Here is a 112,855-nt window from a genome sequence, read left to right on the forward strand (position 1 = left end):
GGCCCTGAAGAGCCTGGAGGAGCGGGGATGGGAGCTCAAGCTGGCATTTCCCAAGCAGGAAAGATGGGCAGAGTGGGGAGAACTGGGGACTAGCAGAGAGGGCCCCAGGGGTGGGGAATGCTGGTGTAGGCAGGGAAGACAACAGCCCCTTCTCCTAGGCCTCCTGTGCTCCCCGCTGAAGCCCTGGGAGGTAGGGGAGAACCTTCTCGTCTCCATGTCTCCTTGGACTGTTGAGGGGGAATGCTTCCATAGGGAGGGATCTGATCTCCATAGGTCGAGGTGGGTTCCTGAGTTGCTGCGTCCTGTCCTTTCCCATGCCAGGGCAAGCTGAAAATGGGCTTCGGGGACAGGCCCAATCTGGAGCTGCTGAGGGCTGTGGGGGAGCTGCAGCAGCGCTGTGACATCCTTAAGGAGGAGAACCAGATGCTGGTGAGGCTTGGAAATGCAAGTCCTGGGTCCTGGTTGGCGCTGGGGGGAGGCCGACTCAGACACCCCGGCCCTCTGCCTCAGCGTCCTTCTCACCCCATTCACTTCCCCCCAGGTGGGAAGTGCATGGAGCTGGCATGGCCCCACGACCTAGAGAGGGTGAACCCCTGCCTAGTAGTTGCCGAGGAGCCCACTGTGGGCCCAGGACTCTAGCTCAAGGCCTGGGCTGTTAGGATTGGGTCTGGGGAGTGTTCCCCACATGCCCCAATTCTGGCTGACCCCTTGTTAGAGGAAGAGCAGCTTCCCTGAGACGGAAGAGAAGGTGCGGAGGCTGAAGCGGAAGAACGCAGAGCTGGCGGTCATTGCCAAGCGCCTGGAGGAGAGGGCCCGGAAGCTGCAGGAGACGAACCTGAGGGTGGTGAGGATGGGAGGCCACTGGATGGAGGCTGGGCCACCAGGGAAGAGGGGCGCCAGGGCTGGGCCTGAGGGGGTGGGGCTTGGGAGTCACAGACTCTTAGCATCTAGGAAGGCAAGAACCCAGGGGCTGAGGTGTGTAAGAAGGGCAAATGCCTGCCAGGCTAGGAGGCTGAGGGTTTCTGGAGCTGCAGGAGGGAGGGAAGGGCTGGGCAGGCAGTTCCTGAGCAGGCAGGGAGCGGGATTCTGGGTTACCACGTGCTGGTGCTGGCTGCAGCCTCCCGCTGAGCTCACCTTTGGGTGCAGAGCTGCTAGGGGCAGGGATGAAACCCATCACAGTGGCAGCCCTCAATTAGCAGCATCCTTTGGGCCTAAACTAGGATGTGAAGTTAACCCTTTCACTCCTGCTTGAGGATTGCAGGGATGGGGTCAAGTGAGGCTGTTGGTCTCCTGAGGGTAGACCCAGGGTAGATCCAGACCCAGGGTAGAAGCAGGAGGCCACACTTCCAGGTTGTCATCCTAACCCCTCCTTTTGGGAGGAGCTGAGGAGTGGGAGACGTGCCCCAGCCCTCAGCTGACTGTTGGCCTTACCCTTCCTCTGGCCAGGTGAGTGCTCCCATGCCCAGTCCAGGGGCCAGCTTGGAGTTGTGCCGGAAGGCCCTGGCCCGCCAACGAGCCCGGGACCTCAGTGAGACAGCCAGTGCTCTGCTGGCCAAGGACAAGCAGATTGCTGCCTTGCAGCGGGAGTGCAGGGAACTGCAGGCCAGGCTCACCCTGGCCGGCAAGGTGCGAGGAGGCCCTGGTCACCCCTTCCAGCTCAGCCCTACACAGGGCCGCCTGCTTGGCAGTGTGGGATGTGGACTGAGATGTTAATGAGATGCAAATGAAGCGAGAAGGTGGAGGCTGCTGGGGAGTAGGTTCCCCTGGCAACGGCCCAGGTGGGAGCGGGGAGAAGGAGCCCGAACCGAAGCGGGTGGAGCCATGAATCCCAGACCTGGGAGTTTCTGTGCTCCAGGCTTCAGGCTGCCTGCCAGTGGGTCTGGCTGTATGAATCCACACATACCTCACACTGGTGTGAAGAGATGTTCACAAGGCATTTAGCACAGCGCCGGGCACACCGTGAGTGCCCAGAACACGCGTTCCTGGGAGTATCTGCACACGGGCTAGCGGCAGCATGCGGCTGTGTGGGCATGCGTCTATGGCCAGGCCTGTGAGCATGGGAGGATGTGCGCTTTCCCGCGCCCCGGAGCCCCTCCAGCTAGGCGGAGGGCGGGCTCCGCTGGGCTTGGCGCGGGGCGGGCAGGAGTTAGGCCCGACTCCCCTCCATGTCCCCCGACTCCAGGAGGGCCCGCAGTGGCTCCACGTGCGGGACTTCGACCGGCTGCTGCGCGAGTCCCAGCGGGAGGTGCTGCGGCTGCAGAGGCAGATCGCCCTGCGTAACCAGCGGGAGCCGCCCCCGCCGCCCCGGCCCCCGGGCCCCGCCGCCCCGGCCCGAGCAGGGCCGCCCGCCCCCGGGGCCCCGGGAGAGGTGAGCGCCGGCGCAAGGGCAGGTGTGTGGGTGTGCGGAGACGCGGGTGGGAGCGGCTCGGGGATCTCCCCCTGCACCGCGCTCAGAGCTCCGACGACGCAGTGGCGGTGCGCACTGCAAGGGCTGGGGGACTGTCCCCAGCCGGGAGCGGGGTCCTCTGCCCGGCCTCCCGGGGCTCGTACCTGCGCCGCGCCCGCCCCCGGGGGCTCGGGGTCCGCCCTCCGCAGGCCTGAGGCCCGCGGCCCGCCCCGCCGCCCCTGTTGCGCCGCCAGTGGTACGGCCCGGCCGGCCGCAAATCCCCGGTTGCCCTGGCAGCCACCCGGGGCCCAGCCCGCGCCGCCGCCTCCCGCCGCCGCCGCCGCCGCAGCGCGGGGACGCCCCCTTCAGCGCCCGCCTGGTCCGTCAGGCCCGGCCCAGCTACCCGGGGGCGGCGGTGTGTCCGCCCCGGCTCCAGGTACGGGCGACCCTCACTGGGCGCCGGGCTTACGTGGCCCCTGGCCCGAGGGCTAGGGACCCCGCTCTGGATCCCCAGAACTTAGAGGTCTGGCTCCTCTCCATCCTCTGTACTGGGCAGCACCTTTGGTCCGCCTCCTTCCGGGAAGAGGGGTGAGAGAAGGGAGCCCTAGCGACCAAGGCCTCAGGGTATGGGATGCTTCTTGTTCAGATTTTGTCCCTCTGCCTGGCCCAGGGAGGGAGATGCATCGCCCATGAAGACCTGTTCTCCAGAGTTTGCACGGATAACTGGGACACGTGATAGGGTGGGCTTGGTGGAAGCTGAGAGGACGATCTGGCCAGGTCTGCAGGCTCTAGGCCAAGCCCAGATTCGGTGGATAACCCCTAGCTCTGGGGACATCACATCCCTGGGGGCCCAGGCAGCCTCCTAGTTCTCTGCCAGTCGCTGAAGGACACCCAGGACAGCTATTGAGTGCAGAGCAGGGCTGGAAGCTAAAAAGAGAAAGCTTTGACCTGGATAAGGGACCCATCTCCCAGGGCATGCATGGATCTCAGGATCTCAAAGCACTATGTCTGGAGGACACAGGGGTGCAGCCTCTGCTCTTCCACATCAGCTGGAGATGAGGGGATGCAGTGGGCAGACAGCACCCCCACTTCCTGGGCAGGGATCTCTTTGTGGACTGTGAGATGGGGTGGGAACCTCCCTCAGACAGGCAGGGCTGGGGCAGGCTGCCCTGAGGCCTTGTTCTCAGGTGCCAGCCCCCTGCTCCTGGCCATTTCCAGGCCACGCTCCAGGAGGATGTGGAAAACCCATCCGTGGTCCTAGGGGAGTCAGAGAAACAGCAGAGGGTGCAGCAGCTGGTAAGTCCCAGGTCGAGGGCTGGAGGAGACCTGTTATGGGTGGATCTGCCTGCCCACATGAGGAGCTCCATTCTGACCCCACAGGAATCAGAGCTCAGCAAGAAGCGGAAGAAATGCGAGAGCCTGGAGCAGGAAGCCAGGAAAAAGCAGAGGCGATGTGAGGAGCTGGTGAGCTCCGGGGGGCCTCCAGGGGGCCAGCTCCCCCCTTCCCTCAGGCCAGCCAGGCGGTGGGCTCCCCCCTCAGCTCTGCCTCCTCCTCTCCCTCCTGTTCTGCGGGGCTCCCCTTTCCTGGCTGATGCAGGTTCCAGGTGGGGGAGGGCTGGGTCCTCTGTGTGGGGAGAGGAGGAGGGTGGGCTCTGGGACCCTCCCCAGAGCTCCTCTGGTCTTGCAGGAACTGCAGCTGAGGGAAGCTCAGAGTGAGAATGCCCGCCTGGTGGAGGAGAACTCTCGGCTCAGTGGGAGAGCCTCAGAGAAGGAGCAGGTAGCAGCTCTGCCCAGGTCCTGCTGAGGCCCTGGTCCCCAGGCAAGGGGCTGTCTCCTCTGCCCCACAGCCGGGCTAGAGTATGAAGCGTACTGTTCCCCCAGGTGAGGATGCTGGGGGATGAGGCTCTCACTCAGCTCCCTGCCACGCCCCCCTCTCCAGGTGGAGTGGGAGAATGCAGAGCTGAGGGGCCAACTCCTGGGAGTGACACAGGAGAGGGACTCGGCCCTTCTCAAGAGCCAGGGCCTGCAGAGCAAGCTGGAGAGCCTGGAGCAGGTGCTGAAGGTGAGGGGACTGTGTAGGTGGGGGGAGGGCGTGGGTCCCTGGCATGGGGAGAAAGCGGGACAGTGGCATATGCCCTTTGTGGGGCACTGGGGTGTAGGGCCGAGTCCTGGTGCCACTGGCCCTTCCCTTCTCTAGCCTCGGTTTCCTTTCCAGCAGAGAGTATCTGGAACACGTGGTGCCTGAGGCGCCCTCATCTTAGATCTTCTGTAGAAACAGTAGCGCAGGGCTCGGGCCTTGACGCAGGCTCTTGCGTTTCAGCACATGCGGGAGGTGGCCCAGCGGAGGCAGCAGCTGGAGGTGGAGCACGAACAGGCTCGGCTCAGCCTGCAGGAGAAGCAGCAGGAGGTCCGGAGGCTGCAGCAGGTGGGCACGGGGGCTGGGGGGGTGCCTGGCAGGGGAAGGGACGTAGGCTGCCGGACCCCATCTTTATCGTCACTCATCCAATGGGCATTTACTGAGAACCCACCGTGTGCCAGGCCCTGAGCCGGGCCCTGGAGGGACCGTGAGGGGGCAAAGGCCAGGTCCCTGACCGATCAGCAAATAAACAGATCCATGAGTGAGATGACCCCAGTCATGGACAAGTGCAGTGGGGGAAGTGACCAGGGTGGCGTGACACAGAGGGGCTGGGATGGGGTGAGGGGCCTTTTTAGAGAGCTCGGGAAGGAAGGCCTCTAATCCCTCAGGGTCCAGAAGGAGCCAGCTGATGAGCATCCGGGGGAGGGGAGTAGAAGCGCCCATGCTCAGCAGCCGGAAGGAGGTCGGGGGTGCAGGCAGTGCAGCTGGGATGTGGTGGGTTGGACAGAACAGCAGGAGCGGGCAAGAGCCAGATCGTATCGGGCCCTAAAGGTCGTGCGGAGAGTTTGGATATTTTGCTCTCCGAGTAGTTAGAAGCTGTTGAAAGTCCCGAGCAGGGGAGTGGCATGATCTGATTCATCATGTTAGAGGCCGCCCTGGCAGCCGTGTGGAGGATGGACGAGGGAGTGGGCGTGGAAGCAGGGCAGTCAGGCGTCGGGTGGCTGCAGGGGTCCAGGTGGGAGATGATGGCTCCCTGGATTAGGGTGTAGGCAACACAGTTGGAAACAAGTGGATAGATGTGAAATATATTTTGGATGTAGATTGACAGGACTCACCATGGGATTCCAGTCGAGGGCCTGCTCTTTCACCCATTTGCTGACTAAATGGAGGGCGGGGCTTTTCAATCCCCAGGAGTGAGGGATGAAGGGCAGCAGATTTGAGAGGTAGGGAATCCTGAGTTCTGAGTTCTGTTTTGGCCAAGTTTGGGTTGTGTGTTAAACAGTCGAGTGGAGGTGTCCATAGACGGCTGGGTTTATGAGGCTCGAGTCCTGGGGACGCTGGTCTTGGAGACAGGTTTTGGCGTATTCGGTGCGTGTAGTCATGTAACTAGTTGGGACCCTTTGGGAGGGAGTAACAGCGGGCCCAGCACTGTGCCTGGCGGCGCCCGCACACTCAGGAGGGGTAGAAGATGCGCATCAGGAGAGACAGGAGGGAAACCCCGAGGGAGGGGGTCCCGGGAAGGGAGAAGCGGTACGGGCCCCTCTCCTTGACCCTCAAGGTGTGACTCAGAGTGGGAGTTGGAGCGAGGAACCCCCCAGCCCCTTCCCAGCCCCCTTCCCTCGTTCTCTCCCCTCCACTCCCCTCCTCCTCTTTCTTCTCTCCCTTCGCCCTTCCTACCCTCTCCCTTCCATCACGCTCTATCCCACCCCTGGTCCTCATCCCTCTCCTCCAGCATGTTGCCTCCTCCCACCTGTAGGCCCAGGCAGAAGCCCAGAGGGAACATGAAGGGGCTGTGCAGCTGCTGGAGGTAGGGTCCCTGGAGGTGGCCGTTCGCTCTGCCAGCTTGGCGGGGAGGCCGGGAGGTGCCGAGAGCACTGGCATGGGTTGCGTGGGTGTGCGTGTCGGGGGTGTGGGCTTACAGGCAGGGCCCTCAAATACCCTGGGGCCTGGGGCAGTCCCCTCCACCTTTAGCCCTGAAATATCCTTCCACTTAGCAATCACTTAGTCAGACCCAGGGACACGGGGCCGTGTCCACCTGGGTCCCTCTTTCCTTCCCCCCTCGCTGCGTGGTGACCCATAGGGGAAGGGTTCTAACCTTTCCTCTGTGCTTTCCTTTCCTGCCACAGTCTACCCTGGATTCCATGCAGGTACATGCTCCTGATCCCCCACCTCCCAACACCTCTCCTGACTGGCTGAGCTGCGTCTCCTCCCTCAGGTCCAAGTGGTTCCAACCCTCCTGTCCAGTGAAGGGGGTGTGACTGGTAGCAGACCCGAGACTCCATAGATGGGCTGGGATTCTCACAGGATGTGTGGGCCACCCCTCGTCCCAGGCCTGCCACTGTGCCTGGCAGACACAGGCCCCGCCCTCCTCTAAAACCCGGCCGCTGAGACCATGAGGAAGTGCGTCACCAGTCTAACCCATGCTCCCCTTGTCGGGGACTCTCCTGATACCTGGGGAAAATTCCTGGGCATTGGCTCATTCCTGTCACAAAGGTGTCCCTAGCTCCTGTGTGGGATCTCTCCGGGGACGTCTCCAAGGACAGGGATCTGGGTCACTGACTGTGGGAGGGCTACACGCCGTGGAGCTGAGAAAACTCCTGATGGGATGCTGTGGTGGTGCTGGGGGTGGGGTGACCCCTCTCGGCCTAGAAAGCAGCGGCCCGCGGAGGTGCCACTGCCTGGGGCCGGAGGCCCCGCTGCCCGAGGCAGGCTTGGGAGTGAAGCTGTCCCTCAGCTCCAGGTCTTGGCCCGCAGCCGCGCACTGTTCGGGCAATGGGGCCGCCAGGCCGAGGGTTGGCGCCCAGGCCTAGGGACTGCGTGGATGTGATCTGAAGCCCAGTGCGGGGCTGTGTGGAGATGGCACCAGCTGGGTCGGGCGGCTTTGGTGGGCCTGGTGGCTCATCGTGGGTCTTGGCCCAGGTCCGGGTTCGAGAGCTGGAGGAGCAGTGCCGCAGCCAGACCGAGCGCTTCAGCCTCCTGGCGCAGGAGCTCCAGGCCTTCCGCCTGCACCCAGGTCCCTTGGATCTGCTCACCTCTGCCCTGGGCTGCAGTACCCTTGGGGACCGCCCGCCACCCCCCTGCTGCTGCTCCACCCCTCAGCCCTGCCGGGGGTCCGGCCCCAAAGGTAAGGTAGACCCCAGCGACATTAGCCTGGAATCCCCAGGTCTGGGGCCTTTGTAAAGAGCATAGTTCAGGGTCAGAGAAGGCTAGCGACTCACCCAAAGTCACACAGCAAGTTTGAGCCCTGTCTGGTTTGAACCAGGCTCCAATGGATAAAAAACAGGCCCACGGGAGCATCTCAGGCTGCCGCTCCTCCCCCTCCAACAAGACCTCTGTGGTCATGGCTGGGAGGTGGGCATTGGGAGTCAGTAGTGGGCAGTGTGGGCCGGCGAAGAGCCAGCTGGGCTTCCGTTGGATCCGGTGGTCCCAGCTCCACTCCCGGGAGTGCTGGTGCTCTGTGGGCAGTGTGTTCTAAGCTGTGAGACAGGAGCATCCAGTGCGCCCAATCCAGCTCCTCTGAGGATGCTGTGCAATAACATATGTAAGTCACCTCCACCTTCACCTAGTGAGATGCCTCCCAGTATTTCCCTTCTTGTAAGGAAACTTGGCCATGGAGGGCCTGACCCCTAGATCCAAGGGAACCCTTGGTCCCCGGTTGCTCCTCAGGCCACACGCCCCAAGGCTACATGTCATCTTTTCTTTAGACCTTGACCTCCCGCCAGGCTCCCCAGGGCACTGCACCCCAAAGTCTTCCGAACCTGCCCCTGCCACCCTGGCTGGGGTCCCCCGAAGGACGGCCAAGAAGGCAGAGTCTCTCTCCAACTCCTCTCGCTCCGAGTCCATCCACAACAGTCCCAAGTCATGCCCTACGCCCGAGGTCAGTGCTGGGGAGGGGCCTTGGGGAAGGGGCGTGGGGAGGTGACCCAGGAGCTGGGTGGCCGCTGGCACGTGTAGGGTCCCAGGTGGAGCCAGGCGCTGGGAGAGAGGGGCCTGTGGATTCCTTCCGGTGGGCCGTGGGCGGGCAGCTCCGGTGGGGCCCAGCCCACTCTCCGGGCCGGCCCGCAAGCCCTCCCTTGGGGCCGCGCAGCCCCACCCCTCTGGGGCCCAGAGTCGCGGGCTGGATGGAGGGAGACACTTTGGCGCCAGGAGCCACATAATGAGGCTGGTCACGAGAGTGTCTGCGGCAGACACCGGCAGGGGTGTGAGAAGGGGCGCAGGTTCCGGGACTCAGGTCCCGGCTTTGTCTGAGGCAAGCCGCCCACCCTTTCTGGGCTTCAGTTGCCTTGTCTGGATTTTGCGCTAATAAACCTGACTCATGAGGCTGTTGTGAGGATTAAGTGGAAAAATGGACGGTGTCTCCCTCAGTCCACAGTGGAGGCTTAGCAGGTGGCGGCTGTTATTATTACCAAGTTCTTTGGTATCACTCACAACTCCTCTGATCCCCTCATCCCTCTCTCCACCTCCCAAACCCCAGAAGGTGTGGGGGGCGGGGGGGGCGGTCAGGAGCAGCCCTGCTCTCCCAGGTTGTGGACGGTGGTAGAACCCAGCCGCGGCCTCTACTGCCCCCTTGTGGGATGGAATGGTGGTGCTGGCTTCGGCGGCCCCAGTTTACGCTCCCAGTAGCCTAGTCATGGGGACTTCTCAGGCCCTTCTGCCTCCTCGCCTCCAGCTCTTTACCATCAGAGTGCTTTGCTGCGTTTTTACCTTATGGAGACAGACTGTCATTGGTCACCCTCCCCACCCCCTCCCCCACCGGTGTGGCTGGCCCCCTCTCCGATGGGGAGAGTGGTCTTATTTACTGGGCTGGTGCGGTAGAGGCCGGGGCTCACCCGTCTTCCGTGACCCAGGGCATCTGGGCTCTGCCAGGCCCTGCTGGCTCAGGTGCTGATTTAGAAAACACTGGGGCTCATCGCTGCCGGCCTTGTCCAGCGTCTGCTCAGTTTCTCTTCTCAAAACAGTGGGTCCTCCTTTGCCTGCTTTGCCATTGGCCCCTGGGTCCTGGAGAGGACTGGCCTTTTCTGTTTCCCCCCAGGTGGACACAGCCAGTGAGGTGGAAGAGCTGGAGGCAGACAGCGTCTCCCTGCTCCCAGCAGCGCCGGAGGGCAGCCGGGGAGGCGCCAGGATCCAGGTCTTCCTTGCACGCTATAGGTGGGCCCTCACCCCTGCGCCCCATTCCCACAGCGTTTGGGGGGTATGGGAGGAAGGGCTGGGTGAACAGAGCGGCTTCTGGAGATGATGGGGGTGGGGCAGGGATCCCAGCGGGACATGTTCTCTTGACCGCGTTGGGCTGAGGTGGGCGCCGTGGGTGCTCCGTGTGGTTAAAGGTGGACGACCAAGTGCCCATAGAGGCCAAGTGCACTGGGGGAGAGGAGACAGGACACGGAGACAGAATGTCAGTTGCTGTCCCCCTCTTCCTCTGTGCTTCCCGCAACAGCTACAACCCCTTCGAGGGCCCCAATGAGAACCCAGAGGCAGAGCTTCCACTTACCGCTGGCGAGTACATCTACGTCTATGGCAACATGGACGAGGATGGCTTCTTTGAAGGTAGGAAGGTGATGGGGATCATTCTGCCCCTTCTGCTTTTAAGCTTCTCTTCCCAAAGACCTCCACCCATCCGCATCCTCTGAGCCCACCGTAACTTCTCAGACTCAGCTGAAAGGCATACAGAGACCCGGCAGCCCGTGGGGAAAGGGAAAGGAAAGGCTGTGTGAGCAGCTGGTCTGACTCCAGGTCTACCCCAAGCAGGGCAGGACAGGGCCTACCACAGTCCAGATGGTGGACAGAGTGTCATGGGGAATTTGTGCTGGCAGACAGGGCATGACAGCCCTTAACACCTTGAGGTCAGGCCTGTGGCACAGATCTGATGCTGGACCCCGTCAGTGTGGGGAGGAGGAATCAGGGTCCAGAGCCCAGGAAAGGGTGTTCGCAAGTGGGTAGCAGTTGTCAGGGCCCAGGCGGGGCGTGAGCTTCGGGGCACTTCTGCAGTGCCCGTGGGCAGATCGGGCAGTTGCAGCAGATGCCCCATTACTGAGACTGGGAAATAGGGCAGGGCCTGCAGAAGAAATGGCCTGGAAGACTCCGCTGGGTGGCCCTGGCCTGGTACCAGACTGCATCCTTCCACAGTGGGGAGGATGGCACTGTACGGCGACTGGGATGAGGGGTGGACAGGGCAGGGCGAGAGCTGTAACCATGTGTGGGGGATTTAGGAAAGCGGTTAGGTCTGGGCCTGTAACAGGGGTTTGGGTTTGCGGGGCCAGGCCTTTGGAGCCTGCTCGGCCTCTCCTCCCTGGGCCCACACCTGCTGCTTTAGCAGGTGCTGGAAATGATGGTAAAGAGCTAAACTCACTATAGGGATGGATAATGGAGAGCGGGATTAAATAGCTCCCAGGAAAATGCTTTTTTAATAAAGAAAAAATCAAAACACCCACAACTTTTTTTGGAGGGGGGGCAGCAAAAACATAAATATCAACTAACCACAAGTCACTAGCATTTGAACTGTGCAGTCTGGGGTAGATTGAAAGGCATGTGTGTAGGATGCCCTAGTCCTCATCATACTTTAGCGAAGTGACTGCTGCGTCTGTGTCTGGTCCCACCTGGGCTGCTCTCAGTGGCGCGAGCTTCAGGAGCGGGAGACTGATTCTGGCCCAGGCTCCGGCACCAGCTTTCAGGGCTGTGGATCTGCTTAGGGTGACGGTTCTTACCGTCAACATCACACGTCATAGTGTTAGTGTTTATATTAATTTCCTAGGGCTGCCATAACAAATTCCCACCAACCGGGTGGCTTAAAATAACAGAGAGGTGTTCTCTCACAGTTTTGGAGGCCAGAAATCTGAAATCAAGGCGTTGGCAGGAGCACACTCCCCCTGGAGACCCTAGAGGAGATTCTGTTCCTTGTCCCTTTCAGTTTCTGGTGGGTCCAGGTGTCCCTTGATTGTTGCCACATCACTCCAGTCTCTGCATCGGTGGTCACGTTTCCTCCTCTTCTCTCAGTGTCTCTCCCTCTGTGTCTCTTATAAGGACACGTGTCATTGGATTTAGGACCCACTCAGATAATCCAGGATGATCTCATCTCAAGCTCCTTAATTGCATCTGCAAAGACATTTTCCCCAAATATGTGTTCATAGGATCCGGGGTTTAGGATGTGGACATATTTTTGGGAGGCCACCATTCAACCCACTCCAGTGCTTATGTTATCTAATTTATTGAAAATCCCTTTTGTTTCTTCTTCAAGTTTCCTCGCTTTTTCTTTTTTCCCTCCTAGCATACGTAGAGAGAGAGGGGGCTTTGGGGAAACTTACACCCCCTCCAGCAGCTCAGGCCTGCCTACACCCACCCTCTGCCCTAAACCCTGGCCCGTGCTCTCCCTTCCTTCCAATAAGGCGCACAGCCGCCAGCTCATCTGTTCCCTGGGAATCTTTTTCTTTTCCCCAAATTAGCTGTGACCTGACAGGCTGTGTGTCCAATTTCTTTGTTTTTTGACATCTCACAAACAACAACGAATGTTTTATAATAATACTCTATTGCCAAGTGTTCAGGGCACAAGGTAACAGAACCCACCTTTGATCGCTGTCTGACCTGACTGCCAGCCTTGCTCCTAGACTCAGGCCTGCTGTGGGTCTCAACCCCTTCTAGAACCCACAGGGGATTCTTTTCTCTGGCATGTATGTCTTTTGACTCTAAAGATTCCTTCCCTTACTCTGACCAGATGGGCTTTCCTCTCCCTTTGAGGATGTCTGTTTTCCACACAGGGAAGTTGAGGGGGCACCCCTGCCCTCCTTCTCAGGACTGTGTAATATGACAGTTTTCAAACACATAGAAAAATTAAATAGTACAGTGAACACCTGTGTACTCACAACTTAGATTCAGCAATTGTTATCGTTTTGCCATAATTGCCTTTTCTGTATGTAGGTTAAAAAGATGATTGAAAAGCAAGTTGTAGACAGATGATATTTTTACCCAGCCATACGTCAACATGCATCTCCTTAGAACATAGACATTCTTCTACATCCTTGCAGCATCACCTGGGAGCTTGTTAGAAATGCAGAATCTCAGCCCCACCCAGACCTAGCTGAGTTAGAATCGTATTTTAACAAATCTCCGGGTTGTTCATATGCACGTTAAAATTTCAGATACCTGCCCTGTATAACCACAATACTGTTATCACACCAATGAAAATTAACAATAACTCCCTAATCCAGATTTTGACCATTTTTGTCTTTTAAGAGCGCTGATAGGTAAGTGTTGATCTGAATCAGATGCTTAAGATCACCCACTAACCGTTGCTACAATGCATTTATTGGGCTGTTTTTCCTCTGCCTCCTCTCTGTCTTCCCCTCCCCTCCCCTCCCTCCGCCAGGAGAGCTCATGGACGGCCGAAGGGGCCTGGTCCCTTCCAATTTCGTAGAGCGTGTGTCCGACGACGACCTCCTGACCTCCCTGCTTCCGGAGCTGGCCGATTTGTCCCACAGCTCAGGCCCCGAGCTCAGCTTCCTGAGCGGAGGCGGGGGCGGCAGCAGCAGCGGGGGCCAGAGCGGCGGGGGACGCAGCCAGCCCAGGCTGGAGGAGGGGGCTGCAGGGGACCAGCTCAGTTTGAGCCCCCCGCCCGAGGGCCTGGGGGAGCCCCCTGCTGTGCCTCACCCCCGCGGCCTGGCCCTCCTCAAGCAGCTGGCCCGCAGCGTGGTGCTGGCCTGGGAGCCGCCTCCGGAATGCGTGGAGCTGCGTGGCTACCACGTCTGTGTGAACGGGGAGCTGCGGCAGACCCTGGGGCCTGGGGCGCCCCCCACGGCCGTGCTTGAGAACCTGGACCTGCAGACCGGGTCCCTCCGTGCTTCTGTGCAGGCCCTGACCAGCCGGGGCTGCTCTGACCCTCTGCGCTGTTGCTTGGTGTTCGGGGCTGGGGCCGGGGTGGCGCCCAGCCAGCTGCGGGTCCATCGACTGACAGCCACGTCCGCTGAGATCACCTGGCTGCCCGGCAATAGCAACTTGGCCCATGCCATCTACCTCAACGGGGAAGAGTGCCCCCCTGCCCGCCCCAGCACCTACTGGGCCACCTTCTGCCACCTGCGGCCTGGTACACTCTATCAGGCCCGAGTGGAGGCTCAGCTCCCACCTCGAGAATCCTGGGAACCAGGCTGGGAGAGGCCAGAGCGGAGGGCTGCCACCCTGCAGTTCACCACACTCCCAGCAGGTAGGCGGGCTTGGGCACCTGGTGTCTGTAACACCAGGGAGGTCAAGGCCGTGGCTGGCGGCCGAGGGGAGGCTGTTGCTACTTGGGTGTTTAGGGAAATGACAAGGTGTGCCGTTCTGCCTGGCGGCGAGATTGCTGCGTCACTGGGTCTCGTGCTCCCTTCCCCTAGGCCCGCCTGATGCCCCCCTGGATGTGCAGGTTGAGCCAGGGCCCTCCCCTGGAGTCCTGATCGTCAGCTGGCTCCCGGTGACCATCGATGCTGCTGGCACCTCCAACGGCGTCCGGGTCACAGGCTATGCCGTTTATGCTGACGGGCAGAAGGTATGGCCTGGAGACTGCCCACCTGTACCCTGGGAGCGGGGTGTGGGTCCCCCCTCATCGTGTGCAGAGGCCTGGTCTCCCCACCCTGGCACGGGGCTGCCCGGCCCCGGCATTTGGGCACTAGGTAGCAGGTGGTAAGAGCATGGGCTTTGGTAGCAGACGACTGGGATTCAAAAACTGCTCCGCCACGGACGCCGCGCGGCCAGGAGGCTTAGCGGAGCCGTGGCGCGCTGAGGAGTCCTCCCACTCGGCCCCCTCAGCCTCCCTTTCCTGTGCTGTGCTCCCTCCACCCGGCAGATCATGGAGGTGGCCTCCCCCACGGCAGGCAGCGTGCTGGTGGAGCTGTCGCAGCTGCAGCTGCTGCGGGCCTGCCGCGCCGTGGCCGTGCGCACCATGTCGCCCCACGGCGAGTCGGCCGACTCCATCCCGGCTCCCGTCGCCCCCGCCCTGGCTGAGGCCTCCTTGCCAGCCAGGGTCTCCTGCCCCTCCCCACGACCAGGCTCGGAGGCCGGACCGCCCCTCGCTCCAGCCTCCCCGGGGCCTGGAGACCCCAGCTCTGCCCTCTGGTGCCCTGACCCCAGTGGAACTCGAGAGCCCCCTGGGGCACCCCCAGCGAGCCCTCCCCGAGAGACACCAAAAGGGCCCTCAGAGGAGTCCCCAGCGCCTGGCTCTCAGGTACCCTGCTGGGGAGAAGGGGAGCGGGTGGAGACTGGGAGAAGGGCCTGGGGCTTGGGCCCTTCCTCAGTGCCTGCCGTTCCAGGAGGAGGCTGGGGCAGCGGTGCTGGGTGCCCCAGGGGACGGGAAGGCCAGTGAGCCAGCCTTGGGAGAGCGAGTTCCTGGCCCTGCAGCTTCCTCCCTGGCCAAGGAGGAGGCTGAGCGGACCACGGGAGAGGCCCGCCCGGCACCCGGCTCCACCCAGGGGGCACCGGCCCAGAGGCTGCCCTGTGCGGAGGCCTGCCGTGGAGGAGACACAGGGTCTGGGCTGAGGCCCAGGGCTGAGGTACGGGGTTGGGGACGCACTGGGCCACCTCGAGGAATCGAGGCCCTCCTCCCTACCTCTGCCAGCCCACATCTGGGCGGCCACTCTGCTTGTTCTCTGCCCTGCTGCGGCTCTGGTCTGTGCTGTGTGTCTGGCCATTTCTGTGTCACATTGTTTTCCAGGTTTCTTTCCTTTTTGGCTGCCATCCTTCTTCCCCACGCCCCCGTCGTGCGTATCCCCCGTTTGGGGCGTGACCCTCTCTCTCCTTGCCAAGGGACCCTGTTCATTTCTGGCTGGGGCTGACCCTGCCTAAGCCCGGCTGTGCGCCCTCACTCACCTCCCCGCTCTCCTTCGTCTTGTCTCTTGCAGAGGGAGGACACGGCTGAGCTCGGGGTCCGTCTGGGGAACTCCCTCGTGGACCATGGCCGCAACTCAGATCTGTCAGACATCCAAGAGGAGGAGGAGGAAGAGGAAGAGGAGCTGGGTGTCAGGAGTTGCTCTTTCCAGAAGCAGGTTACAGGCAACAGCATCAGGGAGAATGGGGCCAAGGTAACGGGGTGAGGAGGGGCTGGTGGGCCCTAGACCTCGGGTCCTGGGGCCTCCACCCCATGTGTCAGCAGCTGCTCCAGCTGCCGCCGAGTGCCAGCAACATTCTAGGTGTGTGGCCTGGGCCCTGTCCTGAGCAGCAGATAGGAAGTGGCTCAGGCTTGGCCTCTGCCCTCCTGGAAAGAAAGGGGGGGATGAGGCGCTCTTCTCTGTAATTTCTCCTGCTCAAACCCACCGGAGGCAGCACCCTGGCCGTCTGAGTGCCCTGTGCTGGGAGCTTCCGAGGAGGGGGTGGGAGGCCTCCCTGCTGTTACAGGTGTGGCCTGCTCCCTGAGGCTCCTGCCCCTCGGGGAATCCTGCATCCATGCAGCCTGTTCTTGGGTGTGCTCCCGAATTCTTCCTCTGGCTCTGCCCTGGACATGTGGTGTGGCTTTGGGCCAGCCTCTCTCTCTGGTCTTTCCTCTTGGAAGAAGCTGAGGGAGGGCTTCGGGTTGCCTGAAACCCCTGCCCTCGTTTGAGGGCAAAGGTCACAACTCTGTCCTTTTCCCACGGACCTCTCTTCCCTGCTGCCCTCCTCCCCTCCCCCCAGCCCCAGCCCCAACCCGACCCCTTCTGTGAGACTGACAGTGACGAGGAGATCTTGGAGCAGATCCTGGAGCTGCCTCTCCAGCAGTTCTGCAGCAAGAAGCTCTTTAGCATCCCTGAGGAGGAGGAAGAAGAAGACGAGGAGGACGAGGAGGACGAGAACACACCAGGGGCGGCCTCTTCTTCCCGAGACCCCGGCCCGCCTGAGCCTGCGTTGCTGGGGCTGGGTTGTGACAGCAGTCGGCCCCGAGGACCTGGCCTGTGTCCTTTGTCTCCCGAGCCCTCCAGGGCTGGGGACCACCTGGAGGACATGCCTGGACTAGTTAGTGGAAGCAGCTGGAGAAAAGGAAGTGGCTCCCCTGAGAAGCCCCCCAACCGCAGGCGGTCCCCAGATCCTCGCGAACACTGCAGCCGACTCCTCAGCAACGGCGGGTCCCAGGCCTCTGGGCGACCAGGCCCCACGCGGGAGAGGGGCGGCCCCCCTGTGGGCGAGGGCACCAGGGCTGGACCAGAGGCTGGTGGGAGAGGGCGGCCAGCCCCTTCGAGGAAGTGCCCCCGTGGCCGGGCCTCAGAATCGGGCCTGGCCAGCTGCCTCTCCCCCACGTGCTTGGAAATCAGCATCGAATATGATTCTGGGGATGAACAGGAGACGGGCGGCGGGGGCGTCAGCACCACCAGCTCCTGCCAGCTCGCAGATGGGGAGGCCTGGGGTGCGGTGCCCGGGGGAAGGCCCGGGGCCCCTCCGAAGGCCAGTTCAGGCCCCAACCCCCACCCGCGCCTCCCGGCTTGGGAGAAAGGGGAGCCCGCGCGGAGAGGCCGCAGTGCCGCTGGCAGAGCCAAGGAGTCACCCTCCCGGGTCCGTGCCCTCTCCCCACCCCGGGCAGCCCCCTGCCTGCTGCCGCCCGGGGGCCCCGCTTGCTGCCCACCGGCCGTTCCCATGCCACGCTGCCGCCTCCATCAGCAGAGGTGGGGCTGGGCCTCCTGGCTCCCTCTCCCGCCTCCTCCCACCCGCATTCCACCGCTTTGCTGCTTCTGCCAATCGGAACCGGGATGCACAATATTCTGCGGCCGTGAGTCGCCAGTTGCCGCCCGCTGGCCCCCGGCCTTTGGGCCGGGTGGCCCTTTCCTCTGCTTAGCTAGTTACACCTTCAGGACACTGACTGTGACGTCCAACGTCACCTAACCCTGACGCCGAGAAGAGGCCCTCCTCCTGCACGCTGCTCGGCCAGCTCTCAGATCTAACCTTAGCCCCTCTGCTGCACTTATCTACTAAGCTGGCCAGAGATGGGGCCTGCCCTCCTGCCCTTCCTCCCCCAGCGGGGGTGTCTGATGTCTCCAGTGAGGTTGGGCCACGGCTCCAGGAGAGGAATGTGTGTCCCTGCTCTGCTGTGCCGCTTACGCTGACGGGGCAGAGCTGGGGGAGCTCTTGTGGGGTCCTGCCCCTGCTGAGGTGCCCTCCGGAGGGGCAGGGTGTCACTTCTGCCATCTGTTGCCCTCTCTTTGCAGGCAACAGAGACTGGGGAGTCCAGAGGGCAGGAAGGCTCTGGGCGGAGGGGTCCCCAGCGGAGAGGCGGCCGGGCCCCCAGGCCAGGCTCCACGGAGCTGGGTGAGCACCCGTGGGGGGCTGGGCCAGGCCGAGGGGGCTCTGAAAGCCCCCTTGGCCAGAGCTTACTGCCATGGCTGTCCCCCACAGCCCCTCTGAGGAGCCCCCCAGAAGAAGCACTGGCCTACCAGGACCTACCTATCAGGGTCTTTGTGGCCCTGTTTGACTATGACCCCTTGTCAATGTCACCCAACCCTGATGCCGGGGAAGAAGAGCTCCCCTTCCAGGAGGGCCAGATCCTGAAGGTGACTGACTCACTCTCTGGTCCTCCTTCCTCTCTTCTTTCCTGCACTGGAGGTATCATAGCCACGCATGGGTGAGAACACAGCTTCTAGAGCCAGATGCTGTGGGGTTGGGTTCTGACTTTGCCACTTCTAGCTGTGAAGCCTTGAGGAGATTAACTAACTCCTCTGGGTCGCGTTGGTAACATGGGGATAATGTTCGTGTCTACCTTGCGGGGCTGTTTGAGGATGAAATGATTCAGTACCCATAGAGCCCTGAGACTGCCTGCTACACAGCACATCGTAACGGCTGCTGTCAGCGTTACAACTTCTATTGTGCCTCCAAGTATTCATCGAAGGCTTTTGGCTGTAGCTCTGAGGTTAGGGAGATCTAGCCTGGGGTGGACTGGGGGAATGGATGTGCAGATCGTGGGTGATGATCATATGGAAAGGGCTATTTTCTGTCATCCTGCTCTTTCTTGTTCTTGGCTATTTCCGCCTGCTTCCTGTTCCACAAAATGCAGAGCATTGGCCTGCAATCCCAGGTGTGGTGCTGTGGGCTTGGGGCCTGAGGGCGCAGGGAGCAAGCTGAACTGGCCTCCTGACACAACAGGTCTTTTTTACCTCCAGGTGTTTGGAGACAAGGATGCCGATGGCTTCTATCGGGGTGAAGCTGGAGGACGGATGGGCTACATCCCCTGCAACATGGTGGCCGAGGTGGCTGTGGACGGTCCTGCAGGGAGACAGCAGCTGCTCCAGCAGGGTTATTTGTCCCCAGATGTTCTCGTTGGGGGATCAGGTATCACCTGCCCCTGTCCCTCACCCACCTCCCGCCACCCCCGTTCCAGCTCAGCCCCCCTACACAGAGCCGTTTGTGTGTCTGGTGTGGCCGAGGGGCCTGGTTGATCCAGAGTCTGGCCGCGTCACGGGGGCCCTCAGAGACTCAGGCCAGTGTGGCTGCAGCAGTGAGCTTGCCGCATGGAACGGGGGTCTGCGCAGAGGGGACAGGCTGTGTATTTTGGATCCTGGAGGTCGGGGATGGGAAAGGAACGCCCTTAGACGCTGAAGCACAGGAAGCCTGGCACAGCCCTGAGAGGGGACCAGAGTCACTGTCCATCTCCCTCCCTCACCTCGGTGTCTCTCTAGCGTCTGCCTGCCTTTCTGGACCAGGGAATGGCCCCTTTGTCTACTCCACGGCCCGCCCAGCTGGGCCTCCCCCCAAGCCCCGCCGCTCCAAGAAAGGTGGGTGAGACCCCCGCTCGCTCAGGGGCCTGTGAGCAAGAGGGCGGTGGGGGCACTGCTTCACGGCCTGGGGAGACACACGTGGGGTCTTGAGCAGGTAAAGGGAATCGGGCCAGCCCTTGGCCCGCAGCGACCCCTCCCGTGGGGGGCTTCCTTCTAATGGGGATGGGGAGTGGTTTGCTGGGACCTCTCTCCTAGAAAGCACCTGGCTATGAATTCTCTGCAACCTGCAGCAAGTCACCTACCCTTTCTGGGCCTTGGTTCACTGTGAAAACCAGGGTGCTCTCTGAGGGTCCTTCTCCTGCGTCCCTGGTGTGAGGCTGAGCATCCTGCCTGGCCTGCACGCCCCCTCCCCCCGCCCCCCAAAGAGGAGGGCTGTGAGGGTGGGGCTCACAGGCATGCTCTCTTCACAGCTGAGGCGGGAGGCCCTGCCCAGCCCTGTGCAGGTGAGAGACCGTCCCTGTGCAGGGCAGACTGGGGAAAGAGATGGTGCGGGGCAGCGCCTCCCGCCTCCCCGCCGGGGCTGCAGCGGGCGGGAAGGTGGTGGACAGAGGTCAGCGGGCCTCCAGCGCCAAGGGTAGTGTGGGGGCGGGGGAGGGTCTGGAAAGAGCCCCGAGTCTTCTCCCCCTCCCCCCCCAGGCCCCCCCAAGCTGGCCTCCTCTGCTGGCCTGAGAGCGGCCCGCTCCATGGTGGCTGCGTTTGACTACGACCCCCGGGAGAGCTCCCCCAACTTGGACGTGGAGGTGAGGACCCTCAGAGGCGGCCCAGCCAGGGTGGGTGGTGGCAGGGTCTGCCCGGGCCTGTCCCCCCGTCTCCTGGTCTCTCCACAGGCAGAGCTGCCCTTCCGGGCAGGGGACATCATCACTGTGTTTGGGGGCATGGACGACGATGGCTTCTACTATGTGAGCGTGTGGGGGTGGAGGGGGTGCCCAAGAGGGCTCTGCCAGGGCCCGGGAAGGGGGTGAGCAGGCTTCCTGACGGGAACCCGGAGAAGTGGACCAGGTCGCCTCCCTGTGGTAGTGGCGCTGACCCCGGGGCCGTCCCCCGGGTGCTTCGGGGTCCGGGGCGTGGGGTTGAGGCCTCTCCTGGTCTTAGTCTCACCAGCATCTCCTCCCCAGGGGGAGCTGAATGGACAGAGGGGCCTGGTCCCATCCAACTTCCTGGAGGGCCCTGGGCCTGAGACGGGCGGCCCAGACAGGGAGCCTGGGACACCCCAGGCCGAGGGTCAGGTCAGTGAGGACCTGGGCTCTTGGCTTAGCCGTTGGGTCTCTATGCTGCTGGTGCGGTGGGGGTGGAGGGGCAGGACCGCACCGTGGGAGGGGTGCAGCTGGGCGGTGGTCCGGGCGTGTGCTCTGCCCAGGGCAGGGCTGTGAGCTGCAGCCAGAGGGAGCCCAGCCAGGGTGGCCCCCTCCCAGGGTGTGCCCCTCTGTGCATTGGGGTGAGGCCGAGACCTTGATTCCCAGCTCCTCCATCCCAGCTGCCCACTCCACAGGCCGGTGCAGGTGAGGGCCCATGTGGAAAAGGACCCTCGAGCCTCTCACACCTCTAGCCATCGTAGCCCCCGTTACAGGGACCCTTCCCTCCCCTCTGCTGCATCTCCCTGTTTCCCAGGTGCCTTTTAAAGCCAGATGCCCAGCCAAGGCCCAGCTTCCCGGGTGGGTGGAGTACAGTTAGGCTCCCAGGCTCACAGGGCAGGGAGAGGGTGAGGAGGCCAGGCCCCAGCTGGAAAGCCCCGGGTCTCCATCTGCCATAGTTCCAAAGGCAGGGGCTATGCAAAGCAGGACCTGCCCCGAACACCTGGTGACCCGGGAGACCTGGGGACTGGGTGGTCTGGCCATAACCCATCTCCTCTCTTTGTTCCCTGTTCTTTAGAGAACGAGGAGGAGAAGAGTCCAGTGCTAGATGGAGATAAATATATGTAGAGAGAGCGACATGTAAGTGGGGACTGACCCCCTATGTCCATGTCACCTTACTCCTCATGTCACCATAATCGGACAGCGCTCTTTTGTCTCAGACACTGGAGCTGAACTGGCTTTTCCACCTTCTTCCAGAGAACAGGGGAAGGAGCTCTTGCTGTGAGCCAGATATGGGCCTAGGATCAGCCCCTCCCACTGTCTTACTCTGGGCAGGGCCAGCTGCCATAGGAGTACATGCCATCCTAGTATATAATGTCCCACGTTAGCTGACGCCTCATATTCTATAGCACGTGCGGCTTATAGAATACTATGTGACATCCCTATTATGGCTAATCAGTGTGTTATGATACTATATGACTATGGTATTATAATATTGTGATTATTACTGGTGACAGAAGAATGACACTAATGCCACCAGTAATAATAGTCTCCCTCACCCTTGTCCTCTGTATCATGACCTGTTGGGGAATCAGATGCATGATTTTTTTTTTCAAGCTGTTTATTGGAAAATAATTGCTTTACACTCTTGTACCAGCTTTTGAGGTACACCAGAGTGAATCAGCTGTATTTATACATATATCCCCATGTCCCCTCCCTCCCGCGACTCCCTCCCACCCTCCCTGTCCTGGCCCTCTAAGGCATCACCCATCATCGAGTTATCTCCCTTTGTTATACAGCAACTTCCCACTAGCTATCTGTTTTACAGTTGGTAGTGTATCTATGTCTATGCTACTCTCACATTGTCAGATGCATGATTTTATGTCCAACTCTCCATTTTCTCTGCTGGGGGGCATTAAAAGGGAGGCTTAAACAGTTGGAGTCCATAGATAACTCCAAACCACTCATCTCTGGGGCACAGAGACCCCCTTCGTTTGTTTCCCCAGCAACCCCTCCCTCCTGGAAGCCCTGGGAGGGAGTGGGAAGGGCCTCCCCACCTCTGCCCCACCCCTGCCAGCCATGAACCCTGGCCAATTGGCAAGAGACTCTGACCTCTGGGTGCTAGGAGACCTCTTTGTGGGTGGCCCTGCCACATCACAGGGCCTTAGGTGGGGGCGGGCCCAGGCTGGGCGCCCAGCACCTGGGCTCTGTGATTGGCTCTGCCAGTAGACTGCCAGGCTCTGGTGGAAGCAGGGGTTTGAGGAAGGGAGGGAGGACAGGCGGTGGAGAACATGCAGGCTGGCAGGACCTGATGGGGTTGGAACAGGCCCAGGAGGTCACAGGGGGGATGTGGGAATTTGGCATGTGGGGGGAGGCTTCCTCGTGGCTCTCTGGTTTGTCCGGCCCTTGTTCTTAGGCCACTAACAGCACACTCTGGGTGGGGCTGTGGCAGAAGGAGCCACTCACGGTGACAAACAGAGCGAGGAGGAGATTCTGCTAGGGGGACTTGCTAAAAGGGGGTGGGCTGTAGCCTCCAGAGCTTGTAGTGGGGGCTGAGTGCTCCCTGACCGTGAGTCCCCTCTGGCCCCGGGCTCCCTCAGCCCTCTCGGGGGCCATTCAAGGAAGAGTCTCCATCTTCCCCATGGGGTGGGCACTCCTCCACTCCCTGAAGGCCCTCGGACCCTGCATCTGCTGGCCCGTGCGAGCCTGTTCCTTCCGTCTGGGCGGCGGTGCAGGAACTGCCTTCGAAGCGCGTGGCTCCCTCCAGCGTCCCTGTCCTTGCTCTCCCGTGGATTGAGAGGGGATGACGTGGGGGAGTTGGAGCACCCACCCCAAGTGTCAAGTCCAGGGACTCTTGAGCTCCGTCCGCCCAGCGTCCTGCAGAGAGACCCAGAGAAGGGCAGGGGCTCGCCCAGGGCCAAGTGGACAGAAGCAGGACTGAGACTCCGCGTCTGTCCCTTCTGACTCCTAGCTCGGGGCTCCCTCCGCATCACTGTGCCTCTCTGCCTCTCTGTGCTCTGTGTGGGACAGTGGCCGGGCGGTGGGTTCTGGTTCGTGACTGTGGCTCCGTGACCTGGGGGTGCTGCAGGCTCCTGAGGTTGTGGGGTAAAGGAGGCAGGTGGGGGTGGGGGTCAGGCCCTGACCTTGCCCCTTTTCTCTCACATTCCAGGACTGGGCCGACTCAACACAGGAGCCCCCAGGGCTCCCAGTCTGGCCCTGTGCTTCTGGCCCTGGCCGCTTCCCTGGGATTGAACGGGGGGTGCCGCAGGGCCCAAGCAAGAAGGTGTGGGCTCTCCTCTCCAAGGGGAAGCAGCTCCTCAGGAAGCTGGGCTCTGGGAAGAAGGAGTGACGCTGCAGTCCATCCTCCGGACAGAGGTGGCCCGAGGCCCCGGCGCACTGCCCTGGCTGCGCGGGCAAGGCCCTGGACTTTCGTTCTCCCGAGTCAGCACTGTGGCATTCGGACGGAAGTCAGACTCGGTGACGGTCAGAGCTAGGTGAGCCCTGGCGGATGGGTCCCCTGCATGGGCGTCTTCCTCTTACAGGCGGGGACCCTGAGCCGCAGTGCGGCAGCGAGCCAGCCACGGAGGCTGAACATCTGGGTCACGGAGCCAGGCCTGGACGCGGACGCGTGATTCCTGGTTCACCCACCTCTGCCTGCTGCCCGCCATGTGATGCTCGTCCCTTCCTGGCCTCCGCACAGCTGGCACGGGGACCCTGTTCGCTCTGACGGCGCGGGCCACCCTCATCACGTCTTCCCTCCCTGAAGGAACGTTTGCACTGGATTCTGCCGAGCCCCCCACCCCCGGGCGGGCAAGGGGGCAGAGCCGTGTATATATGTACATACTCAGTGCCTCGGCCCAGCTTCCTCCCCCTCGCTTCCACCGCACAGGCCCGGAGGGAGAAAGGCCGAGCCACAGCGGGCCTGACCCCGCCCCACAGCGCTCCCCTCCTGCCAGCCGCCCTCCCGGCCTGAGACCCGGGGCCAGCGGGCAGAAAGCAGGAGTTGGGTTTGCCTTATTTTGCTCATTGGATTCAGCTTCTCTTTTGCATCATCTTCCTCTAGCCCCTGTTGGAGTCTGGGGGCTGGGGAAGAGGACAGATGTGTGCAGCTATTTTCATACGTTCCCTTTTCCGAGTGGGGTGGGGGGGCCTCCGCCCTTACCCTCGCCACCCCTCCCCCCAGCCCTCTGGCTGGGCCAGTGTCTCTGCATGTTTCCTTTGCTGTGGCGGGAGAGTGTGTGAACATCCGCCCCCACCTGGGTCTCCAGGGGTGTGGAATGGTGAGGGCATTTGTTTAAAAAGACATTTTATTATAATAAAGTCTATTTTCACAAAACCTATGCTGGGCTCTACCTGGGATGAGGCACTTCTGAGGGGTGAGTCATGGTACGCTTTGAACTCCCCTTTAGAACCCGGAAGTTAACATCTGAGGGTGAATGGGGTAAAACTAACGAACACTAAGATGACCAAGCGGCTCTGGACTTCTTTTCCTAAGAAGGTCTGGCGGCTTTCTGAGTTCCTGGTTGGCCAGGGCCAACCCTGGAGTTGGGTCAGGGACCTGGGGGAAGAAAGTGACCTGGGAAGGGGAATGGGGAGACAGGAAGAGAGAGAAGGCACCAGTTTCAAGGGGGTAGACTCAACTGATTACGTACTGCAATCTTGATTCTCCTGGACCAAATTCATAGGAATAATAGAGGTAATAAAAAACAACCAAACATGCAAATAAACGACATACATAGTTCCATCTGAAGCAGTGGGACTCCCAATAGACTAGAAACAGTAGGATTTCAGAAAAGACAGAAGACAGATGGGAGATCACACTCAGAAACCTCAAAGCAAGGCGCCCGTGGGAGAGTTCTGTGCAGAGCTCCGTGCCTGGAGGCGGCACAAACAGCAGAAGGACCACAGGGGCCGTGACAGCATGATTAGTTGGGGTTCCATGTGGGGAGCCACCGGGCTGATGACTGCACATTCTCCTCTCCATGGGCCAAGGGGCAGAGGTGAGGATGGCTGTCTTTAGATAAGCACAGTGGGAGTGGCAGCTTGGATCAGAGACCAGGTTGTACTTTAAATGGCTGGCAACGCTTGGCAGAAACAAAAAGCATCGCTGCCCAGGTGAGGAGCCATCAGAGTGCACCACAGTGTGCGGCCCTCCCTCTCTCACTGAAACCCTCCAAGTCAGCAGAAGTACCCACCCAGCTGTTGTGCAGGGACTCTCAAATACGGAGGCCAGGAGACAAGACTTAACAAACAGATCCATTTGGGAAGAATTGACATTTGAACCATGTGAACCTATGAACAAATTCTCTCTCTCCATTCACTTATGTCTTTAATTTCTCTTAGCCATGTTTCGTAGTTTTCAGTACAAGTACATATCTTGTTCATCTTTTGTCAGATTTATCCCTAACTAGTTCATATTTTTGAAACTATTTTAAATGGCATTTTTACTTTAAATTTAAATTTCTGATTCTTTGTCGTTAGAATATGGAAACACAACTGATTTTTGTATTTTGGCTTTGTATGCTGCGACCATACTAAACTCATTTATTAGTTCTAGTAGCTTTTTTTATAGATTCCTTAGAATTCTCTACGTATGTGATGAACAAAGACAGTTTTACTTCTTCCTTTCAAATTTTGATGCCTTTAACTTCTTTTTCTTGCCTCGCTGCACCTATAGAACTTTCAGGACAATGCTTAATAGAAATAACAGGAATGGACGCACTTGCTTTGTTCCTGGTCTTAGAGAGAAAGTATTTGGTCTTTCACTGTCATGATGTCAGTGATAGCGTTTTTTTTGGTAGAGGCCCTTGGCTGGGTTTGAGGAAGTTCTCTTCTATCCCTTATTTGAGAGAGGTGTTTTTTTGTTTTGTTTTAAAGAGAATCAGCATTAAATCAAAACTACAATGAAATTTAGTTAGCATTAAATCACCTCACGCTGGTCAGAATGGCCATCATCAAAAAGTCTACAAATAATAAATGCTGCAGACGGTGTGGAGAAAAGGGACCCCTCCTACACTCTTTGTGGGACTGTAAATTGGTGCAACCACTATAGAAAACAGTATGGAGTTTCCTTTAAAAACTTAAAATAGAATTACCGTATGATCCTGCAATCCCATTCCTGGGCATATATCTGGAGAAAACTCTAATTAAAAAAATATATGCACCCCAATGTTCATAGCAGCACTACTTACAATAGCCAAGACATGGAAGCAACCTAAATATCCATTGACAGATGAATGGATAAAGAAAATGTGGTACTTATATACAATGGAATATTACTCAGCCATAAAAAAGAATGAAATAATGCCATTTGCAGCAATATGGATAGACCTAGAGATTATCATACTGAGCCTGAAGTAAGTCAGACAAAGACAAATATCATATGATATCACTTATGTGCCGAATCTAAAATATGATACAAATGAATTTATTGGCAAAACAGAAACAGACCCACAGACATAGAAAACAAACTTATGATTGCCAAAGGGGAAAGGGGAGAGAGCAATAAATTAGGAGTTTGGGATTAGCAGACACAAACTACTATATATAAAATAGATAACCAACAAGGTCTTACCTTGAAAGCTCTTTTTTCCTAATAAATTTATTTATTTATTTATTTATTTATTGGTTGTGTTGGGTCTTCGTTGCTGTGCACGGGCTTTCTCTAGGTGCGGAGAGTGGGGGCTGCTCTTTGTTGTGGTGTGCAGGCTTCTCATTGCGGTGGCTTCTCTTGTTGCAGAGCGCGGGCTCTAGAGTGCAGGATCAGTAGTTGCAGCACATGGGCTTAGTAGCTCCATGGCATGTGGGATCTTCCCAGACCAGGGCTCGAGCCCATGTCCCCTGCATTGGCAAGCGGATTCTTAATCACTGCGCCACCAGGGAAGCCCTTGAAAGCTTTTAAGTTTTTAAAATTAAAAAAAATTTTATAAGAATATTTATAAGATTTTATCAGTTCTGTGGAGAAACTCAAAGACCAAATGTATATACATTTTTCAAAAAGAAAGTAGTTAGGAACAAACCTAACAAGAGGGTAAAACAATAACACTTCAATGAAGACTATAAAAGTAAACAAATAAAATGGTATACTGTATTACTCAAGAATGTAAACTCCATGAGACCAAGTAATTTGTTGATTGCTGTAACCCCAGTGCCAAGAACGGTGCTGGCACAGAGGTACTCAGTAAATACGTGTTGAATGGATGAATGTGAATGGATGGGAAGATTTAATATCACAAGATGCCAATTGTCACCAAATTTATGTATAAATTGAAAACAATATCAATAAAAATCTCAGTTGGATTTCTCATGGAACTAGATGCTCAAAAATTGATGAGAGAGTAAATGTTAGAATACTGAAGATTCTTTTGAAAAAAAAAGAATGAGGAAGGAGAATTTATCTTACAAGAAATCAAAGCTTATTAGAAAGTTATGGCAACTGTAATGATTAGGTATTGACAGGAATTGATAAATAGACTAGTAAATCAGTAGAATAGAATAATCTAGAAACACATACATATATGGTAAGTGATAAAAGTAGCATCTCAGTTCAGTGGAGAAATGACAGATTATTCAGTTAAAGGCGTTGGGACAACTGGTTTTCCATTTGAATAGAAATGAAGGTGGCTCTGTTTCTGACACTGTTCACACACAAAAATTCCAGATGGTTTAGCGATCTAAATGTGAAAAATCAAAGTATTAAGGTTTTAGAAGAAGATATAGGAGAAAGTATGTATGATTTTTGAAAAAGGGAAGATCCTCTTAAACAAATCTGAAACAAAAAATCCATAGAGGAAAATTTGACCACCTCAAAATTAAGACTCCATAAAAAACATAAATGAAAAGTGACAAGACTGGAAAAAAATATTAGCAGCATACATGACAGTTGACAGATTACTATGTATCCAGAATATACAATAACTTTTGCCCTTCAATAAAAAGAGCACTAGTGAATGGGAAAATGGACAAAACCAAACGCAGGAAATTTACAGAAGAGATAATACAAAAAAAAAAAAAAAGATGCACAATCTCACTATTAATCAAAGAAGTAAAAAATGAACCAATAGTGTGATTCCAGTCTTTGCCTATGATAATTTTACCGATTGGAAATATCTATTAATATCTAGGTGGATAGACCTAGAGTCTGTCATACAGAGTGAAGTAAGCCAGAAAGAGAAAAACAAATACTGTATGCTAGCTCATATATATGGAATCTTAAAAAAAAAAAAATGGTACTGATGAACCCAGTGACAGGACAAGAATAAGGATGCAGATGCGGAGAATGGACTGGAGGACACAGGGTTGGGGGGGCAGGGGGCGAAGGGGAAGCTGGGACGAAGTGAGAGAGCAGCATAGACATATATACACTACCAACTGTAAAACAGATAGCTAGTGGGAAGTTGCTGTATAACAAAAGATCAACTCGATGATGGGTGACGCCTTAGAGGGCCAGGACAGGGAGGGTGGGAGGGAGTCACGGGAGGGAGGGGATGTGGGGATATATGTCTAAATATAGTCGATTCACTTTGGTGTACCTCAAAAACTGGTACAAGAGTGTAAAGCAATTATATTCCAATAAAGAGCTTAAAAAATTTTAAATGCACAGAACCTATGACCTAATTCTCAGTCTTTACCTCGGAGAACACGTGTGTGCACATGCGCACAAAGAGGCTCTTGCTACATTGTTTTTAATAGTGAAAAATGGAAAAATGTCGGCTTCCATCAATAGAAGAAGGGTCGCATCGTGGAGGTACACCTCATCTAAAGAATGCTGGGTAGCAGCTGAAAAAGTGAGAGAGTTCTCCAAGTAGCACATGAAAACATCCGCGAGCGGTGTTGTTGAGCGAGGGAAGCATGCGGCTGAACGATGTGTATAATGTGACATCATTCATGGAAAAATAAAGAAAGAAGAATGTTTCCCACAGACCCATATGTATAAATGAACGTAAGTAAAAAGGTTTGGAAGGACAAACACAGAAATGACAAGAGTGTTTATGTCTCAGGAGTGGGGGAAAGAGATTGTAACTGGAAATGGTGAACTAACCTAATCTAGATGGAGCTTTCAACTGACTTCTAATATTTTAATTTTATTCAAAAGATACCCGGGTATTAATTACCTGCATAACTTGAAATTAATGTTTAAAACTTTAAAGAGAGCGAAAACAAGGATTTTGGACTGGGTGCAACTGGGATGTTTGAGAAGTCGCTGCCCCGACCCCCTCCCCAGCTTCCAGAAGCCTCCTTCACTCCAACCACACAGGCACACAGGAAATCTGGCTGTAATCCCAACCGAACGGTTTCCTAAACAGCATTAAGAAAGAACAAGCGGTTTTGCAAGCAGTAGCAGAGAGAGCCCGTTACCCCACAGACAGTTGGACTTCACCCTAGGAGTGGGGATGTTTGGGAAGGTAAGTGGGGAGAAGGAGGGCAGCATGTGTGGGTGGGTGGGGGCTCCCTCAAAGGACTATAGTCTTGAGATGCAGCCGTCTCAGCAGTGCCCTCCAGAGGCCACCCCCAGGATGGGGCGTTAGCGGGTAATTTGTGGGACGAGGCTTGTCTGAAATATCTCCTCTGGCAGACATATCTCCTCTGGTTACGCTGCATACGTAGCCCTCTGAGCCACCTGGGCCAGACAAATAGGGCCTAGATGAGGGATCAACAGAGACACAGACTGGGCAGCCTTGCAGTGATCTCACTCGGGCCATTATTAATTGGTTGGAAACATCGTAAAGAGCATCTCACATCATCACAGAGCATCTCAAATCTCTGCATGCAAATGAAGGCCCACAGCCCCCACCCTGAGCCACAGGCAGGTGGTTTGGAGATGATAAAGCTTTGAGAATTCTTCTCCAGTCATACGGATAGAAAGCGAAGGGCATTTTAACATCATCCTTTGAAAAGGCTTTACATGTTCACTCATTGCCTCACTGCTGCCTGTGAGAAATCAGGGCAGGTCTCTTGATGCCCATGAATTACTGCAATGCCTCCTGCCTGGCACTTGGCCTCTGGGCCTGTCTGCTCAGTGCACCTTCCACTCAGCTGCCCAAGTGAGCTTTCTAAAATGAATTCTGACCATGCACTTCAGGGCCTTCATGGCTCCCTGGAGCCTTCAGGAAAAGAACGCCTAGGAGGTCAGCAAGAGCTGTGTCCTGGGCCTCTGCCTGCCTTTTCAGCCTCATCCTGCCCCACCCCCTCCGCCACGTTGGAACTGTCTAGGTGAAGCCCACCTGTGTCAAGGGTTTTGTTGCATCATTCTCTGTGCCCAGAATGCTCTTCCTCCCTGTGTCCAACTATTAAACATTCTTCAAGACAGTCTCAAGCACCAACTCCTCAAAAAAGCCTTCTCCGATGCTCCCGAAGAACCCTGCACAAGGTTGTTGGGGTGCCATTGGTCTGCGCCCCCCTGTGCTCATTGAGGACAAGGCCTATGCTCAGTGGAGGGCACCCAAGGGACTCAGTACATACTTGTTCAATAAACGCCTGAGTGAAAGCTCAGGGATAAACCTGCAGAGGCCTTTGGGTAAAGAGCACTGGTGTGTAAGTCAAGAGACCTGACAACTAGATAATTCTGAGCTGTGCCACACTGCTGCCCTAGGCAAAGTCATTTCCTTCTCAGACCTCTTTCTCATCTGTGCTATGAGGAGCTTGTATTAAATGTCTCTTCCCTCTTGGACTCTGACAATTCCCTTAAAAGAGTAAACGGACACGGATTGTCAAGAGTTGATGGGGTCGATATATATTACTAATAAGAAAAAAGAAACAAATTGTACACTCTAAATAGATGCAGTTTATTGTACATTAACTGTATCTCAATAAAAGTTCTTTAAAAAAAAAAGAGTTGATGAGGTCAATGGGGAACAGGTGTTCCCATACATGGCTGAGGGAGGGTAAAAGCCTTAAAAATGTGGATACCCAAGTGTGCAGCAATTTTACTTCTAGGACATTTTGGCCTATGGAAACAAGTGAAGATTCATCTAGAGATTTAACTCCATGGATAATGGTCCTAGTACTGCTTATAACAGTGAAAGCAGGAGATGATCCAAGTATCTAACAAGACAGGATTAGTGAATAAAACATAGTATTTCATACAAAATATTATGCAGACATAAAAATGAAATAAATCTCTATTTGTTGACACAGAGAGATGTCCAGGCTAAATTAAGTATTAAAAGTAGATTGTAAAATAATATTTAAAGTATGCTCCTGTTTTTTTTGGCCATGCCGAACAGCTTGTGGGATCTTTGTTCCGCAACCAGGGATTGAACCTGGGTCATGGCAGTGAAAGCATCGAGTCTCCACCACTGATTTGCTAGGGAACTTCCGTAAAGAATGTTGTTATCACTGTTTAAAATACATATTATATCTACACATAGGATATCAAATTATGAAGTGGGGTTACTGGGGATATCAAATTACAAAATGGGGTTATTGGTGGGATTGATTATGGGAAATTATTTTCTTTCCTGCTTCTTATTTATGTGAAAGATGGCAAACCTGGAAAGAAAAAAAAATTACCCATAACCTCACCTGATTGTAAATGTTTTAATTACTTATTCTATAACATTTCATGAATGGAAATATATTACTTACAGGATGAAAAAAAAGTACTTTCAAAAGCCTATAAAATTCTAGAACCTGATTCACAAAAAGCCACTCATCCAAGTTCACACATAGCAAGTCCCTGGCAGAACAAGGCTGGAAGAATAGCCTCCTGTCTCATGGGCTCCTGGGCTCTGCTTCCTGGCAGGTGGGAAGGTACGCTGGGAAGTTGTTGCTGTCCCTCGTTCCTTGGCCAAGATGTGGTCTGGGCATAGAAGGCAAGAGTGAGTGCAGGAGGGTGTCTGGAGGTAGGAGGTGTGGGTAGACCAAACAGGACATGGGGGCCACAGTTGGCACGTGCCCAGGCTGACGAGGGCACAGGGAAGTGGACAGACATAGTCACTGGTCGTCACTAGTCGTAGGGTGCCTTTCCTGCTGGGGAACGGCAGTCCCTCTGCCAGTCTTCCTCAGGGCGTCCCCCTCTTCTATTTCAAAAGTTTAACGCAAATCCTGACTACATTGATTTTGTCCCGGGGAGGCCCTGGGCTGCATCACCCAACTGACCACTAACCATAACCGGCTCTGTTCTCTAAAATCTGGGAGCAGATGGTGGGGGTGTTGGAGACAGCCCCTTACCAAAAGCCAAGAGGAAAGGGGATGAGGAGAGGGATAGAGGAAGTTAACTCGGTCCTCAGCCCGAGGCCCCAAGGGTCCTCTTTCCTGTGAAGCCCAACGGTCTCCAGCCAGATTTCCTGTCCCTCTAGCCTTCTCCACGAATGGGGGGCTGCCCACCAAGTTTGGCCACAAAGGCCAGATTACTGTTGGGGGTGGGGCATGGTACCCTGAGGCGCATAGGGCCATTATTCCTCCGGGTCTCCCCTTCACCTTCTGTTTCCCATAATCTTTTGTCCCTTTCAAAGGAACCCTGGATACTCAGTGGAACCAGAATTTTGGAGGGGTGGGGTTGACTGTCTGTGCCCCCTGGGGAAGCACTGGTCTGGACACACAATGGGAAGCTAAGAAACTCTGGGGGTGCTAAGTTCAGAGGCTGGAGACAGTTCTGGTCCCTCCTCTTCTGCCCATCTCTCCCATATCAGGAAGCTCTTTCTATGCACCCCAGCCCCAGTGGGGGAGGAGAGTTCAGTCCCCAGGGGCAGGCCTCATCTGCCCTGCCCCTCCCCTCCCCCAGCTTGGAGGACATAAAAGCCCTTAGTCCAGATTCAGTGAAGAGGTGATGCCAATGCCAGGTGAAGCACTGGAGATTTGGAGGTGGGGTTCTGGACTCTACCTGTAGGCAGAACCTACGGAAGGGGCACTGGGGTGTGAAGGTGGGAGTGAGGGGCCTGTGAGGAGTGGGATGTGGGGCTCTCTTCTCCCAAATGCACTGTGGGCTTTGGACACTTACTGGGCTTGGGGTCTTGCTGCAGTGATGAAGCTGCTCCTGGGCCTGACAGGGCTCCTGGCTGTTCTGACCATGCTCCAGCCCTCGGAGGGTGCCGCTCCAGGTAACGGTTCAGAAAGGAGGGAAAAGGTGACCTGTTGGGGGTGGTTCTGAGTCCCGGGGATTCCTTTCCTCACTGTAAGCCACCTGGGCCCTGGGGCCTGATGGGGTCTCTGGGCCCATTCCTGACCTTGGGACCCCTATTCTGGGCAGCTGTCCTGGGGGAAGTGGAGACCTCGGTGGTGCTGACCTGCATGGAGGAGGCCAAGCGGCTAGTGGACAAAACCTACAAGGAGCGGCGGGAAAGGTGGGGCCCTGGTCAAGGCTGCCCCAGGCCTTTCAGAGAAGGAACAGGCATCGGAGAATTTGTGGATGGGGGTGGGGCCCTCTGTCAGTCTTTTCATCTCTGGGTGTGAGAACAGTTTCAAAACAATGCCTCCTATGGCCTCACCTCTGGACTTCCAGGTCCATACCCTGTTTAAAAAGAGAAACCTGCTTCCTGACTGTGGGTCCGTCCACACTGTCCTTCGTGTCCACAGCTCTGGGCTGGGGCTCTGCTGAGTGTCTCTGCCTCCCTTCTCTGGCCCTCCCTCCTCCCTCCCCCAAGCAGCATCAAGCAGCGGCTTCGCAGCGGCTTGGCCAGCCCCATGGAACTCCTGTCCTACTTCAAGCAGCCAGTGGCAGCCACCAGGACAGCTGTGAGGGCTGCTGACTACCTGCACGTGGCCCTAGGCTTGCTGGAGAGGAAGCTGCGGCCCCTCTGGAAAGGCCGCTTCAACGTCACGGGTACCGTTCCCTCTACAACCCCAGCCCCTCCCTCCACTAGCGACCCCTCCTAGTGACCCCAGCCACTTCCCAGCGGTTCCCCCAACCCCTCCTTCCAGGGAGTCTCTGGGGCATCCTAGCATCCCTTCCATGTCCTCAGACCACACCCCCCAACCAAGGCTCCCCAGCAGAGGATAGGAAATAGGGGCTCAGCTCCCACTCGCCCCCTACTTTCCCGGCCCCACAGACGTGCTGACGCCTGCCCAGCTGCATCTGCTGTCCAAGACTAGCGGTTGCGCCTCCCAGGACCTGGGGGTGAGGTGCCCAGAGAAGGACAAGTACCGAACCATCACCGGGCAGTGCAATAACAGGTGCGGCCGCTGGGGGGCGGCCCCTCGGTGGGCGGAAGGTGGCTGGGGGGCGAGGGGGGTGTGTGTGTCCCGGCACCTTGTGTCAGCGTCCTGTCCGCCTCCCGCCCCGCAGGCGCAGCCCCACGCTGGGGGCCTCCAACCGCGCCTTTGCGCGCTGGCTGCCCGCCGAGTACGAGGACGGCTTCTCCCTGCCCTTCGGCTGGACGCCGCAGGTCAAGCGCAGCGGCTTCCGGGTGCCCCTGGTGAGCGCTGGCCCGCGGAGGGGGCGCGGCCCGGCGGAGGCCGCAGCTCCTGACGCCCCGTGTCCTGCAGGCGCGCGCCGTCTCCAACGCCATCGTGCGCTTCCCCACGGAGAAGCTGACCCCGGACCAGGAGCGCGCGCTCATATTCATGCAGTGGGGCCAGCTGCTCGACCACGACCTCGACTTCACCCCCGAGCCGGCCGCCCATGTCTCCTTCCTCACTGGCCTCAACTGCGAGACCAGCTGCCTGCAGCAGCCGCCCTGCTTCCCGCTCAAGGTGCTCCCTCCCTGCCCCACCCCCTGCCTTCGGGGCTGGGGGGATGGGCATCGTTCCCGGAAGGGAACACCTCCCTCCGTGCCCAACTTTCCTTCCCCCACTCCCAGTAAGGCTCACCCTGACCCCCCACCCCCACCCCTCTGGGCTGAGGACCTTCCCTCTGTCCCTCAAACCTCTGTGTGCACTCAGGGGCCCCCTCTCCCCAAGCCCATATCACAGAAAGCCTGGGCTGTGGGGTTGGAGCAAGGTTGAGAGTGGACTCCCCGGCTGAGGCATGTGCAGAGTAGGTAGAGGAGGAGAGAAGGAAGGAGGATCCGAGAGAGGGGAGAGAGAGACAGGGGTCAGAGTGAGAGCCAGGAAAGCGGCAGGGAAGAGACAGAGACAGGAGAGGAAAGGAGAAGGAAGAGGAGGCCCACGGAAAGTACAGAGGCCAGATTCAGAGAACAGAGGAGGGAGGACCAAAGACAGAAAAGAGGAGAGAAAGGAGGCTTGGGGGGAGGGGTCAGAGGACTGGCCAGCCCCCCTCCAGGGGGCCCCACATCCCCCACATCAGCGTCCTAGTCATCACCTGTCCAGCTCAGAGGCGCTCTGCGGGTGGAACCTCAGGCTCATCCCTTGGGGGCCTTGAGAGGCCTTCCTGCCCGCTGAGGGGGCTGAGAGGACCTCCACTTTAGTGTCTGGGCTGCCCTCCCTTCTGGTCCTGAGCTCCAGGCTGCTTCCGAGGTGGGAATTGAGGCCTGCGGGATGGTGGACGGGGGAGAGCCACTGCTGACCTCTGTCCCTGCCCTCGGCGAGCCCGCCGGGCCTCTCTCTGTGCTGCAGATCCCGCCCAATGACCCCCGCATCAAGAACCGACGTGACTGCCTCCCCTTCTTCCGCTCCAGCCCCGCCTGCACAGGGGGCAACATCACCATCCGCAACCAGATCAACACGCTCACGTCCTTCGTGGACGCCAGCATGGTGTACGGCAGCGAGGACCCCTTGGCCTTGAAGCTGCGCAACCAGACCAACCAGCTGGGGCTGCTGGCCGTCAACACCCGCTTCCGCGACAACGGCCGGGCCCTGCTGCCCTTCGATACCTTGCACCATGACCCCTGCCTCCTCACCAACCGCTCTGCGCGCATCCGCTGCTTCCTGGCAGGTCAGTCCTGGGCAGGAACCTGGGCGGACACAGGGGTGCCCCCTGCTGGAGCCACAGAGGGCCTCTGTTTGCACTTAGAGAGAGACTGTCCTCACCAACTTCACGATATTAATCCAGTTGCCTTGGTAACAAGTTGGATGGAACCAGAAAGGCAAAACCAAAACGAAACCCCTATACCAACAAAAACAAAAAACCCAAGCCTAAGAAGGAGACTCAGGGATGGCCAGGGAGCCTCTGTCCATCTGTCCAGCCCTTTCTCCGTTGCTTTCTTTTCCTTTGGACTCTGGGAGAGAGGACTTCCAGGGACAGGGAACTCAAGGCACAGAGAGCATCATGGCACCCTCCCCTTCTAGAATCACAGTATCCAATATGGTAGCCACTAGCCACACATGGCTATTTTCATTTGCGTGTAAGTGAATTTAAATTAACTTAAAGTAAAAGCACGTTTCCTCCGCTGCACTGGCTATGTTCCAAGTGCTCAATAGCCTCATAGGCAAGTGGCTTCCATGTAGGACAGCTCAACTGTAGGCCATTTCATCTATGCAGAAAGTTCTATTGGACAGAGCTGCTCCAGAACATCATCACCTATCCACCTTAATTCCCTGTAATAAGATAGGGTGGGATTTTCGATTTAAACAACTGGCAGTCCTGGGGATATGGTTAGGGCAGTGACGGTGGCCGTGCCCAGAAATTTTACAGTGTTTTTAACTGCAACCCAACAGTGGGTCTGAGGCCCTTCTCTCTGGCCTCCCAAACTCTCCTCCTGGTGGCTTCTCGTGGTTGGGTCCTGGGGAGGAGAATCAAAGTCAGGGCCTGTGGAAAGGAGAATCAAGGTCAACACCAGGGGGGGCTTTTCTGGGCTAGTGGGGGGAGAGCAGCAGTCCTCGGCTTCCACATGGTGTTGGGCCACATGTTCCCAGCCTGCATGGTCATGACCTCTGTCAAGTTGTGGGAAGGAAAAGCTGCTCTCAGAGAATTTCCTTCCTTTAGAGCTGGGGAGGACTGAACCCAGTGTCCTGCAGAAATGGGCCTGTCCCTAACCCTCTGGTCCTTCCAGAGCAGGTTGAGGGGAGGACTAGAGGGATCAGAGGGTCTCACTTGGTTCTTTTGAACAGTCTCACGTGTGGACTGTGCCCTGGCTCCTCCCCTGAGTAGGCTGCACAATTAGCATGCAGTAAGGTGGGGATGGCAGCTCTGAGCAGATGTTCGTGGCTCAGAGTCCTGTGTTAAGAAGGATTCTGAGGTTGCATCCAATTTTAGCAGGAGAGAGGGCTGTGATCATTCGCTGTGTCTCACGGGAACAGGAAAATAGGGAGAGCCAACATGCATGCTACTTTTTGGCCTTCCCTGAATCAAGACAATAAGTCAATCAAACAGTGTTCATGTATCTCCTATTTTGTACCAGTCTCTGTGTTAAATCCGTGTGTCTCTGTGTACGTTGGGTGGGAGGGTCAGACACCAAAAGGCACAAGCCATGGTCCTTGTCCTCAAGGTGCTACCAGTCTCAGGTATGGGAAGATGGCAAGTCTTGTGTCAGATCTGATGCTTAGTGAACGAGTCTCTCTGACCCGCCGTGCTGCTAAAGAGAGGAGGAGCTATTATGGTGGACCAGGGCATCAACGGAGGCCTCCTAGAGGAGGTGTAAGCTGAGCATAGCGTGGAAAGATGGTGGAAAGGAGGGCTGGGCACGAGGCATTTAAAGTCTTGGCTTGGGAGGGAGTTTCACGGGAGCAAGTCCTTTCGGGGAGGGAGGTCTGAGGATTGACAGTAGCCTTCTCTTCCCCAAGGGGACTCCCGCTCGAGTGAGATGCCTGAGCTCACCTCCATGCACACGCTCTTTTTGCGGGAGCACAACCGGCTGGCCACAAAGCTGAAGAGGCTGAACCCCCGCTGGAATGGAGAGAGGCTCTATCAGGAAGCCCGAAAGATCGTGGGAGCCATGGTCCAGGTAGGCAGTCCTGCACGTCGGTGAGGCCAAGCGTTGGCAGATTTGGGATCCAAACATGCATCTGCCACATCTTAGCTATGCAGATTAACCCTCATGAGCTTCAGTTTCTTCATCCATGATACTGTAAGGATGAAAGGACACGTATGAAAACACCTGGCAGATACTAAGTATGAAAACACCTGGCTGACAAGGGTGGCCACTTGCCATCCCCTCTTTCCCAGGCTTGCTCTCCTTTCTGCTTTCCTGTCCACTGGGAATGGTACTGGGAGGTTTAAACAGGTGGGTCTAAAGTGCCTGGTGCATAGTAGCTGTTCAGTAAATGCTTCTCATTTCCTTTATCTCATCGTCACTCTTGGCTCCTTTACACACTCCCTCTTCTTTATGGCTCTCTTGCAGCTCACCCACTCTCCTTATCCTCACTTATCCCTGGGGGGTGTTCTCTCAATTTTTTTTGAAATGTTTAAACGCTTTATTTTTATATGTATTTATTGACTGCACTATGTGGCTTGCGGGATCTTAGTTCCCCGACCAGGGATTGAACCTGTGCTCCCTGCAGAGGAAGCACAGAGTCCTAAGTGCTGGACTGCCAGGGAATTTCCCTTCTCCCAACTTTTGATGCTCCAGCATCCCCATCCTCTCCCCAAGACATAAACACACACACACACACACACACACACACACACACACACGCACGCACACGCACACACGCACACCCCTTGTTATTATTCCTTGACTCTGGAGGGGAGAGAGTTGCTGGTGCTGAGAGTGAGTTTTTGATTTGCACTAAGAACTTAAGTGAGATTCGTTTAAACTTCAGAGGAAATTCCAGAGTCTAGAATCTAGAGCGAGACTCTTCCATCTCTTCTCTTTTCACTGGGAGAAATCACCTAGGGTGACCCTTTTCCATTTTGCTTCCCCCCTTTCTACAGACAATATATTGGACCCTACTGTGAGCCAGGCACTTGCTGGGCACTGAGTAATTTCAAGAGAAATGAGATACAACCCTTGCCCTCAAGGAGCTAATAAGTTAGTAAGAGAAAAGAGACCCCAAGTAACAAGGGCAAGGGAGCTATTGAAAAGACTAACAAAGCCCTTTGTTATTTACTCCTTTAGTGCAGAGGGCAGCGTAATTACCCTTAATTTACATTTGAGGAACTGGGGCTCAGAGAAGTTAATAACTGGCCCAAGGTCACACAGCAGACAAGCACTAGAGCTCTGTGCCACTGTGTGAGACCCAGATCCAGTGCTGTGGGAGGCAAATCCCTGGCCATATATGAGGGAGGGATCCCCTGAGTCAGGAGCAGGCGAAGAATCTGCTGGGAGGGGTGAGTGGAGAGGCCAGTCTGAGTGACTTTTCTTTAGATCATCACTTACCGGGATTACTTGCCCCTGGTGCTGGGGCCAGAGGCCACGAGGAAGTACCTGCCCAAGTACCGCGGCTATAATGACTCGGTGGACCCGCGCATCGCCAACGTCTTCACCAACGCCTTCCGCTATGGCCACACCCTCATCCAACCCTTCATGTTCCGCCTGAACAATCGGTACCAGCCCATGCAGCCCAACCCCCGTGTTCCGCTCAGCAGAGTCTTTTTTGCCAGCTGGAGGGTTGTGCTGGAAGGTGAGCGGGACCTAAGCCAGGAGTGAGTGAGCTGGCAGCCGAGGATGGGGTGGGGGTGGGCTTGGTCACAGGGAGCTAGGGCGGAATAAATCCTCTTTTGTTCCATCTTTGGGGATCTGATCTGACTTTCTAGCTTCTGTTCACCTGACTCTGCCTGCACATCTAATAATGAAGAGTTGGGTGGAGATGGCTTGTAAGGAGCTGGCTCCTTCTTGTGTGTTGTAATTCTCAGTGACCCAGGAGGCCAGGGGCTGGGAGCACCTGACCCTTGCAAGCCTGAATAGCATTATCCTCTGAGACCTCAGAGCTTCAGTGAGGACCTATCCACTGGGGACACCTTGACATCAGGAGCCTCATGGGCCCAGCCCTCTTCTGCAATCCCCCCGGTTCTACCTTACTCCAATCTGAGCTCTGAGAGTGAGCCGGATCCTTCCCCTGCCCTGCTCCTCTTGTCCCAGGTGGCATTGACCCCATCCTCCGGGGCCTTATGGCCACCCCTGCGAAGCTGAATCGCCAGAACGAGATTGTGGTGGATGAGATCCGGGAGCGGTTGTTTGAGCAGGTCATGAGGATCGGGTTGGACCTGCCCGCTCTAAACATGCAACGCAGCCGGGACCATGGCCTCCCAGGTGAGGGGCTGTGGGAGTCTCCCTGGCCCCAGCCCATTTCCCACTCCAGGGCCTGCCCTCTCCAGGCACCCCCAGCACCTTGCTCTTAGGATGCAGTCTGAGGTCAGGCCCCTACCTCTCCCTGGGCCCATCTGCCCCATTTCCAGTGCCTCCCGCCTCCTTTGCATTGCTGTAACCCTCCAGCTTAGCGCATCACCATAGTAGCAGCAGCCGACCGCCCCCCCCACCCCCACCGCCGCCGTCTGAAACTCTGTCTCCATCACATTTCATTTTGCTTCATCTTACATGAATTCTGAGGGGAAGAGATTATTGAGATTATTATCAATTCCATTTTACTGATGAGGAAACTGAGGCTTGGAGAAATTCAGAATCCACCCGGTTCTCCAGCCAAGTCAATGACAGAGCTGGAATCAGAGCCCAGATCAGCCGCATGCCATGCCCATGCCTGTCTCCTGGGACAGCTGGTGTGGCTGATCCTTCCAGACACCGCACCTGGCGTGGGTCTGACATCTCCACAGGGGGCGAGGAGCTGCACCTGTTGTTGGACCCAGCAGGAGTTATGGCAATTTAGGATTTACTTTAGGGTGGGAGGGCAGGGGGAAGACAGAGGCTCCTGGAGAGACCCAGCTGTCCGCAGGCTCCTGGAGCGGCCGGAGCTAAGGGTTCAGGGTTCCCTGGGGGTTTATAGCCTGGCAGCAGTCCCTCTGTGTCCTCCCCTCTGTCATGTACCTCAGTGCATGGCCTCACTGTGTCAGGAAGGTGGCCTTTCTGGGACCCACCCACAGCCACCTGTCCCCTCCCCCCCATACAGGGTACAATGCCTGGAGGCGCTTCTGCGGGCTCCCGGAGCCCAGCACGGTGGGCGAGCTGGGCACAGTCCTGAAGAACCTGGACCTGGCGAGGAAGCTGATGGCCCAGTACGGCACACCCAACAACATCGACATCTGGATGGGCGGCGTGGCCGAGCCCTTGAACAGCGGAGGCCGCGTGGGCCCGCTCCTCGCCTGCCTCATCGGGACCCAGTTCAGGAAGCTCCGTGATGGTGATCGGTGAGGAGGGAGGCCGAGCAGCTCAGGCTCGTTGCAGGGTGGTGGGCCTGTCCCTGACCCTCGGGGGGCCCCAGCTTCCTCCTGCTAGAAGGAGTCCGTGATTTTCCAGTGTGTTCTGGGAAGCCTCAAGGTCATCCCTAATGTGCCCTGAATCAGTTGGGGACCTGGACCCTTCGTTGTAAAGGAGGGAAGAGAGAAAATGCCACTCTTAGCCTCTTCTTCTCCAGGTCTGGGGCCGCAGTCGCGGCGCCACCAGTCTCTACTGAAAGGTCCCATCCTTGCTTCCCCACCGTGGTGCCTACTCTCATTTCACTGTGGCCCTGACATCTATCACACCCAGTTCTCATCTGACCTGAACTGCATCTTTGGGGAAATTTAAAAAAGGTGTCCCTCTCTGGGTGGACAAATTGTAAACCACCCCAAGATCCTCTTTCACCACGTGGATGTAGCGCTGGCTCAGGGCCCAGGGCCTCGCGAACGAGTGTGGGCCCGGCTCCCCGTCTGTCATCAGTGGTGCCCGGAGGCTGCGGGTGTGGGGGCAGAGGGGGAGGCAGCTGGGCAGCTGTGAGGGGGGCTCTACTTATTTGAACCCCCCGGGCTGCCCGAGGGCCTGGACCTGTCCCGTGCTGTGGGGCTGGTGTCTGCCGTGGTCCTCTGTCATCCACGAGCAGCTCCAGCCAGCGGACGCCCTCCCTGCCCAGGAGGGCCTTGGGCACGATGGCCGCGGGTGTTCCCGTGCAGGTTTTGGTGGCAGAACAAGGGCGTGTTCAGCACACAGCAGCAGCGGGCCTTGGCCAAGATCTCCTTGCCCCGCATCATCTGCGACAACACAGGCATCACCGTCGTGTCCAAGAACAACATCTTCATGTCCAACACATTCCCTCGGGACTTTGTCAACTGCAGCACACTCCCTGCGTTGGACTTGGCTCCCTGGAGGGACAAGAACTAGAGTCTGGGTAAGGCGGTGCAGCGGTGAGGTGAAGGCTGGGCATCGCCGGTCTGGCCCGTTGGAACCACAGAGATTTCCCTTCCCTAGGCGAGCCCATCCTTGATCTGGGTGCCAGCCCAAAACACCAGCGACTAGACATTCATTTGTGTGTGTGTGTGTGTGTGTGTGTGTGCGCGCGCGCGCGCATGCGTGGGCACGTGCACGTGTGCCGTGAATATAAATTGCATTTCGTGTGTGTGTCTTGCATGGGAACACGGGTCGTGTTTCCTGTGCTGTGTATTTGCGGGTGTGTGTTTGCTGTTTATGTGCTCAGTACGTGGAAGGCAGCAGAGTGGGTTGGTGAGGAGCACGAGCTCAGAGCCAGGCTGCTTGGGTTCAGATCCTGCCTCTGCAGCTCACCGGCTGTGTGACCTTGAACAGGTTCCTCAACCTTGCTAAGCCTGAATTTTCTTCTTTGTAAATAACAGCTATCATGGCTCCTTAGAGGGTCCGTTTGCATCCTCTAGTACTTGGTTTATTGGGCACTTACGACCTGCCAGGCACTGAGCCAGGCATGGGAAACATATAGAAAACGTCAGACACCATTTCTGCCCTTGTGGAGCTTATACCTGGACAGTGGTGAACCAGCAGAGGTGAACTGGCGACCCCGGAGGAGTGGCTGTTAGCAGTCGGGCTGTGCGTGGGTTGAGTGAGGGGCCCAGGCGGGCCAGGCTCATTCCATGGCTCCCCTTTTTCTTCCTCACCCTGGTCTCTTGCTTATTCACAGGAGTCTGCCTGGAGAGGAACTGGGCCCGTTGCCCCTTTTGTACCATTTGTTTGTACCTGATGGTTATGATAATAAAGCACCGCTGATGATCTTTGCTTTGTGTCTGCAGTGGGGCTGGACCCTCACCATGAGGCTTGCTCTGGGCTCTGAACTTGAACCAGGGTGGTCTGTACTTCAGGGCCCTTTCTGAACTGGGGGTCAGTGTATCCAGGAGTCCGCCTTTGGCTAATTTATACAGGGAAGGCAGTCAGTTCTTAGAAGCCTGGGGGCCAGGCCAAACCAAGCAGACCCTCTTCCCTCCCCTTCCCCAGAGAGCAGGAGTTGTGGTCACCAAGCCCTTCCGTTCATGCATTGTTCTGGGAAGTATTTGCTACACATTCACTATGTCAGGCCTGTGCCAAGTGCAGGGAAATAGAGGGGACACACACTTTCCTGCAGGAGAAAGAGCAGAGGGGTGATGGGAAGGTAGTTCCCTCCCCAGATGACAGGACACCTCTGGACCCTGCATCCCTACAGCTGGCACAGTGGCTCAGAGGCCCCAGGACAGTAGACCCCTTCTCACTCCTGCTTTCACGTGGCCACGTCCCCAGACTGGGACAGCAGACTGGGCTGAGGGAGGGGAAGGAGCATATTTCCCTAATAATCTTGCCTGGAACTTAATTCCTCTATTTGACGGGTGGGTTCCCTCCCCGTTCCCTCCCCGTTCCCTCCCCGTTCCCTCCCTCCTTCCCACATCTGGGGAGGGGCACCCACAGCAGGAGCCTGAAAGGATGCAGGATGCTGGGCTCATGTACCCATAGGAGCCCCAGGCGACACGAGCACCTCACCCTCGCAGGATAAATACTACTCAGCTCCATTCCACCCATGACGAGGGGGGTGTTTAGTGAGGTTAAGGGACTCATCCGAGGCCTCAGAGAAGACGGCGCCAGACCAGAGCCGCAGCCCAGGCCTTCTGGCTCCTGGGCTTTTCCCACAGGATGGCTAAATGCCTCCCACCCCTGCCCCTCAGTCGGGGGATCTGGAGGCCCTGGCTGGGCTGACCTTAACCAGGAGGGTCATTTTAAAAGAACTCATGGATATGCGGCATCACTAGGAATATTCTGGAGCTGCCCATCAAAGGCCTCACAGGCTTGAAGGACTGGCCTAGAAGAAGGTACTTCCCCAAAGGACCCCTGGAAGGGAAATTAACTTTAGCTCTGGGGGAATCCAGGCTTGGATTTCCCCGCTCTTTGACCCTATGGCTCTGCCCTGAGCACTCTTTTGCCACTCCACGGCCATGGCTTCTTTTCCCAGGAGCTCCTTGCCTCCCCCTTTACTTTGGGGGCACTCTGAAATTCCAGCAAACCATGCCCTCTCACCCCACAGACTCACGCACACGACCTGTTGGTGGTGAGACACGTCTGAACTGTAACCATCTAGTTTCTTATTTGGTAATGGTTCCAAGGCTTGCCTTCCAGACGAGAACAAGGTCGTTGCCCGCATCTGCAGTCAATGACCAGATGTTTATTGGGCACTTACTGTGTGCTAAGCACTGTGCTGGGGGCCATGGGACACACTTGGAAGCCGGCTGACGTCCCCGGCTCAAGGAGTTTACAGTCTAGTTCAAGGGGAAAAGAGAGACGTGTGTAAAGGCCGCGGCCTCAGCCAAGACTCATTCAGGGGAAAGGGTGGCTGACATCTGGCAAACTAGATGGAAGACATCTTGGAGGGTCTCAGTCTTGTCAGAAAGGAGGGTTTCTGCAGGCAGAGAGGATGGATTCAAGAGGAAGAGCTGGAGAGGCCCAGGCAGCTGGCGCTTGAGCGAGGTGTGCATTCAGGGAGGGTAGAGAGACCCCGCCGGAAAGAACGGCTGGGACTGGGTATGGAGCTCTAAGGGACCGGGTCACTGAGCTTGCTTGAAATGGCATCGTGGATCAAGGGAAGCTTTGCTGCCCAGTGTGGGAGGCTGTGGAGTCCAGGCCCCTAATTCTCCACGGAGGCCCAGGGTGAGAGGTCCAGCTTATCAATGGCTGAGCAATCCACAAAGCCATGGGGGAAGCTGTTGGCCTGGAAGGGATGCCGCGGGACCTTGGTGATGTGGGTGTTGTCACAGACAAGGCGTGAGAAGGACATTTTCTTTAGGGAGTTCCGCTGCTTCTCAGTGAAGACCCCAGGGTTCTCCCACCAGAATCTGCAGAGACAGAGGCAGGGTCTCTCCATACAGCCCAGTGGTTGGCCCCTCCCCACTCTGCCAAAGGGGAAGGGAGGAGGTCACCAGGAACGTGCTGAGGTCTGGCATCAGTCCTCCTGCAGGATGCCCACCACCCGCCTCCGAGAAGGGTCACTCTCCCCACCCTCCCCGCTGAGGTCTCACTTGCCTGTCTCCATCGCGGATCTGCTGGAACTGCCGCCCCAGGATGCAGGCCAGGAGAGGCCCCACCCGGCCCCTTTCTACCAGGGGCTCAGCATTGCCCCCTATCCAGATGTCAATGTTGTCAGGGGTCCCATAGAGATCCAGTAACTTCTCAGCCAGCACCTTGTTCTTCAGCACGGCGTGCAGCTCCTTCAGCGTCTGGGGCTGTGAGAGGCCACAGAAGCCTCTCCAGGAGTTGTACCCTAGGGCGGAGAGGCTGGAGCTGACTCATCCCCTTTGCGGATGTGCCCACTCCAGTTCCATCAGCCCCCAAAAGTCTGCGTTCACAGCCCTGGGGATAGGGCAGGCAGTGAGCCATTGTTTTATACTGTGGCACTTAACCTTCAAGGGGGCTAGTAGGTTATATGGCGTTTACTGTGGGTCCAGGCACTATTCTAAGCACTGTACACATGTAAACTGAAGAACAGAGATGTTAAGTAACTTGCCTAAGGTCACATAACTAGAAGGGGCAGAGCGGAGATTTGAACCCAGGCAGCCTGGCTTTTAAGTACTACATTTAGGGAGAGCCAATAGTTGCTGTTCTCCCTCTGTTATCCTTTTCTTAATATTTTTTCTGGACTTTTAAACTTGTTTTACAAGTCAGTTGTTGATCTCTTTCATTTGAGGTGCTCAAAGATAGTACCAGATATGTTCCCTGGTCTCTGCCTTAGGGAGAGTGGAAGATTCCATCTCACAGATGAGCACAGTGAGTTTTAAAAATGGGCATCTCTGGACTTCCATCCAGAGGTGGAATGCCGTCTCTGAAGGCGGTCCAGTGGTTGAGACTCTGTGCTTCCACTGTAGGGGGCACGGCTTTGATCCCTGGTTGGGGAACTAAGATCCCACATGCTGCGTGGCACAGTAAAAAAAAAAAAATAATGGGCCGCTTTGCCTTCTGTTTTAGAAGTGATCAGCTCCTCAGGGCTATAGAAGAGAGTCCCTTGGAACTTCAGAAAGTAGCTAAAAGTTCCCCAGGCCCAGCTGGACCCTAGGACCACTCACCAGGCATCCCATGGTCCCGGCAACGCTGTATGTTGATGGCAGCCAGGTCAAAGCCGTGGATCTTGTGAGTGGGCTGGAAAAGCTTGTTGCGCAGCTCACCAGTCATCATCTTATCCTGTTTCTTCATTTTGGACTTCTTGGCCAGCAGGCCCCGCACCAGGGGGTCAATTCCACCTGCAAGGGAGACCCAGAGGCCATGCTGGGGATGGGGGCAGCTGGGGACATCTTCCACTGCCGGCTGCTCCCTGCACCAGACATTTTCTCCTTCTCAGGTGAAAGAAGGGCCAACGGCATCTCTCAGGCTGGAAGCGGGGAGAGAATAGCACAGTGCAGCCCGCAGAGTATGCTGGGGGCTGAGGGCCAGTCCAGGCCGCCTGCCATCCTGGGGTGATGGCATGAGCATAAGCTTCAGGGTTTCTTCCAAGCTCCGGTTCAGAGAGTTGGCTCCTTCTCCTCCATATGTTCCTGCAAGGAACTGTGCAGCATGGGAAGAGATGGCAGAAATCTCTAGAAAATGCCCTGACTTGTGAGGCCCCAAGTAAAGCCACACAGCCCAGCTCAGGATAAAGGGGGGCTGGGTCCAACCTCTGGCACTTAATGGAGGTGGAAAGCCGTAGAGGAGAGCAGAAAAGAGCAATTTATTTACCAGACCCAGGAATTCTTTCTGCAGTGATCAGAGGAGCCTGAGGCAGGGAAAGGAAGCAGGGAAAACTTGGCACCTTAAAGGCCAGCAGAGGAAAGAAAGAATAATAAATAATATTTAGTAACCACTTCCTAGGTGTCAGGAACCACTGTAGGGTGCTTTATACATATATTTCTATTTTTTTTTAACACCTTAGTGAGATAGGTATTATTATTGTCCCCATTCTATGGATGAAGAAACTGAGCCTCAACGAGGTGAATTCACTTGCCCAAGGTCACACAGGAAGTGCCTGAAGTCTGACTGCCAAGCCAGGTTTCCCTAGAAGCAGGCTGCAGAGTGAGAGAGCCTGGTGACAGTGCTTCCCTGAAAGGACATACCATCTTTGACTATCCTCCAGGTGTTGAAGAAGAGGGTATGCAGGGGGAGCTCTGCTTCTGGACCCCATGGCTGATAATTCTCATCCAGGCGGAATACAGTGGAGGGGACCTCCAAGTGGCCAAAGCGGAAGGCGAAGGTGAAGACATTGGAAATTCGGGGATCCACAGATTTGTTATAGCCTTGGTATGGAGGGATCCACTTCTCCATCTCATCACCTAGCACAATGGGTAGGTAGTCCCTAAAGGTGATAATCTGGAAGGAGAAACAAGTCATGAGAAAAGGGTATGAGAAGACTTAAACCTTTGCAGAGTGAGGTTGGAGCAAGAGGGATGAGTGGTCAAAAATCAAGGATGGAGAATGGATTGCACATGTGTCCAATTCTCCTTCCTAGAACCCTGGCAGACATTATTAATTGACCAAGACATATTTTCTGCTGATCTTTCATGATTTGTCTCAACATAGGCTCTACTAATCAATCAGTCACTTGAATTTGACATTTGAGATGTACCCTCTTTGCCATCTTTGCTCTAAGTGTATGACCTTGAAGCTAAAGTGACAGTCTTTGTGTGTCACTTTAACATAACAAAGTCATATTACTGAACTTTCTCCCATAGGCCAGGATAAGAGGGATGAAGAACCACAGGAACGATTCACAGGGTAACCAAGGGGAGTTCATGCAGCCCCTAGTTCTGAAAGAAATGCTGCCCCATGGAGAGATCAGTTTCTCGTTTTGTTTTACTCAAAGCAGTGAACTAACATAAATTGAGAAATTTTTGAAAAAAATAAAAAATCATGCCATCCTGTAACACAGTAATTATATTACTTGTTTATTCTTTCTGATCTTTGTCTATAGGATACATATTTTAACTTAGTTGTAATCCTAGAGAACACAGAAGTGAAATGCATTCTGCTTTTTCACTTAACATTTCTCATGTTTTTACCTAGCTCACAATTATTAGTTAATTAAGTGTGCATAAGATTTTCTTGCACTCATGGGTTCTCCCCATTTCTTCAGCAGCATAGACTCTGGGGATGCCATCCTTGGAACAGGCTGTCTGCCCTTAGGCTGCAGGAGGCAGTAGGAGACAGAGCCCTGCCTCGGGCCACAGTGGGCTGGCCTAGCTGTGGCATCAGACTAAGTTGGTTAGTCGGATTCTCTCTCTCAGGAATTTAGATTTCAGATGCAGCTATTCTAGACTGTTTCTGATGGCGCTTGATCTGAGGGGACAGATGGGGTGATGTGGGCTGTCACTTTCTACCATGTGCAGAAAAGCAGAGAAAACCCATCTGCAGAGAAAGAGGGTGGAGACGTGAAGAGAGGAGCAGAGAGGAGGGAGAGACAGAGTGAGAGTAGCTGCCTTAATTCCAGATGGTTTCCAGTCTCTGGTTCTCTCCCTTGCTGAGGTCCAACTATACTCCCTGCCTGGGGGGTTCCAGGAGAAACCCTTACCAACTTCCATTCGATACATGAACGGGTAGTGAACATCTGAACTAGCTTGCATGGGTTTCTATTTCTCGTAGCCCAAGAAGTCTTATTATGCATGAAAATCCATACGTTGAAGCTCTAACCCTCTCATGGGACTGTATTTGGAGACAGGGCCTCTAAAGATGTAATTAAGGTTAAATGATGTCATGAGGGTGGAGCCCTAATCCAATAAGACCAGTGTCCTTAAAGGAAGAGAGAGATGCACGCACAGGGGAAAGACCATGTGAGGACACACAGGGAAGGCGGCCAAGACAAGGAGAAAGGCTTCAGGAGAAATCAAACCTGCTAAGTCGTTAATCCTGGATTTCCAGCCTCCAGAACTATTAGAAAATAGATCTCTGCTGGATAAGCCCCCCTGTCTGCATTGTCCGGTTGTGGCAGTGCATGGAAACTAATACAAGCCTCGACCCAGATGGCCTTTAGGTAGATATTTTGTATCCTTTGGATGATTTTCTACAAACATCTCCAGCAGCAAGATTTATGGGTCTAAAATTTTTTTTTTTGAATAAGTATTGAATTCTGGAGATTTTGCTAAGAAATAAATGGAAATAGATCTCTTTGATGGTTAAAAATATGTGCCTGAGGCTTCTGGTTTCAAAACAAGATGGAGCATACTCATTTTTCCTTACTAAATGTAACTAAATATAACTAAAGTTATTGCCCACTAAATAGAACTAAACACCCTGAAAATTATTCAACAGAGGACAATAGACTCTGAAGGCTGGAAGGAAGATGGACTGGCTAAATGACAAATGACAATGTAATGAGTTCCTATGGACCCCAGAAGGGGTCCAGGAGAGGTTGGCAACCCAGAACCTACAACAGGAATAGACAAAAGCAGCTAAGAAAGCCTTCTCTCTCTTTCTCCAGAGGACCTGGCTGGGGAAGTTCAGCAGAGATCTAGCAAAACGCCCCCAAATCCACTTCACAATCCAAGCCATTAGCTATTCCAGCCCTTGATCCACAACCTAGGCTAGTGAACGGTCTGATCTGCCTACAGCAGTGGCAGCAGTGAAGGCCTGCGTCTCTCTCTTCTTCACCCAATGGCATAGAGACTCAGGCGTAGTGGCTTCTGATCCTCTAGAAGGTTACTCAGCAACAGAAGGCAGCCAGGAAAGTACCTTCCTGCCCTGCAGACAGAGTTAGCAGGGATTGGGTGGGAACCCCAGAAGAATGAAGCAGACCAGAATAGTATTGCAAGGGCTCAGGAAACAAAACTGTCATTGGAACTAAAGTCCACAAAAGAATGCCAGGACCTCCAACCAAACCTAAACAGGATAACTATATGCTTAAATAGAAGATTTAAATAGGATCAAGGGTCTCTAACATAATAACTAAAATGTCCAGGATACAACTGAAAGTCACTCATAATACCAAGAATGAGGAAAGCCACAATTTGAGTGAGAAAAGACAATCAACTGATGCTCATACTAGCATGAATCAGATGTTAGAATCATCAAAGATTTTAAAGCAGCTGTCATAAAAATACTTCAATAATCAATTTTATCTTAAAACAAATGAAAAAACAGAACATTCCATAAAGAAGTAGAATTTATATATAAAAAACAACAAATTGAAATTATAGAACTGAAAATATCCTAACTGAAATGAAAAACTTGTTGGCTAGACCCAGTAGTAAGGTGGACATGACAGGATAGAATTGAAGACAGATCAATAGAATTCTGTCAATCCAAAAAACAGAGAGAAAGTAGACTTTAAAAAAAAAGAAAAAAAGAAAGAAAAACTCAAAAAAACAAAACAAAACAAAACAAAACAAAAACCAAACAAAACCCCCAAACAAACAAAAACAGAACCCAGAGCCTCAGTGTTCTGTGGGACAATAACAAAAAATCTAATATTCATATTAATGGACTCCCAGAATTAGAGGAGAAAGCAGATGAGATTGAAAGAGTATTTGAAAAAATATCTGAAAACCTCCTCAAATTGATGAAAGACATACATTTACAGAGTCAAGAAGCTGAATTTCAAACAGAATAAACCCAAAGAAATCTACTCTGAGACACAGCATAATTAAATTTCTGGAAACTAAAGACAAAAAGTCTTATAAACAACCAAGGAGAGATGATATATTACCTATAAAGGAATACCAATTTGAATAACAGTGAATTTCTCATCTGAAACCATGGAGGTGAGAGGGAAGTGGCACATTTTATCAAGTGCTGAAAGAAAAGAACTGTCAACCTTGAATCTAATATCTGGTAAAACTATTGTTCTGGAATAAAGGGGAAATAAAGACACTCATAGATGAAGGAAATTAAGAGAATTTATTGCTAGCAAACCTATCATCAGAGAATGGCTAAGCAAAACTCTCTAGACATAAAGAAAATGATAACAGAAGAAGGCTGGGACCTCCAGAAAGGAAAGAAGAAGTGTAATGGGTAACACCCCAGCCAACAAGAGCAGCACACAAACACTTTTAAAGGGCCTATGGAACATTCAACAAGATACCCATACCAGTGTTATAAAATAAACCTTAATAAGTTGGAAAGAACTGAGATCATAAGAGTGTGTTCTCTGACCATGATGGAGTCAAAATAGAAATCAGTAACAGAAAGGCAGCAGGAAAATCTCTAAACACTTGGAAATAAAATAATATACTTCTCAATAACCCATAGGTCAAAGAGAAAGTCTGAAAAGAAGCAACAACGACAACAAAACTTACATACTGAATTAAAATGAAAACACAACATATCAACATTTGTGGGATACAGCAGTGCTAAGAGGGAAATTTATATCACTTATCATACTTATACTAGAAAAGAAGAAAGCTCTCAAATCAATAATCTAATTTTCTACCTCAGTAAACTAGCAGGGGGACTTCCTAGGTGGCACAGTGGTTAAGAATCTGCCTGCCAATGCAGGGGACACAGGTTCAATCCCTGGTCCAGGAAGATCCCACATGCCGCTGAGCAACTAAACCCGTGAGTCACAACTATTGAGCCCTCATACCACAACTACTGAAGCCCACACATGCCTAGAGCCTGTGCTCTGCAACAAGAGAAGCCACTGCAATGAGGAGCCCATGCACCACAAATAGCCCCTGCTCACCACAACTAGAGAAAGCCTGTGTGCAGCAATGAAGACCCAATGCAGCCAATAAATAAATAAATGTATAAAAAAAATAAACTAGCAGGAAGAGCAAAATAATTCTAAAGCAAACAGAATAAACTAAAGTCATGTGATTATATAAATCAATGCAGAAAAACCATTTGACAAAATTCCGTATCTATTTATGATAAAAACTCTCAGTACACTGGGAATTGAGCAGAACTTCCTCAACTTCATGTAGAGCATTTACAAAAAAAAAAAAAAATCACAACTAACATTATAATTAATGGTAAAAACTTGAATGCTTTTCTTTTACTATTGAGAAGACAAGAATGTCTACTCTCGCAACTCTTATTCAGTATAGTACTGGAAGTTATAGCCACTGTAATAAGGCAAGAAAAAGAAATGAAAAACATGCAAATTAGAAAAGAAGGAATATAACTGTCATTATTTGTAGATGACATGACCATCTATGTAGAAAATCCCAAGGAATCTACAGAGTTCCTAGAACTAACTGAGTTCAGCATGGTCATCAGATACAGAATCAACACATAAAAATCAATTATATTTTATACACTGATAAGGAGTAAGTGGAAACTGAAATAAGAGATGTAATACTATTTACAGTTCCTCCAAAGGGAATGAAATACTCAGGGATAAATGTAACAAGTATGTATAGGATCTGTATGATTAAAATTATAAAATGCTGATGAAATAAATCAAAGAAAATCTAAATACTTGGAGAGACATACTATGTTTATATAGTGGAAAATGCAACATTGTAAAGATGTCAATTGTCCCTAAATTGATCTGTAGTTGTAATACAATTCTTATCAAAATCTCAGCAAGATTTCTTTGTAGGCATAGATAAGCATGTTTTAAAATATATAGGGAAAGGTAAAGACCCTACAATAGCCAAAATAATTTTGAAAAAGAAGAATAAGGTGAGAAAACTTATTCTTCCTAATGTTGTCTTATTGTGTAGCTATAGTTATTAAACACTGTGGTACTGGTGTAGGAATAGACACACACATTAGTGAAATAGAATGGACAGCCTAGAAATAGATTGACATGAATATGCCCAAATAATTTTTTTAAACCTTTTATTTTCTATTGGAGTATAGCTGATTAACAATGTTGTGACAGTTTCAGGTGCACAGCAAAGTGACTCAGCCATACATATACATGTATCCATTCTCCCCCAAACTCCCCTCCCATCCAGGCTGCCACATAAAGCCCCAATAATTTTTGACAATGGAGCAAAAGCAATTCAAAAGGAGAAAGACAGCCTTTCAATAAGTGGTGCTGGAGCAATTAGATATTCATACCACTCCCCCCACCCTCCAGTGAACCCTGACCTAAACCTTACGCTTACACAAAAATTAACCTCAAATGGATCATGGACTTAAATGTAAAAGATAAAACTATAACATGTCTAGAAAAACAAAACCAGAAGAAAAATTTTGGGGACCTAAGACTAGGGAAAGAATTGAGACTTGATACCAAAAGCACAATCCATGAAAGGAAAAAACTAAGTTTGACCTCATCAAAATTAAAAAGTCTTACTCTGCAAAAGACCCTATTAAGAGAATGAAAAGACAAAGCACAGACTGGGAGGAAATATTTACAGTCATATATCTGACAAAGGATTCATATCTAGAATATATAAAGCACTCTCAAAACTCAACATTAAAAGACAAAATCCAATTTGAAATGGGCAAAATATATGAACAGATGTTGACGAGGATATCCAGATGGCCAAGAAGCACATGAAAAGGTGTTCAATATGTCAGCCATCAGCTCAATGCAAAGTAAAACCACAATGCAGTATCACTACATACCTATCAGAAAGGGTGAAAAGAAATTAGTGATGACACCAAATAATGACCAGAATGCAGAGAAACTGGATCATTCATACAGTGCTGGTGGGAATCTAAAAAAATGGTACAGCCACTCTGGAAAATACTTTGGCAATTCCTTTTAAAACTAAAAATGGACTCAGCATATGATCCAGCAACTGAACTCTTGGGCATATATCCCAGAGAAATAAAAACTTATTTTCATGCAGAAACTTATCCACGAATGTTCATAGCAGTTTTATTCATAATAGCCTCAAATTGGAAACTATCCAAATGTCCTTCATTAGGTAAATGGTTAAACAAAACACGCAATACTACTCAACAACAAAAAGAAATGGACAACTGATGTATGTAACAACTTGGATGAACCTCAAGGAAATTATGCTGAATGTAAAAAGCCAATCTCTAAAGAATACATACTGCATGATTTCATTTATATAATACTCATGAAATAACATAACTGTAGAGATGGAGGACAGATTAGTGGTTGCCAGGAGTTAGGGATGTGGGAAGGGGGAGGGGGTGTGTGGCTATAAAAAGGTAGCACAGGGGAGTCTTGTGGTGATGGTAGAGGTGTCTTTATTGTGGTGGTGGTTACATGAAACTACACATGTGATACAATCGCATGTAACTACACATATACACACTCCACACAACTTGACTGCATTTATAACTGGTGAAATCTGAATAAACATTATGGTTTGTATCAATGTTAACTTCCAGTTTTTGATATTGTACCACAGTTATGCAAAATGTTAGCACTGGGGGAGACTAGGTGCATGTACTTTTTTTTTTTTTGGTACAACTTCCTGAGCATCTACAATTATTTTTAAATAAAATGTTTAAAAAATATGTGTATGGTTAATATCCACATATCAACCTTTCTAAGTCCATCAGTCAATCAACGATAGCAACAGACTATGTCTGTGACATGTGGCTTAGGTGTGGAAAATTTTAGAAGATAATCCAATCAAAACAATCAAAATAACTGCGACGTAACAGTCCCAGGAGTTCTGGAGCCTGTGGTCCCAGTGATGGCACCTAGGCGGGCACACTGAGTGACAGACACATGAAAGACTCTCCAACACCCTGAATCCAGGGACTCACTTTGGGGCCAAGAAGCTGAAGAAACAAAAGGGAGGGTCTAAAAGAAGGAGGGCTTCCTAGGTGGCGCAGTGGTTAAGAATCCACCTGCCAATGCAGGGGACACAGGTTCGATCCCTGCTCCAGGAAGATCCCACATGCTGCGGAACAACGAAGCCCGTGCGCCACAACTATTGAGTCCATGTGCTGCAGCTACTGAAGCCCACGTGCCTAGAGCCCAGTGCTCTGCAACAAGAGAAGCCACGGCAATGAGGAGCCCACGCACCACAGTGAAGAGTAGCCCCCTCTCACCGCAACCAAAGAAAGCCTGCGCACAGCAAAAAAAGACCAAACACAGCCAATAAAATAAATAAATAAAAAAAAATAATAGATAATAAAACAATAAATAAAAGAATGAGACAGTGGGAAAGAAGCAGCAGAAGAGAGGAAGGGGGAAATGGAGGTGTGGAGAACAGAAGAGGTAGCTGGAGGTGTGGCAGCGGGCAGAGGGCGGAGCCAGGAGGGGAAGCCAGGCTGGCGTGTGAGGCAGTTCTCCTGGGCCTCTTACCTGCATGAAGGCTCCCAGGATTTTCCGGGCTTCCTGGTAGAGCTTCTCTCCATCCCAGTGAGGGTTGAGTCTCTTTAGTTCTCTGGCCAGCCGGTTGTGCTCTCGGAGAAGGAGGGTGTGGGAAGTGGCCAGCAGGATCTGCTCTGAGGCTCGGGAATCTCCTGAAAGCCCAGAAGGCAGGAAAGTGGGTTCCCCCTGAGCAGCCCCAGAACGCAGTAACCTGCACAAAGAAATACATGATGCTGCCCCAGAAAGAAGCTCTCCTAAGCCCCTCCTTCCAGTTAGTTTAGGGTGGAAAGAGGTCAGGTTTGCGATTCATGGATTTGAATCCCAGCCCTCCATACACACTTTTTAGTTCTGTGACTTTGGACAACGTTTCTAAGCCTCAATGTTCGTATCTGTGAAAATGGGGATAATAAGGTCGACCCCACAAGACTGTGGTAAAGACTACATACAGGTGACTTTAAAAAGTAAACTTTTGCTAATTAAATCCCAACTGCCTTCTAAGACAGGATCTGCAAATAAATGGGGGGCTTTTTATTGTGTGGAGCAACTATGACGGTTTAGGAATGCAACTTTGAGGGTAGGAGCCTGGGTAGGGTTGAATTCCTTTGTGTAATAAGGGAGAAGTCTCTAGAGATGGGGGGTCTGGGGAGGAGAGGGTCATATAGATGGTAAAAGATGGCATTTCATCAGGGGACTTCTTGTGTCCTCTAATCTTCAGGAAAGTCTATTAAATTCATAAATGCTTGGTCTTAGTGGATATTTTAACGGCAAACAGAAAGGGCTTGGTTTTGTGTCTGGATTGATGTGAGATGTGTATGGACACAGAATCCAAGAGATCTACCAAGAGATCTGGGTCTTCTGCCCTGTCTCGGTGGGCAGGGCGTTTGTCCTGGGAGAGTGGATGTTTGGAAGAGAGAAGGCCTCCAGGAGCCAAAGGCGGAAAGGATCAGGAGGGCATGAGCCCCTGGAGTGAGGAGAATTGGAAGGCTTTGGCTGCGCACAGGCTACATGGAGTGGGAGCTTTGTGCCAGGTTTATCAAAAGTCTTAAAAATATACATTCCTCTTAATCTAGAACTTCCTCCTCTAGGAAATTATCTTAGTAAAATTATTAAAAATGAACACAAGGATTCATCAACAAGGATGCTCGTGACCTTAACAGAAACAAACAAAAAATCACAGAAGAACCAGAAGTGACTTAAATGTCTTGAAATAAGGTTGATAAAGTAAATTATGATAAATATATGTCATGGAATACGAGGCAACCATTAAAGCTCATGATGTAGAAGAATATTCAAAGATGTGATATATTAAGAGAAGACATCAGGTTACAGAGCATTACTTCTAGTATGACCCCAGTTGTGTAAAACAATGTAGAACTAGATCTATGATAGAAAAAAACTGGAAAGGTAGGCATTAAAATGTTAACAATGATTTATCTGTGATTGGTGGGATTTTGTGGATTTTCTTAGTTTCTTAGTGTTTTACTGGACTTCCTTAATTTTTTTTTTTTTGTACAGTGTACACATGTTCTTAGATTCTGTATGCATCTAGACCCTTCTGCCAGTTGTGGACCACTGCGCATGCCAGTGGTGGCTTGGTGTATGTTTTTCCAGAAGACAGTGAGAAGAAGTAATGGTAAAGCCTCCTTGGAAGCCATCCAGCGGCCTCAAGAAGCTTTTCTGGCCTCCCTCTGCTCTCAGTCCCCAAGATAAGCCCCTTGTCCTTGGGCCCCTCTGTTCCCAGCCTAGACTCACCCGCCAGGAAGCAGGGCACGCGGGCAGTGGTGTTGATGAACTCACAGGGGCTCGGCTTCTTGTTGACAAAGGGCGGGTAGGCCAGCCTGTGGTCCCAGGCCTCCTGGTTGATGGCCATGAGGCCCAGCGGGTTGCTGAGGTTCCGGAGGCGGCTGGCCAGGGTGGGCTCAGAGCCGTAAACTAAGCTGGCATCCAGGAAGGAGGTCGGTGCGTTGATCTGCTCTCGGGCCAACGACTGGTACGGTGGAGTGGGGCAGACAAACCCGGCTCGGAAGAAAGGCATGCATTTCCCTTGAGTCTTCACCTTGGGGTCATTGCGCGGGAACTGCAGAGAGATTGGGGTGAGTGACTGGGCAGAGGTGGTATAGCTGGCAACCTCTCCCCAGGGTAGGTCTGGATGCAGCTGGCAAAGATGCTGCTGGTGCTCTCCTGGGACGCTGGTACCAGACATTGGCGCCAGATGCCTCCTGCTGATGCTGTACATCCTGGGCCCCTAGTGCCCTAAAGTTCGCTGCATCCCACTGTGTAATAGGGCTAAGGGGAATCATTCCATCTTTCACAGCAAAAGCTCCAAAGTTTTGGTTGAGAGGGAGTCCTGAGATCCCAGCACAAGGAAGCAGGACATGAGGCAGGAAAGGGTTTGTTAATAATTACTACTAACAACAGCTACCATTTATTTATTTTGGACTTCCAGGATTCAGATCTAGATTGACCTTACTCTACAGCTTATGTTCTTTATACCACAACACATAGCCTTGATTCGTTTGAGTGAATAAATCACTCTCTAACTGTAAAATCCATGAATAAGAAGAAGGTTCCTTTCTCTTCCTGCTGGAAATGCCCACAAATGCCTGCCACTCATTCTGACTCATCCATCAAGTTTCAGCTCTTTCTGGGAGTAGTGATGACTTACGGTAGCATTCTACAAGTTTTCCTACGTATAGAATGAATCTCCTGGGGATTCAGATAAAACGGAGTTTCTGCTTCCCAATGTCTGGGATGAGGTTTGAGATTTTACATTTCTAATGAGACCCCAGGTGACATCAGTGCTGCTGGGCCAGGGATGAAGATAACCCTCCCCAGAGCTTCCCAATTTTGCTATTAATGATTACCTGTCCATTTCCCACACAGGTCCTTTGTCCTTGAGGGAAGGGACGGTGTCTTGTTCACCTTTGAATCCCAAGTGCTTACCGTACTGCCTGGCACAGAGTAGGTGATTAATGTCTATTTGCTAAATAAATAGGCGAGTGAATGAATAGATGCATGAGGCTTGGGAAGCTGACAAATCAATGTTCAAGATCTCCAGGAGGTCCTGGCTGATGGGCTGGGAACGTCTGCTACAGCAGGGAGGCGAGGGGTTTGCCAGGGACCCGCAGCTGCAGGGGCCTACCATGATGGGGAAACAGTTGTCTCCCTGGATACAGTGCTCATCGCACTGTGCTTTGGAGTACTTGCTGCTCGCCAGCTCTGTGTCGGGGGCAAAGTCCAGGTCGTGGTCCACGATTTGACCCCACTGCATAGACAGCAGGGACCTGTTTTGGTCCAGAACACCCTCTTCATTCAGGTAGGCTACAATCTTGTTGGATACTTCACGGGCCTAACGGGTAGAGAGAGAAGGAGACAGAGGAAAAATGTTCTTTGAAGATTCAGATTCAACTGCAGTTTATTGAGTACTTAACGATGTAACAGGTACACTTCGTTCTCATGACAAGCTTGTGACGTAGATGGCATTACCCCATTTTGTAGATGAGGAGACTGAGTCCTAGAGGGGTGAGGTCAACTCGCCAAGGTCCTGCAGCTACAAAGGGCCAGGTCTGTACGACTTGCTAGCTTCAAGGCCAGGGCCCTTTCCACTCAAAGAGGGAAAACAAAGACAGGCTGTCCCTGAAGTAAGTGCCATGGAGGTGCCAGGTGTCGGAACAGGAGAGGGGCTCTGGGGAGGGCGTGCCAACTCAGATGAGGCCGACAGATAGGACCTCCAGGCAAACAACAGCTGATGCACTCCAGGGGCTGGGGCAGGGCAAGCGCTAGCAGGATGGGGCAGGGAGGCCATCTGCCTGGGAGACCCCAGGGTACTTGGCCTGACAGCAGCTGGGACGTGCTTATCACGTTGCGGGGCTCCGGGGACCCGGGCTCTGCTGCCCTCTAGTGGCATTTTCGGAACACCACCGGGGAGCGAGTCTAAATCTCCGTCTCCGGATGCGGTTCTACCGCGCATCTGTCCTCTCACCTATTTCTTCTTCCTTTCCTTGTGTGTTTGGGGGAGTGCATCCCTTCCCCTCTGACTCCCATCTTTCACCCTCCTGCTCGGGGCTCGCCCCCACCCCGTGCCCGCCCTCACCAGCGGGAGAGGGAAGCCGTTCCGCTTCTTCCCCCGCGTCCAGCCGAAGGGCAGGGAGAGCCCGTCCTCGTACTCCGCTGGCAGCCAGCGCGCCAGCGCCCTGTTGGACGCGCCCAGCGCGGGATTCCTCCTGAAACAGCAAGACCGGCCCTCAGCCTCGGCGGGTCCTCTCCGGGGTCTGCTTCTCCGCAAACCCCACGGGGATCCACTGGGGAAGGACCCTGAGCCTCTGCGCAAGGCAAAGGGGGGCGGAGGAGGTGCCTCTCAAATGTGGGGTGTCTGGCCTACTCCCAGCTCCGAAGGTGCGGGGCTCCTCTGCTCTGGGGAAAGGTACTCCTTCCAGTGGGATACAGTGGTCTCTTTAGAAGGTGGGGAAGTTAAGGAGGTTCCAACAGAACCTATTCCAGCGGGACGCTAGTACAGGAAGGTAAGACATGGGAGTTATAACTGTAATGCCCAAATGGCAAAGCCCCTGGCTGGGCTGAACAGGGCAGGTGGCCTGGGCAGGTAGGCTGAGCAGGTAGGGTTGGGAGAACCTGTGTCCTAAACCCACCATGGCCGCTCACCTGTTATTACAGTCTCCCGTGATGGTGCGGTAAGGGCTGTTCAGGTCACACTTCGCCAAAGGAACTGGGGCACCACAGCCCACCTCCCAAGAGAGGGCGGTCAAGTCCAGGCTAGGATCTGAAAGAGAAGGGATGCCAAAGGGGCTGAGTTCTTTCTCCCTTCCGAGGCCCTGAGGGGAGGGTCATTTTTTGAACTTGATTTTTTGGGGAATACATTTTACATTCTAAGTAACCATTTCTCAGGGGGTTTCTCATTTAATCCTGACAACCCCTTAAGGTAAGAATTTTAATTCTCATTTTACAGAGAAGAAACTGAGACCATAGTGCCCATGAGACTTGCCCAAGGCCACACAGACAGTAACAGTCTCCAGAATTGTTAGGAATTCTTTCTTTGTCTATCAGATCATGTGAATCAACAGATCCTTCTTTTAGAATGAAGATATCCCTGAGAGGTTAGGTCCATGTTAGTTATGAGTTAGTTTGAGAAGATTGCTTTTCTTCTAAAGCTCCACTGACATCTAAAGTCCCAAGCACTCAGGAATCTAGATAGGAAGGGTGTGGGGAAGGGACAGGCCATTTTTAAGTGAGGGGGGCTGTGGGCTTTGGGGGAGTCACACAGCGGGGGGCTTTAGGCATCCGAGGCCTCCACGTGGGCACAGACTGGAGAGCCGCCACCCTCCCAGTGCAGCCCGTGCTCCGATCTGGTGCCTGCAGGGAAAGGAAGGCAAGGGCATCTGGCACTGGGGGGCTTCTTCAGGGGGCGCATCTGTGGAAGTTGGCAGGGGCTGAGGTTCAAGCCCCAGCACCTTTTGAGTCTCAGAGTCCAAAGTGCTCCCTACTTCTCCCTACCGTGTCCTGGTTTCCTTCTTTCGGAACTTTGGAATTTGCCCAAGTCCTAGGCTGGGTATCTTCCCCAACTTGCTGTTTTCCCAGGGAGAACCCACAGCCTCTTCCTCTACTCATGACCAATCCCCTTCCTCCATGACCCTCCGTGAACTGTGACATTTGGAAGGGGGTGGGGTGGAGGGGTTGAGGAGGTCTCGATCCGTCCATCAGCTCATTGTTTCAGCTCCACGGTATCCAGAGTAAGAGAGACAGCTCATCACCTGTGACATAATCCCCATAAATCCCTCCCCCCCCACAGGTGGCTTAAATGTCCCCTTTGCAGGAGGAAGTAGTGACACTGTGGCATCACAGGGAGCCTGTGTTTATTAACTTTAGTCCTTCCTGTGGACAGAGGCCTTACAGATGGTGTTATAACAAAGGGCACGACGTCCCCTCACTTGGAGTTGGCAACGTGACCCTGCTGGGCCTGAGTTCCTTTCTCTGCAAAAAGAGCATTGGCCTGGCTCTCCTCCCAGCCCCTCCTTGCTCTGCTGTCCGCGATTCCGAGGGAGAGAGAGGAGATGGCTTCCAATAGGAACTGCAGCTTTTGGTGGCTTCTTGCCATCAGAGGGCTGGTGGGTTTTCTGTACCTGTGACATTGGTCAGGGTCGCTTTCTGCCTCAGTCTCTTTAAGGACTCCTCCCACACCTGCCCGCAGCGGATGGCTGTGCGGGTCCGGCCCTTGGCGTGCTTGAGGTATTCCGAGAACTGTCGGGTGGTGGGCCTCTCGGAGCTCATGGCCATCTTCAGCCTGCGATGGAGAGCAACGGGGGAGTCGTGACGGGGCCCTCAGCTCTGACCCTGTAGCAGGGGTGTGAGGTGCTGTGTGTGTAGGGAGGAGCCATGGGGGTGTGGGCAGGCACACAGGAGACCCCCCCCCCCCCCCCACTTCTCAGCTCTCCTTTGATGCCTTTGGAAATCTCCTCTGGGAGGAGGAAGCTACAGTGTGTCTTTAAGCTTTGTTAAGTCTGGTTCTGAGGGAAGGCAGACGGATGGACGTGAACGCTTCCTGAATTAGAGTCAGAGGGTTGCCGCTGTGCTGCCTGCTTCCGAATCAGTTGGGGAACCTTAAATACACCTAAGTCCCAGGATGTACCTATTCAGACCGAGGAACCCGTGACCGTGGAGCTGCCCTTGTACACCAAGAATTCTGGAAATAACACGCCTATGGGCCCCAGTTCTGCCCAGGAAAGCATCCCTCATCACAGCTGGCCTTAGAGTTAGTGTGGAGTTTGTTTAGATGTGGCTGTAGCATCCAGACTCTTGCTGACCATCTCTTGGACCAGATGTTCACCCTTTTTATTCTTAATTTCCTGTGTAAAAAAAGAGAAGCCAAAAACCCTTCTACTACTAAGAAGTTGGTGATCAAGGGCAAGGTGGTGTCATGAAAGTCATGAGAACCCTCCCCCACCTCTGTCCCTCCGTTTCCTCATGTGTGAGGCGAGGGATGCTATGAGAGGATCTTTACGGCTCTAAGACTGAAATTTAGGAAATGGTTCAAATTCTCACAAAGATAGCCCTGCTTTTGGGATACACTTCACAGGCTGTAACTCCTGGCCTGTCAGGTTATCAACTCTTCTTTAAGTGTGAGGGGGCCTGGTGTAAGCCTGACTTGGGTGAGCGCGCAGGCATAAGGACTGTGATCACTGAGCTCTAATCACCAAGCCTGACCACTTCCAACCTTCCCCCAACCTTGGTAAGAAAGGACCCAAGAAGGGACTTCCCTGGTGGTCCAGTGGTAAAGAATCCACCCTCCAGTGCAGGGGACATGGGTTCGAGCCCTGGTCAGGGAACTAAGATCCCACATGCCACAGGGCAACTAAACCTCAACTAGAGAGCCCATGTGCCACAAACTACAGAGCCCATGCACTCTGAAGCCCACCCAGCATAACCAGAGAAGAGAAAACCTACATGCCACAACTAGAGAGAAGCCCTCACGCTGCAACAAAGAGCCCACACACCGCAACAAAGAGCCTGTGGGCTGCAACCAAGACCCGACGCAGCCAAAATTAAATAAATAAATAAATACATAAATAAATAAATAAATAAAAAGAAAGACTCCAAGAAGATAAACCAGGCTGCCTTTTGTTGCTGTTGCAAGAGACATCATGGCCCAGTGGCCCAGACTGTTGCAAGTCCAATATGGTAACCACTAGTGCATGTGGCTGTTTAAATGAAAATTCATTCAAATTAAACACAATTAAAAATTCAGTTCCTCAGTGGCACCAGCCACATTTCAAAGGCTCAGTAGCCACATGTCGTCAGTCAGTGGCTCCCATATTGGACAGCACTGACCTAGAGTTTGAACCCTGGTTCCGCCAGGATTGGTTTACAGACATGACCTCTGAGCGACCTAGACTCACTGTGTTACTTACTTCGGGGCCTTGCCTGTGCCCTTGGGACATGCTGGCTGGCTTTGACTCCTGCTGCCACTTACTAGTTGTGTGCCTTTGAGCAAGTTACTCGACCTCTCTGTACCCAGTGTCCTCATCCATAAAATGAGGCTAGTCAGGCTATTGGATCATTCTGACCTCAAAGACAGCTCTTCCGTACAGTTGGATTTAGCCCTTCCTAGGATTTGGGGGCGGAAGGCATGTGAAATGCTGAGAGCTGTCTCTGGCACAGAGGAAACACTCACACGTGCTAGCATCAGCCATCACCGTCATCAGCCAGGTCCCAAAGGCGTGTTACTGGGCCTCCCAGGGCGCCTCACGAAAGGTCCCATGCAAGGTCCTACCTGCTCCTGCCTTTTTCCCCTGGCCAGGGCTCTGCGTGGTCTCCTGCCTGACCTTGACTCACCAGGGACTTACCTCCTGCTCTGCCTCAGGGCCGGGCTCCATGGGAGCAGACAGGCCTGCGAGGAACCGTTCTTCCATCTCCAGGCCTCCGCCCTCGTCCCAGTCCCCTCCTCTCCCATCTGGATGGCCGCAGCAGGCTCCTAAGGGGGCTCCTGCCTCCTCTCCTGTCCTTCTCCCATCAGCTCTCCACCTGGCTGCGGGAGGGAGCTTTTTCGAATGAAAAATAGACCAGGCCGCTCAGACTGAAGCGCTTTCTTGGCTCGCCCTGTGACATGCGTGAATCCATGGGCTCACTGCCTACATGCTCGCAAAGGTGTGCAATCTTTGCCTCTATCTAGTTCCCAGATATTTCCATCCCCCGCAAAGGGGACCCCACACCCGTGAACAGTCGCGCCCAATCCCTCTCCTTCTCCCCCAGCCCCTGGCAGCCACTGCTCTGCCTCTGCCTCTGGCCCTCAGGCTCCACCTGTGTGTCCTCTTTTCCCACCGCCACCACCAGCGTGGGCTTTCTGTCTGTTTCCTGAGCACCCTAAACTCTTTCCTGCCTCCGGACCTCTGCTGCTCCCCGACCCTGGAATGCCGTCCCCCTGGCTCTCTTTGCGGCCAGCTCTTTACCCTCCATCAGGCTTCCCTGCTCCCGGCACCTAGAGTGGCAGCCGTTGCTCTGTTTATTTCCTTCGTTGTCCTTATCACAGACTGTGAGTCGCTGGATTGTTTGTGTGTATGTGAACAAGATGTTTCAATGTGATTCTTTATGTCTCCATGAGGCCCCTAAATCCAAGAAATAACCAGTGGGGATGAGTTCCAAGGCAGGGCGGGTTGTCGAGGTGCTGAACACGATCTCATGGCTTTTATTTTTCCCCCACCTTGGGCTATAAAAGGATTGACCTTAAGGAGGGAGTGAGCATGTTCCTCTGGAGGTGGGTGCTGAAATACCGGGCATTTCCCTCCCGCCACCACGGGGCTTCCTCTTTGCACTCAGTCTAGTGACAAGGGCCTTAAGAGGAGGAGCCCTCTGTGTGTCCTGGAGTTGTGGCTGATGGTGGACACCAGTCCCAAGAACCTAAAGAAAACAGGAGAAGAAGAGGTGGCTGGCGCTGTGCACCTAACAGCAGAGTGAGCCAGACAGGGCAGCGCTGGGCCCCCAAAGCTGCACATCCTCCAGCAGCAGGGCGAAGCTTTGAGTCTTCTGGAGCTGCTTTAAAGGGGACCTGGCTCAAGATGGGGTGGGGAGGGACGAAGGAGGGAGCTACACGTTTCCAGGCTGAGCGTTGGAGCTGTGAGCTACTGGTCAGAAACGTCTCTGGGTCAGAGAGTTGGCTGCAGAATCTCTGAGAGCCGGAAAGTACCCAAAGAGGGAGAGAGCTTCTGATCCCCCAACCTCCACCCCCAGGCACTAAGTTGTCCAGGCAACTTAGACTTTGCCATCCTGTTCCTCCCCCAGCCTAACCCTAAGAGTCAGGATCCTGGGCTGGGGGATGAGGAGAAGCCTGGGAGAGAGGGATGGGCAGCCCGCAGCCCTTCTCTCGCTATAACAGCCTAAAGTAGCTCTGCGCGGAGGCAAGTGAGAGGCTCTGGGCTTCGTCTTCTGCTGACGTTTGAGTTCCTGAAAGGACACTGTTTTGGGGCTCGAAGTGATCAGAGCACATCTGGTCATCTAAACGTCAGCAAAAAAGTTACGGGACCTCTTGGGAGAGTTTATGCAAGAGCCGGGGAGGAATGAAACCCCAAGTCTATGTAAAGGGACAGCAAGAGGAAAGAGTAAGGTTGTTTTCTGCTCAGTGAAGTGGCTACTCTTGTTTCTCTGCCTCTCTAGCATGGGCTTCCTGAGGGCAGGGGCCCAGTCTGCATTGCTTATTTCAGGAAACCCAGCCCCTGTACGTGGTTGGGTGGTGGCTGACGCTGCTGGTATCCTGCAGGTTCCCCGAGTGCCTTTGGGTCCATTTATAGGGTTGGTGTGTCCCTCCCCTAACTGCTAGGGTGTAGCTGCTGATGGCTCATGCCTGTAACTTTCTTGGGCAATTGCCTCTGAGTCAGTGGGGCTCCCCCTCTGCAGGTGCCTGGGAGTCACACAGCGTGCGCCGCCCCCACCTCAATGCCAAGCTTGCAGCACGTCTGGCTGATGTCAAGGACCCCTTTGGCAGGTGAAAGCTCTACTCCTTTGCTTGCCGCAGGACAGGCTCTGAGGTGCAGCCTACACTCCAGATCTCCCTGTGGGGTCCGCTGGGGCTTGGCCTTAAACTGCTTCCCTGCTTAACTCCTACTTTCCTTCTCTCTGGCCTCCCTCGCTCACTCTGCTACAGCTTTCCTTTTAGATTGCTCCTCAGTAAGTCACCTGCACGTGAATCCAGGTCTCAGGTTCTGCTTCTAGGGGACCTGGCCTAAGTCATGTTGAACGAATGGAGAACTACGGACAGGCTTTCTGAAACTCTGGAATGCACGGCCCACTTGGCCACGGGGAAGAAAGTGCTTATAGGATCAGATGAAATATTCCCTTCGAGGTAACTTAGAAGCTGAGGATTTTAGGAGTTGTGGGCTTTTACTCCTACTTGCCCCATACTTGCAGGTCTGGGAGTGGAAGGGCGGGTTGTATAATTGCTTTGGCTCATTGGCTTGTCAGGACTGGCTTAGATATGCTTCTCGTTAACAGGAAGCCTAGGAAGAAAAGCATGTTGTATGTGTGTCTCACCTACCTGGTCCGGGAATCCAGGAAGGCCTTGTTGACCTGGATCTTGACCTGATTCACAGCATCAGAGATGGCAGAGGTGCAGGTGGCCTGATCTTGGAGGGGGAGAAGCAAGGAACAGGGTGTTAGACACCACTCTTTGGAGAAGCCCTTTGTTCTGCCTCCCTCTTTCCCTGCCATTATCCCCACCACTCAAATCTGAGCAGGCAGAAGATCAAGATTAGGAAACATTCAATAGGTGGAAAAGCCCAGAATGGGAAGAATACTGTCTGATCCTCAGTAAGGTGTCAACATCACTCTTCAGGAGTCCTGTAGAATACAGTGGTCCCTCAGTATCCACGGGGGATTGGTTCCAGGACCCCCCAGGATGCTCAAGTCCCTTATATAAAACAGCATAGTACCTGTGTATAACCTATACACACCTTCCTGTAGACTTTAAATCATCTCTAGGTTACTTATAATACTTAATGCAATGTAAGTGTCATGTAAATAGTTGCCAGAGGGGGTTTTCCTTTTGTCTGGGGGGAGCTTTCTGGAATCTTTTTAAAAAATATTTTCAATCCACTGTTGGTTGAATCTGCTAATGCAGAATCTGATACAGAGGACTGACTGGACCCAGTGATGGGGTTAAGAAGGTGTGTGACCACTCAGGTTGGCTCTGGATACTGGGATGTGGGGATGTTTTTGGTTCTGGGTGAGGTGGGCCTCTAAGCAAGTCCCACAGAGGGACTGAGGTAGGGAAGGGGATGGCGTAGAGTAGAGGTGGGCTTCCTTGTTTTCACTTGTATTGGGGTCTGGAGCACTGGGGGGATCAGGATGTAGTCTCTGAACAAGGGGAATGTAGTGGCTTAAATTGTACCCCTCTAAAATACATGTCCAACAAGAACCTGAGAATGTGACCTTATTTGGAAATAGGGTCTTTGCAGATGTAGCTAGTTAAGAAGAATTCATACAGGTACAGGATTAGAGTGGGCTCTAAATCCAATGACTGGTGGTCTTATAACGAGAGGAGAGGACACCACATATGAAGATGGTCGTTTGAAGATGGATGCAGAAATGGAGTGGTGCAGCTGTAAGCCAAGGATTGCTGGGAGCCACCAGAGGCTGGAAGAGGCAAGGAAGGATCCTTCCCTAGAGCCTTGAGAGGAGCATGGCCCAGCCGACACCTCGATTTTGGACTCCCAGACTCCTGAACTGTGGGAGAATACATTTCTGTTGCCTTAAGCCCCCCAGTTTGTGGTCCTTCCTTACAGCAGCCCCAGGAAACCAGTACAAGGTGGCACTTACCATTTGTGTCAGATTCTGCAAGCTGGAACAAGGTCACGGAAGCCAAAAGGGCTGGGAGGTGGAAAAGGACCCACATCGCTGAAACGAGACCCAGGATCAGGGTGTGAGCCTTGTAGAGTCCCCTGGGGTAGGACTGAATCCCAGAAAGGGGATGGGAAGGCAGAGACAGCCCAGAGAACAGCAGACACCCTAACATTAGAACAGAGGAGGGGAAAACACAGTAACTAAATAAGCATCTACCACATGTGCAGGCCCACGCGAGGTACTGGGAGACGGAACGAGGCAGGGGTGGAAGGGAAAGACATCAGGCTTTGGGGTCAGAAGATCTGGAGTTGTGGTTATGCATTGGCTCTAACTAGCTCTGTGACATTGCGCAGGTTACTTAACTCTTGGCCTGATTGAGAGGGTTGGACCAACTCGTCCAGGATGTCCGATTCTGCCCTGACAGCCTGTGACCCCAGATCCTGTACCTGTCTTGTCACTGGTGACAAATGCAGTTACCAAACCTGGAACACGTCTTTGGAGTTTCCCTTCCTCTTTCCCCTCAGGATGTGTTGCTCCCAGAAAGCCATCCTCCTCTGGCCCAGCACCAGGGGAGTGTGCCTGAGAAGCAGACACTCAGTTCTTTCTTCGGAAGCCGGCAGGGGCTTCACCCTCCCTCAAAGAGCTGACTCGATCTCACACACGATTGGAAGTTGTGACAAAGCTCGGAGCTCCCCAGAGCCCACAGCTGTGTCCCAAGTTGCTTGGAGAGATTCCTGCTCTTGAATCAACCCCCTTATCATGAGCTTTAATGCTGAACCTAAATCATCAGATTAAAATCATGCAGCTTTGTTTGCTGACGAGGGGCTTTGGGGCTCAGAGTGTTCATTAGGTTTGGTGGACTAGACCCAAAATAACTTTTGAGGCCATGGCTTACAGATGGAGTGATCACGTATCTAGACCATGTTCTTTGCAAGAGGGCCCAGGCTTTCCCCATAGTGTGCATTCACTGGTTGGACCCCAGAAATGTCCTCAGATTGGCTGCCCCCTCTGTATCTACTCCAAGTTCCCAAAGAGAAATCACGTTTCTGGAGCTTTGCCCAAGAAACCACCCAGGTGGTCTTCCAGTCAGTCTCCAGAAAAGGAGAACAGGACAGGCTAATTTTGGCCTCCCTTGCCCTCCCTCAATCTTTTCCTTTGATCTCTGGTGATTCCCCTAATAATTTTTGTCTTGTTGAATGTACTTTTTGTACGCTGACTGTAATAAAAAACACAAAGTGTGAATAAGCGCCTCTCTGGCCGAGATTCTCCCTGGCACTTTTTTTTTTCCCAAGAGGAAAATAGTTTGACCCCCTCAGTGGGCTCCTGTCCTTACACCTCTCTGGCTCTGTGTGGTCCTCCTCTTTGTGATTCGAGGAGAGCACTGAGCCAGCAGAAATCTGCCCTTTTAAGCAAACAAAGATGACGGTTTTGGAGTAAAAAGCATCACTGATATTATTTTAAGTTGTGGTAAAAAACACATAGCATAAAATTTGCTACCTTATCCATTTTTAACCAGACAGTACAGCAGTGATAAGTACATTCACACGATGTGTAGCAGATCTTCAGAACTATTTCATTTTGCAAAACTGAAACTCTGTACCCACTAAACACTGACTCCCCCTTCCTCCCTCCTCCCAGGCCTGGCAACCACCCTATCACTGATTTTCAAGAGAGCTGATGGGCCTGCAAGTATTGACTACATTATTCTTTCAGTGACTAGTGTGTTTCATGATGAATCAAAAACAAAAAGGTGAAAGGTTAGTCTATGAAAATAGACATCATTTGAGAGGAACTGAGGAAGAAAAATATCATAGCCAAAGAAAGAAAAGATGAGACATCTTAACAGGAAAAAGTCCTCAGATGCTCATTTCTCCTCTCCTTTCCTTGGAACCCCCTTAATACTCTCCATCACTGAAAAGTGGCGGGAGGGAACCTCAAGGCCAAAGCTAAATTATTTTCTGCGTCTCGGCCATCTTTCCTGGTGGGTGTGAAGGAAGCACATGGGACAGAAAGCAGAGCCAAACAAATACGAGGTCATGCCACTGGGAAAGGGGTGTGCAGAAAGACCCTGGAGGGGGATGCCCCTGGTGGTCCAGTGGGTAAGACTGCTTGCTTCCAATGCAGGGGACCTGGATTCGATCTCTGGTCGGGGAACTAGATCCTGCATGCATGCCGCAAATAAGACCCGGTGCAGCCAAATTAAATAAATAATAAATAAGTACACAAATATTAAAAAAAAAAAAAAGATCCTGGAGGAACACTGTCTGCAGCCAGAACTGAGAGGCTCCTGGGACGTTTGATTATTTACTCACATTCTTAGCATCACGCTTAGTGCAGAAACCCTTTCCCAAGCCCTTTGATTTGCATCAAAGCTTGGAGGCTTCCCTGAGGCATGAAGCATTATCTGGAGACAGAACCACAGCCTCTGCCTCTCAAATGCCAGGCTGGTCCACAGTCCCCTGCCTCTTACTCACACTCTTTCCTATGCAATGCCCTCTCGGCCCAATAAACTCCTATTCATTCTTCAGAATCCAGGCCAAATGCCACCTTCTCTGTGAATTGTACCAGATTTCTCCAGGCAAAGTTAGATCATTCTTTTTTCGGTCCTCCCACAGTATTTTACTCACACCTCGTGTCACTGTTTTCATGTCTGTTTCCCCTATCAGACCATGAGCTCCTCAAGAGCTATGTCCTAATTTTGTTTTTTTTCCAGTGCCCAAGCTTAGTGTTGGTACATAATAGGTGTTGGGTACATGCTGAATGAATGAAATTCCCAGGGTAGAGAAGTTCAGCATCTGGATGGTGCAGACGGAGAGAGTGGTGATGGTCCCTTAACAGCCTTCTCTCACCTCAATGTGGCTACTAATCCCCTGGGGACCTTCTTAAATGCAGATTCTAACTCCGAAGGTCATAGAAGGGGCCTGAGAGCCTGCATTTCCAAGAAGCTCCAGGTGACATCAATGCTGCTGGTCTACAGATCACACTGAGTACCACAACTTCCCAGAGTCTGGCTCTCAGACTTGCTGAGAAGTCACCAAGGGGGCTGCAGGAAGGCCTGAGAAGGAAAGGCATGAAGGAATGTCCATGAATGGAAGGCATTCTGTTGACAGTGGTGGGATGAGCCAGGAGGGAAACCAACAAACTCCCCATCACCCCCAAGAATGCTCTATTCGATCTTTCTAGCAGTTCCAGTATCAAGAGGAAAATGGAAAAGGAAGAAGCTCTTATCAAGTTCTCTACAATAGAAAAAAATCTCCCTTAGCCACAGGGTCTGGGAAATGCGATTCCATAAAAAAAACAGTATGATTCACTCTTTTTTTCCCAGGATGAAACCCATTTAAACATTGCTGCAATTTGTAAATCTGATTGAGAACCAAGTGTCCACAGGACATTGGAGACCCCTGGGACTAGACATTCAGGGCTAACTAGATGCTCAGGTCTGCTGCAGATGACATGAGACACTAGAAACAAGATAAAGATCTGAGAGCTCTGGCTTCGGGAACCCTTTAAACACTACAAAACTTTCACTAGAGTGAATTTTCATTGGAGTTCATGTCCTATTACATCAGTCTCAAGAACACCACACAGAGCATCATCCTGGTACAATTTCCCCCCAACTTTCTGTGTGCCCTGGACGCATGATATCTCTTAGGCCTCAGTTCCTAAGCAGGATGGATGAGAGGAATATGGTACCTTCCAGCCCTGAGTTTATGATTCTATGGCTCGGTTTTCAGACTCAGAAAACCTCTTTGCCTCACAGTGGATTCAATCACATTCTCCCTTAGACCAGACAGGGCTAACCTGCCAGGGTGGCAGCCAAATCTGGCACCAGAAAATGCCTAATGAAAACAAGTCCAAATGCAGTACCAAGATTTCTGAGAAGACCTGAGGAAATTTCATCATCAACTTTGCAGAAACAAGGAAAGATTCAAGGTAATGAGTCTTACCTGCCGAGTGCCTTGGCCTCCTGTGGCAGCCAGAGGAGTTTTTCTGCTTGGAGGAGCTGGTCTTTTATACCGTCTACCAAGAATTTATTTCTGGGTAAGACCCAGAAGGAAAGATTTTGAGGGACTGACTGATGTGGCTTGGAGGAGACGCTCAGGTTCAGCAGGAAACACCCCGTGACTCTAGACAGATGCACGAGGAAACTGCTGAACGGCAGGGATTGGTTGTTTTTTATACCACCTCCTAAGAATTAATTTCAGGGAAAGGCCCAGGAGGAAAGATTTTGAGGGGCTGATGTGGCTTGGAGGAGGCCCTCCGGTTCAGCGGGAAACACCCTGTGACACCCGGCAGATGCACGAGGAAACTGCCGAATGGCAGGGATTGGTTCGTATACCATCACTGGCCCTGGATGAAGCAAATCCTCGTCTTCCCATCTTTCAGGTTAACTATGTGGTCCTGCTACAGTCACTGAAAGCAAAACTCCAATCTCTGAGCAGGCTTGTCCCTTTTATGCCCTTACCGGGATCTGATTAGCTCTTAAAATTAAGAACAAATGGCTTTCCTCCCTGTTCGTGTACTGCCCCGTGATCCCTCCCTTACCTTTCACCCAATCATTATAGAAGCCAATAGATTCAACTTTGGGATTTGCAATAGTTTTCAAATGTTCACTTTTTGAGGGTCAAAATTTCAAAGTACTGCTCCTTTTTGGCCACCAGAGAAGTGAGAAGAGCCCTGGACTTGTCGGGGGTAAATCCCTGCCTCTGTCACTGTGAGGCTGGGGACAAGTCACTTAACCTTCTGTTTCCTCACATACTCTAGTTACAAAACCGATGGTTGGCTTAGATGATTACTAGAATTCTATGACTTCATACCTGCTACAGGGAGAGCCATTAAAAAAAACACCAATATCCAGGAACTTACTGATTTAAAGCCCAAGTATAAAGTTCATTAGATCCATACAGGAAGGAAAAAGGAAGGTTTAAGGAAAAGGAAATTTCATGGGAGTGTATCTTATAGACAGACAAATTAAAACATAAGCCTCTTTATAAAATTATACTTTGGGTTGAAAATGCTCTGGGGTACTGTCAGAAATTCATCATCCCCAAACTAGCCCCCTGAATTTACCTTCCAAAAAGTGATATTCCTTTTCTCTGGCTGATGGAAGGTAGTTAGACGCAGCTTCTCTTGTGATGAATACGGGCAAATGAGCTGGACATCTCAAAAGAAGGCAGCTGTCCAGGAAAGATGAGTGAAGGACTTGAGGCTCTTCTTGTTTTCTTTGAAAGACATTTCCGCTTCTCTGTCAAGTTTTTATTTTTCTGACCATTCCCTCAACTCAAGGCTCTTCCCTCTGGGTTTTGTGCTTTATGAGTTAATGAAGCTGTGTCTTTAGGTGGATCTTGACCTAATTGCTTCTGAGCACTTGTATTTTCAGAGCTTTGCTGATGTATGATGATGTGTTCATAGACTTATCTCAGTTTAGTTAAATCTGTTTAGCACGGTTGGATGTCTCCGCATGAGGGAACTGGCCTGAGCATGGAGACTGGAAGACAGGTAGTCCAGTAGAAAGCTGAAAAGGCCAACATCTTCTCATATATCAGCACAGAGAGCTCCAAGATATTTTAATAATAGCAGCAGCAGGAAATACTCAATGAAGATGAAGTCCATCACTGGCGTGTGGCAGTGCACACACGCACACGCACACACACTTTCCAAGAATTCAGTTTATAAGCGAGGCTGACCTCAGACATGGCTGGCTTTCCTCCTCAACTTCCTGGAGTACAATTCTGCATGCTGTGCATATATTGCATGCTGATCAAGGGACATTCATGGTCAGTAAGTGACAAAGTGACCACTGTGTATGAGGTGGCCAGGGCCACACTGGGTCTGGCCTTCCAGCTATCTCCACCACTTCAGGTGATATCTTCTTGGAAGCCCAGTCAGTCTCTTCCTCAGCTGTCTGTTTTCGCCCACCTCCTGCTGGCTTGGCTGTCATTCACAGCTGGACACATTTTTTTTTCTTTCTTGGCTAAAATGCATTTCCTCTTGTTGGTTCTCAGAACACCAAACAAATGGGCTTCTTGTCCCCTGTATGGCTCCACGTGTCAATGTTTACCCTCTCTGGGACACATCCACCGTTCACCCGGAGAAGGGAGGAACCCAGGGGCTCTGGCGTTAGCTGTGCTGACCTTGGGAGAGGGGTGGAGATGACAGAGTTTCTCTGTCTCTGGCAGCACAAGGCCTTGGGAGGGATGGGAACATTGCCAGGCAGTCCCCTTCAGGAGGAAGAGGGATTTGTGAAAGAGAAAAGTGTCTGGGACGGTTTGCGTGTCTTCCTTAACAGGCAAGAAGAGGCCTTCTCTCCCCTCTAAGTATTTTTTAGTGGGAGGATTCCTTGGATATTTGGTGGCTTCTGAGATTGACATAACATCAGGGTTCTGATCGGTAAACTGAGTATCAATGAGTTTTTCCAATTAGCCTCCAAATGTTGGGAATGGAAGGGCTTGGTCTTATTCAGCACCTCTAGGAACCATTCTGGTAGGGTTGGCAGAGGGAATTCCCAAGAACCTCTCTGCTGGAGTGGGCAAAATATTCTTCCTTCTCTCAAATTAATCTCGAATCCTCTTTTCGGTCAAGGCCATTCTCCTATTTTCCATCAGTGTTCCATCTCTCCTTCTTTAATCTCCCTCTTAGATGTTCATTGAGCACCTGCCATTATGTGTTCTTGTTTTTTCCTTTTCTTACACCCAATCCTCCTTCTTTCCAATTAGCTTACAAAGGATGCATTTTCATAAAGTTGGCTACAAATGAAAAAGGTGTTATATCTATTCCTTGCCTTGGCAGAATCATGCAGGGACAGAACTGGGAAAGGGGACGGACAGATTTTAGAGCTCAGCCGAGACCATTTGACCTAAAATAGATCCAGACATGGTTGGGGTAGGCATGGGAAGATAAACCAACTCATTCATACAAGTCACAGACTCAGGATTTTAAACAAAGGCCGATCTCGACTTGTTATTGTGTGAGAAGTCGGGTGAGGTATGTTTTGTGGTAAATCCACAGAGACAAATATTCCAATAACAGGCCCCCTGTCACTCAACAAGCACATGCACACCACAGACACGCACACACAGATAAACACTAAGCAACAAGTGGAAATGCAAGAAACTCTGGATTAAGATTCAGGAGGTCAGGTTCTAGGCTTACCTTGCTACCCACTGGCTGTGTGACCTTGGGGAAGTCATCCTTCATTTGCAGGCCTTGATTTATCTATAAAGAGAAGTGGGTCTACTAAATAATTGTGGTGGCCCCCTGAGGCTCTGGTGTTTAGGATTCTCTTGTGAATTATCAGATCTAGAAGCTCCTAGTACCCTTCTGCTTCTACCCCACCTGTTCAATCTTGTACAGGTCACATATACTCAGGTTCTCTCTATACAAAAAGCAGATCAGAATCCTATGTTATTCTCTGTTAGGACCAGCTGGGATGGGGTTTCCTTCAGTTCTGAGGGACAGCCAGATTAAAGAATGAGAGGAGGGACTTCCCTGGTGGTCCAGTGGTAAAGAATCCATCCTGCAATTCAGGGGATGTGGGTTCAATTCCTGGTCGGGGAACTAAGATCCCACATGCCGAGGGGTGACTAAGCCAGCACTAGTCACCTAGTTTGCACGCCTCAACTAGAGAGCCTACATGCCCAAACTATAGAGCCCATGCGCTCTGGAGCCTGCGGGTCACAACCAGTGAAGAGAAAACCCACACGCTGCAACTAGAGAGAAGCCCACGCACCACAGCTAAGAGCCTATGCACTGCAACAAAAGATCCCACATGCCACAACGCAGCCAAAAATAAATAAATAAATAAATAAATAAATAAATAAATAAATAAATAAATAAAAATAAAACATTTCTTTTAAAAAAAGAAAGAATGAGAGGAATCTTGTTAAGAAAGGGGAAGAAAAATTCTGCTGGGAATGTGATCATTCCCTCAGCCACTCAAGTCAGAAACCAGAGAGACATCCCAAGTGCCTTTACTCTTTTTTTCTCTTTTCTCTTCCTCTGCCGTCCTCCCATCTCACATCTCAGTCACTGATTCCTACCCATTTGTTCTTCGTAAATCTCTTGCATCAGTCCCTTGCTTGCCCTCCCCACATTCTGGTTCTGCCCTGACTCACCTCAGTTTTGCTCCAAGATCACATCCTTCTCACTGGTCTCCCTGCCACCAATCTGCCCTATCCCTTCCTCCTCTGCACCAAGGTTTTCACTCCTGAGCTCCCTACTACCCACAGGACAAAGTCTCAAATTTTAGCCAAAGTTCTAGTCTGCCTACCCTCCCATCTGTCCCAGTCCCTTACACATCACTCCTCTACCCAAGCTCTTCATTCCAGCCAAACTAACCTACTCTTTTTCCCTAACATGCCATGTACACTCCACTCCTGCTTCTGTGCCTTTCCCTCTGCCGTCCTTCATGCCTGGCTGGCTCTCTCCCTTCCTGTCTGACCAGTATCTCAAGCCCTATCTTGTCCATGGAGCCTTACTTATCTGCCAAGCTCCAAAGAGCAACAGATATTGGTTTTCTTTTCTTCTCCTTTGCTTTTCCTATTTATTATCTCTTTATGCATCTTTCTTGTTGCCCAAGTTAGATCATAAATTCTTCAAGAGCTCTAAATGGTATTGAGCAATCAATGATATTTGTTTTAAAATGACCTTGGCTTAACGTAGTCATTCAAGTCCAAGGTCTTGGTTGTCAGTTCTAAAGCTGTTTCTGGAAATCACTCCTGGCTTGACTAAAACACTGTGGCTATTCAAAGTGTAACCAGAGGGTATAATTTCTGGATTTTTCTCTTCTCTCATTTCCCCAACTTAGAGCCCCATCTTAAGCTGCACAGAAACAGAATATTGCGCGGAACATGTGGATCTCGGTCCTTGTATAGTTGGGTGAAAACAGCAGCTCGAGCCTCTTTTCCAACATGAAGGTGGAACTTCAACGCCTATTTCCCAGATGGCGGAAGAATCTTTCAGAAGCAGCGGAACCTATGTGCCCCAGTCTTGTGAACTTCCATCTTTAGGTCTCTTTGCCAGATGGAGGCTGGAATTCTGCATGGACGCTCCTGAGAAGGCTCCCCGCTCCCCTGTTGACTAGCCCTGGAACTAGTGGGTGGTGCCCCTGGGTGCCAGGTTGTGCACCCTCTGGGACTTACCATACATGCCTGAGATCTCACCACTTCTTCCTGGGGCTCCACCCAGATGATCTGGGGGTGTGCAAAGATAACGCGCTCTGGAAGACTGGAACGGGGTGGAGGTGCTGGAGCAGACTTGCTGTAATAGAATCCCTTCTGCTCTCCTGGGAATCTGGGAAGGGCTAAGTGCTTATTTGCCTCTCACTCTTCTCATAGTGCTAAGAAGGGGGCAGAGGCCAGGAGAGGAGAGTGAAGGAGCCTTTGTCATCCTGCTTTCTTGTTCTTCTCTTAAGAAATACAGGGTTTTCAAGATGTTGTAGAATGTCCTTCTACTCTGCAAACAACAGAGTGTGGGCAATGCTTTCTACTTATTTATTTAAAAGTTTTTTTTATTTTATATTGCAGTATAGTTGGTTAACAATGTTGTGTTAGTTTCAAGTGTACAGCAAAGTGATTCAGTTATACATATACATGTATCTATTCTTTTTCAAAAAGTCTTTCCCCATTTAGGTTATTGCAGAGCATTGAGCGGAGTTTTCTGTGGTATACGGTAGGTCCTTGTTGGTTATCTGGTTTTTTTTTTTTTAGGCAAAAGCAAATTTATTAGTACAGGATTGGTTATCTATTTTAAATATAGCAGCATGTATGTGTCAGTCCCAAACTCCCAATCTATCCCTCCCTCCCCACCCTTCCCTCTGGTAACCATAAGTTCTCTAAGTCTGTGAGTCTGTTTCTGTTTTGTGAATAAGTTCATTTGTATCATTTTTTTTAAGATTCCACCATATCATATGATGTTCGTCTTTCTCTGACTTACTTCACTTAGTATGATAATCTCCAGGTCTATGCATTTTGCTGCAAATGGCATTATTTCACTCTTTTTAATGGCTGAATAATATTCCATTTTATATATGTACCACATCTTCTTTATATTCTTTATCTTGTTCATCTGTTGACTAACATTTAGGTTGCTTCCAGGACTTGGCTATTGTAAACAGTGTTGCAGTGAACTTTAGAGAGCATGTATCCTTTCGAGCCATGTTTTTCTCTGGATATATGCCCAGGAGTGTGATTGCAGGATCATATGGTAGCTCTATTTTCAGTTTCTTAAGGAACCTCCATACTGTTCTTCACAGAGGCTGTACCAATTTACATTCCCACCAACAGTGTAGGAGGGTTCCCAGCAATGCTTTATAAACATGGCTTCTGATGTACCTTCAACGAAAGAGGAGTGTGACCAGGTACTCCAGGAGGAAACAGATTCTATAATGTCTTTGATATCTCACATTTTCAAAAATAAAATTTTTATTTTAGAACAGCTTTAGGTTTACAGTATTATCACGAAGATAGTACAGAGAATTCCCATACACCCACCCCCAGTTTCCACTATTGTTACCATCTTACATCACTGTGGTACGTTTGTCACAGTTAATGAACTAATATTGTTATGTTATTATCAACTAAAAGTTTGAGATCTCACATTTTAACTTAAAAAGTCACACCTTTGTGTGCTACTCTAGAACTCATCTGTTTGTTTTACAGAATAAAAATTTTATATTTACTTAACATTAAGCTAAAATGGACACCCCAAGGAATATGAGCCATGTTTAGCCAGTGCTCTGTCTTCTTGCTGGGTTACTCCTGCTCCCCTGGGAGGTGTCCAGCCAGCTTAGGCAGCGTGAGTTGCGGAGAGTGAGCTTGGAACTGGGTCAGGAGATCTCCCTGGGTCCTGATAACCCTGCTCAGTAGCTGTGTGACCCCAGACAGTCACTCAGTCTATGAGCCTCGGCTTCCTTCTCTGGCCAGTGGGCACAATAGCACCAGCCTGTATCACAGGGCGCTGTCGGGGCCACCTGAGGTCCTGTATGCAGAGGTGGAAAGCATGATTCACAGGTAAGAGATGAGTTTGGAGATGAGTTCTTAGTCATGGGAGGTGAGCAGCTACTTCAGCCTGAACTTGTTCCTGAGATATCACGCTGTCTGCTCTCAGCCTCATCTGAATTTCTAGTCACCGAGGAGGCCAGAAGCTAAAACTAAGACGCATGTTCTCCTTGCCGGGTTGCATTTCACAGGCTGGGGGAGGAGGGGATGGGAATGGAAAGTTTCTTTTTTCGGCATCTGCTGCTGGACTTCCTGTCTGTCCTGCTGACTGTGGAGACCCTACCACCATGGGTTGCATCTGACGCGAAGGAGAGAGGTTATGGGGACTGTGTGTTCTACATTAACTTCCTCCCCAAACTCGCCAGCTCTAGTTTTTCCATTTGGGGGTGAGGGGAATGTGAAAAACACTATCTCCAGCATGAGGACAGCAGCTGGCCCACCAGGATTTCTGCTGTTAACCTTGGCCACCCAGGCTAGCTGCCGCCACCTCTCAGAAGTCCCCATGGGCCCGGCTTCCGCATAGGGGGTGACGCCTATCTCCTAGAGTATAGCCTATCAGGGTTTCCTGGCCTCACATCTTAAAAGCAGCCTGCAGTGCTGATAGTAACCCACGTTTTCTCTTTCGGTTGCGACTTTAGGAGGCTCATCTTAATCCAAGTACCTGGCCCCCCTGAGTCAGTGGCCTCACACTTAGCTTCCCCAGTCCAAAGCCTGGAATTTCCCCCTGAATCCCAGCCCAGTGCCTGGGGCACTGCTACTCCTGATCATTTAATTCAATTCAGTACAATTCAAATAATTCCGCATTGAGCAATTGTTTGGGTCTCCAAGGATACAAAGATAAACAGAGCCTGGTTTTTCCTCTTAGGAAGCTTACTGGTTAGTGGGGCAGAGAGATATATAAAAAAGGTAATTGTTTATTTATTGAGCAAGTACCTACCACGTATGTGCCAGGCACTTAAGTTCTGGGGGTGTCTTGGGACCAAAGATAGATGTCATTCTGCCTTCATGGAGCTTAGGGTTAACAGTAATTTTTTTTAACGTCACATTTTAAATTTTGTAACTGCAAACTGTAAGCGTGTAGGAAATAGGAGACCTGTGACCTGAGGATATATGGCAGGGGGCCTAACAGAGTTGAGGGTGGAGGAGGAGGTGGAGCAAGGAGTATTTGAGGCCAGTATGGGGGAAGTTGGCTTAAGCAGGGGAGCAGAGGAGAGAAGGAAGAATATCAGAAAGAAGGGACACATTGTGCTCACACTGATAGAGAACATCGTGCGTGTTGGGAGGACCTTGGGGCACCCGACCCAGACTGATGGGAGTGTGGTCAGATGACCTGGATACAGCCTCCCTATATGCCTGCCTATCTGCTTCCCCAGGCCTGTGCCCACCTGCCAGGACACCTGCAGGGCATACCCTACAAGCCTTCCCTAAGCTTGCTTCTTTCCAGCTACCACCTGCAACCCACCATAGCGCTCACTGGATTTTACATCCTGCGAATTCAACTGGCCCTTCTACCCCTGAGGTGGGGTGGAAGTCCAGCCCCTCCCTCCAGCCCCAAGTTCTAGGACCAGGCCCTTATCCATCTCCATGAGAGGACGCTGCTGATGAGTGGGTAAGAAAAACAGGAGTTCAAACCTATCTGTGATTCTTGCCCTCCTGGAATTTCTAAAATCTGCAATATAAAATAAAAATTCACAGCCTCAGTTTAGGGATCTGCCAATTCTCAGCTGCATCTGGAGCGAGAGATCATGGCTCTAAAAAGTTCAGTTGTACTCATTCCTGTTTGTGGGATATTTTCCATATTCACATAACTCTAGATTTCCTTTGCTATTTTTGTCTTATGAAAAATTCTCCAGGAAACCCAGTGTGGAAGTTCTTAACATAATTAAGCTGTACCACCATGGGTCAATGGAGCTCAAGAAATCACTAATTGAGCTATTTTGAGAGCACAATGAAAGTGTCTCTGCAAAAGGATGGAAAGTGCCAAATTCCCAGGAAAGGGTGTAAGTGTAAATCTAGGACTCCTAAATAACAGAGAAGTGTTCTGACCCTGTGCTATCTACAACATGTTTATGGTGGGAGAATTGCCGTCAGCCTGCATTTGCCCCATTCTGATTTATATTTGTCAGATTCTTGAGAAAAGGAAGCTTAGAGTTTGAAATAAATTTAAGAAGCCTTTGGTTCAGTGTTTCCCAAAGATTGTGTCTGAATCAGTGGAAAGCTTGTTAAAAATACAGGTGTCCAAGCCCTTTTCCTCACCTACAGAATTTGAATCTCTGGCATTGGAGCTGAAGAACCTCCATTTCTAATAGACCTCCTGGGTGAGTCTTTCACGCAGGCAGGTTTGGAAAGTAAGAGAGTTGTTTCTGGCTGTAGAATTTATAGAAGTTTTAACAAACCAGAGTGTGGATAATTTTTGACTCACCCTCGTACTAAGCTAGTTGAACTTTCCACCCATTGTGGGATTCCCCACTATATCCTTTCCACTCAAAGTGTGGTCCAAGGACCTGCAGCATTGGAGTCCTCTGGGAACTGTTTAGAAATATAGAATCCCAGCACCCACCCCACACCTACCAAACCAGAACCTGCATTTTCACAAGATCCCCAGGTAATACCTACTCACGTTAAAGTTGGAGAAGCACTGCTCTTCTCATCCTTGACCGATGGTCACCGAGTCACTGCTTAAAACTCCTGGGCTGGAGAGCTCATTACATGGCAACCTGCTTCTTTGCTGGGTGGCTCTAATTGTTGAGTAGCTCTTTCTTATAGTAAGTTCACTTATTCACTCATTCACGTGTATTTTCTGTAACTATGGGCACAATCTAAAAAGCTGAGCAAGAGGAACATAATCACTTTATCACATTTCAGCCATTTTTTAAAAAATTATTTTATTGAAGTATAGTTGATTTACAATGTGTTAATTTCTATTGTACGGCAAAGTGACTCAGTTATTCATGTGTATATATGTTCTTTTTCATATTCTTTTCTATTATGGTTTATCACAGGTTTTTTTTTTTAAAGCTCTTTATTGGAATATAATTGCTTTACACTGTTGTGACAGTTTTTGCTGTATAACAAAGTGAATCAGCTGTATTTATACATATACCCCCATATCCCCTCCCTCCCGCGACTCCTTCCCACCCTCCCTATCCCAGCCCTCTAAGTCATCACCCATCATCACAGGTTATTGAATATAGTTCTCTGTGCTATACAGCAGGACCTTGTTGTTTATCCATTCTCTATATAATAGTTTGCATCTGCTAATCCCAAACTCCCAATCCATCCCTCCCTGACCCCCTTGCTCCCTTGGCAACCACAGTCTGTATGCTATGTCTGTGAGTCTGTTTCTCTTTCACAGGTAAGTTCATCTGTGTCATATTTTAGATTCCACATATAAGTGATATCATATAGTATTTGTCTTTGTCTGATTTACTTCACTTAGTATGATCATCTCTAGGTCCATCCATATTGCTGCAAATGGCATTATTTCATTCTGTTTTTTTAAGATTTTTTTTAAACTCCTTCCTTCCTTTATTTATTTATTTATTGGCTGTGTTGGATCTTTGTTGCTGTGCATGGGCTTTCTCTAGTTATGGAGAGCAGGGGCTACTCTTCGTTGCAGTGCATGGGCTTTTCATTGCAGTGGCTTCTCTTGTAGCAGAACATGGGCTCTAGGTGCATGGGCTACAGTAGCTGTGGCACATGGGCTCAATAGTTGTGGCTTATGGGTTCTAGAGCACAGCCTCAGTAGTTGTGGCAGACGGGCTTAGTTGCTCCGAGTCATGTGGGCTCTTCCTGGATCAGGGCTTGAACCCGTGTCCCCTACATTGGCAGGCAGATTCTTAACAACTGCACAACCGGAGAAGTCCTTTTTAAGATTTTTTTTTTGTATGGATCATTTTTAAAGTCTTTATTGAATTTGTCACAGTATTGCTTCTATTTTATGCTTTGGTGTTTTTGGCTGCCACGCATATGGAATCTTAGCTCCCTGACCAAGAATTGAACCCACACTCCCTGCACTGGAAGGCTAAGTCTTAACTACTGGACCACCAGGGAAGTCCCATTTCATTCTTCTTTACAGCTGAGTAGTACTCCATTGTATATAATGTACCACATCTTTATCCATTCATCTGTTGATGGACATTTAGGTTGTTTCCATGTGAAAAGTACATTTCAGCCATTTTTAAAAATTGCAGGCCACAGGCAATGAGAACCTCTCTTAACAGAGATGTATTTTGGGGACTTCCCTGGTGGCACAATTGTTAAGAATCTGCCTGCCAAAGCAGAGAACATGGGTTCGATCCCAGGGCCAGGAAGATCCCACATGCCACGGAGCAACTAAGCCCATATGCCACAACTACTGAGCCTGTGCTCTACAGCCTGTGAGCCACAACTACTGAGCCCACATGCCGCAACTACTGAAGCCCACATGCCTAGAGTCTGTGCTTTATAATAAGAGAAGCCACTGCAATGAGCAGCCTGTGCACCACAACGAAGAGTGGCCCCTGCTCGCTGCAACTAGAAAAAGCCCACACACAGCAACAAAGACCCAACACAGCCAAAATAAATAAATAAATAAATTAAAAAACAACCCCCAAAACAAAGATGCATTTTCTTCTTTCTCTGTTCTCACACAGGCCAGAGGCTAAGCATGTGTCTTTCCTGTAAAACCTTACTGAGGGCTATAAGACATTGCTAGCACAATCCTACATCCTGAATTTTCCCCACCATCCTCCTAATGCAACAGCAAGCATGGCACATGGACTCTCTTCCAGGTCACATCAGTTTAACTCCTTGCTATGCACAGCGTGGTCCATGGATCAGCACTTTGGCATCACCTGGGAGTTTGTTAGAAATGCAGACTCTCAGTTCCCATTCTAGACCTATTGATGGGAATCTTTATTTGAACAAGATCCCCAGGTGAATTTTTGCAAGTTAAACTTCAAGAGGCAGATAAGCCAACTATTTCACAATCACCTAAAAAGGATTGCTAACTTTCTAGCCCAGGATATTTCCAGGTCAGCCAATCCCATGAAGTTTAAAATCTGTTAACTGCAGCATTCCAACTTACTGGTACCAAGTTCTGCAATACTTAGCATGCATTTGCTGGGTCCAAGTCACCAAAAAACTCAATTCAAATTGGCTTAACTAGTAGGGAAATTTTCAAGTTGGATGCTAGATATAATATGGGTGGTCATTATACTATTTTTCTGTATTTTAGTTGTCATTTTTTACAATGCTTTTGAAAAATTGTGGGTAAAACACACGACACAAAATTTAACAGCTTAACCATTTTTAAGTGTACAGTTTAGTATTAAGTATATTCACATTGTTGTGCAATCAATCTCTGTTCCACATGTTTGATCATCTGAAATATTAAAAACAAAAAGAAAACTCGGACAAGAAGTCTAGAGGGACTTCCCTGGTGGTCCAATAGGTAAGACTCTGCGTTCCCAATGCATGGGGCCAGGGTTCTATCTCTGGTCGGGGAACTAGATCCGCATGCACACTGCAACTAAGAGTCTACATGCAGCAATAAAAGATCCTGCATGCCACAACAAAGATCCTGAGTGCCTCAACTAAGACCCAGTGCAGCCAAAATAAGTGAATAAATGAATAAATAATAAAAAAATATAAAACAAACAAACAAAAGCCAAGTCTAGAGATAGGGCAAAATTCAGGGTTGATTTTTAAAAATTTATTTATTTATTTATTTATTGGCTGTGTTGGGTCTTCCTTGCTGTGCATGGGCTTTCTTTAGTTTCAGTGAGTGGGGACTACTCTTCGTTGTGGTGCGCAGGCTTCTCATTGCAGTGGCTTCTCTTGTTGTGGAGCACCAGCTCTAGATGTGCGGGCTTCAGTAGTTGTGGCATGTTGGGCTCAATAGTTGTGGCTTGCGGGCTCTAGAGCACAGGCTCAGTAGTTGTGGCACGCAGGCTTAGTTGCTCTGCAGATCTTCCCAGCCCAGGGCTGGAACCTGTGTCCCCTGCATTGGCAGGCAGATTGTTAACCACTCTGCCACCAGGGGAGCCCTTCAGGGTTGATTTAACTCAGTGGTTCTGGATTTCTTTACCCTGTAATTCTCCCAGCCAAGCCTGCTCCAAGCCTCCTTTGGAGGCAAGATGGCACACAACCACCTTCATAGGAAGGCAGAGAATCTCACAGAAGAGAAAGAATAGTTTTCCCAGAAATCCTGGTGAGTCTTTTCTCACATTTCATGGGCCTGAATTGGATCACATGCCAGTTCCTTAAATGGCAAAGAAATTTTAAGCCTCATCAGATTATTGCCTTAGGAAGCTCATCTCAGTGTCAATACGGAGAATAGTTGGAGGGGACAAGATTGGAGACAGAGAGATCAGGTGGGAACCTGTTGCAATCATTTAGGTAAGAGAGAACAGTAACCTGGAACAATGTTGTGACTGATGGTCCTGTAGATGGAGAGCCTGGAGAAGACTCCAGAGATATTTATGTGGTAGATTAATCTGATTGAGATCTTAACTCAGTTTCTTCTGCTGAAAGGATACAAATACTTTTCCCTCCACTCTCCCTCAAGAGAGCAATTAAAACCTTTGTGCCCTGCAGGGCTGGATTTTCCTTGTCTCCCTGGAAATTAATAAGCCTTTGCTTTAAACAAACAAGCAAATAATCAACCAACCAACCAACCTACCAACCAACCAACCAACCAACCAACCAACACACCAACCAACCAACCAACCAACACCACCACCAACAGCATAACTGACAAACAAACCTAGCTCATAGGGCTTAGGGAGCTCCCAAGGGTGCTCCTTGAGGTACTGAGGTTAGGGAATGGAAGTCTGCCTCTGAAATCCCCTTTTATTCTTCCTGGACCTGAGCATTCGGCTCCTGCCCTTAACTGAATTGGGAGTCTTTGCCTCCTACTCTGTGTATCCTGACTCCCTTTTCGTCCCTTGCACAGTTGCTAGCAGCCAGTAAAGTCTTCACACCCTGATTCCTTTATTTTTATGCCTCGTGACACTGACATTAAGTAGTGGGGGGTATAGTCCATGCCAGGACAAATGTGCTTCCCCTTGGCTGCAGGCAGACCCTAATTCACTGTCCTTTTGCAGTTGAGGTGTCTTTCTTTTTTCTTTCTTTCTTTAGTTCTTATTTTCTAAGCATTGGCACAAATAAACATTTCTACACAGAAAAAAAAAAAAGCAAATTTCATGAGGTCAGAGACTACTTAGTATATGACATGTCCCCAGGTCTTACGTCAGGAGACTAGTAGTTTGATTCCTGAAGCCTGAGATGATGGAGGGATTGCTCCGAGATATAGGGCCAAGAAGCAGGGAGCTTCAGCTCCCATGTAGCATTCCTAGATGGGGCAGGACCTCAGATGGGGTGGCACATGGGTATCTGGGACTGATCCCTGAGGCTACAGTCTTGGAGGGCCAAGGTGGTCATGAGGAAGGTGGACGTGCTGAGCAGAGAGCATCTTACTCCGCAGTGAGCTCTGGCCATGACCATTCCAGCAACAACCACAGTGGACTGGAGGCCCCTTTCCAGGGCACAGGGACTCTACTCTGAGTCTAGGGAGTGGGAAGGACCCCCAGTAATGACTGACACTGGATATATCATCTGCTTTGCTGAGTGGAGGCTTGGACTGTTCTAATTCAGCAATATCTATATTATAATTATTCACATAAATTATAATACAGCTGAGAATAAATACAATGTACACCCCACCAGCCTGCCCTGCACTGCCTGGAGTGCTTATTCCCCAGGTCGCCACCTGCCTTGTTTCCTCATCATCTTCAGATATGTGCTTAAATATTACAATCTCGTTGTGTCCTGATTTCCCTTAAAAAAATTCAAACTCTTCTACTCCCACAATTCTTATTACCCTTCCTTGCTGTATTTTTCTTCATGGAACTGACCACCAAATAGTGTACCGTGTTTTACTTTTTTGTTTTTTTACTGTTTATCTGTCTACCTAGAATGTAAATTTCATGAGGTCAGAGAACGTTTAGTATATCACATACCCGCAGGGCCTACACAGTGGCCCATACACAGAAGACCAGCAACAAATATTTGTTGAATTAAGTGAATTAATTAATAAATTATGGTGCATACTCATAACTACCACATCTTAGGGGCTCAGACAAGATTGCTGAAAATCCTTACTCAAAATAATTTGTATTGCCACAATTTCTCGCTCTCTTTTTTTTTGGGGGGGGCTGGGGTGCTGCGTTGGGTCTTTGTTGCTGTGTGTGGGCTTTCTCTAGTTGCAGCAAGCAGAGGCTACTCTTCTTTGCAGAGCACAGGCTCTAGGTGAGCAGGCTTCAGTAGTTGCAGCATGTGGGCTCAGTAGTTGCAATGTGTGGGCACCAGGGCTCAGGCTCAGTGGTTGTGGCACATGGGCTTAGTTGCTCTGCAGCATGTGGGATCTTCCTGGCGCAGGGATCGAACCTATGTCCCCTGCATTGGCAGGCAGATTCTTAACCACTGTGCCACCAAGGAGGTCCTATCACCACTTAATTACTTTAAAAAACTTTATTTATTAGTTTATTTATTTATTGGCTGCATTGGATCTTCATTGCTATACACGGTTTTCTCTAGTTGCAGAGAGTGGGGGCTACTCTTCGTTGTGGTGCGCAGGCTCCTTATTGCTGTGGCTTCTTTTGTTTCGAAGCACTGGCTCTAGGTGCATGGGCTTCAGCAGTTGCAGCACACAGACCTAATAGTTGTGGCACACAGGCTTAGTTGCTCCATGGCATGTGGGATCTTCCTGGAGCAGGGATCGAACCTGTGTCCCCTACATTGGCAGGCACATTCTTAACTGCTGTGCCACCTAGGAAGTCCATATCACCACTTAATTTCAACCTTAGTAGCCATAGCTAAACGATTCTTTTGAGGAAATGGCCAAAAACTTGATTCAAATTATTATGTAGATATGGATATAGACTTTTAAAAGGTCATTGCTGGTTTGGGGAAAGTCAGTGGACTTTAATGAGATTAAACTTGAAAGATCTTATAGTTGGCACAAAGTTCTGCTGTTTATTAGAATTTATTGAAGAGATAAATTTCTTCGTATTTTTAGGAGAATACCAAGAAAAAGATGAGCATGGAAGGTAAATTTTAAAGTCCCTGTGTTTCCAAAAATTGAAACCTCTTCTTGGAGGAAGAGGGGCCATAGGAGCCAATGCCATCAGAGTCCTACCATTTAGAACACTCCTATTGCTTCAAGTCTTGACATGCCACTGAAGACCTGGGCTAACTTATTGGGACACATTGCAGGGAAAATGGGGCTGCCCAAAATAAAAGCAATTAATTATCAAAAGCTGAGTATGTTTCTTGGGAAAAGGCTTTTGAGATCTGGCTAGGACATACAAATGAACTGTTTCAGAGGCTGAGTTTCTGGGTATTGCTGACCTATTTTCTTCTCCTACCAATTCTGGTAATGTCCGTGTGGTAATATCCACGTGGTCCCACCTGCTCTACCTGTTGACACACTGCCTGGAAGGGCTGGGGAAAGGTGAGGAGGCTCACTCTCTTGGTGCCCTGAGTAAGTTGGCCTGTAAATAACACCCCCGTACCAGTGTTTCCCAGGATCACCTCTCCAAAGCATACTTGCCGCAGATGCTGTTGGTACCCTGCCCAGGTCCCCCTGCCCAGCCGCTGAGCATGTTGACTGTTAACAGCTCATATGTGCACCCATCTCAGGATTGCCCTTGGCTGATGGAAGCTGTATAGCCCGTGGTTCCTAAGAGGTTCCACTCTGTTTCTTCCAGGAAAGCAATCAATTCTTCAAGGAGCGCTGATCCCTTCTAATGAAGAATGATATTTACAAACCAAGTCTGGGTACTGGGAATGCTCATTTCTACTGGAGAGTGACTGCTTCTGGACTCTCTTGGTAGACAGAGCTGGGAATTATGTGTATGGATAGTACTCATACACATGTGCATGCATACAAACATACATGCTTACATACCTCTATTCATGTCTGACTCTGTCTTTATACATATTTTAAAAAACACCCAGGAGTTTTATCACTAACTCCAGCTCTGATCCAGCAGCACAGGGTTCATTCTCACCTTTACCCCCTTTCTTATTTGTAACTTCTTTCTCAGACAGTGAGAAACATGGCTCTTGTTCTCTGCAATAGGATTACTTATTTGTTCAACCCTAGTATACATATAAAGCAGTTTCAGTATTGCTAACCCTTACCCCTCTGAGAAATGAATTTACCAACCAGAGTACAGCATTTGTGGACAGCTCTTTTTGTCTTTAGACTTCAGTTTTCATCACAACACTGCTTTCCAAAGTTATTTCGGTTGCCTCCTTACTTTCTCTCTCCCTTCCGTGTGGTCATGAAAGTTATTTGTAACACAGATTCCTTTGTCACAGTCTGCATTCCATTTTGGGTCCCTCTCACGACTCGGTAAATAGTTTACAATTTACGTGCAATGACATTCTCTCATTGTGACACACAGTTCTATAGAATTTAATAAATGCAACGAGTTGTGTACCACCACTGTAGTTCAGTATAGAAGAGCTCCATTACCCCCCAAGTTCCATAATGCTGCCCCTTTATAGTCAAACCCTATTCCCAAATCCAACCCCAGGCAACCAATGATCTGTGTTCCATCTCTAGAGTTTTTCTTTTTTCTAGAATGTCATATGAAAGAAACCTCCCAGCTGCTTTCACTTAGCATCATGATTTTTGAGATTCATCCATGTGGTTTTATGTATCAGTAGTTACTTTTTTATATTGTGGAGTAGCAGTCCACTGTGTAGATACCATACAATTGTACACACTATACAATGTGTTTAAACATTTACATGTTGGTGGACATTTGAGCTGTTTCCCATCTATACTATTATGAATAAGTTGTTATGCACATTCACACATGTCTTCATACGGTCCATATGCTGTCATTACTCTTGAGTAAATAATTTGGAGTTGGATTGCTGGATCACGTGGTAATTATGTGTTTCACTTTGTAAGAAATGTCCATTTTTTCCCAAAGCACCTGTAGCATTTTGCATTCTGGTTAGTAATTTCCTGAATCCCAGTTGCTCCATGTCCTCCCAGCATTGGGTATTATTTACCTATTAAATTTTAGCATTCTAATAGATATCTATCTAATAGATAGATTAGATATGTAGTGGAATCATATATGGTTTTGATATCCCTTTCCTTGACTGCTAATGATGAACATCTTTTCGTGGACTTATTGCCAATCATATATCTTCTTTGGTGAAGTTTATGTTCAAATCTTTTGACCATTTAAAAGTAAGATTGTTTGATGATTATTGAGTTGTAAAAGCACTTTATGTGTTTTGCAAATATTTTTTTCTAGTCTGTTTCTCATCTTTTTGTTTTCTTAACAAGTGCTTTCTTTTTTTAAATTGCAGTATAATTTATTTACAGTGTTTTTTAAAAATTTTATTTATTTATTTATTGGCTGTGTTGGGTCTTTGTTGCTGCCTATGGGCTTCCTTTAGTTCTGGCAAGCTGGGGCTACTCTTCATTGTGGTGCACAGGCTCCTCATTGTAGTGGCTTCTCTTGTTGCAGAACGTGGACTCTAGGGGTGCGGGCTTCAGTAGTTGCAGCACATGGGCTCAATAGTTGTGGCTCACAAGGTCTAGAGTGCAGGCTCAATAGTTGTGGCTTAGTTGCTTAGTTGCTTGGCAGCACGTGGTATCTCCCTGGGGCAGGGATTTAACCCATGCCACCTAGGAAATCCTATTTACAGTGTTTTGTTAGTTTCTGGTGTACAGCGAAGTGATTCAGTTATATCTATCTATCTATCTATCTATCTATCTATCTATCTATCTATCTATGTAGCTCTAGCTAGCTAGCTATTCTTTTTCATATTCTTTTCCATTATGGTTTATTATAGGGTATTGAATACAGTTCCCTGTGCTATAGAGTAGGACATGTTTTTTTTAATCTATTTTCTATATAGTAGTTTGTATCTGCTAATCCCAAACTCCTAATTTATCCCTCCCTTACCCGATTTTTCCCTTTGGTAACCATAATTTTGTTTTCTATGTTTGAGTCTGTTTCTGTTTTGTAAATAAGTTCGTTTGTATCATATTTTAGCTTCCACCTGTAAGTGATATCATATGGTATTTGTCTTTCTCTGTCTGACTTACTTAGTATGATAATCTCTAAGTCCATCCATGTTGCTACAAATGGGAATATTTTATTCTTTTTTAATTGCTGAGTAGTATTCTATTATATCTATTTATCATCTATCTAGCTCCTAGATAGCTTCCTCCACAAGAGGGCTGACAGCAGAATCAAGCAGTATCAGCAGGATTTCATCTTGTGGAACTGAAAACCACAGCCACAGAAAGATAGAGAAAATGAAAAAGCAGAGGACTTTGTACCAGATGAAGGGACAGGATAAAACCCCAGAAAAACAACTAAATGAAGAGGAGATAGGCACCCTTACAGAAAAAGAATTCAGAATAATGATGGTGAAGATGATCCAGGACTTTGAAAAAAGACTGGATGCAAAGATCGAGAAGTTTACCAAAGACTTAGAAAAATTAAAGAGCAAACAGAGATATGCAACACAATAACTGAAATGAAAAATACACTAGAAGGAACCAATAGCAGATTAACTGAGGCAGAAGGGCGAATAAGTGAACTGGAAGACAGAATGGTGAAAATCACTGATGCGGAAAAGAATAAGAAGAAAAGAATGAAAAGAACTGAAGACAGCCTAAGAGATCTCTGGGACAATGTTAAACACACCAACATTCGCATTATAGGGGTCCCAGAAGGAGAAGAGAGAGAGAAAGGACCCGAGAAAATATTGGAAGAGATTATAGTTGAAAACTTCCCTAACATGGGAAAGGAAAGAGCTACCCAAGTCCAGGAAGCGCAGAGAGTCCCAGGCAGGATAAACCCAAGGAGGAACACACCAAGACATATAGCAGTCAAATTGACAAAAATTAAAGACAGAGAAATGTTATTAGAAGCAACAAGGGAAAAAGGACAAATAACATACAAGGGAACTCCCATCAAGTTAACAGCTGATTTCTCAGCAGAAACTCTGCAAGCCAGAAGGGAGTGGCACGATATATTTCCAGTGATGAGAGGAAAGAACCTACAATCAAGAATCCTCTACCCAGCAAGGATCTCATTCAGATTCGATGGAGAAATCAAAAGCTTTACAAACAAGCAACAGCTAAGAGAATTCAGCACCACCAAACCAGCCCAATCATCTATCTATCTATCATCTATCTATCTATCTATATCTATCATCTATCTATCTATCTATCTATCTATCTATCTATCTATCTATCTATCTATCATCTATCTATCTATATCTATCTATCTATTTATCATCTATCTATCATCTATCTATCTATCTATCTATCTATCTATCTATCTATCTATCTATCTATCATCTATCTATCTATCTATCTATCTATCTATCTAATCTATCATCTATCTATATCTATCTATCATCTATCTATCTATCTACTTAGGTTGCTTCCATGTCTTGGCTATTGTAAATAGTGCTGCTGTGAACATTGGGGTGCATGTATCTTTTCAAATTCTGGTTTTATTCAGATATAGGCCCAGAGGTGGAATTGCGGGATCATATGGTTACTCATTTTTAGTTTTTTAAACAACCTGCATACTGTTTTCCATATGGCTGCACCAATTTACATTCCTACCAACAGTGTAGGAGAGTTTCCTTTTCTCCACATCCTCTATAGCATTTATTATTTGTGGACTTTTTGATGATGGCCATTTTGACTGGTGTGAGGTGATACCTCATTATAGTCTTGATTTGCATTTCTCTAGTAATTAGTGATGTTGAGCATCTTTTCATGTGCCTATTGGCCATCTGTATGTCTTCTTTGGAGAAATGTCTATGTAGGTTTTCTGCCCATTTTTTTGATTGCATTGTTTGTTTTTTTGATATTGAGTTGTATGAACTGTTTGTATATTTTCGGAAATTAAGCCCTTGTTGGTCACATTATTTGCAAACATTGTCTTTTCATTTTGTTTATGGTTTCCTTTGCTGGGTAAAGGTTATAAGTTTGATTAGGCCCAATTTGTTTATTTTTACTTTTATTTCCAGATAAGGATCATTTTACTTCTTCCTTTTAAATTATGCTTTTCTTTTTTTTTTTTTTTTTTTTTGCCTTATTTCACTGGACAGACCTTCTAGTATAATGTTAAGTAAAAGTAGTTATAGCAAATATTCTTCTTGATTTTTAATCTTAGGCAAATCATTCAATATTTTACCACCAAGTATGAAGTTAGTTGAGTTTGTGTGGACATATGTTTTCAATTCTCCAAGGTAAATACCTAAGAGTGGAAGTTCTGCATCATATAGTAACTTTATGTTTAACCTTTTGAGGAAGTGCCAAACAGTTTTCCAAAGCAGCTGCACCATTTTACATTCCCAACAGCAGTATATGAGTGTCCCAGTTTCTTTACATCATTGCCAACACCTTATAACCATCTTAGAATGGCCTGAAGTGGTATATCATTATGGTTTTGACTTGTACTTCCTTTATAATCAATAATGCTGAACATCTTTCCATGTGTTTGTTGTCTATTTGTATATCTTTGGATAAACATTTTCTCAGATGCTTTGCCCATTTTTTTATTTGAGTTATGCATCTTTTTATTATTGATTTGTAGAAGTTATGTGTATCTTCTAAATACAGGTCTCTTAGATATACGGTTTGAATTTTTCTTTCATTTTGTGAGTTGTGTTTTCACTTTCTTGATAGTGTCCTTTGAAGTGCAGACATTTTGAATTTTGATGGCATCCAATTAATCTGCTTTTTCTTTATTACTTGTATTTTTGATGTTGTAACTCAGAAGGCTTTGTAGAAGCCATTCTAACAGGTATGAGGCAATAGCTCATTGTGGTTTTGGTTTGCATTTCCCTGGTAATAATTGATGTCGAGCATCTTTTCATGCTCCAAACGTCTTCTTTAGAAATGTTTATTTACATCCTCTGCCCATTTTAAAATTGGATTGCTTGTTAGGGAAGAATTTTTTAAATTAAGAATTCAATCTGTTTGTTATAGGCCTACTCAGATTTTTAATTTATTCTTTAGTAAAATTTGGTAGTTTTTGTTTTTTCTAAAAATTTGTCCATTTAATTGAAACAAATTTATTGATGTACAATTGTTCATAGTGCTCACTTATTATCCTTTTTATTTCTATAAGGTCGATAGCAATGTTCCTTATTTCATTCTAGAATTTAGGAATTGTTATGTCTTCTTCATGGATTGACACTTTTATCATTATAAAATGTCCTTTGTCTCCATAACAATTTTTATCTTAAAATTTATTTTGCTTGATATTATTAGTTGAGCCATTCTAGTTCTCTTTTGGTTACTGCTTGCATGGTACATCTTCTCCTATCCATTTACTTTCAACCTATTTGCATCTTTGAATCTAAAGTGTCTATTATACACCTGGATCATGTATATACAATTGGATCATGTATTTCTAAGCCATTATGCCTGTCTCTGCATCAGTATATTTAATCCATTCACATTTAATATAGTTACTGACAATGTAGGATGTACATCTGCCATTTTGTTATTTGTTTTCTATATGTATTCTGTCTTTTTAGTTCTCTGTTCCTCTATCACAGCCTTATTTTATGTTAAATAGATATTTTCTAGTGTACCATTTAAATTCTCTTTCTTCTTTCTTTCTTTCTTTCTTTCTTTCTTTCTTTCTTTCTTTCTTTCAAGTTATTTTCTTATTGGTTGCCCTAGGGATTACAATTAATATCTAAAATCTTAACAATTAACATCTTACCTTAAATCAATCTAGTTCAGATTAATTCCAACTTAATTTCAATAGTATAGAAGAGCTTTGTTCCTATATAGCTCTTTTCCCTGCCCCCTCTTTTATACTATTATTGTCATACAAATTGCATCTTTATTTATTTTAAGATCATTAACACAGTTTTAAATTCTCACTTTTAGCAATTGTCTTTTTTTTATTTTTTATTTTTTATATTTTTTGATTTTATTTATTTATTATTTTTTGGGGGGTGTACACCAAGTTCAATCATCTGTTTTTATACACATAGCCCCATATTCCTTCTCTCCCTCAACTCCCCCCCAACCTCCCTGTCCCAGTCCTCTGAGGCATCATCCATCCTCGAGTTGAACTCCCTTTGTTATACAGCAACCTCCCACTGGCTGTCTATTTTACAGTTGGTAGCATATATATGTCTATGCTACTCTCTCACTTCATCTCAGCTTCCCCTTCACCCCCCACTCCCCCAAACCTCGAGTTCTCCAGTCCATTCTCTGCATCTGCATCCTTGTTCTTGTCTTGTCCCTGAGTTCATCAGTACCATTTTTAGATTCTGTATATATGAGTTAGCATACAATATTTGTCTTTCTCTTTCTGACTTACTTCACTCTGTATGACAGACTCTAGGTTTATCCACCTCATGACATATAGCTCCATCTCATCCCTTTTTATAGCTGAGTAATATTCCATTGTATATATATGCCACATCTTCTGTATCCATTCATTTGTTGATGGGCATTTAGGTGGCTTCCATGTCCTGGCTATTGTAAATAGTGCTGCAATAAACATTATGGTACATGTTTCTTTTTGGATTATAGTTTTCTTTGGGTATATGCCCAGTAGTGGGATGACTGGATCATATGGTAGTTCTATTTGTAGTTTTATTTATTTATTTATTTATTTATTTATTTATTTATTTATTTTTTTTTTTTTTTGGGGGGGTACACCAGGTTCAATCATCTGTTCCTACACACATATCCCCGCATTCCCTCCCTTCCCCGACTCCCCCCACCTCGAGTCCCCCCCACCCTCCCCGCCGCAGTCCTCTAAGGCATCGTCCATCCTCGAGTTGGACTCCCTTTGTTATACAACAACTTCTTTCCCACTGACTATTTTACAGTTGGTAGTATACATATGTCTGTGCTACTCTCTCGCTTCGTCTCAGTTTCCCCTTCACCCCCCGCCCCCCCCCATACCTCGAGTTCTCCAGTCCATTCTCTGTATCTGCATCCTTGTTCTTGTCACTGAGTTCATCAGTACCATTTTTAGATTCCGTATATGTGAGTTAGCATACAATATTTGTCCTTCTCTTTCTGACTTACTTCACTCTGTATGACAGACTGTAGTTCTATCCACCTCATTACATATAGCTCCATCTCATCCCTTTTTATAGCTGAGTAATATTCCATTGTATATATATGCCACATCTTCTGTATCCATTCATTTGTTGATGGGCATTTAGGTGGCTTCCATGTCCTGGCTATTGTAAATAGTACTGCAATAAACATGATGGTACAAGTTTCTTTTGGGATTATGGTTTTCTTTGGGTATATGCCCAGGAGTGGGATGACTGGATCATATGGTAGTTCTATTTGTAGTTTTTTAAGGAACCTCCAAATTGTTTTCCATAGTGGCTGTACCAACTTACAGTCCCACCAACAGTGCAGGAGAGTTCCCTTTTCTCCACACCCTCTCCAACATTTGTTGTTTCCAGATTTTGTGATGATGGCCATTCTGATCAGTGTGAGGTGATCCCTCATTGTGGCTTTGACTTGCATTTCTCTGATGATGAGTGATGTTGAGCATCTTTTCATGTGTTTGTTGGCCATCTGTATGTCTTCTTTGGAGAAATGTCTATTTAGGTCTTCCACCCATTTGTGGATTGGGTTATTTGCTTTTTTGGTATTAAGCTGCATGAGCTGCTTGTATATTTTGGAGGTTAATCTTTTGTCTGTTATTTCATAGGCAACTATTTTTTCCCATTCTGAGGGTTGCCTTCTAGTCTAGTTTATGGTTTCTTTTGCTGTGCAAAAGCTTTTAAGTTTCATGAGGTCCCATTTGTTTATTCTTGATTTTATTTCCATGATGCTAGGAAGTGGGTCAAAAAGGATCTTGCTTTGATGTATGTCATAGAGTGTTCTGCCTATGTTTTCCTCTAGGAGTTTTATAGTGTCTGGCCTTACATGTAGGTCTTTAATCCATTTGGAGTTAATTTTTGTGTATGGTGTTAGGAAGTGTTCTAATTTCATTCTTTGACATATTGCTGTCCAATTTTCCCAGCACCACTTATTGAAGAGGCTGTCTTTTTTCCATTGTATATTCGTGCCTCCTTTGTCAAAGATAAGGTGCCCATATGTGTTTGGGCTTACTTCTGAGTTCTCTATTCTATCCCATTGATCTTCTTTTCTATTTTTGTGCCAGTACCATACTGTCTTGATCACTATGGCCTTGTAGTATAGTTTGAAGTCAGGAAGCCTGATTCCACCAACTCCATCTTTCCTTCTCAAGATTGCTTTGGCTATTCGAGGTCTTTTGCGTTTCCATACAAAATCATAAGATTTCTTGCTCTAGTTCTGTGAAAAATGCCATGGGTAATTTGATTGGGATTGCACTGATTCTGTAAATTGCTTTGGGTAGTACAGTCATTTTCACGATGTTGATTCTTCCAATCCAGGAACATGGTATGTCCCTCCATCTGTTTGTGTCATCTTTGCTTTCTTTCATCAATGTCTTAAAGTTTTCTGCATACAGATCTTTTGCCTCCTTAGGCAGATTTATTCCTAGGTATTTTATTCTTTTTGTTGCAATGGTGAATGGGAGAGTTTCCTTAATTTCTCTTTCTGCTCTTCCATTGTTAGTGTATGGGAATGCAAGAGATTTCTGTGCATTAATTTTGTATCCTGCTACTTTACTAAACTCATCAATTAGTGCTAGCAGTTTTCTGGTAGAGTCTTTAGGGTTTTCTATATATAATATCATGTCATCTGCAAAGAGTGACAATTTTACATCTTCTTTTCCAATTTGTATTCCTTTTATTTCTTTTTCTTCTCTGATGGCTGTGGCTAAAACTTCCAAAACTATGTTGAATAATAATGGTGAGAGTGGATACCCTTGTCTTGTTCCTATTCTTAGAGGGAATTCTTTCAGTTTTTCCTCATTGAGAATGATGTTGGCTTTTGGTTTCTCATACATGACTTTTATTATGTTGAGGTAATTTCCTTCTATGCCCGTTTTCTGGAGAGCTTTTATCATAAATGGATGTTGAATTTTGTCAAAAGATTTTTCTGCATCTATTGAGATGATCATATGGTTTCTATCCTTCAATTTGTTGATATGATGTATCACTTTGATTGATTTGTGTATATTGAAGAATCCTTGCATCCCAGGGATAAACCCCGCTTGATCATGGTGTATGATTTTTTTAATGTGCTGTTGGATTCTGTTAGCTAGTATTTTGTTGAGGATTTTTGCATCTACGTTCATCAGTGATATTGGCCTGTAATTTTCTTATTTTGTGACATCTTTGCCTGATTTTGGTATCAGGGTGATGGTGGCCTCGTAGAATGAGTTTGGGAGTGTTCTTCCTTCTGCAATATTTTGGAAGAGTTTGAGCAGGATAGGTGTTAGCTCTTCTCTAAATGTTTGATAGAATCCGCCTGTGAATCCATCTGGCCCTGGGCTTTTGTGTGTTGGGAGATTTTTAATCACTGCCTCAATTTCCATATTTGTGATTGGTCTGTTCAAAGTTTCTATTTCTTCCTGGTTCAGTCTTGGAAGATTGTATTTTTCTAAGAATGTATCCATTTCTCCCAGGTTATCCAATTTATTGGCATATAGTTGCTTGTAGTATTCTCTCATGATCTTTTGTATTTCTGAGGTGTCTGTTGTTATTTCTCCTTTTTCATTTCTAATGCTGTTGATTTGCATCTTCTCCCTTTTTTTCTTGTTGAGTCTGGCTAATGGTTTATCAATTTTGTTAATCTTCTCAAAGAACCAGCTTTTAGTTTTATTAATTTTTGCTATTTCTTCCTTCCTTTCTTTTTCATTTATTTCTGCTCTGATCTTTATGATTTCTTTCCTTCTGCTCCCTTTGGGGTTTCTTTGTTGTTCTTTTTCTAATTGTTTTAGGTGTAAGGTTAGGTTGTTTATTCATTATTTTTCTTGTTTCTTAAGGTAGGGCTGTCTTGCTATAAACTTCCCTCTTAGAGCTACTTTTGGTGCGTCCCATAGGTTTTGGGTTGTTGTGTTTTCATTGTTATTTGTTTCTAGATATTTTTTGATTTCCTTTGATTTCTTTAATGATTTCTTGGTTGTTTAATAGTGAATTGTTTAGCCTCCATGTGTTTGTATTTTTTGCAGTTTTTTTCCCTGTAATTGATATCTAGTCTCATGGCGTTGTGATCTGAGAAGTTGCTTGATGTGATTTCAATTTTCTTGAATTTGCTGAGATTTGATTTGTGACCCAAGATGTGATCTATCCTGGAAAATATTCTGTGTGCACTTGAGAAGAAAGTGTATTCTGTTGTTTTTGGATGGAATGTCCTATAAATATCAATTAAGTCAAGATGGTCTAATGTGTCATTTAAAGCTTGTGTGTCCTTATTTATTTTCTGTTTGGATGATCTGTCCATTGATGTAAGTGGGGTGTTCAAGTCTCCCACTATTATTGTGTTACTGTCGATTTCCCCCTTTATGGCTGTTAGCATTTGCCTTATGTATTGAGGTGCTCCTATGTTGGGGGCATAGATATTTACCATTGTGATATGTTCTTCTTGGATGGATCCCTTGATCATTATGTAGTGTCCTTCCTTGTCTCTTCTAATAGTCTTTACTTTCAAGTCTAATTTGTCTGATATGAGTATTGCTACTCCAGCTTTCTTTTCACTTCCATTTGTGTAGAATATCTTTTTCCATCCCCTTACTTTCAGTCTCCATGTATCCCTAGGCCTGAAGTGTGTTTCTTGTAGACAGCATATATAAGCGTCTTGTTTTTGTATCCGTTCAGCCAGTCTGTGTCTTTTGGTTGGAGCATTTAATCCATTTACATTTAAGCTAATTATTGACATGTATGTTTCTATTACCATTTTCTTAATTGTTTTGGTTTGTTTTTGTAGGTCTTTTCCTTCTCTTGTGTTTCCTGCCTAGAGAAGTTCCTTTAGCACTTGTTGTAAGGCTGGTTTGGTGGTGCTGAATTCTCTTAACTTTTGCTTGTCTGGAAAGCTTTTGATTTCTCCCTCAAATCTGAATGAGATTCTTGCTGGGTAGAGTGTTCTTGGCTGTAGGTTTCTCTCTTTCAGGACTTTCAGTATATCCTGCCATTCCCTTCTGGCCTGCAGAGTTTCTGTAGAAAGGTCAGCTGTTATCCTTATGGGTTTTCCCTTATATGTTATTTGTTGCTTTTCTCATGCTGCTTTTAATATATATTTTTTGTGTTTAATTGTTGTTAGTTTGATTAGTATGTGCCTTGGTGTATTTCTCCTTGGGTTTATTCTGTATGGGACTCTCTGTGCTTCTTGGACTTGGTTAATTATTTCCTTTCCCATGTTGGGGAAGTTTTCTACTATAACCTCTTCAAATATTTCCTGAGACTCTTTCTTTTTTTCTTCTTCTTCTGGGATGTCTATAATTTGAATATTGGTATGCTTAATGTTATCACTGAGGTCTCTGAGACTGTCTTCTATTCTTTTTATTCTTTTTTCTTTTTCCTGCTCTGTAGCAGTTATTTCCCCCATTCTATCTTCCAACTCACTTATTCGTTCTTCTGCCTCAGTCATTCTGCTGGTTATAGCATCTAGAGTATTTTCAATTTCAGTTATTTTGTTATCCATTGCTGTTTGTTTTTCTGAGTTCTTATGAACTGTTTCTTGTACTTTCTCTATTTTGTTATTGAGATTTTGTATGATTTTTACTATCATTACTCTGAATTCTTTTTCAGACATTTTTCCTATTTCCTCTTCATTTATTTGGTCCTGTGAGTTTTTTTCCTGCTCCTTTGCCTGCATGGTGTTTCTTTGTTTCCTCATGGTAGTCCGAACATTTGGGGTTGCTTGTCCCGGCGTTAGAGGTGTTTATAGAAGACTGTCCAAGCCTCAGACTAATGTCTGAGTGTTAGGTTAAACAAATACTAAGTCTAGGAAACACATACATGTATAAGACACACAGTTACTGAATCCATTAGTACATAAGGTTCTGGAAAGACCTGACAGAAGAACCCCGGTATGCTATCAGATATTCAAAGAGAAACCCAACAGAGATTGACAACCAAAACAGAACAAAACAGAAACAAAAGCAAAAACAAACAATCAAACAAATAACACCTTACACATACAAACACTAATCCAGGAAGATTTTGTAAGCTGGGATCAAATATAAAAAAGAGCTAGAGTACCACCAGACAGAATGGAGATCCTCAGAATGAAATTAGACAATGTACTAAGAACTAAGATAAAGACAAAAACCTAATATTAAATACCAAGGCGGTGCGTCATCTGGAGAATAGAGCAAGGAGTCTGAGCAGATCGATAGTGTTGCTTATAATTATGTTAAGATAAAATAAACTAAAAATGGATGGAAGACAGGGGAACAGAATAATGTAGTGTGATTGGAAATATGCAAATAAAAAGGAAGGAATAGAAATGTGTAAAAGATAGGGATGAAAAGAAGGTATGAGAGATATATTGTCCATACTACCAAAAACTTAGCTAGAAATAGAAGTACATAAAAAGGCAAAAAAAATAAAAATAGAATAAAAATAGTATTAAAAATATGTTATAAAACTTGTATATTCCTTAAGACTAAGATTATAATTAATAAAGGAAAAAAATCCAGAACTGATCCCAGAATGGACCAGTTCAATAGAATTGATACTAATATTTCTGTTTCCTTAGAGTCTCAGCTGTAAGGGTCCTTCTACTCACCTTGGGTTTTTTGTATTATTCTGTGACCAGCAGAGCTTCCTTTATTGTTCGTCTGTAAGCATTGGTGTGTGGGGAGGGAGAGGGTACAATAGTGGTTCCTTCCCCTGGGAGTGAGTGAGCAGTGGTGCACTGTTGTTTCAGTCAGGCTTGGAGGTGCCTATTGCAGAGGGATGCCAGTGGCTCAGGTGTAAACAGAAAGTCTCAGAGTTGGGCGTCTCTCGGGTTTTTTTTTTCTTTCCCTTGGCAGCCTCTCTGCTGCCGGAGTTCCAAGGTATTTTAATCTAGCCCCACCCGAGGGCCTGAGGGTCCCTGTTATCCCTGAGTGACTTAGGTGGCTCCACTGCCCATTCCAGGCACAGAAAGAGAGAGAGAGGCTATGCCCGTGGCTCCTCCCCCCCCCCCCCCCCACCCATGAGCCTGCAGCATCCAGCTGCCATCATGGCCAGGCAGCTCTCAGAGGCAGGCACTCCTCGCTGTGGACCTCTTCCCTCCTGTCCTCTTGGTCCGTCACCTTTCTGGCAACAATTTTTCTCACCCTGAACCAGCTCTCTGGTTCCCAGGTTTGCAGACCCTCTGTTCAGCTGTGAATTGACGTCTCAGTCTGGGAACGCTGAGCTGCTGTGCGGACCCTCCGTATATTTCTCACTCCCTCCTGTCTACCTCAGCTCTGCAGTTTCACCTTCTTTGAGCCATCGTAGATGCCTCCATACCGATTATGTCAGGATCCTTGTGGTCCTTTCTGGTGTCCGAGGCCGTCTGCTGGTGTTCAGTTGGTTCTCTGTGGGTCCCTGCCGACGGGCTGGCTGCTGGCGCCCTCCAGCCCTCCTTTTTCCCTTTCCCTCAGGCAGCGTCCCTCCTCCTCCCTCCCACGGGCCAGAAGTTGTTTTTTAAATCATATATGAGGAAAAAAGACATAAAAATTATGCTTTCTTATATGTATCTATGTAGTTACCTTTACTGGTGCTCTTTATTTTTTCATGTGGCTTCGAGTTACTGTCTTGTGTCCTTTTCTTTCAACCTGAAGGATTTCCTTTTAAGGAAGATCTGCTAGTGACATATTCTCTCAGTTTTTGTTTTTTGGAGTATGCCTTAATTTCCTCCTTTATTTTTAAAGGATGGTTTTGCTGATATAGAATTTTTGGTTGAAAATATTTTTCTTTCATCACCTTAAATATGTCATCTGGGACTTCCCTGGCTGTGCAGTGGTTAAGAATCCACCTGCCAATACAGGGGACATGGGTTCGATCCCTGGTCTGGGAAGATCCCACATGCTGCAGAACAACTAAGCCCATGTGCCTCAACTAGTGAGCCTGAGTTCTAGAGCCCATCAGCCACAACTAATGAGCTCATGTGCTGCAGCTACTGAAGCCTGCATGCCTAGAGCTCATGCTCCACAATGAGAGAAGCCATTGCAATGAGAAGCCCACACACTGCAATGAAGAGTAGCCCCTGCTGGCCACTACTAGAGAAAGCCTGCATGCATCAATGAAGACCCAATGCAGCCAATAAATAAATAAATAAATTTATAAAAAAGTCATCCAACTGCCTTCTGATCTCCATATTTTCTGATGAGAAATCAGCTGTTAATCTTACTGAGAATTCCTTGTACATGAAAATTGCTTCTGTCATGCTGCTTTCCAAATTCTCATTTTGAGTTTATCCTACTTGGAGTTCATTAAGTTCTTTGGTTATGTAGAGTCATAGTTTTCGCATCAAATTTGGCAATATTTTAGCCATTATTTCTTTAAGTTTTTTTTCTAATCCTTTCTCTCTCTCCTCTTCTTTTGGGACTCCCATTATTTAATTGCTGGTATGCTTGATTGTGTCCTACAGATCTGTGAGGCTCTGTTCATTTTTGTTCATTCTATTTTTCTTCATGTTCGTGAGAGTGAATTATCTATCTTGAATTATCTTCAAGTTTACTGATTCTTTCTTCTGCCCGTGCTCATGTGCTGTTTAGCCTCTCTAGTGAATTTCTCATTTCATTTATTGATCTTTCCAACTCCAGAATTTATTTTTGTTTCTTTTAAAAAATTAGTTATATTTCTTTTTTAATATTCCATACTTGGTGTCACCTCATTTCCACATGCTCCTTTAGTTCTTTAGATATGGTTTCCTTGAGTTGTTTGAGCATATTTAGATAAAAATTACTAGAATGCATATATATATGTGCATATATATATATATTCCAACTGTCTGTGCTCTCTCAGAGCCCATTTCTATTGACTGCTTTTTTTCCAGTGTATGGACAATACTTTCCTGTTACCTTACTTGTAATTTTTAGTTGAAAACTGGACATTTGAAATAATATAAAGTGGCAACTCTCTCCCTCCTTTCCAGGACTTCTTTTTGTTGCTGTTTGTCAGAGGTGATGCTGTTACTTATTTGTTTAATGACTTTTCTGAACTAATGTCTGTGTTCTTTGTCATGTGTGCCAGTGGGGTCTGCTTGGTTGGTTATCTTGTTGGTCAGCTAATGACTGGATAGAGAGTTCCTTAAATGCCCTAAACCAATAAGTCTCTTGGCCTTTGTCTAAGTCTCTCTGAACATGTTGAGGTACACTGTCAATATTTTGGCAGACAGTTTATAACTCTGTTTTAGCCTTCATATCATGCTTGTCAGAACCTCAAGATCAGCCAGAGATGAGAGATTCAGTAATCTCATATCTTTCCTGGGCTACACATGTGCATGGCCTTCTAGATTCCCAACAATATATTAGAGCTTTTGAAAACTCCCATGAACATATCAGTCCCCAGTTTTTTCTTTCAAGTTTTTTTAATATTTTCTTGTTTGTCTCAGGTATTATCATCCCCTGAAGCAGTTGCAATATTAAACAACTGCCACTCATTCCTTTTGACATTACCCTTAGGGGCAAAGGCTAGTCACAATGAGTTTAACCTGGGGAGAGGAGAGAGTGAATAGGATAGCTAAAATGGCATGAAGCTCATTGCTTTTACTAAAATTTGGCTGTTTTTTCCCAATAGCTGTTCCTTGGATTATTTCAAGAATTTGGTCAATTCCTAGAGTTTTGAAAAAGTTGATTTTTGATCATTTTTGCCAGGGTTCTTGTTGCTTTATGGAAGAGTGAATTTTTAAGACCTTCCTTCACCACTCCAGAAGTGGCTTTTTTAAAAAGCTTGTTTTTATGTTTTTATGTTTTTTAAGTTGTATTTCATAATTTTATGCTCTTATGTTTATTACTTTCCTCCTACTTCTTACTTTGGTTTTGATTTTCTCCTCATAGTTTATCAAAATTGAAATTAGGCTACTGATTTGAGAGCTTTTGTTTCTTATGGAAGCACTTCATGCTATAAATTTCACTCTAAGCACTGCTTTAGCTGCATACCTAACATTTTGACATGTTGTGTTTTCATTTTCATTCAACTCAAGATATTTCCTAATTTCCATTATAATTTCTCTCTTGTGAAATGGATTATTTAGAAGCATGTTTTTATAAACCAAAAACCTGAGAATTTTCCAGGTGCCTTTCTGTTTTTGATTTCTAGTTTAATTCTGTTGTGTTCTGGGAGTTTATTTCATATGATAAATATGAAAATTTATTTCATATTTTCAGTGAATCAACCACCTAAAAACATAGGATGAAGGTTAAAAGACAAAAGTCATAAAATCAACTATAACTATAATAAGTAGTTAAGGGATACACAAAAAGATGTAAAATATGATATCAAAACATAAAATGTGGGAGGGAGAATAAAAATGTAGATCTTTTAGAATGTGTTCAAACTTAAACAACTATCAACTAGAACAAATATATATAAAACTCATGGTAACCACAAACCAGAAACTTACAATTAATATGGAAAACAACAACAACAACAACAACAACAACAAAACCCCCAAACCCATCAACAACTAAGAGGAATGAACCCAAACATAACACTAAAAGGAAGAGAGAGAGAGAAAGAGAGAGAGAGAGAGAGAGAGAGAGAGAGACACTAAAGAAGAGACTAAAAGAAGAAGAGAAAAATGAGAATTACAAAACAACCAGAAAACAAGTAACAAAATGGCAATAAGTACACACCTATCAATAATCTCTCTAAACATAAATGGACTAAATACTTCAATCAAAAGACAGAGTGGCTGAATGGGTAAAAAAAGCAAGATCCATATATATGCTGCTTACAAGAGACTCACTTCAGAGTTAAAGACACACAGGCTAAGAGTGAAGGGATGGAAAAAGACATTCCATGCAAGTAGAAAAAAAATCCCTCTGGTTGCAATACTTATATCAGACAAAATAAACTTTAAAACAAAGGCTTTACAAATTACAAAGAAGTGCATTACATAATGAGAAAGGTGTCAATAGAAGAAAAGAATATAACATTAATAAATATATATGCACATAGGGGCACCTAAATATATTAAGCAAATATTAACATGTATAAAGGGAAAAATTGACAGTAATACAATAATAGTAGGGAACTTTAATACCCTACTTACATCAATGGATATATCATGCAGGCAGAAAATCAATAATGAAACATTGGCCTTAAACAATAAATTAGACCTGATAGATTTAACAGACACTGATAGAACATTCCATTGGCAAACAGCAGACCACACATTCTTTTCAAGTGCAGATGAAACATTCTCCAGGATAGATAACATGCTAGGACACAAAACAAACTGTCAATATATTTTAAAAGATTGGCATCATATCAGTCATATTTTCCAACCACAATGGTATGAAACTAGAAATCAATTATAGGAAGAAAACTGGAAAAAACACAAACCCATGGAAACTAAACTGCACACTACTAAAAAAAAATGGATCACTGAAGAAATTAAAGATGAAAATTTAAAAATTCTGTGAGACAAATGAAGATAGAAACACAGCTTTCCAAAATCTATGGGACACAGCAAAAGCAGTTCTAAGTGGGAAGTTCTTAGCAATTCAGGCCTACCTCAAGAAACAAGTCTCAAATAAAGAACCTAACTTCATACCTAAAGGAATTAGAAAAAGAGAAAACAAAGCCCAAAGTTAGTAGAATGAAATAATAAAGGTCAGAGAAGAAATAAATGAGAGACTGAAAAAACAAAACAATAGAAAAATTAAACAAATCTAAGAGCTGTTTTTTGAAAAGATAAGCAAGATTGATAAACCTTTAGCCAGATACACTGAGAAAAAGAGAGAGCCCAAATAAATAAAACAGGAATGGAAAAAAAAAGCTACAACCAATAACATAGAAATACAAATGAACAACTATATGCCAACAAATTAGACAACCTAAAAGAAATGGATAAACTTCTGGAAACATACAATCTTCCAAGACTGAATTAGGAAGAGATAGAAACTCTGAACAGATTGATTACTGGTAATAAAATTGAATCAATAATAAAAACTCCCAAGAAACAAAAATCCAGGAGCAGACACCTTCACAGAGGAGTTCTACTAACCACTTAAAGAAGACTTAATACCTATCCTTTCCAAACTATTCAAAAAAATTGAAGAAGAGGGGATGCTTTCAAATGCATTCTATGAGGCCAGCATTACCCTGACTCCACAAAAAAAATCAAAATCAAAGACTCCACCAAAAAAAATTTACAGGCCAATATCCCTGATGATCATATTCACAGAAATCCTCAACAAAGTATTAGCAAACCAAATTCAATGATATATGAAAAGGATCATACATCATGATCAAGTGAGATTTATTCCAGAGATATAAGGATGGTTCAATATCCACAAATCAATCAATGTGATAAACAAGATGAAGGATACAAATTACATGATCATCTCAATAAATGCAGAAAAAGCTCTTGACAAAATTCAACATCCATTCATGATAAAAACTCTCAAAAAAGTGGGCATAGAGGGAACATACCTCAACATAATAAAGGCCATTTATGACAAACCTACAAGCTAATATCTTTCTCAATGGTCAAAAGCTGAAAGCTTTTCCTCTAAGATCAGGAACAAGACAAGCATGCCCATTCTTGCCACTTTTATTCACCATAGTACTGGAAGACCTAGCCACAGTAATTAGACAAGAAAAACAAAAGTCTCCCAAACTGAAAAGGAAGAAGTAAAACTAACACTATTTGCAGGTGACATAATACTATATACAGAAAATCCTAAAGCTTCCATCAAACAAAAAACAAAGAACAAAACTATTAGAGCTAAAAAATGAATTCAGTAAATTTGCTTGATACCAAATAAATATAGAAATCTTTTGTTTTTCTATACACTAATAATGAAGTGTCAGAAAGAGAAACCATGAAAACAATCCCATTTACAATAACATCAAAAAGAATAAAATATCTAAAAATAAATTTAACCAAGGAGATCAAAGACTTGTACTCTGAAAACTATAAGACATTCATGAAAGGAACTGAAGATAATACAAATGAACAGAAAGCTATATCACGTTTATGAATCAGAAGAATAAATATTGTTGTGTCCATCCTACACAAGGCAACCTACAGATTCAATGCAATATCTATCAGAGAGCCCAGAAATAAACCCATGAACTTATTATCAACTAATCTATGACAAAGGAGGCAAGAATATATAATGGGGGAAAAATAGTCTCTCCAATAAGTGGTGTTGCAAAAATTGAACAGCTTCATGTAAAAGAATGAAACTAGACCATTTTCTCACATCATATACAAAAATAAGCTCAAAATGGCTTAAAGACATAAATATAGAACCTGAAACCATAAAACTCCCAGAAGAAAACATAGGCAGTATGCTCTTTGACATTGGTCTTAGCAGTACTTTTTTGGATCTGATTTCTCAGGCCAGGGCAACAAAAGCAAAAATAAACAAATGAGACCACATTCAACTAAAAACATTTTGCACAGTGAAGGAAATCAGCAACAAAATGAAAAGGCAACATATTAATTGGGAGAATTTATTTGCAAAGGATGTCTAATAAGGGGTAAATGGTAAATATTCAAAATATATGAACAACTCATACAACTCAATATAAAACAAACAATCTGACTTAAAAATGGGCAAAGGACCTGAAATAGGCAGTTTTCCAAAACAGACATACAGATGCCCAACAGACACATGAAAAGATACTCAATATCACTAATCATCAGGGAAATGCAAATCAAAACCACAATGAGACATCACCTCACACCTTCCAGAATGGCTATTGTCAAAAAGAGAACAAGTAACAAGTGTTGGTGAGGATGTGGTAAAAGGGAACCCTCATGCACTGTTGGTGGGAGTGTAAATTGGTACAGTCAGTGTGGAAAACAATATGGAGAGTCCTCAAAAAATTAAATATAAAACTACCATATGATCCAGCAATTCTGCTTCTGGGTATTTATCTGAAGAAAATGAAAACACTAATTAAAAAAGATATATGCACTGCAATGTTCATTGCAGCATTATTTACAATAGCCATGATATGGAAGCAACGTAAGTGTTCATTTTTTCCCTCTGTTTTTTTTTTAAGATTTATTTTATTATTTATTTATTTATTTTGGCTGCTTTGGGTCTTTGTTGCTGTGCATAGGCTTTCTCTAATTGTGGCGAGCTGGGGCTACTCTTCGTTGTGCTGCACAGGCTTCTCATTGCAGTGCCTTCTCTTGTTGTGGAGCATGGTCTCTAGGTACACAGGCTTCAGTAGTTGTGGCATGTGGGCTCAGTAGTTGTGGCTTGCAGGCTCTAGAGCACCGGCTCAGTAGTTGTAGTGCATGGGATTAGTTGCTCCATGGCATGTGGGATCTTCCTGGCCCAGGGATCAAACCCGTGTCCCCTACATTGGCAGGCAGATTCTTAACCACTGTGCCACCAGGGAAGCCCTGTAACTGTTCATTGATAGATTAATGGATAAAGAAGATGTGGCATGTATACACAATGGAATATTACTCAGCCATAAAAAGAGTGAAATCTTGCCATATGCAACAGCATGCATAGACCTAAAGGGTATTATGCTAAGTGAAATAAGTTAAAGACAAATACTGAATGATTTCATTTATATGTGGAATCTAAAAAACTAAACAAACAAAAAGTATAAACAGAAACAGACTCACAGATACAGAGAACAAACCTATGGTTGCCAGAAGGGAGGAGGGTGCAGGAATGGGCAAAATAGGTGAAGGGGGTTAAGAGGTTCAAACTACTAGTTACAAAACAAATAAGTCACAGAGATAAATGTACAGCACAGGTAACTTGATCAATAATATTGTAATAACTTTGGTGCATAACCTATAAAAATATTGAATCACTATGTAGTACACCTGAAGTTAATATAATATTGTAAATCAACTATACTTCAATTTAAAAACAGAAAATAAATAAGCGCTTGTATCATGAACAAAAAGGAAAAGGAAAAAGTGTTGATATTTCCAACTCTAATTGTGGATTTGCCCATTTCTTCTTTCATTTTTATCAATTTTTTGCTTCATGTGTTTTGAAGTTCTGTTACTAAGTGCACAAATATTTAGGTTTCTTATGTCTTCTTGTTGAATTGGTGCATTTATCATTACAAAATATACCTCTATATTCCTGGTAATGTCCTTTGTTTTGAAGTCTATTTTATCTGTTATTAATATAGCCACTCTAGCTTTCTTTTTATTAGTGTTTGTTTGGTATATCTTTTTCCACCCTTTAACTTTAAAAAGTTTTAATTTTTTTTCTTCCTCTTCTTCTACTTTTGTTTTCTTCCAGTTTTATTGAGATTTTATTGAGGTATAATTGACATACAGCACTGCTTAAGTTTAAGGTGTATAGCGTAATGATTTGACTTACATACGTCATGAAATGATTATCACAAGTTTAGTGAACATCCATAATCTCATACAAAATTACAGAATACAAAAGTACACATACAAAATTAAATGGGAAAAAATATTTTTCCTTGTGATGACAGTGCTTCTTAATAACTTTCATATGTAATATATAGCAATGTTAATTATATTTATCTTACATACCTAGTACTTATTTTTCTTATAACTGGAAGTTTGCACCATTTGACTGTCTTCATCTAACTCCCCCTCTCCCTATCCCCCACTTCTGGTAACCACATATCTGATCTCTTTTTCTATGAGTTTGTTTATTTTTGAAGTGTAACTGACCTACAACGTTATGTTAGTCCGTGTTAGATATTTCTATACATTTTAAAATGATCACTAAGTCTAGTTATGATCTGTCATCATACAATGATATTACATAATTATTGATTATATTCCCCACAATGTACATTTCATACCCATGACTCATTTATTTTGCAACTAGAAGTTTGTTCTTCTTAATCTCCCTCACCTATTTCTTTCCTCTCCCCCCACCCATCAACCTCCTATTTGCTCTCTGTATCTATAGCTCTGTTTCTGTTTTGTTGTTTGTTCACTCATTTTTTAGATTCCACATACAAATGAAATCGTGAAGTATTTGTCTTTCTCTGACTTTTTTCACTTAGCATGATACCCATTCCATCCAACCATGTTGTCACAAAAGGGAAGATTTCATTCCATTTTTTAACTTTTTAACTACCAATGTCTTTATATTTAAAGTGAGCTTCTTATGTGGCACATATATACAATGGAATATTACTCAGCAATAAAAAGGAATGAAATTGAGCTATTTGTAATGAGGTGGATGGACCTAGAATCTGTCATACAGAGTGATGTAAATCAGAAAGAGGAAAACAAATACCGTATGCTAACACACACACACACACACGGAATCTAGAAAAATGGTACTGATGAACCTAGTGGCAGGGCAGGAATAGAGATGCAGACGTAGAGAATGGACTTGAGGACACGGGGGGTGGAGGGGAGGGGAAGCTGGGACATAGAGAGTAGCATTGACATATACACACTACCAAATGTAAAATAGATAGTTAGTGGGAAGCTGCTACAGAGCACAAGGAGATCAGCTTGATGCTTTGTGAAGATCTAAAGGGATGGGATAGCGAAATTGGGAGGGAGGCTCAAGAGGGAGGGAATATGGGGATATATGTATACATACAGCTGATTCACTTTGTTGTGCAGCAGAAACTAACACAATACTATAAAGCAATTATACTCCAATAAAGATAAAAAAAAATAAAGTGAACTTCTTGTGGACAGCATATAGTTGGATCTTGCTTTTTATCCAACCTGACAATCTCTGCTTTATGGTGTATTTATGGCCCCTTCCTTTATCTTCAAAGTCAGGGAGAGAGAGAGAAAAGCAAGAGTCAAGTCTATTATTCCTCAGTGTTTCACTTCAGAAGGATTTATTCTCTGGACCAAGGTGAGTTCAATGGATAGTTATTAAGCATAAAGCATGGACACTGTGGGACCCAGAAGAATTTTGGAAGAACTGTAGTGATATTCTTCCTCTTCTGCTTTCCTAAAGTCTTGCAGTGCAGAAAGCCCAAGTAAGTTATAAAGTACCAACTGGAGAGGGGAAAGAGAGATTGGACTGTTACGATGTAGCTCAGATGCGGCTAGTTTAAGAAAGAAAAAGTTGATGTTGGGGTTAGGAGTAGATGTAAGGAAGCAGCACAGTTCAAAGGAGAGCCCATAGGTTTGAGTCAAAACATCTTGAACATAAGTCCAGGCTCTATGCTTCTTGGTCATAAGATGGAGAAATACAATTAATGTCTTGGTTTATGAACATGTGAAAGGAAGCTGTATTTACCTTCCATGATGGTTTGTGCCAGTGTTTTTTAACTCAAAATATTCTCCAAATAATGGTATTATTTTAGGGAGAACACAGTAAATATCAACTCTGAACCTTCCTAATTGGCGATGGGAGAAGAAGGGTTGCTGGTGGTGGTACAAGGGATTTTGGCCTTTATGCTATGTAATCCAAACTTTTGATGTTTAACAAGGTGTCAGTATATAAATGTAGTGGGGATCAGGCTACTCTTGATATCAGGGTACAAACTCCTTCCAGGATCTGATGAAAACCATGAACTCTTTCCAGAAAATGGCCCCCGCAAAAATCTAGGGAGTTTTTTTTAAATTGAAGTATAGTTGATATCAAACATTAGTTTCAGGTGTACAACACAGGGATTCAATATTTTTATAGATACTTCATTTAAAGTTATTACAAAATAATGGCTATATTTCCCTGTGCTGTAAAATATATCTCTTTTGCTTATTTATTTTATACATAGTAGTTTGTATCTTAATCTCATACCAGTATCTTGTCCCTCCCCCCTCCCTCTCCCCATTGGTAAGGGAAAGAGTCTATAGACCCTCTGAACTCTGCTCATGGATCCCAATTTTAAGAATCCTGATTTATACCAGTAAATAAAGAGAATAAAAATCTACTTTACCTGTCTAAAAATAATTCAATTATGCTTACTTAGACAAATGACTTATATTTCCATAGCACGGGATACAGTACCTACTTTGCTTATAATTATGTCAGACTGACTTTGCCATAAGTTTGATTTGGTATAAAACTAAACTGTTGGTACAGGCTTCACCTTTATCATTTGTTGTTCATGTGGCACAGTGTTGCCTATTGACAACTTTGAAAGAAAAAATTAGAGTGACCGTTTTTCTTAAGAGCTAATATTCTGCCTCCGTGGTTACACTTGTTGAAATAATTATTTCCCAGGTTGGAAACTGTGTGCTCTTACAGAATAAATTGGTAGGTGAGAGGTCGTGAAGCAGAGTGGAAGGTGTTCAGGCTTCAAAAGACAGACCTGGGCTGGAATCTCAGCTCCTTCACCCACTA

General features: G+C 48.2%; 3 protein-coding genes across 17 annotated transcripts; 2 read left to right on the top strand and 1 right to left on the bottom strand.

Annotated features, from left to right (window-relative positions):
- Positions 1-4,328: 4,328 nt before the first annotated feature.
- TSPOAP1 (TSPO associated protein 1) lies at positions 4,329-24,232 on the top strand. 7 transcript variants are annotated; one of them, XM_057716653.1, is made up of 24 exons: positions 4,329-4,448; positions 4,707-4,811; positions 6,220-6,270; positions 6,590-6,610; positions 7,383-7,587; positions 8,168-8,340; positions 9,496-9,611; positions 9,898-10,007; positions 12,820-13,650; positions 13,820-13,971; positions 14,269-14,646; positions 14,732-14,971; positions 15,320-15,499; positions 16,092-16,937; positions 17,588-17,687; positions 17,775-17,929; positions 18,536-18,704; positions 19,052-19,147; positions 19,561-19,593; positions 19,787-19,890; positions 19,978-20,049; positions 20,266-20,376; positions 21,020-21,081; positions 23,111-23,252. In XM_057716653.1, the coding sequence occupies exons 2-23, from the start codon at positions 4,710-4,712 to the stop codon at positions 21,047-21,049; spliced, it is 4,275 nt and encodes a 1,424-aa protein (XP_057572636.1). In that variant the 5' UTR covers positions 4,329-4,448; positions 4,707-4,709; the 3' UTR covers positions 21,050-21,081; positions 23,111-23,252. The 7 variants fall into 7 exon arrangements, with proteins under 7 accessions (XP_057572636.1, XP_057572633.1, XP_057572635.1 ...); XM_057716650.1 differs by lacking the exon at positions 21,020-21,081 and having other exon boundaries at positions 23,111-24,232; XM_057716652.1 differs by having other exon boundaries at positions 19,787-20,049.
- Positions 24,233-32,887: 8,655 nt separating this feature from the next.
- MPO (myeloperoxidase) lies at positions 32,888-41,906 on the top strand. Its single transcript, XM_057714524.1, has 12 exons — positions 32,888-32,981; positions 33,131-33,224; positions 33,528-33,703; positions 33,930-34,053; positions 34,166-34,295; positions 34,366-34,572; positions 35,395-35,713; positions 37,501-37,661; positions 39,024-39,279; positions 39,738-39,908; positions 40,720-40,957; positions 41,699-41,906. The coding sequence occupies exons 1-12, from the start codon at positions 32,906-32,908 to the stop codon at positions 41,904-41,906; spliced, it is 2,160 nt and encodes a 719-aa protein (XP_057570507.1). The 5' UTR covers positions 32,888-32,905.
- On the bottom strand, positions 34,726-76,661 carry LPO (lactoperoxidase). 9 transcript variants are annotated; one of them, XM_057714519.1, is made up of 14 exons: positions 76,641-76,661; positions 74,653-74,715; positions 67,477-67,554; positions 66,197-66,284; positions 61,296-61,456; positions 59,821-59,938; positions 59,255-59,384; positions 58,304-58,510; positions 56,914-57,238; positions 55,153-55,313; positions 47,087-47,339; positions 46,067-46,240; positions 45,030-45,267; positions 44,072-44,842 (listed from the first exon to the last, which is right to left on the bottom strand). In XM_057714519.1, exons 3-14 carry the CDS (start codon positions 67,550-67,552, stop codon positions 44,635-44,637), a joined length of 2,139 nt encoding a protein of 712 aa, XP_057570502.1. In that variant the 5' UTR covers positions 67,553-67,554; positions 74,653-74,715; positions 76,641-76,661; the 3' UTR covers positions 44,072-44,634. The 9 variants fall into 9 exon arrangements, with proteins under 9 accessions (XP_057570505.1, XP_057570498.1, XP_057570504.1 ...); XM_057714516.1 differs by lacking the exon at positions 76,641-76,661 and adding an exon at positions 75,615-75,907; XM_057714522.1 differs by lacking the exons at positions 44,072-44,842; positions 74,653-74,715; positions 76,641-76,661 and adding exons at positions 34,726-37,782; positions 71,448-71,631.
- Positions 76,662-112,855: the final 36,194 nt, after the last annotated feature.

This window comes from Hippopotamus amphibius, chromosome 17 (assembly GCF_030028045.1).
Source record: "Hippopotamus amphibius kiboko isolate mHipAmp2 chromosome 17, mHipAmp2.hap2, whole genome shotgun sequence".
Taxonomy (NCBI): Eukaryota; Metazoa; Chordata; class Mammalia; order Artiodactyla; family Hippopotamidae; genus Hippopotamus; species Hippopotamus amphibius.

Excerpts from the sequence above, each read along its gene's own strand:
- TSPOAP1 (XM_057716647.1), top strand. The coding sequence starts at position 4,710 with ATGCGGGAGGTGGCCCAGCGGAGGCAGCAGCTGGAGGTGGAGCACGAA. Across the intron at positions 14,972-15,319 it reads GGCTGAGGCCCAGGGCTGAG|AGGGAGGACACGGCTGAGCT; the intron begins GTACGGGGTTGG and ends TGTCTCTTGCAG. Across the intron at positions 16,938-17,587 it reads CCAAGGAGTCACCCTCCCGG|GCAACAGAGACTGGGGAGTC; the intron begins GTCCGTGCCCTC and ends CTCTCTTTGCAG.
- MPO (XM_057714524.1), top strand. The coding sequence starts at position 32,906 with ATGAAGCTGCTCCTGGGCCTGACAGGGCTCCTGGCTGTTCTGACCATG. Across the intron at positions 34,054-34,165 it reads ACCGGGCAGTGCAATAACAG|GCGCAGCCCCACGCTGGGGG; the intron begins GTGCGGCCGCTG and ends CCCGCCCCGCAG. Across the intron at positions 39,280-39,737 it reads CTGGAGGGTTGTGCTGGAAG|GTGGCATTGACCCCATCCTC; the intron begins GTGAGCGGGACC and ends CTCTTGTCCCAG.
- LPO (XM_057714515.1), bottom strand. The coding sequence starts at position 67,552 with ATGTGGGTCCTTTTCCACCTCCCAGCCCTTTTGGCTTCCGTGACCTTG. Across the intron at positions 47,340-55,152 it reads TCCTGGGAGCCTTCATGCAG|ATTATCACCTTTAGGGACTA; the intron begins GTAAGAGGCCCA and ends TTCTCCTTCCAG. Across the intron at positions 45,268-46,066 it reads CCGGGACCATGGGATGCCTG|GGTACAACTCCTGGAGAGGC; the intron begins GTGAGTGGTCCT and ends TCTCCGCCCTAG.